The sequence below is a fragment of the Bombina bombina genome, unplaced genomic scaffold (assembly GCF_027579735.1).
Source record: "Bombina bombina isolate aBomBom1 unplaced genomic scaffold, aBomBom1.pri scaffold_1011, whole genome shotgun sequence".
In the NCBI taxonomy this organism is placed as follows: domain Eukaryota; kingdom Metazoa; phylum Chordata; class Amphibia; order Anura; family Bombinatoridae; genus Bombina; species Bombina bombina.
The window spans coordinates 1-113,604 of record NW_026510773.1 but is presented as its reverse complement, the minus strand read 5'-3'; the positions used below and the strand labels follow the sequence as shown (position 1 = coordinate 113,604).

Below are 113,604 nucleotides of genomic sequence, written 5' to 3'. Positions count from 1 at the left end.
TTTAGAACAAAGTACTGGTCCTTTGTAGAACCTGGTACCTCCCGAATGGACTTATTGTTTCTCACTGGATATAACTGCAGGTTTGAACCTTAGACTTGGTTATGATTACACTTTCTAAAACTCTTGTGACAAGAGTATATGACGACCACAGGTCTGAACTATCACTTTTCAAGTACAATGACTTATTTGTTTTAGCCATAATCCATTCACTGATAGTTTGAGATCTTTGCTGCCTGCTGTGTATTACCTGACAATGAGCCTGTGTTGGCTCGCAGCCCTAATAGTATACCGTAATTGTAACTATACATGTAGTTTATAAATACTGAGGAACACAGATAGTCTATAGATAGGTGTTGCCTATTTAACTTTTGTAAGCACAACTGTTGTATATTAATGTTCACAAATCTTTGTCCTGATATTAGCTCACTATACCATAAGCTATTTTAGGAATGTTCTTTTAGCTTTCGAGACTGCATGGATTACTGTGGAAACGATGCCAAGTTACTAGTATTCAGTGAGTTAGAATAAGAATTATAGAACCTGGCCAGAAATGGCTATCTGGACTCTCCTATTTTTGTTCTCCTTCTGTACAAATCCACTGTTACGTTAATTATTGCCTTTATGAAAATTGAGTCACCTAGTCTCATATGCCATAAAATGGGTGGGGTTGTTAATTCTACCTAAACTTCCTGTTGTGATATTTATTACACATCTATTTGTTCAGGCGTTAAGTGACTAGATTGGGGGATGTGCATATTTTTTTCAAGAGGGAGAGATCCCATCCTTTCACATTGTCTGACAATGCCATGTCGCTGTTGGTACCAAGGGCCCTAAATTAGGAAAACTAAACCTTCAATTATATTATCTGGGCCACCCAGCTGTCTTACTGTATGGAACTCCATTGAGATTACTACAAAGTCACTAGAAGGAGGGTTTGATATTTATGTAGTGGGATCTAAATATTGATCTAGCTCGCTGTTCTGCTATTATAACGCTGGTTACTGATGGTTCATGTGATATTGGTTGCGGACGCCATGTCTTTTCACCTCTCCTGTGGGTTAGTGGGGAGCCCCAGGAGGGACACCTTTATGTGGGTCCGGGACGTGGAGGTTGCAACAATCATATTCTTACCGTATTGGACATAGGTTACTGATATAATGCATCCAATGGTACTGATAAATCCTTGTTACGTATCTGCCCGGTCTGGGGGTTTGAGGGGGGCCCCTAGCAGGGACAATCTTATGTTACTACCACACTTTGATGCATCATTATCACTTCACTATGACCTGAGACAATCTTCACATAGCTTGTGTTTCTCCTTCTGGTCCAGTGGCCAGGGTCCTGAGGGAGTTCACACTAAGGTAGTCTAACCCATATATTTGTTCACATGCGTACAACTAGATTAGGTCTTCATTACACAATGTGAGGTAGCGATGCTGGAGATGTTGATTCCCATTAACATGGGAACCCTATTTGCAGTCGGACAGCGTATTAATTATGAGATAACCTACTCCCACAGGATAGTTGTAGGCTCAATCTGTTCAGCCTAGTGATGATGTGCAGCGAGGACCCATATTGACTATGGAGGAGGTCCAAGTTTATGCAACCTTTAATAGTCTAAGGCCCATCCTATTATAAAAGAGGTTATAGGCTCAACCACTGCCCTTATAACGTGCTATACCCAGTCATCTTCATTTTTATGTTATTTGCATTAGGTATCTTGTACCAGTTCACCTCCCCCTCCACCCCTATATTTATAGAACCCACTTCAGGGTTCAAAACAGGCAAACTATTTTCACCACAACTTTTCCCATCCCAACATAGTATTAGTTTCCCCACTGATTAGTCTTAACTTGTTCATTACCCGAGCAGGGAAATATGTCTACATATCATGTTTTTCTACACACTCCAGGGAAATTACCTGTTCCAGTCTGGACCCTTGGGGACTTATTTATTGATTTACTTCATTTACTGTTTTTGTTTCTTGCTTCAGGGGTCCTACATGCCCTATATATAGTACCTTTCTCAGTTTGTGTATTATTTCGGACCTGCGTGTCCGAATTTCTTGTTTGTGTCTTTTGGAATAGGGGTCCTGCGTACCCCCAATTGTCACTTTTATCTTTTCAAACCAAATAAAAAGTTATAAATAAAAATTAAAAAAAAGTAAAGGTTATAGGAAGGGATAATTGTCATAGAAAAAAAAGTGACATTTGTGAGAAGAGAGGAAAATTAAATATTTGAATAGATTGTAAAAATTATTTCTAAAGGACACCATAATGTCAGAGTTGCCATGGCAATGTTATGATAACAAAAAGCCTTTGCTCTAACCCTTGAGATTTAGGGGCCGATTTATTAATGTGCGGACGAACATGATCCACTGTAGCGATTATGTTCGCCGCATATCAATAAATGCCGACAGCATACGCTGTCAGCATTTATCATTGCACAAGGGGGTGTCTATCAACCCGATCGTATGCGATCGGGCTGATTGCTGTCTGCTGCCCCAGAGGTGGCGGACGAGTTAAGGAGCAGCGGTCTTAAGAAGGCTCGCGCGTAAACAGATGTATTTGGCTGCATTTGGCCATTAATAAATCGGCCCCTTAGACAGCAAATGTAATTTTAAACAACTTTACGATTTATTTCCTTTATCAAATTTGCTTTGTTCTCTTTGTATCTTTTCTTGAAAAGTAAACCTAGGTATGTCCCCAAACAGGTTTATTACAGTCTAAGTTGCATCTACTACACGCGGTTTACCTTATCTCATGTACTCAGTATAAGTTGCAATATGTGGGTATGACCGTTTTTGAAGTTAGAACCAGAATTAGGGAGCATTTGAGCAACATCTGGTTAGATAAAGAATTTTCAGCCTTAACAACACGCTTTATTACTGTACATAATAAAGATATTGCTGCATTTAAATGATCAGCGATTGAACAGACTTTTAAACCTAAGAGAGGAGGAGATAAAGTCTGTCTTCTAGAGGTGAGAGAAGTTTTTTGGATACATAGGCCCATATTTATCAAGCTCCGTACGGAGCTTGAAGGGCCGTGTTTCTGGCGAGTCTTCAGACTCGCCAGAAAGAGCAGTTATGAAGCAGCGGTCACAAAGACCGCTGCTCCATAACCTGTCCGCCAGCTCTGAGCCTGCGGACAGACATTGCTAGAAATCAACCTGATCTAGTACGATCGGGTTGATTGACACCCCCCTGCTGGCGGCCGATTGGCCGCGAGTCTGCGGGGGGCGGCGTTGCACCAGCAGCTCTTGTGAGCTGCTGGTGCAATGCTGAATACGGCGAGCGTATTGCTCGCCGTATTCAGCGAGGTCTGGCAGACCTGATCCGCAGTGTCGGATCAGGTCCACCAGACCTTGATAAATAGAGGCCATAAACTCTAGACAAGAATTCTAAAGGTTTTCAGTTCCAATTAGTATATTTTGTTTTTTCTTTCAACATTGATACAATTATATTTGGATAGGTTCATTTTAACTATACAAATTCATTGCAATTTTATGCACTATTATTGGAAACATTAAAATAAATACAGAATGATATTTACTGAATAGGATATAAGGTTCTTATATTGTACACATTTACACAAATACTTAATAGTAAAACTGCTGTATATGAGCAATGTATTCTAATGATTCATCTTAGTAATTTATGTTTGTACTTATAATAACGTGACAAGTATATATATATATATATATATATATACACTGTATAAATAAATATCAGATAGATTACGAGTTTTCAGCGCTATAGGGAAATTAACGACTGCCACAAAAGCTGCGTTATTTCACCTCCCTATAGCGTTGATGTTACAAGTTTACAAAAAGCAGGCTTGTAAGGGAAATATGGTTGCATTGAGCTCCATACCGCACCCAAATACAAGGGCTGCTTTGACGTGCTTGTGCAAGAATTCCCCATAGACATCAATGGGGAGAGCTGTCAAAAAAGAAGCCTAACACCTGCGATTGCGGAAACAAAAGCTCCGTAACGCAGCCCCATTGATGTCTATGGGGAAAGAAAGAAAAAGTTAACACCCTAACATAAAAATCACATCTAAACACACCTAATCTTCCGCCCGACATCGTCGCCACCTACCTACTTTTATTAACTCCTAATCTGCCGCCCTTAACATCGCCGTCACCTAAATAAAACTATTAGCCCCTAATCTGCCGCTCCCGATATCGCCGCCACCGACATGCAGTTATTAACCCCTAATCTGCTGCCCCTAACATCGCCGCCACCTAAATACACTTATTAACCCCTAATCTGCCACCCTTAACATCGCAGCCACCTACATTACAGTGAGCTGGACCACTACAAAGTTCTAGTCTGCCCCACTAGCACCATTGGGAGCGCTGCTTTTGTGAGTACCCATCTTCTTCTATCAAAATATCCCTTTGCTTGACGGTACTAGGCCATGATGGCGCCTCTGTGTTTTCTTTTCTCCTAAATACAAACTTACCTGTAAAATAAAACCTAAGCTAGCTACAATATAACTATTAGTTACATTGTAGCTAGCTTAAGTTTTATTTTTATTTCACAGGTAAGTTTGTATTTATTTTAACTAGGTAGACTAGTTAGTTAATAGTTATTAACTATTTAATAAATACAAAGTTACCTGTAACATAAAACCTAACCTGCCTTACACTAAAAACTAACATTACAATAAAATAAAATAAATTAAATTATTAAAATACAATTTACTAAATTACAAAAAAAAATAAACACTAAATTACAAAAAATAAAAAACGAAATTATCAAAAATAAAAACAAATTACTCCTAATCTAATAGCCCTATCAAAATAAACCCCCCCCCCCAAAATAAAAAAAAACCCTAGCCTACACTAAACTGCCAATGACAATTAAAAGGGCCTTTTGCGGGGCATTGCCCCAAAGAAATCAGCTCTTTTACCTGTAAAAAAAAATACAAACACCCCCCAACAGTAAAACCCACCACCCGCCCAAGCAACCCCCCCCAAATAAAAACCTATCTAAATAAACCTAAGCTAACCATTGCCCTGAAAAGGGCATTTGGATGGGCATTGCCCTTAAAGGGGCATTTAGCTCTTTTACATTGCCCAAACCCTAAGCTAAAAAAAAACAACACCCAAAAAAACGCTTAAAAAAACCTAACACTAACCCCTGACGATCAACTTACAGTTATCGAAGTTTGGACATCCATCCTCCTCCAGCTGGCGAAGTCCTCATCCAAGCGGAAAGAGGTCTTCATCCAGGAGGCCTTTTCTATCTTCAGGATTGAGCTCTCATTCTATTGGCTGTTCCAATCAGCCAATAGGATAAAAGCTCAATCCTATTGGCTGATTGCAACAGCCAATAGGATTTTTTCCCCTTTAATTCCTATTGGCTGATAGGAATGTAAGGGACGCCATCTTGGATGATGTCACTTAAAGGGAACCTTCATTTTTCCAGCAACGACCTTAAGAAGAGGATGCTCCGCGCCGGATGTCTTGAAGATGGACCCTCTCCGTGCCGGATGGATGAAGATGCCGCCTGGATGAAGACTTCTTCTTGCTTGGATGAGGACTTCGCCGGATGGATGAAGATCGAAGAGGCCTCCTGGATGAAGACTTATTTCCGCAGGCTGGAGGAGGATGGATGTCCGGACTTCGATAACTGTAAGTGGATCGTCGGGGGTTAGTGTTAGGTTTTTTTAAGGGTTTTTTGGGTAGGTTTTTTTTTAGCTTAGGGTTTGGGCAATGTAAAAGAGCTAAATGCCCTTTTAAGGGCAATGCTCATCCAAATGCCCTTTTCAGGGCAATGGTTATCTTAGATTTATTTAGATATGTTTTTATTTGGGGGGGTTGTTTGGGTGGGTGGTGGGTTTTACTGTTGGGGGGGTAGTTTGTATTTTTTTTTACAGGTAAAAGAGCTGATTTCTTTGGGGCAGTGCCCCGCAAAAGGCCCTTTTAAGGGCCATTGGTAGTGTAGTGTAGGCTAGGGTTTTTATTTATTTTGGGGGGCCTTTTTTATTTTGATAGGGCTATTAGATTAGGAGTAATTCATTTTTATTTTTGATAATTTTGTTTTTTTATTTTTTGTAATTTAGTGGGGGGGGTTTTGTAATTTAATAAATTGTATTTTAATAATTTAATTTATTTTATTTTATTGTAATGTTAGTTTTAGTGTAAGGCAGGTTAGGTTTTATTTTACAGGTAACTGCATTTATTTTAACTAGGTAGTTATTAAATAGTTAATAACTATCTACTAACTAGTCTACCTAGTTAAAATAAATACAAACTTAGCTGTGAAATAAAAATAAAACCTAAGATAGCTACAATATAACTATTAGATATATTGTAGCTAGCTTAGGATTTATTTTATAGCTAAGTATTTAGTTTTAAATAGGAATTATTTAGGTAATAATTGTAAGGTTTATTTCGCTTTATTTTAATTATATTTAAGTTAGGGGGTATTAGGCTTAGGGTTACGTTAGGGTTACGTTAGGGTTAGAGGTTAATTATATTTATGTAGATATAGTGATGTGGGAGGTCAGAGGTTTAGGGTTTAATAATTTATTTTAGTATATTTTGTTGTGGAGGCTTGCGGTTTAGTGGTTAATAGGTTTATTATAGCGGCGGTGTGGGCGGACGGAAGATTAGGGGTTAATAATCTTTAAATAGTGTTTGCGATGCGGGAGGGCGGCGGTTTAGGGGTTAATAGGTTTATTATAGTGGCGACGATGTCGGGGAGCGGCGGAATAGGTTTTAATAATTTTATTTAGTGGCGCCGATGTCTGGAGTGGCAGATTAGGGGTTAATAATTTTATTTTAGTGTTTGTGATGCAGGAGGGCCTCAGTTTAGGGGTTAATAGGTAGTTTATGGGTGTTAGTTTACTTTTTAACACTTTAGTTATGAGTTTTATGGCACAGCTTTGTAACATAAAACTCATAACTACTGACTTTAAATGGCGGTACAAATCTTGTGGTTATAGAGTGTACCGCTCACATTTTGGCAAACTCGTAATACCGGCGCTATGGAAGTCCCATTGAAAAAGGACTTTTTTAAAAGTGCGGTACTGATGTTGCGTAGCGGCCAAAAAGGTGTGCGGTACACCTATACTGACAAGACTTGTAATAGCAGTGTTAGGGAAAAAGCTGCGTTATGAAGCAAAACGCAAAACTCGTAATCTAGCTGTTTATAAATATGTATGTGAAAATTATGTTTAAATATTGTTTGTTTAAAGGAATTATTTAGTCAAAATTAAACTTTCATGATTCAGATAGAGCAGGTAATTTTAAGCAACTTTACAATTTACTCCTATTATAATTTTTTCTTCATTCTCTCTGTATCTTTATTTGAAAACGCAGGAATGTAAGCATAGTAGCTGAACCATTTTTGGTTCAGCACCTGGGTAGCACTTTCTGATTGGTGTCTAAATGTAGCCATCAATCAGCAAGTGCTACCCAGGTGGTGAACAAAAAATGGGCCAGCTCCTAAGCTTACATTCAAATAAAGATACTAAGAGAACAAAGAAAAAAATATAATAGGAGTAAATTTGCTTAAAATTGCTGCTCTATCTGAATATGAAAGTTTAATTCTGACTAGACTATTCCTTTAAGGTGAATTGTTACATTTATTTATTTATATAAAGAAAAGAAGTGTCTGACAGTGGCACAGTAAATTACGGTCTTAAACTGAAATGCGTCATACACCATGGTCGGCAATGCCTACTTACGTTTTCTGGGGGGTTTTATGCTCCCTGATGCTATTCATATGGGTTTTAGATGCATGTATTAATAAAGAATTAGTTTTCTTCAAACCTGACTGCCTTACACATTATGTTATTGAGATGAATCCACAAAAAATGTTCAGCAGCAGGTTAAAGGGACAGTCTAGTCCAAAATAAACTTTCATGATTCAGATAGGGCATGCATTTTTAAACAATTGACCAATTTACTCTTATCAACAATTTTGAGTTGTTCTCTTGCGGCTAGATTTAGAGTTTTGTCGGTAACGACCCGCGTATCTAACGCTGGCTTTTTTCTGGCCGCACCTTTAAAATAACTCTGGTATTGAGAGTCCACAGAATGGCTGCGTTAGGCTCCAAAAAAGGAGCGTAGAGCATATTTAACGCAACTTCAACTCTCGATACCAGAGTTGCTTACGGACGCGGCCAGCCTCAAAAACTTGCTCGTGCACGATTCCCCCATAGGAAACAATGGGGCTGTTTGAGCTGAAAAAAAACCTAACACCTGCAAAAAAGCCGCGTTCAGCTCCTAACGCAGCCCCATTGTTTGCTATGGGGAAACACTTCCTACGTCTGCACCTAACACCCTAACATGTACCCCGAGTCTAAACACCCCTAACCTTACACTTATTAACCCCTATTCTGCCGCCCCCGCTATCGCTGACCCCTGCATATTATTATTAACCCCTAATCTGCCGCTCCGTAAACCGTCGCTACTTACATTATCCCTATGTACCCCTAATCTGCTGCCCCTAACACCGCCGACCCCTATATTATATTTATTAACCCCTAATCTGCCCCCCACAACGTCGCCTCCACCTGCCTACACTTATTAACCCCTAATCTGCCGAGCGGACCGCACCGCTATTATTATAAAGTTATTAACCCCTAATCCGCCTCACTAACCCTATAATAAATAGTATTAACCCCTAATCTGCCCTCCCTAACATCTCCTAACTTCAATTATTAACCCCTAATCTGCCGACTGGAGCTCACCGCTATTCTAATAAATGTATTAACCCCTAAAGCTAAATCTAACCCTAACACTAACACCCCCCTAAATTAAATATAATTTTAATCTAACGAAATTAATTAACTCTTATTAAATAAATTATTCCTATTTAAAGCTAAATACTTACCTGTAAAATAAATCCTAATATAGCTACAATATAAATTATAATTATATTATAGCTATTTTAGGATTAATATTTATTTTACAGGTAACTTTGTATTTATTTTAACCAAGTACAATAGCTATCAAATAGTTAAGAACTATTTAATAGCTAAAATAGTTAAAATAATTACAAATTTACCTGTAAAATAAATCCTAACCTAAGTTACAATTAAACCTAACACTACACTATCAATAACTTAATTAAATAAAATACCTATAATTATCTACAATTAAACCTAACACTACACTATCAATAAATTAATTAAATACAATTCCTACAAATAAATACAATGAAATAAACTAACTAAAGTACAAAAAATAAAAAAGAACTAAGTTACAAAAAATAAAAAAATATTTACAAACATTAGAAATATATTACAACAATTTTAAACTAATTACACCTACTCTAAGCCCCCTAATAAAATAACAAAGCCCCCCAAAATAAAAAAATGCCCTACCCTATTCTAAATTACTAAAGTTCAAAGCTCTTTTACCTTACCAGCCCTGAACAGGGCCCTTTGCGGGGCATGCCCCAAGAAGTTCAGCTCTTTTGCCTGTAAAAAAAAACATACAATACCCCCCCCCAACATTACAACCCACCACCCACATACCCCTAATCTAACCCAAACCCCCCTTAAATAAACCTAACACTAAGCCCCTGAAGATCTCCCTACCTTGAGTCGTCTTCACCCAGCCGAGCCAAATTCTTCATCCAAGCGGAGCAAGAAGAGGTCCTCCATCCGGTAGAAGTCTTCATCCAAGCGGGGCAGAAGAGGTCTTCCATCCGATTGAAGTCTTCATCCAAGAGGCATCTTCTATCGTCATCCATCCGGAGCGGAGCGGCAACATCCTGAAGACCTCCGACGCGGAACATCCATCCTGGCCGACGACTGAACGACGAATGACGGTACCTTTAAATGACGTCATCCAAGATGGCGTCCCTCGAATTCCGATTGGCTGATAGGATTCTATCAGCCAATCGGAATTAAGGTAGGAATATTCTGATTGGCTGATGGAATCAGCCAATCAGAATCAAGTTCAATCCGATTGGCTGATCCAATCAGCCAATCAGATTGAGCTCGCATTCTATTGGCTGATCGGAACAGTCAATAGAATGCGAGCTCAATCTGATTGGCTGATTGGATCAGCCAATCGGATTGAACTGGATTCTGATTGGCTGATTCCATCAGCCAATCAGAATATTCCTACTTAATTCCGATTGGCTGATAGAATCCTATCAGCCAATCGGAATTCGAGGGACGCCATCTTGGATGACGTCATTTAAAGGAACCGTCATTCGTCGTTCAGTCGATGTTCCGCGCCGGAGGTCTTCAGGATGCTGCCGCTCCGCTCCGGATGGATGACGATAGAAGATGCCTCTTGAATGAAGACTTCAATCGGATGGAAGACCTCTTCTGCCCCGCTTGGATGAAGACTTCTACCGGATGGAGGACCTCTTCTTGCTCCGCTAGGATGAAGAATTTGGCTTGGCTGGGTGAAGACGACTCAAGGTAGGGAGATCTTCAGGGGCTTAGTGTTAGGTTTATTTAAGGGGGGTTTGGGTTATATTAGGGGTATGTGGGTGGTGGGTTGTAATGTTGGGGGGGGGTATTGTATGTTTTTTTTTACAGGCAAAAGAGCTGAACCTCTTGGGGCATGCCCCGCAAAGGGCCCTGTTCAGGGCTGGTAAGGTAAAAGAGCTTTGAACTTTAGTAATTTAGAATAGGGTAGGGCATTTTTTTATTTTGGGGGGCTTTGTTATTTTATTAGGGGGCTTAGAGTAGGTGTAATTAGTTTAAAATTGTTGTAATATATTTCTAATGTTTGTAAATATTTTTTTATTTTTTGTAACTTAGTTCTTTTTTATTTTTTGTACTTTAGTTAGTTGATTTCATTGTATTTATTTGTAGGAATTGTATTTAATTTAATTATTGATAGTGTAGTGTTAGGTTTAATTGTAGATAATTATAGGTATTTTATTTAATTAATTTATTGATAGTGTAGTGTTAGGTTTAATTGTAACTTAGATTAGGATTTATTTTACAGGTAAATTTGTAATTATTTTAACTATTTTAACTATTAAATAGTTCTTAACTATTTAATAGCTATTGTACCTGGTTAAAATAAATACAAAGTTACCTGTAAAATAAATATAAATCCTAAAATAGCTATAATATAATTATAATTTATATTGTAGCTATATTAGGATTTATTTTACAGGTAAGTATTTAGCTTTAAATAGGAATAATTTATTTAATAAGAGTTAATTAATTTCGTTAGATTAAAATTATATTTAACTTAGGGGGGTGTTAGTGTTAGGGTTAGACTTAGCTTTAGGGGTTAATACATTTATTAGAATAGCGGTGAGCTCCAGTCGGCAGATTAGGGGTTAATAATTGAAGTTAGGTGTCGGCGATGTTAGGGAGGGCAGATTAGGGGTTAATACTATTTATTATAGGGTTAGTGAGGCGGATTAGGGGTTAATAACTTTATAATAATAGCGGTGCGGTCCGCTCGGCAGATTAGGGGTTAATAAGTGTAGGCAGGTGGAGGCGACGTTGTGGGGGGCAGATTAGGGGTTAATAAATATAATATAGGGGTCGGCGGTGTTAGGGGCAGCAGATTAGGGGTACATAGCTATAATGTAGGTGGCGGCTCTTTGCGGTCGGCAGATTAGGGGTTAATTATTGTAGGTAGCTGGCTGCGACGTTGTGGGGGGCAGGTTAGGGGTTAATAAATATAATATAGGGGTCGGCGGTGTTAGGGGCAGCAGATTAGGGGTACATAAGTATAACGTAGGTGGCGGTCGGCAGATTAGGGGTTAAAAAAATTGAATCGAGTGTCGGCGATGTGGGGGGACCTCGGTTTAGGGGTACATAGGTAGTTTATGGGTGTTAGTGTACTTTAGAGCACAGTAGTTAAGAGCTTTATAAACCGGCGTTAGCCCAGAAAGCTCTTAACTACTGACTTTTTTCTGCGGCTGGAGTTTTGTCGTTAGATTTCTAACGCTCACTTCAGACATGACTCTAAATACCGGAGTTAGAAAGATCCCATTGAAAAGATAGGATACGCAATTGACGTAAGGGGATCTGCGGTATGGAAAAGTCGCGGCTGAAAAGTGAGCGTTAGACCCTTTTTTGAATGACTCCAAATACCGGTGGTAGCCTAAAACCAGCGTTAGGAGCCTCTAACGCTGGTTTTCACGGCTACCGCCAAACTCCAAATCTAGGCCTTGGTATTCTTAGTTGAAAGCTAAACCTAGGAGGTTCATATGCAAATTTCTTAGACCAAGAAGGCCGCCTTTAAGCTAAATGCGGTTTGACAGTTTTTCACCACTAGAGGGTGTTAGTTCATGTGTGTCATATAGATAACACTGTGCTCATGCACGTGAAGCTCCTAGGAGCCAGCACTGATTGGCTAAAATGCAAGTCTGTCAAAAGAACTGAAATAAGTGGGCAGTTTGCAGAGGCTTAGATACAAGATATTCACAAAGGTAAAACATGTATTAATATAGCTGTGTTGGTTATGCAAAACTGGGGAATGGGTAATAAAGGGATTATCTATCTTTTAAAACAATAACAATTCTGGTGTAGTCTGTCACTTTAAGTTAACTCTATACTAATGAGTTTGGGACTTGCTTTGAATCTTGTTCAGACTATAGTTTACTTGAAGGTTATGTGACCCTGTTACCTGGAATCGAGTGGACTGATGAGGACGATAGTGGCCTCATGGCAGCAGTAAGCTGAATTTGCCTGTTCACGTTTGTTTGCATTTGTTAAATGCACTGAATTGACATTTTGGATACAGTATTGTGTTATTTGTTCTACGATACTTTGGATTGTGCTAATCGTTCTCCCTTATGTGCAGTTGAACATTGACCGGGCCTGCATTTTCATGTGCACTGAACTCAGTTACGAAGTGGCTGCTTTTGGTATTACTGAAAACTCTGCTGCCATAGAGCACTAAAGACATGTGCACGCTCCTGAGCTCATATGAGCCAACCTAGATTTACTCTTTAAGAAAAGATACCAAGAGAACAAAGCAAATTTGATAACTGAAGTAAATTGGAAAGTTTCAAACTGCATGTTCTATCTAAAATCAGGGATGGCTAACTGGCACGTCATAGGCCAAAAGCGGCCCTCTGAGCTATGTTTTGCTGCCCCCCCCCCCACCCACCAGCCCAGAGAATGTGAAACTAAAATTCATGCTTTGGGGACCTGTGGTGAACAGTCAGACAAGGTGGTACAACCAAAAATAGCCCACTGGAGGAAAACAGCGTAAACATGTTACCAAGCAAACTTACCTAAATCTGACCCTGTATCCTGGGATTTTTAGGGTAATATATTATTTTATGTAGCCTTTAAGGCTTCTAAAACATTGATATGCGCCCCCCTCCCCCTTCATGTGTTAGGAAGTTGGCCATCACTAATCTAAATCATGACAGTTCACCTTTGACTTTACTGTCTCTTTAAGGTCTATATGTGCCCTGCCCTTTTTTAGAGGTTCAACTTACTTTGCCAAATTTGCCATCTCTTTCACAGCCTCCACTGCACCTTCAATAGGATCAAGGTCCAGGAAAAAATTCTTTGCCTCCCATATACTGGTAGCTTTCTTCTGCGATAAGAAAATAAGATAGTTACTTGTTAGATGTGGTTTATAATGCAATATAATACAGGCTCTATGCATTCAATATTATTATTGATAACATTAAAGTGAATGTAAATTTAGATGATAAAGTGCCCGGTTTTTAAAAATCTGATTAAAAACAGGGGCACTTTAATTCATCAAAATTTACATTTCACTCGTGTTGTGAAAATACTTACCTTTTAATCTTGACAGCCGCTGCATCGCTTCCTCCGCCCGTCGCAAAGCCTCTTCCAGGGTCTAAAATGAGGAATCCTGCTTCCTCCAATCACGGCGTTGAATCAGACACTGATTCCCCCAGGAGGGAAGCCGTGATTGGAGGATGACCGATCCGTCATTTCTGATGTATGAAGAGGCTTGCGACGACCGGGGGAATCGCTGGAGCGGCTGACAAGATTAAAAGGTAAGTATTTTCACAACATGAGTGAAATGTAAATTTTAAATATTTATAAAGTGCCCCTGTTTTTAATCGGATTTTTAAAAACCAGGAACTTTATCATCTAAATTTACATTTACTTTAACTGTGAGACTTACCCTAAGTGGTTTGTGCTTAGCTTAATGTATTTATTTATTGTAGGTTTTAATTATACAGGAACAAATTCCTAAATCTGTATTTGCAAAATCCAAACTTATTTAAAATTCCAAACTTTTTAACTATTTAAAAAAATATATTAGAAATTTATATTTTCCCAGCATGTAAGTCACAATCTTCTCTGCCAGGGGGGGGGGAAACAAACATGATCCGCTGTAGGGATCATGTCCGACGCACACCGATAAATGCCGACAGCATACGCTGTCTGCATTTACCATTGCACAAGCAGTTCTGGTGAACTGCTTGTGCAATGCCGCCCCCTGCAAATTTGCGGCCAATTGGCTGCTAGCAGGGGGTGTCAATCAACCTGATAGTATTTGATCAGGCGGATTGCTGTACACTGCCTCAGAGCAGGCGGGCGAGTTAAGGAGCAGTGATCTTAAGACATCTGCATCAAGCTCCATTCTATGTAGGAACCAATCACCAGCGAACTCCCATTAGTGGAGGATATGTACTTCAACACAGGATACCAAGAGAACAAAGTACGTTTGAAAATTTTGAAAATTTACTTTGAAATTAAAACTGTTTTAAAATGACATTCTCTATCTGATTCATGCAAGTATAATTTTGACTTTGCTATTCCTTTAACCTTCGTTTTAAATGACATGTTTAAAGTGATATTAAATGCAAAATGTTTCTCTCACGATTTAAATAGAGCATCTTTCTAATTTACTTCTATTATGAAATGTTCTTCGTTCTATTTTATTAAAAGGCAGGGATGTAGGCTTGGGAGGGTGCAGAAGCCTAGAGCACTATATGGCAGCGGTTTTGCAAGAATGTTATCCATTTGCAAGAGTGTCCTGCAATTTAGTGCTCCAAATGCCTACCTAGGTATCTCTTCAACAAAGAATACTATGGGAACAGATTTTTTTTTAATTGTATGCTCTGTCAGAATCACAAAATAATTGTTTGTGGTTTCATATCCCTTTAGCTGTGCTTCTTTCATGCACTCAAAAATTTTTAGGTACTGCGTCCCTTTAAGAATGGTATTTTTACTCAGCTCATTAGTTGTTTCAAATTGATTTGTTCCAGATGGTGCCCACAAAAGAAAGGTCTAAGCACAACATTCTGATGACTAACAAGAGATTATTTCTTTTTTTTTAACCCCTTAACGACCGAGGACGTGCTAGATACGTCCTCCAAAAAACGTCCATTAACGACTGCGGACGTATCTAGCACGTCCTTGGTCAAAGTGAGCGCTGGAAGCGATCACTTCCAGCTGCTCTCAGGGTTTGCAGCGATGCTTCGATATTGAGGCATCGTACAGTACCCTCCGGTCAGTAACTGATGGAGAGAGGGCCACCCTATGGAAACATTGGGTATTTCTAAACTCAGGACAAACTTTAGAAACTATTTAGCATGGGTGTTTTTTGGTGGTTGTAGATGTGTAACAGATTTTGGGGTTCAAAGTTAAAAAAATATATATTTTTTTTTCAATTTTTTATCATATTTTATCATTTTTTTTTATAGTAAATTATATGATATGATGAAAATAAACTGAAAAAATTACAGCTAAACACAAACACCGCAGAAATGTAAAAACAGCCCTGGTCCTTAACGTAAGAGAATTGAAAAAACGGTTTGGTCACTAAGGGGTTAAAGGGATATGAAACCCATTTTTTTTTTCTTTTATGATTCAGCATGTAATTTTAAGCAACTTTCTAATTTACTCCTATTATCAAATTTTCTTTGTTCTCTTGGTATCTTTTTAGTTTAGGAGCCGGTCCATTTTTGGTTTAGCACTCTGGGTCGCGCTTGCTGATTAGTGGCTAAATATAGCCACCAATCAGCAAGCGCTACCCAGGTGCTTAATAAAAATGGGCTGGCTCCTATGCTTACATTCCTGCTTTTTCAAATAAAGATAGCAAGAAAACAAAGAAAAATATATAATAGGAGTATATTAGAACGTTGCTTAAAATTGCATGCTCTATCTGAATCATGAAAGAAAACAATTGGGTTTTGTGTCCCTTTAAAGGACCACTAAATACAGTTGAATTTAACAACTGACAAATACACAATAAAAGGACAATGCAAAAGCACATACTTTGAATTTTAAATGAGCAGTAGAATATTTTTTATGGCAAATTCTATGTCAATCTAATTTTCCCTCCCCCAGCATCATGTGACAGCCATCAGCCAATCACAAAATATACTTAAATTTTGACGTGTGCTCCTTTAAATCAAATTAAATTTACACAACCTTTCCTTTCCTTTTTTTAACATGCAAATAAATAAAATAATGCAGCACCAGAGTGGCCCCATTTAGCTAAATTGTGAACACAATGACAAAAAAGGTGGTTCACAGACTATTACAGGCTATTATTAAACAGGCCAGACAAACCTCTGCTATATACAAAGTTATTGTTGGGATGCCCCAGGCAGTAGGAGAGGTTCTTTTGTTTATCTCCATGCAGCATAGATAAAGTTAAAAAGCTACAAATAAATGGGGCATTGGCCTGCAGTAAGCATGAGATTATCCAGCCTCTCTGTACAAACAGGCTTGTGCTTCACCCCTCTTGGGGACTGAGGGGAAGAGATACCTGGGTTACGCAAAATAATTATCCCATAATTGTCCCTAAGGGGCATATTTATCACGCTCCGTATGGAGCTTGATGCTACGTGTTTCTGGCGAGCCAAGTTATGAAGCAGCAGTCTAAAGACCGCTGCTCCATAACCTGTCCGTCTGCTCTGAGGCGGGCGGACAGACATCGCCAGAAATCAATCCGATCGAATACGATCGGGTTGATTGACACCCCCTGCTAACGGCCGCGAATCTGCAGGGGGCGGCATTGCACCAGCAGTTCACAAGAAATGCTGGTGCAATGATAAATGCAGAGAGCGTATGCTATTGGCATTTATGGATGTGCAGCGGACATGATTCGCAATATCGGATCATGTCAGCTCGCACAATGATAATTCGTCCCCTTAGGGTGAAGGGCACAGTTAGCTGCTGGGCATGCAGGCCCTCATGTCACTTGCAGGGGCTGTTTGTAATCACTTGCTGGGCAGAAGCATAAGAATTATTGATGGTGTTCACAAATTTGGAAACACGTGCATACGATTTGCTTAAAGTGATTGTCAAGTTGCGCCTCTTTAAGCATTCCTGTAGGTTGGCTATCCCTGAATTAGTAAAATTGCTACTTTTTTAAAAAAAAATTTATTGCAAAACAATTTATATTTGTCATGTAAACTTTTATTGTTACCGCGCCTTGCTCTGCCCCCATTATACTTCCTGCTCTATGCTCAGTCGGATGTAGCTCGCTATTCATTGCTTACTCATGTAGTAGAGAGCTAAGTTGTGTCTCATTTCGCTGCGATCGTAATCCCCTAGACTGAAAGAGCATTTTAATTTAATAACTGTGAAATTAGATGGAATTCCCTTGAGTGACCAACACACATGCGTCATACGGGAGCACACTTTTACTTTTTAACTCTGTTAAGTAACTTTAGTATGCGCTGTAGATAGAGGGGGCAGTTTTGCTAAAGTCCTGGTCACCTAACGGCCTGGATTTCAACTGGATGCCAACAAAAACGTCATAAAAATACGGGTGGAATACGGGACACTCGGAATGAAAGTTTTAAGTATTAATAACTTTATTTTTGTTTAAAAAATAAAATGATGAATGAAATGTTTATCTCAAAAGATGTAACAAATACCGCTTTGAACATGACACAACTTTTCAATCACTTTAATCGATTGTGCACGATTTCTTTTTTTATGTGTACAATATGTAAAATCATGCATAATAGAATGATCTAATTCATTACAGTTTTGAGATTGCTCAATGGTAATTATCGGGTCTGCCACCTTTCGATTTGACGCAATCAATAGCGCATGTTTGGCTCTTTCTTGCACCAACAAACGTGTTTTAGCATCCTTGTTAAAAATCCGATTTTTACTATGCGGACAAAAACATCTCGTTGATCGCAATCCATTTTTGAGGCCAGTTTTAACTTTTCAAACTCGACACCTCAAGGCACTTGAAATGGGATTTTGGAGACATCTTTGCAACTATTCAGAGACTATTTGGAAAAAGTATTTTATCTTGCACATGTGCAAAACACTCACAGGAGAGATTGCAGAAGTATATAAACATATGTGATATTGACTCATTAAAGTTCTATTCATCATTATTGTATAGGCGTCTACACATGTCAGGGCATACAATTACATATTTATAGGTTCATACATAAACATATAGCAAAAATATAACAGAAGCACAACTAATATAAATTAAAACACAATTATGTTAATATTAAAAACAGTAAGAATCACACTCACACATTCAGACAGTTATATATACGGTATAAATAAGGGCATATACAAAGTTTTCCAATGTAGAAGAGGGTATTATCCCGGCTTTTTTAGAGCAGTGTTTCTCAAATGCGGTTCTCAAATACCCCCAATAAGTCAGGTTTTCATTATAGCTGAACCAGTGTACATGTAAAGTAATCAGCTGAATACCATGGTAACTTTCTCTCAACCATCAGATGATTATTTCACCTATGCAAACCTGGGCTGTTGGGGGTACTTGAAGACTGCAGTTGAGAATCACTGGTTTAGAGGAGAGAGTTCTGTGTTCAGCTCTCAATTTAGGTCTTGTGTCGTGCACCTCTCCACAAATGTGTTCCAATAAGAGTACACCTTCCTCGCGCCTACACAGTTCACAGATGTACGGTGTCACTTTCCTCTACTGTATGAGTCCTCTATGTCCAAGAAAAACAAACTGATGAATAGTTCTCACCTTCTCGACTCCTGCTGCTTGTCAGTAAGCCGATATGACTAACGCTGGGTGTCGAGAGAGGCAGCGTCAACAATGTTGACATAGCCTGACGCGTTTCGTATGGCTCTAGCCTACTTCATCAGAGGCATGCCCACCAAGCTCAAATTTCATATTTAATTATCCCTATTAACCATTTTATTTCTTGAGACATTTTTGCCAAAGAATATGAACAGTTCTCATTTTGGGCGTGATCTAAAAAGAAGATGGCGACTACAGGTTTCTATTGAAAGGATTTATAATATCTTCTTTTACTGGATTTTAACAGAACTGAAACTGTAGAGTGTGAACCTGCTCCATTGCAACATTTTATCTGCCTAGAAGTTGTTCAAACAAGATTGTGCCTTTAAAGTGTGTTTCAAAGTGTGCTTGAATTGACATTATTGAGCTTATAAACTAGATTGCGCCCCCATGAAAGTGAGCTCAATAATGAAAGCGCAAGCATTTTGAAACTCACTGTCATGACCGTGTTGGGACTTAGCATGCATAAAGGTGCCCTATAAAACATCCCCTATAAAAACCCGGTCATAAAAGCGCAATATCGTTTAAGCATCTTCTATGTAGAAACAATATTGAAATGGAGCGGGTTCACGCTCAAAAGTTTCAATACTGTTAAAATCAAGTATAAGAATATATCATAAGTCCTTTCTTTCAATACAAACCAGTAGTCACCATCTTGTTTTCAGATCACGTCAAAACGGAAACAGTGCTTTAACATACAATCAAAATAAATATTGTAAAATACAATACTTTTCAAACTAAAATACAATACAATACGTAAAATAGAATACGTAAAATACAATACTTTTAAAACTAAAATATATAGCGATGGAAAATTGAACGCAGTATTCCCATCTGCCAACATATAATTGGCGTTCAGATGGTTTACCAGTGGTGCGAATTGGTAACCGATTGCAATAGGTTCCTATAGAACTCACGTTTAAAAGTCCAGTTATGAAGACGCCTCTACTGTTAGTGACAATCACGACAGTAAGGGTGTGACTTAGACTCAAACATTTACTTTAAGAGATTACTACACACCATTTGTAGATGTTAGGGTCCTGATCTGACTACTGTAGTATGTCCATCATGCTAAGATATAAATGGCATTCAGATGGTTAAAGGGACAGTATACTGTAAAATAGTTTTCCCCTTAATGTGTTTACAATTGCTTTTTTTACCAACTGCAGAGTAAAAAATGTCTGAAAATTAGCTTTTTAAGGTTTATTTCTGTATATTAAAGCTCTGATTTTGTGTTTTGAAGCCACAGCCTAATAAAATAGGTTGAGCTTGTAGGTATAATCAGATCTCATTACTGTATCACATTGTACACATATAACTGCTTCTTTATCTTATATCTGTCCTTAAAACAATCACCAATACTTTGAGAGAACAATGGAAAATCAACATTTTATTACCTTATATCTGCTTTATCACACTGGGAGTGTAATTTCTTCTGCTGGCTGTGTTTACAAAGCTTATCTATAGCTGGTACGCGCGGCCACAAACTTTCAGAATAGGTGGGGATACCACATGCTAAATCAACAATTTCAAATGCCAATATAAGGGTAAAGGAGCTACTTGTAAACAATTTAATACACTCCAGCAGGTAAAGTGGATCATTGGGAACAAATTAAAGGGGAGAAAATTTTTGAGTAAACTGTCCCTTTAATCAGTGATGAGGATGGATTTGGATTGCAAATAGATTAGTCACACATGTAAATTGGTATTTCCTTTCCATAGTAAACAAAGGAGTTAATTGATTAAACCTACTGTAACATTAAGACGTGTGAATAGGCTATTGTATCAGTCAGATTCAGGTTAGTTCCCAGTTTCTATTTTAAAAACAAACTAAATACCCAATAAACTCAATGACCAATTTGGAAAGAAAGCAAAAATCATTTTTGGCCGCTAATCGCTGATCAGTTGTAATTGAACCCTATGGGCCATATTATGAGTGGAGCACAAACATTTGCGCGCGAGTGATAAAGGGTTTATCGTTCAGCTTACTGCTTGTAGTACGAGTTGAAAGTAAACACGATCGCTTGAGCACAATCGCAATCTAAGCTTGAATGAGTACCATGACTTTAGAGCTCTGTTTAACTGTTTCACAAAATTAAAAAGTTGCACAAAACACATCAAAAATACAATACAAAGTATAGTTACACTCATAATAACACTATCTAATAAACATTAATAAGACAAAACATTGCACACAAGTTATAAAGGCTCAAAGATATGAGGTGTTAGAAAAAAAAAGACAGGCAAAGGGCTTTAACATAGAGATACATATATATAAATGTCTAAAGATATATATATATATATATATATATATATATATATATATATATATATATATATATATATATATATATATATATGTATATATGTATACATATGTATTTATATGTGTATATATGTCTGTGAATACATATATACACATATAAACACATAAGTACGTATGTACACATATATAGACATATATATAAATGCATTAGAGCCCCTTGCCATTAAGTAGATGAAAACATGAAGAAAAAAAATATGCAATATTCATATTTAATAAATTGTTTAACTATGTATTTACTGTAAATATTTCACATGCTAATGTTCTGCACATAGCAGAATATGTTCTAAGTATTTTTAAATAGATATGCATATACAGTATATATATATATATATATATATATATATATATATATATATATATATATATATATATATATATATATATATATATATATATATACAGTGGCGGCTGGTGAATTTTTAGGATGGGGGTGCACAAGACCCTGCCCCTATTCGAAAGCCACGCCTCTTTGAAAAACACGCCCCTTTTTAAAACCACGCCCCTTTTAACAAGACACACCCATTTTTAAAAACACACCCCTTTGTGAAAGTCACGCCCATCAAATGGCCCCACCCATTTGAACCAGCAGTGTTTTTGGTCATCGTCTTCTTGAAATATCCAGCCCCGGCCTGGGGGTAACTTCAACTGAAGTTTGTGACTAATTCCTCAACATTATTCTCAAGTATCTGCTGATATTGAGTGTAATCCATGAGACCCTCAACAATATTCCCAGTAGTACAGGTCTTTGGAGGTGGTCTGTGGGCTGTTTTTGACCGTTCTTATCATCCTTTGCCTATCCGATATTTTACTTGGCCTGCCACTTCTGCCCTTAACAAGAACTGTGCCTGTGGTCTTCCATATCCTCACCATGCTGACTATGTTCCTCACAGTGGACACTGACATCTTAAATCTATGCAATAACTTTTTGTAGCCTTCCTCTAAACCATGATGTTGAACAATCTTTGTTTTTAGGTCATTTGAGAGTTGTTTTGTGGCCCCCATGTTACCACTCTTCAGAGGAGAGTCATAGAGAACAACTTGCAATTGGCCACCTTAAAACCTTTTCTCATGATTGGATACACCTGTCTATGAAGTTTAAGGCTTAATGGGCTCACCAAACCAATTTTGTCTTCCAATTAATCAGTGCTAGGTAGTTACAGGTATTCAAATCAACAAAATAACAAGGGTGCACAAATGTATGCACCTGTCTATTTTTCTTTTGATGCATATTGCACATTTTCTGTTAATCCAATAAACCTAATTTCAATACTGAATTTTTACAGTGTCCTTCATTTATTTGATAGATCAAAATGAAATTACTGATCCAAACAGCCAATTATTTATAACTGAAAATCATGGAAATTGTCAGAGGTGCCTAAACTTTTGCATACAACTGTATATGATTTCATGCACTCAAACTGTATTAAAGTAATGTACTCAGAGATATGAAATATATTTTTATGAAATGTAACTTCAATTATATATAAATACTATGCTCCAATACAGCTCACAGGCAGGATATCTAAAAAATATACAAAGGGAACATTTGTTAAAGTTTAAGCTTCAAAAGATTCTTTACTTCATCGCTTAATGAGATTAGATCTCTACAAACAAGATAACCATGTTACCTCTCTGGGGTGACAGAGAAACAATTCTGTACTTTAGTTCAGATATGCTCAATCTTCAGGAAAGTAATTATCCCTTGTATGATATACAAATGATGAGACTAACAATACTTTTGAAGGTCTGAATCCACATATACGTCTGGAAAGGTTTTCTAGCTCAGAATCGATCCAAGCATATAGAAGACAAAATTTCATATGAAATGACTTGTACCTAATTTTCATATAGTTTTATATACTCCTATACTTTATTAAGGAATGACTTCAAATATGGAATATATTTATATTAAAGTGGGATAATAAGGAAATATAAATATTGTTACAATAAATTAATCACTACAGAATTCTAATTAAATGCAATGTAATATCAGAATATGAAATGATTAATCAATTGATTTCAAATAGTTAATACTATAGTATAGCTGATTATTAGTATCATACTAACTAAGTATTAAATTACAATCCTTTTAAGTCTCCCAATATTTAATGAATCATCGCGTTCATCATGTCCTCGAAGTGAAAGCTCAAATGCGCCGGAAAATAGAATACAATTCATAATTTGGGAAAGAACATAACGATTTGTGGTTACTTGATGTTTGTGTTTTTTAACATTCAAACAATATGCACTGACAAGTTGTTGGCGAATATCAATCCTTCATAGCAAATTAAACTCTAATGGGGAGTAAAAATGTGATTAGTAGCAATTATTTATATTTTTGGAGTTAAATGTGATAAATCGGCGACACCATAACTCACCCAACTTGAATCACCACTTTGTTTTTCAAACAGGAGACAATAAAAACAAGATCCTGTTTGCAAAATGACTATTAAGTTAATCTCTTAAGATATTATCAGTAGGAAGTATATATATATATATATATATATTTATATATATATATATATATTTATAATATTTAATATTATGACCATGTCTAATATTTAAATTAATATACAAGAATCCATACTCTTCAGTATACCCATGTCTAGTGTTAAAATATACATGCTCAGTTAAATTATATAATAACATATATATTAACCAAATGATTAATCAAAGCTGCGAAATAATAAGTATCTTGAATGTACACTAAGTAAAGAAAATATGAGAGAGTAGATCTATAAATGCTGTCTAAGTCCAAAACTGGTGCTACCCTTATTTAGATTTATGAAAAATAAATTTTAGAAAGAGAAATATTCAAATTATATGTTAGTAATTTGAAAAAAGCAAGGGATTCAAAGAGCACACAGAACGACTGTTATTTAAAATATATTCCAATTTATTTTCCCAAACACATATAGTAAGTTACTAAATTTGGCCAGGCCAGGCAAAAGTAACCTAAGTTTAAAAAAGAACAAATCAAGGTAAAATAGAAATGAAGAGTTAACTGCCTAAGCATACGTATGCTAATTTCTATCTCAAGAAGCTAACATCACAGGGTATATATTATATGCATATATATTATTGTATACACAGCTAGTCAAGCGTGCAAATATCACACTGTGAAACATAAGATAGAAGGGTATACTTCATTAGAAAGACAAAGCAAGATGAGAGCATATACAGGCTTAAAGATATACAATTCACAGCCTATTAATCAAACGATGCATACACTTATCAGATTAAAGCAAGAATTGTCCGTATAATGAAATACGTATACACAAGTTCCATGTGTGACAAGGTGTAGGAAATAATATCCTTGTAAAACAGGCAAACTTAGCTTTATGTTTGGTAACCTCTTAGCGGGTGCACCGCTCACACGAAGCCTGTATGTTTGCGTCTGACGTCACAAGAGAGGAGTTTCCCAGTTGTCACCGAAATCCAATCCGTGGCTTGTTCGCAAAGGGGTGTGTATGTAGGCTCGGCAAGCGGCTGATGAGAAAAAGAAGAACCAGGCTTCTCCGAAAGCTTTGCAGCAAATGCCGTCTGTTTCAAGAAGTATCATAAAAAACATACACACTTTCCACCACTTGCATTTACTTGTGTTATAGCTGATAGCTGATAGATGAGATGACTCTGTGTCCGGCTATACTGGAAAGAAACCAGGTCTCCCCTCAGCGCTGCTCACTGAAAAGCCGTTACTCTCTACCAAGATGTACCGTCACTTGAAGCGCAGCTCTCCCAACTGCTTAAATCACTTGCACCGTTGCAGGAAATAAAGAGAGATTAGGTTGAGTTCTCCATCTCACAGTTTACTGCCCAAAAGGAAATAGATAGGGCAGCACTCCATTCTAAACTGGTATATGATAGCCATGCGAGCTAGAAAACCATATTTTAACCAAGAAATGTTCATGAAAATACAGGAGTTAATTCGACCTTGCTCCTGAAACAACACCCATAAGTGTTGCAAACACAACAATACCAACGACCGTTTCACCCCCACAGCCAGTGTGTGTCTCAGGGGTTCATCAGGGTATACTCTTGAATGTACATTTATGAAAATATATTCCTGGATTTAAAGAACCTTCCACTTTATAGAGAAATAAAACCACATCTCAATTATTGTTGCCCTAGCCCCCAGTGTTCGATATTAGGCAATGCAGCCAAAGGCTGTGGCAACATTAAGATAAATACACCAACATTTTACTTTCTACAAAAGAAGATTATTTCTATTACACTAGTGCTTAATAATTAACTTCAAAGGTAAAGATTAAAACAGAATGTTGATAACTCAAGTACAATTTTTGTAAATTAAGTCAATCCGCCTGTCTTTTTTTGAGGCAAATAAATCAATAACATTTTCAGTGAATGTAGGCATGTCATTGATCAATTGTTTTTCAATTGTGAGCATGGCTAGAGCAGTCAGTCTTTCCTCAGTCATGGTGCTCCTTAGAAATGTCTTAACTCGTTTTAAAGTTGAGAAACATCTCTCAGCCTCAGCAGTTGTCACGGGAATAGTCGAAATAATTTGCAACAGTTTGTAGGTCTCCGAAAAAGTACTGTCCAAGTTATTTTCTATTACAAACTGTAGAAGACTGATGGCACCATTCATATTTCGGAAATCTGGTCTTCTGTAAATTACTCCTAGTTCCGTTTTCAGGCGATCTTTCTGTAATATGTCATAAACCGCTGATGTTTGTTCAAGAAGCTGATTTGGAAAATTTTTCTCGTAATCTGCAAATTTTTCCGCTTGGAGGAGAGAAACAGCCGAGTAGTGAGTTATAAAAGAAAATCTATCTTTTACTTGATTCGTGATAACATCGCATATCTCTTTAGCTGCCACAGTCTGAGTAATGTGAATATTTTCTCTCTTCCTTTTCCTTGATGTTTCCTCTGTTTCTGATATCGTCATGATCACTGTGTCCATTCTTTTCCTTTCGTTTTCCATTGTCTGCTGGAAAGTGTTAACATGTTTTCGAATAAGTGCCGCGTCTGTTAGTGTTTTCTGAAGTTGGTTGTATAACACATCTACATGTGGCATAATATTGTTAAAAACTGAAAGCCAAAACACAAATACCGAGTCTTGTAACATACGCCGAATAGCCCCTGCTTGATTTATTGCTATTTCTTTTTTCGATGTTGACTCTATTTTTTCCATACATTCAATTAACTGTTCCCTGTTTTCAAACACTGTATTGACGGTTCGACTCTTGAAATTCCACCTGGTGGCTGAACCATGAGGTATCCTTCTTCTAACAGTTTCATCTAGAATAGCTATCCGTTGTGGCGAGTTACTAAAAAAGTTAGTAATGTCACTTAGGTTAGAAAAAAATACTCGAACTTGTTGATTCTGACTGCTTGCTTGGCTGACAATCAAATTGAGTTGATGTGCGTAGCAATGCACAAAATGTGCATTCTTGTAGGTACGTTTAATTATAGCCTGAACACCTGCATGCTGACCACTCATCACGCTTGCACCGTCGTAACTCTGTGATATCAATTTTTCTGGGTTGTCTATAACTTTTTCCAAATTATTCTGGATACATGTAGCTATAGATTCTGCATCATGTCCAGCTGGATTAGTGAATTCCCAGAATCTCTCAACCGGTTGACCGTTACCTATAATGTATCGAAAAACAACAACCAATTGGAAGGCAGATGAAACATCAGTTGTTTCATCTGCTATCACTGCTACAAAACTTGCTTTTGAGATTTCCTTTTTTATTTGGTTCTGGCAAACAGTAAGCATACAGTCTAATAAATCGTTTTGAATTTCTTTTGACGTTCCTTTAAAAACAGTGGCACTAGCAAGATGTTCTTTTAGAGATGCATCAAGTTCTGCTGAGAAGTTTATAAGACCTCTGAAAATGCCTGGATTTAATGAATCCTCGCGTTCATCATGTCCTCGAAGTGCAAGTTCAAATGCGCCGCAAAATAAAATACAATTAATTATTTTCGAAAGAACATAACGATTTTTCGTTACTTGCTCATTATGTTTTTTAATATTTAAACGATATGCACTGTCAAGTTGTTGTCGAATATCAACCCTTCCTAACAAATTAAACTCTAATGTGGAGTTTAAATGTGATTGGGAGCAACTATGTTTATTTATTTTTTGACTTAAATGTGATAAATCGGCGACACCAGAACTCACCCAGCTTGATTCACCACTTTGTTTTGCAAACAGGAGACAATAAAAACAAAAGAGCCTGTTAGATAATTCACAGCCACAAATCCATGGATATTTATCATATACCTCGGGTTTGAATTCTCTTCTGAAATCTCTAGTTTTACATTTTGTTACCTGGGTAAGGTTAAGCCTAGGTGTTGGCCGGAGCATTTTAATTTCCATTTTTCTTTCCATGGGCAATGTTGAAAAATGTAATTGCTTTAGCTCAGACACACTAATTTTACTAAGTGCCATCTTAACTCTTAGTTTACACACAAAGAACAGTCCTTTGCTGTTATAAAATATATAACTTGTACCGTTGTACGTAAGTAGTTTTGCTGTTATAATATATATATAACTTTTAGACAACGTAGTTTTGCTGTTATAATATATATAACTTTTAGACAAGTAGTTTTGATGTTATAAAATATAAAACTTGTAGGTTAGTAGCTTTGCAGCTGTTATAAATGATACAACTTGTAGGTAATTAGCTTTGCAGCTGTTATAAAATATACAACTTGTAGGTAAGTAGTTTTGCAGCTGTTATAAAATATATGACTTGTAGGTAATTAGCTTTTCAGCTGATATAAAATATAGAACTTGTAGGTAAGTAGTTTTGCTGTTCTAAAATATATAAGTTATAGGTAAAAAGTTTTGCTGTTCTAAAATATATAACTTGTAGGTAAAAAGTTTTGCTGTTCTAAAATATATAACTTGTAGGTAAAAAGTTTTGCTGTTCTAAAATATATAACTTGTAGGTAAAAAGTTTTGCTGTTCTAAAATATCTAACTGTAGGTAAGCTTTTTTCTTGTTATAAAATATATAACTATATGCAGGTTTAATGCCTATCTGCAGTCTGCAGTAGTTAACTACTTTGTAAAAAACTATGAAAATAATTAACAACTAAAATACTTTGATAGTATTCTAATTATAGCAAGCAGCAGCCGCGACAGCCGTCAACGGTCAACTGTCTAAAACAAGTAGGCCAGTCGTTTGGCGTTTTTTATGGAATATATAACTTGTAGGTAATTAGCTTTACAGCTGATATAAAATATAGAACTTGTAGGTAAGTACTTTTGGTGTTCTAAAATATATAACTTGCAGGTAAAAAGTTTTGCTGTTCTAAAATATCTAACTTGTAGGTAAGTAGTTTTGCTGTTCTAAAATATCTAACTTGTAGGTAAGTATTTTTGCTGTTCTAAAATAGATAACTTGTAGGTAAAAAGTTTTGCTGTTCTAAAATATATACCTTGGAGGTAAAAAGTTTTGCTGTTCTAAAATATCTAACTGTAGGTAAGCTTTTTTCTTGTTATAAAATATATAACTATATGCAGGTTTAATGCCTATCTGCAGTCTGCAGCAGTTAACTACTTTGTAAAAAAAATATGAAAATAATTAACAACTAAAATACTTTGATAGTATTCTAATTATAGCAAGCAGCAGCCGCGACAGCCGTCAACGGTCAACTGTCTAAAACTAGTAGGCTAGTCGTTTGGCGTTTTTTATGGAATATATAACTTGTAGGTAATTAGCTTTACAGCTGATATAAAATATAGAACTTGTAGGTAAGTACTTTTGGTGTTCTAAAATATATAACTTGCAGGTAAAAAGTTTTGCTGTTCTAAAATATCTAACTTGTAGGTAAGTAGTTTTGCTGTTCTAAAATATCTAACTTGTAGGTAAGTATTTTTGCTGTTCTAAAATAGATAACTTGTAGGTAAAAAGTTTTGCTGTTCTAAAATATATACCTTGGAGGTAAAAAGTTTTGCTGTTCTAAAATATCTAACTGTAGGTAAGCTTTTTTCTTGTTATAAAATATATAACTATATGGAGGTTTAATGCCTATCTGCAGTCTGCAGCAGTTAACTACTTTGTAAAAAACTATGAAAATAATTAACAACTAAAATACTTTGATAGTATTCTTATTATAGCAAGCAGCAGCCGCGACAGCCGTCAACGGTCAACTGTCTAAAACAAGTAGGCCAGTCGTTTGGCGTTTTTTATGGAATATATAACTTGTAGGTAATTAGCTTTACAGCTGATATAAAATATAGAACTTGTAGGTAAGTACTTTTGCTGTTCTAAAATATATAACTTGCAGGTAAAAAGTTTTGCTGTTCTAAAATATCTAACTTGTAGGTAAGTAGTTTTGCTGTTCTAAAATATCTAACTTGTAGGTAAGTATTTTTGCTGTTCTAAAATAGATAACTTGTAGGTAAAAAGTTTTGCTGTTCTAAAATATATACCTTGGAGGTAAAAAGTTTTGCTGTTCTAAAATATCTAACTGTAGGTAAGCTTTTTTCTTGTTATAAAATATATAACTATATGCAGGTTTAATGCCTATCTGCAGTCTGCAGCAGTTAACTACTTTGTAAAAAAAAATATGAAAATAATTAACAACTAAAATACTTTGATAGTATTCTAATTATAGCAAGCAGCAGCCGCCACAGCCGTCAACGGTCAACTGTCTAAAACTAGTAGGCCAGTCGTTTGGCGTTTTTTATGGAATATATAACTTGTAGGTAATTAGCTTTACAGCTGATATAAAATATAGAACTTGTAGGTAAGTACTTTTGCTGTTCTAAAATATATAACTTGCAGGTAAAAAGTTTTGCTGTTCTAAAATATCTAACTTGTAGGTAAGTAGTTTTGCTGTTCTAAAATATCTAACTTGTAGGTAAGTATTTTTGCTGTTCTAAAATAGATAACTTGTAGGTAAAAAGTTTTGCTGTTCTAAAATATATACCTTGGAGGTAAAAAGTTTTGCTGTTCTAAAATATCTAACTGTAGGTAAGCTTTTTTCTTGTTATAAAATATATAACTATATGCAGGTTTAATGCCTATCTGCAGTCTGCAGCAGTTAACTACTTTGTAAAAAACTATGAAAATAATTAACAACTAAAATACTTTGATAGTATTCTAATTATAGCAAGCAGCAGCCGCGACAGCCGTCAACGGTCAACTGTCTAAAACAAGTAGGCCAGTCGTTTGGCGTTTTTTATGGAATATATAACTTGTAGGTAATTAGCTTTACAGCTGATATCAAATATAGAACTTGTAGGTAAGTACTTTTGCTGTTCTAAAATATATAACTTGCAGGTAAAAAGTTTTGCTGTTCTAAAATATCTAACTTGTAGGTAAGTAGTTTTGCTGTTCTAAAATATCTAACTTGTAGGTAAGTATTTTTGCTGTTCTAAAATAGATAACTTGTAGGTAAAAAGTTTTGCTGTTCTAAAATATATACCTTGGAGGTAAAAAGTTTTGCTGTTCTAAAATATCTAACTGTAGGTAAGCTTTTTTCTTGTTATAAAATATATAACTATATGCAGGTTTAATGCCTATCTGCAGTCTGCAGCAGTTAACTACTTTGTAAAAAAAATATGAAAATAATTAACAACTAAAATACTTTGATAGTATTCTAATTATAGCAAGCAGCAGCCGCGACAGCCGTCAACGGTCAACTGTCTAAAACTAGTAGGCCAGTCGTTTGGCGTTTTTTATGGAATATATAACTTGTAGGTAATTAGCTTTACAGCTGATATCAAATATAGAACTTGTAGGTAAGTACTTTTGCTGTTCTAAAATATATAACTTGCAGGTAAAAAGTTTTGCTGTTCTAAAATATCTAACTTGTAGGTAAGTAGTTTTGCTGTTCTAAAATATCTAACTTGTAGGTAAGTATTTTTGCTGTTCTAAAATAGATAACTTGTAGGTAAAAAGTTTTGCTGTTCTAAAATATATACCTTGGAGGTAAAAAGTTTTTCTGTTCTAAAATATCTAACTGTAGGTAAACTTTTTTCTTGTTATAAAATATATAACTATATGCAGGTTTAATGCCTATCTGCAGTCTGCAGCAGTTAACTACTTTGTAAAAAAAATATGAAAATAATTAACAACTAAAATACTTTGATAGTATTCTAATTATAGCAAGCAGCAGCCGCGACAGCCGTCAACGGTCAACTGTCTAAAACTAGTAGGCCAGTCGTTTGGCGTTTTTTATGGAATATATAACTTGTAGGTAATTAGCTTTACAGCTGATATAAAATATAGAACTTGTAGGTAAGTACTTTTGCTGTTCTAAAATATATAACTTGCAGGTAAAAAGTTTTGCTGTTCTAAAATATCTAACTTGTAGGTAAGTAGTTTTGCTGTTCTAAAATATCTAACTTGTAAGTAAGTATTTTTGCTGTTCAAAAATAGATAACTTGTAGGTAAAAAGTTTTGCTGTTCTAAAATATATACCTTGGAGGTAAAAAGTTTTGCTGTTCTAAAATATCTAACTGTAGGTAAGCTTTTTTCTTGTTATAAAATATATAACTATATGCAGGTTTAATGCCTAGCTGCAGTCTGCAGCAGTTAACTACTTTGTAAAAAAATATGAAAATAATTAACAACTAAAATACTTTGATAGTATTCTAATTATAGCAAGCAACAGCCGCGACAGCCGTCAACGGTCAACTGTCTAAAACTAGTAGGCCAGTCGTTTGGCGTTTTTTATGGAATATATAACTTGTAGGTAATTAGCTTTACAGCTGATATCAAATATAGAACTTGTAGGTAAGTACTTTTGCTGTTCTAAAATATATAACTTGCAGGTAAAAAGTTTTGCTGTTCTAAAATATCTAACTTGTAGGTAAGTAGTTTTGCTGTTCTAAAATATCTAACTTGTAGGTAAGTATTTTTGCTGTTCTTAAATAGATAACTTGTAGGTAAAAAGATTTGCTGTTCTAAAATATATAACTTGTAGGTAAAAAGTTTTGCTGTTCTAAAATATCTAACTTGTAGTTAAGAAGTATTTTTGTTGTTATAAAATATATAACTATATCTATGCAGGTTTACTGCCTATCTGCAGGCTACAGCAGTTAACTGCTTTTTAAAAAACTAGGAAAAAAATTAAAAACTTTTATAGTATTATTATATTTACAACAAGCAGCAGCCGCGACAGCCGTCAACGGTCAACTAGTAAATGTAAATTATGTAATTAAAACTACTCTGCTGCTCAGGCCTCTCAGTCTCTCTGTGACAGTCCAGACTGTGTAAAATACTGTACAGTACTGTACTCAAGATCTCTAAAATTAGTATGCTGGCTGTGTTATTTAAACTAGTAAATTTAAATAAGTTTTACAAAAAAAAATTCTAAACTGTCCACTCTCTATCTCTAGTCTAGAGTCTAGTCTAAAAAATTATTAATTAAATATGGTCTCCAGGCTCTCCCTGAGTCCTACTTAACTCCTCTCTACTCTGTCTTGTCTCAGTCTATGGCTGCTCTGCACTGCAGGCCTCTGTACTGTGTAGCTGGCCTGCCCCTGGCACCTTGGTCAACTTCTGGCTGTTGCTGTAGTGAGCGTCAGAGAAAAAACTAACTCTATCTATCTAACTGCCTCCTGCCTCACCCTCAGGCCTCAGCCTGCCTGCTGCCGCTAACTAATCTAAGTAACTAAGTAACTGTAAGTGAGTCCTCAAGTCAGTAGTCAGATGAAACTGAGATGGGAATCCTGGGATGGATAATAATTGCTGCTGGATAATTAATGCCAAATATTTATATAAGTAGTATAATATGATTGATATCTCAGAGAGTCAGACTCAAAATATCGCCAGAGCGGGCAGACAGTGTCACTCAGAGTCTCAGAACAAGACAACACAAATTGAGCTCCTCTCAGCTCAACGACTATCTCCGCAATGAGATTTCGCGCCGTTGAGCTGGGAGGAGCGTCTCAAGCGTCATCACGTGACTGTTAGTGATGACGCTCAGACTCGGCTCTTCTCCTGTGTCACTGGCTGCTGCCTGGGCTCGCTCTTAACGCCTCCCACCCCTCGCACAGGCTGAAGTGTGCGATCAGCCGTCTAAGGGGATGAGGAGGCTGGGAGCTGCGCAGCAGCCAAATTTAGCATGCGCACAGACACAGTGCCATAGATTCTCTATCGCACGTGCGCTTAGGGACTGGATAAGTGTACAGCAGTACAGTGGCTGGGTGTGTGACTGTCACTGTGATGATGTGTATGTTCAGTTCAAACAGTAGGGGGCCAGGCAGGGCACAACAAATAATAATAATAATGTATTAAAAAAAAAATAGAAACAAATTTTTTTTCTTCTGGGGGTAAAAAAAAAATATATTTTTTTTTTGAAAAATTATATTTTTTTTTCTGTTTTTTTTTTTTTCTTTTCTCTGGGCTTTTTTTCTTTCCTCTGGGCTGTGGGGGGCACGTGCGAGTGTGCTCCAATGGAGTAGCCTCCACTGTATATATATATATATACAGGGAGTGCAGAATTATTAGGCAAATGAGTATTTTGACCACATCATCCTCTTTATGCATGTTGTCTTACTCCAAGATGTATAGGCTCGAAAGCCTACTACCAATTAAGCATATTAGGTGATGTGCATCTCTGTAATGAGAAGGGGTGTGGTCTAATGACATCAACACCCTATATCAGGTGTGCATAATTATTAGGCAACTTCCTTTCCTTTGGCAAAATGGGTCAAAAGAAGGACTTGACAGGCTGAGAAAAGTCAAAAATAGTGAGATATCTTGCAGAGGGATGCAGCACTCTTAAAATTGCAAAGCTTCTGAAGTGTGATCATCGAACAATCAAGCGTTTCATTCAAAATAGTCAACAGGGTCGCAAGAAGCGTGTGGAAAAACCAAGGCGCAAAATAACTGCCCATGAACTGAGAAAAGTCAAGCGTGCAGTTGCCAAGATGCCACTTGCCACCAGTTTGGCCATATTTCAGAGCTGCAACATCACTGGAGTGCTCAAAAGCACAAGGTGTGCAATACTCAGAGACATGGCCAAGGTAAGAAAGGCTGAAAGACGACCACCACTGAACAAGACACACAAGCTGAAACGTCAAGACTGGGCCAAGAAATATCTCAAGACTGATTGTTCTAAGGTTTTATGGACTGATGAAATGAGAGTGAGTCTTGATGGGCCAGATGAATGGGCCCGTGGCTGGATTGGTAAAGGGCAGAGAGCTCCAGTCCGACTCAGACGCCAGCAAGGTGGAGGTGGAGTACTGGTTTGGGCTGGTATCATCAAAGATGAGCTTGTGGGGCCTTTTCGGGTTGAGGATGGAGTCAAGCTCAACTCCCAGTCCTACTGCCAGTTTCTGGAAGACACCTTCTTCAAGCAGTGGTACAGGAAGAAGTCTGCATCCTTCAAGAAAAACATGATTTTCATGCAGGACAATGCTCCATCACACGTGTCCAAGTACTCCACAGCGTGGCTGGCAAGAAAGGGTATTAAAGAAGAAAATCTAATGACATGGCCTCCTTGTTCACCTAATCTGAACCCCATTGAGAACCTGTGGTCCATCATCAAATGTGAGATTTACAAGGAGGGAAAACAGTACACCTCTCTGAACAGTGTCTGGGAGGCTGTGGTTGCTGCTGCACGCAATGTTGATGGTGAACAGATCAAAACACTGACAGAATCCATGGATGGCAGGCTTTTGAGTGTCCTTGCAAAGAAAGGTGGCTATATTGGTCACTGATTTGTTTTTGTTTTGTTTTTGAATGTCAGAAATGTATATTTGTGAATGTTGAGATGTTATATTGGTTTCACTGGTAAAAATAAATAATTGAAATGGGTATATATTTGTTTTTTGTTAAGTTGCCTAATAATTATGCACAGTAATAGTCACCTGTACACACAGATATCCCCCTAAAATAGCTATAACTAAAAACAAACTAAAAACTACTTCCAAAACTATTCAGCTTTGATATTAATGATTTTTTGGGTTCATTGAGAACATGGTTGTTGTTCAATAATAAAATTAATCCTCAAAAATACAACTTGCCTAATAATTCTGCACTCCCTGTATATATATATTCATATCAGGTTAGTGCACATGAGAATACACAATCAGGTTTGCGCAATAGTGGAGAGTTTCCCACTTTTTTTACTTCTATAGGGGAATACGTGAACGCACACACAATATTCTAAGTTCGGCTTTCTGCGCTCATCGGGTTAGCATGCGAGTAAAAAAGTTTACTTTCAACTCATAATACAAGCGCAACCTGACGAGCGCAAAAAGCTTACTTCTATTTACTCGAGCAGGAGCGTTAATTAACACGTCACTTGTAATCTGGCCCTACGTTTTTAACAGCAAAGGGTTAACACATAGGGGTAGATTTATCATAGTGCGCACGGACATGATCCGCTGTAGAGAGCATGTCCGCTGCACATCGATAAATGCCGACAGCATACACTGTCTGCATTTATCATTGCACAAGCAGTTCTGGTGAACTGCTTGTGCAATGCCGCCCCCTGCAGATTTGTGGCCAATCGGCCGCTACCCGGGGAGTGTCAATCAACCCGATCGTATGCGATCGGGCGGATTGATGTCTACAGCCTCTTAAGACCGCTGCTTCTTAACTCCTGTTTCCCGAAACAGACAACTTTATCTCTCAAGCAGGTCATTTCATCTACTGAATTGCAAAATGTAGGCCTCACATTTATAACTAAAACAAGCTACATGTGTGATGTCATTTAAAGGGACATAAAAATAAAATGAAACTTACATGGTTAAAATAGAGCATGTAGTTTTAAGACTTTTCGGTTTATTTCTCTTATCAATTTTACTTTGTTTTCTTGGTGCTCAGAAGCAGCAAAGCACTATTGGAAGCTAGTTGGTAAAAGGTGACTACACACATATCTCTTGTCATTGGTTCATCAGATGTGTTCAGCTACGTTCCAGTAGTGCAATGCTTCTCTGGCGCCGACTTTAAGGGAAATAAAACCCAAACATTTTGTTTAGTAATTTAGACAAAGCATACACATTTTAGAAAGTTTCCAGTTTACTTTTATTATCAAATTTGCTTCGCTCCCATAGTATTCTTTGTTGAAGAGATACCTAGGTAGGTGTCTGGTGTGTTGCCATATAGTGGTCCAGACACGTGCATGCTCCTGAGCTTATGTCCCTGATTTTCAAAAGAAAATGGAGAAAATTTGATAATAGAAGTTAAAGGGACACTGAACACATTTTTTTTATTTCATGATTCAGATAGAGCATGACATTTTAAGCAACTTTCTAATTTACTCCTATTATCAATTTTTCTTCGTTCTCTTGCTATCTTTATTTTAAAAGCAGGGATGTAAATCTTAGCAGCCAATCGATTTTAGGTTCAGCACCATGGATAGCGCTTGCTTATTGGAGGCTTACATTTACCCACCAATAAGCAAGCATAACCCAGGTTCTCAACCAAAAATGGTCTGGCTCCTATGCGTCACATTCCTGCTTTTTAAATAAAGATAGCAGGAGAACGAAGAAAAATTGATAATAGGAGGCCAATTTATCAAAGGTCTTGCGGACCTTATCCGACAGTGCGGATCAGGTCCGCAAGACCTCGCTGAATGCGGAGAGCTGGTGCAACGCCGCCCCTTGCAGACTCGCGGCCAATGGGCCGCCAGCAGGGAGGTGTCAATCAACCCAAACGTACTCGATCGGGTTGAATTGTTGCGATTCCTGTCCGCCTGCTCAGAGCAGGCGGACAGGGTTATGGAGCAGCGGTCTTTAGACCACTGCTTCATAACTGATGTTTCTGGCGAGTCTGAAGACTCGCCAGAAACACGGCTCTTCGGAGCATTCGGAGCTTGATAAATGGGCCTCTAGGAGTAAATTAGAAAGTTGCTTAAAAATTACATGTTCTATCTGAATCATGAAAGAAAATGCTTTTGTGTCATGTCCCTTTTTAAGTGAATGTAAAGATTAATGATTAAGTGCCTGTTTTTTAAAAATACTTTTAAAAACAGGGGCACTTTCATTCATTAAACTTTACATTGAGGTGTTTTTTATATACCATTTATTTATAAAAAACATCTTCCGCCCGCAGCTCCTACTGTACTTTGCACAGCAATGACGAATCCAGCTTCCTCCAATCGTTGCAAGCACCCCAGCGTCTAACTCATGAGGTCACGCAATGTTTGGAGGAAGCCAGATTCGTCATTGATATGGTAAGTACAGCAGGAACTGTGATCGGAGGATCATCGGTCTGTTTTCATAAATAAAAAGTATTATAAAAAATATGCTTCAATGTAAAGTTTAATGAATGAAAGTGCCCCTGTTTTTAAGAGTATTTTTAAAAACCGGACACTTATTCATTAAACTTTACATTCACTTTAACTTTCTACAAATATCCCAATAGACTTGAAGATTTTTGTTTAGAAAAATCAATTAAACTTTACTAAAGAATTTTGAGTCCTAATTGTTTAACCCATTCGCTGGAGTTTAACAAAGATTTCTATGCAATCAATAGTGCAAAAATAAAAAATGCTCTCTAACTCGTTAAAGTGAATGTAAGTTTTCACGAATGAAAGCCCTGTTTTAAAAACTACTATTAAAACCAGTGGCACTTTCATTCATGAAAGTTTACATTGCAGCCGTTTTTTTAAAATACTTACCTTTTATTCTTTTCAAGCTTGGAACACCGCAGCAGCGATTCCCCCGCACCAGGTCCTCTCTTCTTACGTCAGAAATGACGAATTTGGCTTCCTCCAATAACGGCTTCCCCCCCCAGAGCAGACATTTCCTGAGGCCACGCTGTGATTGGAGGAAGCCGGATTTGTAATTTCTGACAAAAGAAGAGACAACCTGGAGCGGGGGAATCACTGCTCCGGTGTTCCACGCTTGCAAGGAATAAAAGGTAAGCATTTTTAAAAAACGGCTGCAATGTAAACTTTCATGCATATCACCATATTTTAAAAATAGTTACCTTGTTCTTCTGAAACACCGGATCGCCGTTCTGAAACGATGCCCCACCTGCTTCTTCCTGGTTTACTTACCCAGCAATGACGAAACCGTCTTCCTCCAATCATGGCGTTGCCTCAGGCAATGATTACCCCGGGGGGAAGCCGCGATTGGAGGATGCCGAAATCGTCATTGCACGTATGAAGAGGCTTGCGACGGGCTGGTGAAGCACTGGAGCGGCTTCAAGAAGAAAAGGTAAGTATATTTTAAAAAAAAAACAGCTGAAATGTCAATTTTTCATGAATGAAAGTGCCCTTGTTTTTAATAGTTTTTTTAAAAAACTGGGCACTTTCACATGAAAATTTACCTTCACTTTAAAAACAGGGCTTTCATTTGTGAAAATCTACATTCACTTTAAAGTATGTTCTTTTACGCTTTTATATCCTTTTAACATGCAATGAATTCCTGTATCATCTATCCCTATTCACCAATTTCAGTAAATAAAAGCGTATTTAAATTACTCTGCCTTTTATAAATATTTTAAGTGCTCTGAGAAACTTACATCTAGCCCAGGCTTCAAATGTTCATATTGTTCGGATACCCAGAATCCTCTGCGATCCTCAAGTGTAATATAGGGTTCCTCAGGGTACCGAGCTTGGAATTTCTTCAAGAAACCACCTTCAAAGTCTGCCAGCACCCCATCCATGTCTACCAGCACCCGCAATCTCCTGGCAGTAGTAGAGGAACATGTTCTGTAGTTTTGTGTACACAGGTTGGCAGAAAGCATAGTGAAATGGCGCAGAAGGCGGTTTAACGTGAGCATGGTAACAGACCTAGGCAAGCATTATACAGAATAGAATATTGCTTTTGGTTAATTCAGCAGTTGCTCTGCACACATCCAGTAGAAAAACAATTCTCAGAAGTTTGATAAGCTCAGAGAGAGTACATAATGATACTATATGGACCTTATTGTAAGTATATATATGGCCTTATGACCTTAACCAAAGTCCCTGTATAACTATAATAATTGCCATCCATCTGAAATGAGCCTTACTCAGTCCCATTCATTCAGCACCAAAGTCCTCATTGACAGCAACAACATACAATGAAGGGATTGCAGAATCATTCTGGTAAAATGCCACTCGTGGGTCCTGTCACTTTTGCACGGGAAGACAGATGGCAGACTTATATCAGTGCAGAGCAATGCAGCATTTCCTATAAGTCCAGTCTTGCAAATAGACCTTTGAGAGTGTGTGCAGCAGAGGCGGAGCCTGGGTGTGCAGCTGCCCATAAGAAAGCGGTGCAGAAGGGAAATGCCTTTGGGATCAGCTGCAGGGAGGTGTCCTTACGTTGCTGGGGAGAACACAACTCGGCTGTGCATTGCATAACATACAGCTCTGCAGGGAGATGACAGTGAGCTCTGCAGTGCAGTGACAAACAGCTCTGACTCTGCAGTTCCTGTGCTTCTGTTGCCTTGTAGGGACAAGCTGCTTCCTCTTAAAGAGACAGGCTACCAGTAACCTAAGGTGCATGCAAGCCCTTGCTGCTGTCAGACTTGCTTGTAAAATATTACAATAAAACATCAGTTTACCTTTTTATATTAAAATCTGGTATTTGTTTTTTTTATTTGCATAGATACTGCAGCTATAACAACATTAGTATTGTACTAGCTGCAGATACATTAGTAAACAAACTGCTGGCATACTGCAAAGCAAATATAGAATTGAACTATGTATGTAAACTGATTATAAATCCCAGCTTTACCTAAATGTAACTATGGTAAAAGCATACACAAACTAATAAAGAAAAGGTACCACACTAAGTTATAATTCTGTTACTTTATTAAAACTTTAAGGATTATAAACTCTCAGTTTTGTTTTGCTATTGATTGGCAGCAAAGTTTGCAATATATCAATATATTTTACACAAAAACTATACAAATATATATGTGTGTGTGTGTATATATATTTATATATACATATATATATGTGTGTGTGTGTATATATATATATATGTGTGTGTGTGTGTATATATATTTATATATACATATATATATGTGTGTGTGTGTATATATATTTATATATACATATATATATGTGTGTGTGTGTATATATATTTATATATACATATATATATGTGTGTGTGTGTATATATATTTATATATACATATATATATGTGTGTGTGTGTATATATATTTATATATACATATATATATGTGTGTGTGTGTATATATATTTATATATACATATATATATGTGTGTGTGTGTATATATATTTATATATACATATATATATGTGTGTGTGTGTATATATATATATATATATATATATATATATATATATATATATATATATATATATAATACACACACACATATATATATATATATAAAAAAAAAATGTGAAAAATAGAATATACCACTAACTAGTAGTAGTATAAGCTCTGGACCTGACAAAGTTATGGGAGTCAACTACACATAAATCAGGGTATAATGATGTATAGAAATGATGTATAAAAATGAGGACACCCTAATAAAAGCAGCTAGAAACACTGTCCCCCAAATAATGAAATATCTTTTCCAAATATTTCTAAAACAAAATGTATTACAAAAGGGATATGGGTGAAATGTAACCAGCGCTAATAATAGGAGGCCCAAAAAATGTATAAATATCTAAAAAATGGTTATTTCATATATAATTATAAGGTAATAATAAAACAATAAAATATTAAAACCAATAACTTGCAATGGTTATCTCATATAAATATGAATAAAAATGAGACAATATATATAAACCTCACAAAGATACATATATCATCATACAACAAATATAGATAAAATAGCAGTCTAAAATCAAATATAGATAAAAATATAGATGAAATGTAGATACCAATGGCAATACAACATACGTAGATAAATAAGGTGGTCTGCGGTGTGTCGATCCGAAAATAATATTCTATCAAGCCTAAGCCTAAGGACACTTATATGAGAGGAGTATTGTTCACCATTTGGAGGGTGTTTGAAGTTGAAAAGAAAGAAACACAAACGGCTTACTTCTTTCATAATTACACCCTATTGACACGAATTGGGACTTCTTATGTTGGGACTTTTTTCACTTTCCATCTAAGTGTGTTTTCATCTATATTTTTATCTATATTTGATTTAGACTGCTATTTTATCTATATTTGTTGTATGATGATATATGTATCTTTGTGAGGTTTATATATATTGTCTCATTTTTATTCATATTTATATGAGATAACCATTGCAAGTTATAGGTTTTAATATTTTATTGTTTTATTATTACCATATAATTATATATGAAATAACCATTTTTTAGATATTTATACATTTTTTGGGCCTCCTATTATTAGCGCTGGTTACATTTCACCCATATCCCTTTTGTAATACATTTTGTTTTAGAAATATTTGGAAAAGATATTTAGCTTATTTGGGGGACAGTGTTTCTAGCTGCTTGTATTATTTATTATTATTAGCGCTGGTTACATTTCACCCATATCCCTTTTGTAATATATATATATATATTTACACACAAACACATCATATATACAACCACTCACATACACACACACGCACGCACGCACATATATATACATGTATATAGACAAAGGCACACATGTTGAGCAATTACAAAACAAAGCTCTGTTGTGGTCCCCATTTATTATGCCGCCGCCCCTGACAAATATCTTTAAAATAATTTTTATTTTGGGTAAAGCAGTACATACATTTGAGAAGCTTTGAAATGATTTTGCATGCATACGTGTAAGACTTATATTAAAGGATGTCTGAATATTTCAGAAAATAATTTATGTGAACAGGAAGATGTGCCAGTTTTGTGTAACTGATTGTCATGTACAACATTCAGCGATGTGAGGCATCTTCAACTGCCCTAGTTGTGTCCCTTAAAACTATTCAACATGCCTCATGTTTATCTTAAGGAGATCCTTTTTTTAAAATGTAACCTAGAATATGTCTCCGCTAACTATATTTTATTTGGCCTCACATGTAATGGATTCCCTGTAATGAGAGGAAAACATCATAAACATGAAACAGGATAATGTAGAAGGAAAATCCTTTACTAACATCAACTGCCCTAGTTGTGTCCCTTAAAACTATTCAACATGCCTCATGTTTATCTTAAGGAGATCCTTTTTTTAAAATGTAACCTAGAATATGTCTCCGCTAACTATATTTTATTTGGCCTCACATGTAATGGATTCCCTGTAATGAGAGGAAAAAAAAATCATAAACATGAAACAGGATAATGTACAGGGAGTGCAGAATTATTAGGCAAATTAGTATTTTGACCACATCATCCTCTTTATGCATGTTGTCTTACTCCAAGCTGTATAGGCTCGAAAGCCTACTACCAATTAAGCATATTAGGTGATGTGCATCTCTGTAATGAGAAGGGGTGTGGTCTAATGACATCAACACCCTATATCAGGTGTGCATAATTATTAGGCAACTTCCTTTCCTTTGGCAAAATGGGTCAAAAGAAGGACTTGACAGGCTCAGAAAAGTCAAAAATAGTGAGATATCTTGCAGAGGGATGTAGCACTCTTAAAATTGCAAAGCTTCTGAAGCGTGATCATCGAACAATCAATCGTTTCATTCAAAATAGTCAACAGGGTCGCAAGAAGCGTGTGGAAAAACCAAGGCGCAAAATAACTGCCCATGAACTGAGAAAAGTCAAGCGTGCAGCTGCCAAGATGCCACTTGCCACCAGTTTGGCCATATTTCAGAGCTGCAACATCACTGGAGTGCCCAAAAGCACAAGGTGTGCAATACTCAGAGACATGGCCAAGGTAAGAAAGGCTGAAAGACGACCACCACTGAACAAGACACACAAGCTGAAACGTCAAGACTGGGCCAAGAAATATCTCAAGACTGATTTTTCTAAGGTTTTATGGACTGATGAAATGAGAGTGAGTCTTGATGGGCCAGATGGATGGGCCCGTGGCTGGATTGGTAAAGGGCAGAGAGCTCCAGTCCGACTCAGACGCCAGCAAGGTGGAGGTGGAGTACTGGTTTGGGCTGGTATCATCAAAGATGAGCTTGTGGGGCCTTTTCGGGTTAAGGATGGAGTCAAGCTCAACTCAAAGTCCTACTGCCAGTTTCTGGAAGACACCTTCTTCAAGCAGTGGTACAGGAAGAAGTCTGCATCCTTCAAGAAAAACATGATTTTCATGCAGGACAATGCTCCATCACACGCGTCCAAGTACTCCACAGCGTGGCTGGCAAGAAAGGGTATAAAAGAAGAAAATCTAATGACATGGCCTCCTTGTTCACCTGATCTGAACCCCATTGAGAACCTGTGGTCCATCATCAAATGTGAGATTTACAAGGAGGGAAAACAGTACACCTCTCTGAACAGTGTCTGGGAGGCTGTGGTTGCTGCTGCACGCAATGTTGATGGTGAACAGATCAAAACACTGACAGAATCCATGGATGGCAGGCTTTTGAGTGTCCTTGCAAAGAAAGGTGGCTATATTTGTCACTGATTTGTTTTTGTTTTGTTTTTGAATGTCAGAAATGTATATTTGTGAATGTTGAGATGTTATATTGGTTTCACTGGTAAAAATAAATAATTGAAATGGGTATATATTTGTTTTTTTGTTAAGTTGCCTAATAATTATGCACAGTAATAGTCACCTGCACACACAGATATCCCCCTAAAATAGCTATAACTAAAAACAAACTAAAAACTACTTTCAAAACTATTCAGCTTTGATATTAATGAGTTTTTTGGGTTCATTGAGAACATGGTTGTTGTTCAATAATAAAATTAATCCTCAAAAATACAATTTGCCTAATAATTCTGCACTCCCTGTAGAAGGAAAATCCCTTACTAACATCATAGTAAATCCTTTTGTGCCCTAGAAATGTAAAGTCAAAATCTGCTGGCAAAATCTTTTTTTTTTCTCCTTTAGGTGTCTTTATATTGGGAAATTCTATAACATTAAAGGGGCATATTCATGTATATCTACAAATGGCATATACATGATACATTGCACTGCATGTGAAGTGGGGTGTTATATTTGAAAAACAAGCCAAAAACTGCACCTTCGGATGAACTTACACAGACACCCAATCAAAAATTACTGTGAAACAAAATACTGTACCCCTGTTGGTCACCATTTCACCCAACCTGACCACTCCATCCAAAACCTCAAAATCAAGATTCTCAGAGGCAACTTCAAAAACACCATGGAAAGAAAAACCTTCAACTTGCTAAATTCTGGACTAAATGTGGTCTCAAAAATGTTTGTAATGTACTTTCATATAGTCAATTACATTGTACTGTATATTCCACACTCTCTATGCATAGGTACACAGGTAAGCCTATGTCCACAATGTTGTTATGATTATTATTATTATTCCCCTTTTTATTTCTTTCCTTTCTCCTTTTTTTCTTATATTCATTCCCCTGTATACCTAATTTCACAGCTTTATACATATTGATTTAATGTTGATATATATAACTTTATATCAGTATATGCTCTGTGTATAACCATATATTTCCCCTGTCTGTTATCCTTCACTGGACACTGTATGCCTCTGTCTCTTAAACCCCCTTCATAATTTTTACGACACCCCCTCCTCCCCCTGCACTCAGACTTCTGTAACACTTTCTGTCTTTTTAGCCTGTGTTTTAAGATATAATCTGTAAATTCCATCACATTGGTCAGTATTGCTTCAGACTTGAAAAAGGAGGACATTCTTCCGAAAGCTTGTCATCTTATAAATATATAGTTAGTCCAATAAAAAAGTATCATTGCTCAATGCAATACTCTTGTTATTTTGATATCTATCTATCTATCTATCTATCTATCTATCTATCTATCTATCATCTATCTTTCTATCTATCTATCTATCTATCTATCAATCTATCTATATGTGTGTGTATATAAGGGACACTGAACCCAATTTTTTTCTTTAGTGATTCAGAGGATGAAGTTTTAAGAAACTTTCTATTTTACACCTATTATCAAATTTTCTTCATTCTCTTGCTTTCTTTATTTGAAAAAGAAGGCATCTAAGCTATTTTTTGGTTCAGAACCATGGAAAGCACTTGTTTTTGGTGGGTGAATTTATCCACCAATCAGCAAGAACAACCCAGTTTGTTCACCAAAAATGGGCCGGCATCTAAACTTACATTCTTGCATTTCAAATAAAGATACCAAGAGAATGAAGCCAATTTGATAATAGGAGTCAATTAGAAAGTTGCTTAAAATTGCATGCTCTATCTGAATCACACACACAAAAAAATTGTGTTCAGTGTCCCTTTAAGAGAGGGTGGTATTATATAGCAGCAATGCACACATAAGAGCCCGGCCCACCCGACATTTGCCCTGTATGCCCTATGGCTAGTGACAGTGAGAGGTACAATTAAAATCATATGGCTAGATTACGAGTTTTTGTCGGTAAGGCTTGCGGTGCTAATGAGCATTTTTTTCTCACCGCTCACTTAAGACAGCGCTGGTATTACGGGTTTTTACAAACCCGGCGTTAGCCACATAAAAATGAGCGGATAGCAAAATGTAGCTCCACATCTCACCTCAATACCATCGCTGTATACGGTAGCAGTGAGCTGGCTAAATGTGCTTGTGCACGATTTCCCCATAGGAATCAATGGGGGAGAGCCAGCTGAAAAAAAACCTAACACCTGCAAAAAAGCAGCGTTTAGCTCCTAACGCAGCCCCATTGATTCCTATGGGGAAATACTTTTTATGTCTACACCTAACACCCTAACATGAACCCCGAGTCTAAACACCCCTAATCTTACACTTATTAACCCCTAATCTGCCGCCCCCGACATCGCTGACACCTGCATTATATTATTAACCCCTAATCTGCCGCTCTGGACACCGCTGCCACCTACATTATACCTATGAACCCCTAATCTGCTGCCCCTAACATCGCCGACACCTACATTATATTTATTAACCCCTAATCTGCTCCCCCAACGTCGCCGCAACCAAACTACACTTATTAACCCCTAATCTGCCGCCCACAATGTCGCCGCCACTATAATAAAGTTATTAACCCCTAAATCTAAGTATAACCCTAATACCCCCCTAACTTAAATATAATTTAAATAAATCTAAATAAAATAACTATAATTAAATAAATTATTCCTATTTAAAACTAAATACTTACCTATAAAATAAACCCTAAGATAGCTACAATATAACTAATATTTACATTGTAGCTATTTTAGGATTTATTTTCATTTTACAGGCAACTTTGTATTTATTTTAACTAGGTAGAATAGTTATTAAATAGTTATTAACTATTTAATAACTACCTAGCTAAAATAAGTACAAATTTACCAGTAAAATAAACCCTAACCTAAGTTACAATTCCACCTAACACTACACTATAATTAAATTAATTACCTAAACTAACTACAATTTAAATACAATTAAATTAAATAAACTAAATTATAAAAAAAAAACACACTAAATTACAGAAAATAATAAAATAATTACCATTTTTTTTAAACTAATTACACCTAATCTAATCCCCCTAATAAAATAAAAAAAAAACCAAAATAATAAAAATCCCTACCCTACACTAAATTACAAATAGCCCTTAAAAGGGCTTTTTGTGGGGCATTGGCCCAAAGTAATCAGCTCTTTTACCTGTAAAGAAAAATACAATACCCCCCAACATTAAAACCCACCACCCACACACCCAACCCTACTCTAAAACCCACCCAATCCCCCCTTAATAAAACCTAACACTACCCCCTTGAAGATCACCCTACTTTGAGACGTCTTCACCCAACCGGGCAGAAGTGGTCCTCCAGACGGTCCGAAGTCTTCATCCTATCCGGGCAGAAGAGGACCTCCAGACGGGCAGAAGTCTTCATCCAGGCGGCATCTTCTATCTTCATCCATCTGGAGCGGAGCGGGTCCATCTTCAAGACATCCGCAGAGCATCCTCTTTGGTCAACGGCGACTGGAACAATGACGGGTCCTTTAAATGATGTCATCCAAGATGGCGTCCCTTCAATTCCGATTGGCTGATAGAATTCTATCAGCCAATCGGAATTAAGGTAGAAAAAATCGTATTGGCTGATCCAATCAGCCAATAGGATTGAGCTTGCATTCTATTGGCTGTTCCAATCAGCCAATAGTATGCGAGCTCAATCCTATTGGCTGTTCTAATCAGCCAATAGGATTGAACTTCAATCCTATTGCCTGATTGGATCAGCCAATAGGATTTTTTCTACCTTAATTCCGATTGGCTGATAGAATTCTATCAGCTAATCGGAATTGAAGGGACGCCATCTTGGATGACGTCATTTAAAGGACCCGTCATTGTTCCAGTCGCCGTTGAACGAAGAGGATGCTCTGCGGATGTCTTGAAGATGGACCCGCTCCGCTCCGGATGGATGAAGATAGAAGATGCCGCCTGGATGAAGACTTCTGCCCATCTGGAGGTCCTCTTCTGCCCGGATAGGATGAAGACTTCGGACCGTCTGGAGGACCACTTGTGCCCGGCTGGTTGAAGACGTCTCAAGGTAGGGTGATCTTCAAGGGGGTAGTGTTAGGTTTTATTAAGGGGGGATTGGGTGGGTTTTAGAGTAGGGTTGGGTGTGTGGGTGGTGGGTTTTAATGTTGGGGGGTATTGTATTTTTTTTTCAGGTAAAAGAGCTGATTACTTTGGGGCAATGCCCTGCAAAAAGCCCTTTTAAGGGCTATTTGTAATTTAGTGTAGGGTAGGGATTTTTATTATTTTGGGGGGCTTTTTTATTTTATTAGGGGGATTAGATTAGGTGTAATTAGTTTAAATTTTTTTAATTATTTTATTATTTTCTGTAATTTAGTGGGGTTTTTTTTTCCGTAATTTAGTTTATTTAATTAATTTGTATTTAATTGTAGTTAGTTTAGGTAATTAATTTAATTATAGTGTAGTGTTAGGTGTAATTGTAACTTAGGTTAGGGTTTATTTTACAGGTAAATTTGTACTTATTTTAGCTAGGTAGTTATTAAATAGTTAATAACTATTTAATAACTATTCTACCTAGTTAAAATAAATACAAAGTTGCCTGTAACATTAAAATAAATCCTAAACTAGCTACAATGTAACTATTAGTTATATTGTAGCTAGCTTAGGGTTTATTTTATAGGTAAGTATTTAGTTTTAAATAGGAATAATGTAGTTAATTATAGTTATTTTATTTAGATTTATTTAAATTATATTTAAGTTAGGGGGGTGTTAGGGTTAGACTTAGACTTAGGTTTAGGGGTTAATACATTTAATATAGTAGCGGTGACATTGGGGGCGGCAGATTAGGGGTTAATAAATGTAGGTAGGTGGCGGCGAAGTTAGGAACGGCAGATTAGAGGTTAATAAAATGTAACTAGTGTTTACGAGGCGGGAGTGTGGCGGTTTAGGGGTTAATATATTTATTAAAGTGGCGGTGATGTCCGGTCGGCAGATTAGGGGTTAAAAATTTTAGTTAAGTGTTTGCAATGTGGGGGGGCCTCGGTTTAGGGGTTAATAGGTAGTTTATGGGTGTTAGTGTACTTTTTAGCACTTTAGTTAAGAGCTTTATGTTACGGCGTTAGCCCATAAAACTCTTAATTACTGACTTTTAAATGCGGTAGGAGTCTTGAAAGGAGAGGGTGTACCGCTCACTTATTCCAAGACTCGTAATACCGGCGTTAGGCAAATCCCATTGAAAAGATAGGATACGCAATTGACGTAAGGGGATTTGCGGTATGCTCGAGTCGCGGAAAAAAAGTGAGCGGTACACCTGTACCTGCCAGACTCATAATACCAGCAGGCGTTAAAAATCAGCGTTGGGACCTCTCAATGCTGCTTTTTAAGGCTAACGCAAGACTCGTAATCTAGGCGATAGTAAATTGTTTTGTACTCTAGATATGCAAATAATGCCGGTCGGCTACCACAGCTATTGGCTAAGAGTAGGGATGGGCGAATGTTTCTAAAAATTTGAAATTTAAAATTAAATTTTATACATTCGTTCTTTCAATCGAATTTCTAATGTTTATATAACATTCTAACATTCTATTTTCGAATTTTCGTTTTCTAATTTTTCAATAAAATTCGAAAATATTCGTTCGAATAATAGAATGTTTAGCTATGCATTCATTCAATTTCAAAATGTAATGTGACATTCAAATTCGAATGTAATGTAAAATTCGAATTTGAATGTAAGAGTCAAATTTTAAATAGTATTTCTAGTCTACAACTATGTTTAATAAATGTGACATTCAAATTCGAAATAGTATTCCTAGTCTAATACTGTGTTTTATAAATGTAATATTCGAATTTGAATGTGACATTCGAATGTGTCATTTGAATTCGAATGTAACATTCCAATTTAAATGTGACATTCGAATTCGAATGTGACATTCGAAAATTGTAAATAACATTCGATAATAGAATTTTTAAGAATAATAGTTCTTATCAACATTCTATTATGTAAATCGAATTTCTACAATAACATTCATTCTAACTTTCGAATTCGAATATAATCACATTCTCTCATCCCTAGCTAAGAGGTGAAAACGTCACCTCATTAAAAAAATAGAGTTTTGCTGTGGGCGGCCAGAGGTTCTCAGCTCTGCATAAACTCGCAGGCAAATAAAGGTACTTTCAGCATAAGGTTTTTTTTATACTTCATGACTGAAAGCCCCCTTTTTTTATAGACCGGCTGGAAACGCCACCGCAAGTTGATGAGAGGAATGGAGCACAGGGGGTGCATGCCGCAGTAAGCAGCCAGTTCCGCTGCTGTGTAGCAATGAGAAAAAAGGAAAAGTGCGGCTGCACAAAGCAGAGAGAAAAAAATATTTTTTTAAAAATATATGCTTTATTGATATACAAGGTACAAGAAGGCTGCAGGAGAATACCTCCTTACATGTTTCGTGCCTGCACTTGGCACTTAATCATAGGAGTGAGGTTCTTGGTACAACCCCTGCTATTTAAAGGGGAAGTACCCAATGATAGTCAATGTGTTAAACACATAAAATACAGGGTGAAAACCACTTGCCATTACCGAACGCAAGCTAAATATATGGAAAAGAGTGAAAATTTGTACACGTAAAAATATATGAAGCCATTGCTTAAATAAAAAATAAAAAAGTATCTCAGATAATGCTACCCCTGCTATCCGGAGCAAGCAGGGTCACGTTCCACTCTGTAATATTAACACTTGGATTACCATATGGAGTGGAGGTAGGCAAGGAGTGGAAGAGGATACTAGTGAGCTCCACCGAATGGAAGTATTACAATTGGCAGCACTTTTGCATTGTTTTTGAATTTTTACCGCTCTTTGCTTACAAAGCTTTTGCGATAGTTTGGCTTTAACAGTAATTTACGCTCACTTTTGTGATAGATTGCAGCCACTTGTAACGAAGGTTTGTATTTTTTGTTTTACCAGAGTCATTTATCAGCCAGTAATTTAGAATTATTGTGTAGTGGTAGGAAAGACCTGCTCTGCTTGTCTTTAGTAGCTCTGTTGATAGTTTTCCAGTATTCGTCATCGGAAATAAATTGAGTGGTGTGCACTACATAACACTGAGTGAAATACACTTTCCATAAAGTTTGTTCATTGGCAGAGTTGCAACTTGCACTACTATACTTCAAAAAAAGAAATCTACTCCAGGTTTCTGAACGTGGTGATTTAAGACTCCTGCTGTGTGACATGAAACTAAACATTGGGAAACTTGTAATACTTCATCAAGTCGATGCATCACATTAACAATTTTGTCAATAGTGAAGTAATTTATGTGGTATATACAAGACAATTTCACAGTAACTATCAACTTTAAAAAGCTGGTATCGTAATATCAAGATAATACATTTTGCATTACTTAATTAATTAATTAATTAATTAATTAAAGGGACATGAAACCCCATTATTTTCATTCATGATTCAGAACTACAAGTTTTCATTTAAAATTTGAATAAATGTTTGTTACTTTGTTGATATTTTACCAGGTAAGGTAGGAGTGCTGATAGTGAATTTTAGGGATGTGCAATTTGTCACTCTTTTTACTAAACGGATGACTAAAACACCTGCAGGTTTTTGGCGGGACATATATTCTTACAAATGTGCAACACACAAGTTTCTGGAACTGCAGAGATATGTGTGTGTTGCTCTTTTGTACGAATATATCCAGTGCCGAAAAGAGACAAATTACACATTTTTTATTTTTTTAACTTCATCATTACCACCTGTTTTTTTGTGCAGCCATATCTTCTTTTTGTTTTGTTCATCTGATGCAGTGGACTTGGCCGTTCATGGCTTGCACCCCCTAGGCTGTATAGTATACCATGAGACTCCCCTCACTTCCGGTGGTGTGTGCAGCTTACAACAGGACCTGGAGTGGTTTGGTGTGTTGTGATCCAAATGACGCAGACTGTGGCCATTTTTGGCATTGGTTTAGTAAACAAATCATGACAAATGGCACAGTCCTAGAGAGTTTATGGTAAAGGGAGAGGTGGCCGAAAACATTTTTTGGAACCACTGGTAAACGGGCAGTAAACTTACAAACTAATGTTATATAATTCTGCACATAGTGCAGAATTATATAACATTAGCTTACCGGCAGATGTATACATTTAAATAATGCAGAAAAATGTTATGTAAAAGTTCATTTTACCAGAACGCCGCTCCTTGCTCTACTGAGTGGGTCTGGTTTTTTACACAGCGCATCGCGGTAACACTGTCTAGTCACAGTGTGCCCGGTCGCGCCATTAAAATGAATGTAGCTCGCTCCCGCTACTAGACCAGAGCGGGAGCGAGCTACATTCATTCAGACCCGCTCAGTAGAGCAAGGAGCTGCGTTCTGGTAAAATGAACTTTTACATAAAATGTTCTGCAGTACTTTAATGTATACATCTGCCGGTAAGCTAATTTTATTTAATTCTGCACTATGTGCAGAATTATATAACATTAGTTTGTAAGTTTACTGTGCCTTTAAAGGGACATTAAACACTTTGAGATGATAATATAAAATGATAAATTGTATATATATATATATATGTATATTAAAAAACTCTGCAATACACTCTCATTATTTATTTTGTCCCCTTTTCCTGTAATTTCATTCTCAAATTGTGAGATTTTCAGTTCTTGTTAGAAATGGAAGTGCAGAACACTGTTATATTTCATACAGCCATTGGCTGCACACTCTAGTGACCTATTTATAACTGTCCCTAATTGGCCACAGCACAGAAGGTAACCTAGGTTACAACATGGCAGCTCCCATTGTTTTAGACACTAAAACTTCACAATTATTTTGTCAATATTTCAACAACTAATTAAACTTTAAAAAATACATCTACGTTATTCACAGACTAATCTTTTCTTTGAATGCATCATTCTACCTAGCATTTGTTTAGTGTTTAATGTCCCTTTAACGGTTTATTCTAATGTAATCATAAAATGCTCAAAGTTTTTATTTTTATATTTTTTTATTACTAAGTGTTAACCCCAACAAAAGGGGTAAAACATAATTTAAAAAAAAAAAAAACATTTTGCGCATTATTAAAGGGATACTAAACCTAATTTTTTTCTCTCATGATTCAGATAGAGCATGCAATTTTAAGCAACATTCTTAATTAACTCCTATTATCAATTTTACATAGTTCTCATTATCTTTATTTGGAAAAGCAGGAATCCAAGCTAAGAAGCCGGCCCATTTTTCGTTCAGAACCTGTCCTGGATAGAGCTTGCTGATTGATGGGTACATTTAGCCACCAATCAGCAAGCGCAACCCAGGTGCTGAACCAAAAATGGTCTGGCTCCTAAGTTTACATTATTGCTTTTCAAATAAAAATAGCAAGAGAACGAAGAAAAATTGAATAGGAGTAAATTAGAAGTTGTTTATAATTGCCTGCTCTATCAGAATTATTCCAACAAATTATAGCATTTTAGTATTTAATTTGAAGTTTCAAAAGATGCTGTCACTGTAATCTGTCACTTCCCACATTACTTTGTAGATCAATAAGAAATCAGTGTAACAAATAAAACCGTACTGCACATACAGTTGTTGAACACAAAACTCAATAAGGTTTACATTGAAACTTAGAATGTTAATTTGCTTTAATTTGTTCCCCCATAAAAACAACAGGTATTATTATTAGAGAACTGCGCCTTTAAGAATTTGTTTAGCATCTTGAAACGTAACAACGCTCAACTACTTTGCCACGCATATCGCGAGACTTGCCAAAGAATCATAGCGTCTCGTTATTGATGACGTATTTGTTCGTGTCGCGGGATTGGCGCCGTGACTATGCGACATGAAGCCCCAGTTCTCGCGAGATTTGTTTTTTGTTGGTGAGCCTGGCCCTGTGCTTTACTTTCTTCCTGCTCCGCTCCCGGCACCAGCTCCCCCGGCGGAGGGAGGCGGGACCCGCGCAGCATGGCGTCCGCACTGGAGCAGTTCGTCAATAGCGTGAGGCAGTTGTCCTCTCAAGGTGAGGGAGGCAAGTGGTAATAATCCCACGGCTCAAAGAGGGACTGGCAATGCGTTGCAGCCCTCTCTGGCAACCAAGGGGTTAACACAGCTGCATAACTTCAATTATGTATACATAGGCGAACTTTCTTAAATTCATTCCGTTACGAAACCTTTTTAGGGCGTCAGTAATATTTGCTGCATAGGCTAATGCATTTATATCAAACTTAGAGCAGGCATTACTAATAAACAATCATGAGTCTTTGTATATAGAGATATTTAGAATGAGCCAGAAAGCTATGGACCCTGGTTCATGGGATTTTGCAGATTTTTATTTATAGATTCATGAGATGAGAATTATAAATTATATATAAGCGAATCCAGGTCCTCTTTAAGATAAAACTGAATATACAAGTTCCTTCCACAACATAGCAGTCTTGCCTAAGATTGTGAATACAGCAGATACCTTCTTATTAATTATACTTTAAAGGGTCATTAAACTCAAGTCAATTCACCATAAAAGGTTTATGCATATTTAAAAACATGTGCAATGCCCTTTTTTGTGTAATTTGTCTGCTTTTTCCTGTAATTTAACCCTGAAATTTGTATTGTTTTCCACTCCCTCAAGATATTCTGTGAACCAATCACAATGCAGCATGTAGGAGTGTAGGGTAATGCACCTTATACTCATACATGCTGCACTGTGATTGGTTCATATGTGCCACAGCATGTTTATAGCTGAATTGGCCACAACAAAGGCAGATAAACAACATTTCAGTGGCTTTTCAATGGGTGTGTCACTTAGAAAATGACAGTTTTTTTAAAGTGTAATTTTTATTTTATAACAAGTCACAAAGTATAATCAGTCATAGTGCGTGTAAATGATCTGCTTAATAGCAATAGAACAGAAATAAAAAGGGAAATTAAGGGGGGTGGGGAAATTGTGTCCAGGTGCCCATTTTAATTTGCTACAATATTGGTATGTGAGGCTAAAAGAAAAATGAAATACTCAGAGTAAACTGCCCATATTAGTGTTGGCCACATAAGAAATTATCCACAAACAGGACAAAGAGACAGACATAAGCCGATTGGGTAAGTAAGTAAACCAAGTAGTGAGTTTGTGTCTATTACCCCTCCCATTAAACCATAAGAGAGCCCATAAGTGTCTTTTATTTATGCTTTCCCAGCCCCTTTCAGTGGGTGTCCCAGCCCAACCTCATCAGCAGTGCTAAACTGGGAGCTTCTAAGTACGTTTTTAAAAGGTTTTATACTGGATTTTTAGATTAGAATCTGTGCATATTCTTCTTTATAGTAGTGTTTATTACATGCAGTTTTTTTTGTAATGAAAATTAGTGTACACTGTCCCTTTGTTTCATATCCCTACAAAATAGTATTATATTCAGGTCGGCATTCTAGTTGATACTGACTCCTTAACATTGCTTCTTATTCTGACTCCAAGGTACCACAGCCCTGCCAAACTTTTGTAACTAGTGTTGACTCACAATTACTTTAATCAGAAGTTTTATTTGCACCTTCATTGGGTAAAACACTGCTACAACCTTTACATGCATTTTAATCAATAATTCTAAGTAAAAGTGTCTGTTGATTCACTGTTTCAGGAAAATGTGTTATTTGGTTAAAAAAAATAATTTAAAAAAATAAATAAAATAGATATAGATATATAGTGTGGTGAGTTAGCACTGAGTTCCTGAACATCATAAGACAAGGTGAAATTCTGTAATTTACAGCTAGATATAGGTATCTTTGGTTGATGGGACATTTGAGAGAAATATTTAGGGAGAAAGGTAACTTTGGCAATGTAAAGTATTTCTATACATAGGTTTCCTAAAAGTATCTTAGTGCCCCTAATCCTTAGTTACTTAGGGTTAAGACAGAGGAGGTTCAAACATCTACCTTAAGCAGCCTTTTGTAAGGGTAATACTTGCAGAGTTCAGTACACATTAGAAGACGCAGAACGCTTTAAAGCTACTGAATCATGGTGCGTTCTCATGTTTGAACTGCTTTAAATAGCTTTATCAAATGAAATTATATTCGCAATCCCTATTATTGGCATGTCTGCATTTTATTGCATATTGTGGGGCACGTTTGTTCTCCATATTTATAATCTCACAAGCAAATGCTTGTGCAATAATTCTGCCCTTGCACAACCAATTGTGTGAGAGTAGTGCTAGTCAATCACCCTGGTGGAATGAGTCCAAGGAGATTTTCATCCTCCATTTCTAAATTGGCAGAGAGGGTTTATGAACTAGGATTTTAAACTGCTGTTTTACAAATATCAGTTGCTGGCTCAAGAGTGAGCCTGCAGCTGATCGGGACTTTTGGATCATGAGAAATCTAGCCCTTTGAAAGATTACATATGTAATTCATATTATGTGGTGTAGGTGTTTAAATGTCCATGTGACCTTCTTTATATAGGTGAAACGTCTCAAAAGGTCAGGGAGTGCATAGGCCAACACAGATAAACTATGTGAAACCCTAAACTGTGGGCTCCAATTACCCCTTTTTATTCTTATAAGATGGGACATTTCAAAAAAATGAATTGTTTTTATGGTTTTGTGCCATGTCCCTAGATCCTGTAAAATAAAGTATACAACAGAAGTGAGTACACCCCTGTGCAAAATCACTTAAAAGTGAAATGATCTCTCAATCATTTTATTACTTTGAAGTTGACAAGTAGAGTATTTCCTCTTATGAACAATCAAAAACACTTTAGAAAGACTACATTAAAAATACAGTCCTAAAGTACAAACTTGATGCAACAAAATCATTGAAACAAAATTAAGTACACCTGTGGTTTCCAATTAGCCTAATTGCATGAACATGGTGATAAAATAACATTTTAACATCCAGAGCTTTCTTAGTTTTAGACCTATGGACTTTGTCTATTTGCATGTCTGCATTGCTCCACATGGAAAAGAATTGCCAGAGGAATTGAAAAATTTGTTTGTGAGACTTCACAAAGATGGAAAAGGAAACGGGGAGATTGGTGACCAACTAAAAATCAGTTGCAACACAGTTGCTGCAGTAATCAGAAGCAATAGAACGAGCCATAGTACCACTAATCAGAGCCGCAGTGGCCGTCATCAAGTGATGCCACAGACAGTGCGCTATTTGCACAATCTAGCTCTGAAAAATTGACGGACAAATGCTTCAGACTTGGCTCGGGTTATTAATGGAAATTGGAGTTTCTGTGACAGCTAAGACAGTGCAAACGGCATTGCATAACGTCAACCTCCATGGACAGCATCCAAGAAAAAAAATCTTGCTGGCTCTTCTGCACAAAACTCCAAGATTAAACTTTGCTAAACAGCTTGGAAAGAAGTCCTGATTAATATTGGGAGTACATTCTTTGGTCATGAGACCAAGATAAATTTGGGGTCCAACATGTTTGGTGTGGACCTGGCCAGGATTATTACAGTGAATGCATAGTCTGAAAAGTGAAGCACAGAAGTGGGAGTGTGACGATATGGGGCTGCACAAGTGTAAAAGGTGTTGGGGAGGTGACCTTTATGGATGGTATCATGAATGCCTGTGGATATACCAAAATACTGGCTGACAAGATGACTCCCAGTCTCAAGAAGATTGGCAGAAGAGGAATATTTCAGCATGATAACGATCCTAAGCAAACTGCCAAAATCACAAGTTTCTAAAGAAGAAAAACTATGACCTGGTCAAGTATGTCGCTTGACTTGAATCCAATAGAACACGTTAAAGAGAAAGATAGAGCTACAACCCCTCCAGCAAAGAGCAGCCAAAAAAATTGTGTCTGAAGAATGGCAGAACATCTATGCAGAACTTTGTGCAACGTTGGTATCCTCTACTGAGGAGAATAGAGTCTGTCGTCAAATAAAAGAATCTCATTAACAAAAGGTTTACTGACTTTGGTTGCATTGAGTTCCTATTGTGGGGGCAGTGTTGTTCATATAGTAAATCTGAACTGTTACTATTTAATTTTACATAGGAGCAAATACCCTGCTCTAAAACGTAGAATTGATGCAATTACTGTAAGGTGATACAATTAACAATTTTGAATAATTTTGACATTTTAAAGGAGTATGAAACCCACATTTTCTCTCTCATGATTCAGATAGAGCATGTGATTTTAAACAACTTTCTAATTTACTTACATTATACATTTTTCTTTGTTCCTTTGGTATCTGTTGTTGAAAATCAGGGACTTATGCTTAGGAGCCGGCCCATTTTGGAGCACTATATAGAATGTTATCCATTTGCAAGAGCACTAGATGGCAGCAATATTTCCTGCCATGTAGTGCTCCAGATGCCTACCTAGGTATCTCTTCAACACAGAATATCATGGGAACGAAGCAAATTTGATAATGGAAGTGAATTGGAGGCAAGTGGTATTTATCCCTGAGTAATGGTGATTATTAATGTAGTGGAATCTTTATAACACAGGGTCTGTTTTCCGATGTGTATTGCAGGACAAATGACCCAGTTATGTGAGCTAATCAACAAGAGTGGCGAGCTGCTGGCGAAAAACCTCTCCCATTTAGATACAGTGCTGGGTGCCCTAGATGTCCAGGAACATTCTCTGGGGGTCCTTGCTGTTTTGTAAGTAATTTTTGCATCATTGCAGGTATATTTTTTTTTAATTTAAGATGTTTTAGTAATAAAACGGACACAAATCTAACAATATATTGTCCTCAGAGTGAACATACTTTGGATCCACATTGTGATATGATGGTATAAATTATGCTAGTATGTGTTTTTGGAGCATATGGAACTACTCACTGTGTATATACCAGTGATGGTGAACCTTGGCACGCCAGAGGTTTTAGAACTACATTTCCCACGATGCTCGACTGGACTGCATAGTACCTGGGCATCATGGGAAATGAGGTTCTGAAATATCTGGAGTGCTAAGGTTTGCCATCACTGGTACCATGCACTTAGCAGCTTGTCATTCAAGACCAGACGTTGTGTATGCGACCAATCGGAATCTGCATGTTTTGAGATTGGCACTAGGGGCGTGCATATGGTACTAATATCCATATTTACATAAATGTTGTCTCTCTAAACTTTTAACGCCATTACGACGTTGTATTCAGTCAGAATTTTTCTGGGCTTAAACGCCGATGGACGGAATAAAACGTCCTAACCGGGTGGTTTTCTTGAAGCCAATAGCCCTTCCCTGATGGGATCGCGGTCTGGAGGGCGTGCCTAGCATCATAGGGATGCCCCCCTGACGCAATCCCATCTTTGAAATCTCGTGATCATGTGCACGATCGCAAGATTTCAAATTTTTTTCATCGGAACAGTTGTTCCGATGTAGACACTTTAACCCCTGCAGGAAAGGGTTAAATATTTAAAACAAATTCACAAAATAAAAAAAAACAATAATTAGCTTTACCTATTATTGGCAGCAATTATTTTTATGTAGGAACCTTTCTTTGAATCTGTTTGTGGCACTTTAAGGTGATTTAATTCTTACAGGTTTGTGAAGTTTTCGATGCCCAGTATTCCTGACTTTGAGACCTTGTTCTCTCAAGTCCAAATCTTTATCAGCACTTGCAATGGAGAGCACATTAGATACGCAACAGACACTTGTAAGTACTAACACAAATTTAGACTTCTGTTTTTTGTTATTGGTAGCTGTTTCTGACGTTTTTTCTTTGTTTTTTTCCCCATACATAGTTGCTGGACTTTGTCATCAGTTAACAAATGCACTTGTGGAAAGGAAGCAGGTAAATATCTGTTCATTTCAGCAAATACCTAAATACGCTGTATAATCTAAAAGTATCTACATATTGATGCCGTATATGCAGCAAAAATTAAATTAATGTGTTTGACCACTATAATATATGTCCCAGCAGTTCTGGTTGATATCTCCCAAATTTAATCATTTTACTATAGTACTTTAACACATTTAAATGCCTTATAGTTTGTTTAAACATACTTTATTTCTTTGTTTCATCTAAAATAGGGCATTTAAAAACTTACTTTTTTACTGAATGATCTTTTTTGCGAATAAACATTTTTCTTTTTGTCAGCCAGATAATAGCTGATATTTAAGTATGAAGTGTGAAGTATATTCACTCCACATTTTTCAAATTGTTGTATGTATTCAAACACTATCAGTACTTAATCCTTTTAAGTTGAATCATTTGAGCAAATGTTTAATCTTATTTGATAACATTTTTTATGGATTAGTAGATAATTGTAATAAAAAGTAAGTTCTCAGACTCTTACCAGCTCATGCTCAGTCATTATAGAGCTTAGTTTCTCAGTATGGAATATGTGGACCCCTAAAATTACTTAGTTCTTACGCAGTGGGGTGCACCAGGACTTCATTCAATTCATTTAAGTTGAGGGGGGGAGAGAAATGAGTCAAGGTTCTAAAAAATAGAATGTGATGTTTTCTGATCTCCACAGTTAAAGGGACATGAAACCCAAATTTTTTCTTTCACGATTTAGAAAGAGCATGTAATTTTAAACAACTTTCTAATTTACTTCTATTATCTAATTTGCTTGATTCCAATGATATCCATTGGTGAAAAGCATATCTAGATATGCTCAGTAGCTTCTGATTGGTGGCTGCTTATAGATGACTCGTGTGATTGGCTCACCCATGTGCATTGCTATTTCTTCAACAATGGATATCTAAATAATTAAGCAAATTAGATAATAGAAGTAAATTGGAATGTTATTTAAAATTGTATTCTCTACCTGAATCATGAACGAAAAATTTTGAGTTTAGTGTCCCTTTAAAGGAAGGGTTTCTCCTCATATAAATAAGGGTATTTATGTATATTTATTTATCCTGTATCTGCACATAAGGGCTCATATGAGCCTCTACTCAAATGCACATTTATTTACACCAGGTGATCACTATTACTGCAGTTCCATCCTATATAGTAGCTTTATTTCAGAGGTGCTTCTTGGCTTTCTCTAGGTCTTCTTGATGACTAGATAGATTTTTGAGTTATGTGATCAGCTGTTTAATCGTGGTCTTTTTCCGGCAGCCTCTCCGAGGAATCTGTGTTCTCAGACAAGCCATAGACAAGATGCAAATGAATACAAACCAGCTGACCTCAATTCACGCAGACCTCTGCCAGGTATGGGATGCTTTGTGTCTAACCAGCTCTGTAAATGTAAATAATCACTGTTTTATTTATTTTTTGTTACTTCGTGGTGAATTAACTTCTTTCTTTGCGCCTTGTAGTAGAATATGTTTTCTTTATGCTAGTAAAGTGTAAATGTCTCTCTTTTCTCTTCTCTCTCCTCTTCTCTTCTTTCTCTTCGACTGATCAAATTTGCTGAGACCATAATGAGGAAGACTCAGGAGCATACCTGTGTTTGTGCACTGTATGTCAACAATATTTGTAGCACTTGTAACAAGGTTATGTCTTTACAAACAGCTGTCATATAATACTCAACAGTGTATAACATTTATAAACATTGTTGCCCTGTAGAGCTTAAAGTGAAGCTCAATTTTGATGAATTGGTGCCCGGTTTTTAATAATCCTATTAAAAACAAGGGCACTTCATCAATTGACATTTCACTTGTTTTCTTCAAAAACGTACCTTTTAATCCTGGCAGGTGCTGCAGCGATTCCTCCGCCCATCACAAGCAGTCTTCGCGGGTCCAAAATGACTAATCCAGCTTCTTCCAATCACGGCGTTGCCTCAGGCCATGATTCCCCCGGGGAATTGGAGGAAGCCGGATTCGTCATTTCTGACGTCTGCAGAGGCTTCCGACGGCCGGGGGAATCGCTGGAGCGGCTGTCAGGATTAAAAGGTAAGTTTTTGAAGAAAACAAGTGAAATGTTAATTTTGATGAATTAAAGTGCCCTTGTTTTTAATAGGTTTATTAAAAACTGGGCACTAATTCATCAAAATTGACCTTCACTTTAAACACGTGCATGCTCTTGAGCCTACCCTGCTATGCTCTCCTGGAAAGTAAGTTTTTCTACAAAGCATAACAAGAGAAATAAGTAAATTTGGTAATAGATGCCAAGTGTTTTTTTTATTTTTTATTGCATGCTGTATCTGAATCATGAAAGCTTAATTTGGACTTTCACAAAATTGACCAAAAACGCTAAATCGACATGAAACGGCAGACATACTGATCTCGAACAAATGTGCTTGTGAACCTTGGCACGGGTTTAACCATGCTCAGCTGTATATACTTTAATGACTTTAAACCTTTATCTGTTGCAAGTATTTTACTATTTGTTAACTATTTCAGGATTGTAAAATGAAATGAATCTTATCAATCAAGATACCCACATTGGAACCTTTAAAGGGACATGAAATACAATTCTTTTTTTTTTTCTTCATCGTTCAGATAGAGCATGCAATTAACAACTTTCCAGTTTACTTTTATTATCTAATTTGTTTCATTTTATTGGCGTCCTTTGTTGAACATACCTAGGTAGGCTAATGAGTACACTACTGGGAGCTAGCTGCTGATTGGTAGCTTCACATATATGCCTCTTGTCATTGTCTCACCTAATGTATAGCTGCCAGTAGTGCATTGCTGCTGATTCAACAAAGAATACCAAGATATTTAGCAAATTTGATAATAGAAGTAAATTGGAAAGCTGTTTAAAATTGGGTGAAAGTTTCTTGTCATGTTTAAAGTGAGCCGAGGACCCGGAAGCTGATTCTTTTTAGATACAGATTCAGGATCATCTTTACTAGTCGGTAAAGAAACACCACACATGCATTCCTTTTGAGGTGTGAGCCTTGGAAGAAAGGGACACATAACATATACTTGAATTGCCCGATTACCCATTTCCATACTACAGAAGCTGTGGTTTACAGAATACAAAACGTTACTGCTGGCCTGAGCTTTAGAGGCTGCTTTCTTACAGACCGCGTTATAAAAACGATTTACTGTTAAGCACTAATTGGTTTAAGGATTTGCAAACTTTGTTTGTAAGCAAGTGTCAAGGAATCTGTTTTTGTTGCTTTTCCAACCCACTTTTATTAAATGAGCTAAACCATAATCCTTGAAAAAGTCACTGGAGAGTGGTGAAACTTGTTTATTTTATGCTGCAGGAGGGACTTGTTCTACTTACTGATACAGCATTTCCCATAAGAGAGGGTAAAGTTACAGAAAGAGTTAGCTCTTATGTGCCCTGTATTCACCTCAGTGTGGAGTTATGTTTTGTGGGCTCAGTCATTAGTGTCACAAATTTGTTTAAAGGACCACTAAAGGCAGTATAATTGCATAATACAAAGCCAATGCACTAACACCTACTCTGAACTTTAAATAAGCATTTTTTTTTATATATTTTTTTCCGGCAAATTTATTTTTTCTTCCATTTTCTGGCCCCCTGTATCATGTGACAGACATCAGCCAATCACAAACTAGTATCGTATACCCTGTGAGCTTGTGCACATGCTCAGTAAGATCTTGTTCCCCAGAAAGTATTAATATAAAAAGACAAAAAAGAAAATGTTATATTGGTAGTAAATTCAAAAGTGTCTTAAAACCTCATAAACCTCATGCGCTATCTGAATCATAAAAGTTTATTTTGACTTGAGTGTCCCTTTTTAATTTATTATTTATTATTATGTATTATTAATTATTATTAATATATATATTTTATATTTTTTTTTTTTTTAAATAACCGAGAACATGACTTCTGTAGCTTACTTTTCCCTTTTTAATGTAATGTTTTCTTTCTTTACAGCTCTGCCTGTTGGCAAAATGTTTCAAGCCTGCACTTGCTTACTTGGATGTAGACATGATGGACATCTGTAAAGAAAATGGGGCATATGACGCCAAACCCTTCCTGTGTTACTATTATTACGGGGGCATGATTTACACAGGCCTGAAGAACTTCGAGAGGGCGCTGTATTTTTATGAGCAGGTACAAATTCTTTATTACAAATTACCTGCCTAATTTGTGCACGTTTATTGTTACTAAGGTAGTATTAATATATTTTTGTATTTTGCTTTTTATTCCAGGCTATTACAACTCCAGCCATGGCTGTTAGTCACATTATGTTGGAATCTTATAAAAAGTATATCCTAGTGTCTTTGATACTCCTTGGAAAGGTTCAGCAGCTACCTAAATATACCTCACAGATTGTTGTTCGATTCATCAAGGTGAGTTAGAACACTCATTTTTATGAAAACTGTGACATTCTTTTAAGTACAATGACAAAATTATCCACCATTAGGTATACAAATACAACAACAAAAAAGAATTCATTCAGTCATCACAGTAATTTCATTAAGCAAAAACCCTGTGCTTAAATAGTTAAACTGTTGTAATAATAAAGTGTTACGGTTGATTAGAACAGTTTATTTAACAAAATTCTTATTGCAAACTGTTTAACCCCTTCACAACTGTTAAACATATAGTTAAAGTATGTAACATATTGGGTAAAATTGATCATTGGGAACACATTAAAGGGATAGTATAATAAAAATAAAACGTTCATGATTCAGAGCAGCAATTTTAAGCAACTTTCTAATTTACTCCTATTAATTTTTATTCTTTTGTTATCTTTATTTGAAAAAGCAAGAATGTAAGCATAGGAGCCGGTCCATTTTTGGTTCAGCACCTGGGTAGTGCTTTCTAAATGGTGCCTTTAATATAGCCAACAATCATCAAGCGCTACCTAGGTGCTGAATCAAAAATGATCCGGCTCCTAAGCTTAAATTCAAATAAAGATACCAAGAAAACGAAGAAAAATTGATAATGGGAGTAAAATAGAAAGTTGCTTAAAATTGAATACTCTATCTGAATCATGAAAGTTTAATTTTGACTAGACTATTCCTTTAAGGGGAGTACACAGTACACTGTCCCTTGAATGCATTTACAATATGCAACAATGTATTTTGAATAATGGAAATTGGAGACGTATGAGCTATATGAATGCTTTTAATGATAAATCACCATTTTTGTCTGTCTTTGTAGCCTCTTAGTAATGCCTACCACGAGTTAGCACAGCTCTATTCAACTAATAACCCAACAGAACTTCAGAATCTGGTGAACAGACATAGTGAAACGTTTACCAGAGACAACAACATGGGGCTGGTGAAACAATGTATATCATCTGTGTACAAGAAGAATATTCAGAGGCTCACCAAAGTATGTTCATGTTAACTTCTGATTAATATATTTAGTGCATATTAGCATATTTTGCTTATACCTGTTTAGATGTGAATGAGCTTGTGCCCTGCTGTAAGCTACAATTTGAGACTGTAACCTTTCTCTGTATATAGTCAGGTGTGTATGTGTAAACAGTGCCCTCCACTAATATTGGCACCCTTTTGTAAATAAGAGCAAAGAAGGCTGTGAAAATATGTCTTTGTTTAACTTTTTGTTAATAAGAATACACAAAAATGCTCTAATCTCATGGATATCAAACACAACATAGGTTTATCCAAAAAATGGAATCTTTGTTAAATATGTATTGTCACCCTTTTAGTCAATACTTTGTGCTACCTTCCTTTGCCAAGATAACAGCTCTGAGTCCTCCTATAATGCCTGATGAGGTTGGAGAATAAATGGCAAGGGATCTGAGACCATTCCTTCATACGAATCTCTCCAGAGCCTTCAAATTTTGAAGTCTACGCTGGCGGACTGTTCTGTTTAGTTCACTCCACAGGTTTTCTATGGGGTTCAAGTCAGGGGATGGCCATGGCAGGATCTTGATTTAGGTTAATTTTCCTACTGGAAGATCCAACCACAGCCCATTTTTAAACTTTCTAGCAGAGGCAGTCAAGGGTTCATTTAATATCTGATATTTGATAGTCCATGATGACATGTATCCTAACACAATGTCCTGCTCCTCTGGCAGATAAACAGCCCCAAAACATTAAAGAGCCAACTCCATATTTAACCGTGGGCATGAGGTACTTTTCCATATGGTTACCCCTCTGTGTGCGCAAAACCAACCTCTGGAGTTTATTGCCAAAAAGCTCTATTTTGGTTTCATCTGTTCATAGAACCCCATCCCATTGGAAGTTCCAGTAGTGTCTGGCAATCTGAAGATGTTTGTTTTTGGATGAAAGTGGAGGGTTTTTTCTTGAAACCCTTCCAAACAACTTGTGATGTAGATGTCGATTGTAGTTTTGGAGATTTTCCCCAAGACGCAACTAACTTCTGTAATCCTTGAAGATATTTTGGCCACTGGAACCATCCTTTTCACAGTGTGTTGAGACAATATAGACACTCTGTCCTATTCCAGGTTGATTTATAACATTTACAGTTGACTGGAACTTCTTAATTATTGCCCTGATCGTGGAAATGGGCATTCTCAATGCTTTTGCTTTCTTCTTATAGACACTTCCCATTTTGTGAAGCTCAACAACCTTTTGTCGCACATCACAGCTATTTTCCTTGGTTTTACCCATTGTTATAAACGACTAAGGGAATGTGGCCTATGTGTTATATCTCATATTTATACCCCATTTGAAACCGGAAGTCAAACTTGAACAAATTCCTATTCCTAGTCACCCAGGTGTACTAAAAAATGTAAAATAGCAATGGGAATATACTTCAAATATATTATTCTCATATGAATTCATAGGGGTGCCACACATATATTTAACAATTTTTCCTTCCATAGGGCAGGGAGAGTCCACGACTTCATTCCTTACTGTTGGGAAATAAAACATCTGGCCACCAGGAGGAGGCAAAGACACCCCAGCCAAAGGCTTAAATATCCCTCCCACTTACCCTATCCCCCAGTCATTCTTTGCCTTTCGTCACTATAGGAGGTGGCAGAGAAGTGTCAGAAGATTTGGATAGTCCTGTAATGGGTATGTTCCCTTCAAGAAAGGACTGGAGTTTTAAGTAAACATGTCAACCTCTCAGTAAGAGTATTGATGAAAGTTTATCTGGAGGTGCAGTGAAGGGTTTGCAGAAAAACTATCCAGTCTGTCGCCTAACAGCTCCTGAGCAATCGGTGTTGACTAGTTTCACTGCTTGCTGTTACACACTCAAGTCCATGTCAGAGCGTCACTGCAAGACTGTCACACTTAAGAGGCTGTGCCTGTTCCACAGCATGGATCCTGGAGGGTAAGACTGTTATTATATATTCACTTTTGCTATGCAGGGTCACAGTGTGGCTCCTTTTTGCCTCGATAGGATCAAGGGTTAATATCTCCGACAGGGAGTTTATTTGAACAGCTAGGGGTTATTTATAACTGCGTTAATGTGATTTTTTTTGGGCTCATAGACTGTTTTTGGCTTGGAACAAACAGGTTTTATTTTCGTTTTAGAGTGTTGCGCAGCTCATAATAGCTTAGCGCCTTTTTCATAGCCGGGGAAGTCCTGTCCTACGCACTACGTGACTGGGTGCGGTCTTTTCATTTTCCTACGATCCTGCTGGGGTCACTCCTAGGGAGACCGTTTTCACTGTTAGTTGTCTGGTCCTAGGAGGTGGTGAGTGCCCCAGCCATTGGGATTATAAAGGTGCTGTTTTTTGAATAAAAACACTTACTTTTTTTATGTCCTTCTGTGAATATATCTTAGCTATGAAGGACTCTGATACTATATTAGAAGGTTCCGCTCCTTCTGTACTGATTAATAATTCCTTTTTATATTGTGAGGAGGCCGTGGTTTGTCCGCCTGCTCAATTTTGTTCCATTTGCCATAGCACTGTTCTAAAGCCTAAGAAGGGAGACAAGCCTTCTAATACTCATAGCGCTATTAGCCCCTCTGAGCCGTCTATCTCTCTAATCTGTGTCCCGAGAGGTTGCTACCCTTTCTACTCTACCCTCTCCACATGCAGTTCCCCGTGGCTCAACTAATCCTCCATCTGGAGGGGGCTTTTTTCCTGCGGACTTTACCGCACAGTTACAATCGGCGGTGTCTGTGGCCCTGAGTGCCTTACATCCTTCTAGCAAACGCAAGAGAAAGCTTAAACCTAGTTCTCCTGACCTAGAGTCATCTAAATATTTGTCGGATTTAGCTACTATGTCCCAGCTATCTGAGGATGCGTTAACCTCTGTAGCTTCAGAGGGTGAACTTTCTAAGTTGGAGACCTCAGTTTCTAAACCTTCAGCGGAGGAACCCTCCTTTTTAGATTTAAAATTGAGAATCTGCGTTTTTTATTAAAGGAGGTTCTGTCTATGCTAGAGGTTCCAGAGGCTAAACTACCTGAGGAATCTAAGATCCCTAAATTAGAAAGGGTTTATGAAGACAGGTCCCTCTTACTTTTCCTGTGCCATTTAAGATGGCGAACATTACTAGTAAGGAATGGGAAAGAATTGGAGCTTCTTTTCCCCCTCGTCTACTTTTAAAAAATTATTCCCGGTCCCTGACTCTCTCAATTAGATTTGTGGGGCTCCATCCCTAAGATGGATGGCGCTATTTCTATGCTGGCTAAGCGTAATACTATCCCGCTGGAGGATAGTTCTTCTTTTAGAGAGCCTATGGACAGGACAATGGAAACTTTTCTGAGGAAGATGTTTCAACATACAGGGTTTTTATTTCAATCGGCGGCAGCTGTAGCCACGGATGCTAGAGCAGCTTCCTACTGGTGCGATACTCTTTGGAGCTCATTGTAGTGGAGACTCCACTCAATGATATTCAGGAGAGAATTAAAGCCCTGAAAATTGATAACTCATTTATCTGTGACGTGAATATGCAAATTATTCGCCTAAATGCAAAGGCTTCTAGCTTTGCGGTCCTAGCCCACCGGGCTCTCTGGTTGAAGTCTTGGTCTGCAGATATGACTTCTAAATCCAGACTCCTTTTCTCTTCCTTTCAAGGGGAAGATTTTATTTTGTATAGGGCTGGACTCCATCATTTCTACAGTTACCGGAGGGAAGGATACCTTCCTACCACAGGATAAGAAGAATAGTCCTAAGGGACGGCAATTGTCTAATTTTCGTTCTGACAAATCACGACGACAGCTATCCTCCTACAAGTCCGAGCAGCCCAAGAGTTACTTGAAGAGACTGCCCCCGATACGGGATCGGATCGAGTAGGGGGCAGACTGTCCCCTTTTTTTTTTTTTTTTTTTTTTTTTTTTTTATTTACAGACGCTTGGTTTCAGGATGTACAGGATCCTTGGGTCCTGGAGGTTGTAGCTCAAGGATACCAGATAGGATTCAAATCTCATCCGCCCAGGGGCAGATTCCTACTCTCCAGACTCTCTACAAGACCAGAAAAGTGGACTGCCTTTTTAGGTTGCGTTCCGGAATTCTCCTCTCTAGGAGCAATTGTCCCGGTACCTACAGCAGAAAGAGATTTGGGACTTAGAGTGCCTAAACCAGTTTCTAAGCGTTGCCTCTTTCAAGATGGAGACAATATGCTCAATCCTTCCTCTGGTTCAGGAAGGACAGTTTATGACCACCATAGACCTGAAGAATGCATACCTTCACATTCCGATACACAGGGAACATTTTTCAGTTCCTGAGGTTTGCCTTTCTGGACCAGCATTTCCAGTGCTTAGCTCTTCCATTTGGCCTAGCTACTGCTCCAAGGATTTTTTCGATCATTCTGGGGGCTTTTCTAACTGTTGCCAGAACACGAGGTATTGCAGTAGCGCCTTACCTGGACGATATCTTGATACAGGCACCATCTTTTCGTCTAGTTGAAAAACACTCTGAGTCCGTTCTCAGTCTTCTTCAATCACATGGATGGAAGATAAATTTGGAAAAGAGTTCTTACCCCAAGTACAAGGATAAATTTCCTGGGGACAACAATAGACTCCATATCCATGAGAATATTTCTCACAGATCAGAGACGTTGCAAGCTAACTACTGCATGACTTGCCCTCCAGGCCTTTTTGAGACCCTTTGGGCCCAGTGTATGGAGGTGATCGGAGTCATGGTGTCCTGTATGGATATCATTCCCTTTGCCAGATTCCATCTCAGACCCTTACAACTATGCATGCTGAGACAATGGAACAGCGGCCATTCAGATCTATCTCAACAGATTGTGCTGGACAACCTGTTGAGAGACTCTTGATTTTCTTTCCCAAGGCATGTGCTTCTTGACTGTTAAAAATAGATATATAAGAAACTGTGCCTGGAATCTAATCTTAAAGCTCCTTCACAGGTAATCTTCCCTATGATTACGGGGTTAAATTTCAAAGTGACAAAACAATATAGTGTGTAGGAGCGCTATAAGCTAAATAACCTCTTTACAATTTAACAAAAGTACATTTATTTAAAACATAAAAACATAATAAAAAAAATATATAATATTCCAAAAATATAGATATGGGACGTCTCCCTGGATTTAAAATAAGCAATGTTTAGTTATATAAAATACTTCTATAATAAGCTTTTTATGATCTTTCTAAGTTATTCCACCTTTTTAAAATTTATTTTTCTTTATTCCACCTTAATAGTTTATTGCCGCAGTTTTTTAGTGGCTTTCTTTTCTCTCGATGTTACTATTTTCTTGACTGTCCTGTTTCTGACTACGGACGCAAGTCTTTCCAGCTGGGGAGCCATTTCGGGTACCAAGAAGGCACAAGGGCTGTGGACTCAGGAAGAGTCCTCCCTTCCGATCAATATATTGGAACTTCAGTGCCTTGAAGGCTTGGCCCCTTCTGGGTTCATCCCATTTTATCAGATTCCAATCGGACACTATAACCTCGGTTGCCTACATCAACCATCAGGGGGGAACGAGAAGTCAGAGTACCTCAGATACTAGAGTGGGAAGAGACTCGCAGATGTATGCTGTCAGCAATCCACATTCCGGGTGTGGATAACTGGGAAGTGGACTTTCTCCGCAGGCAATCTTTTCACCCAGGGGAATAGTCTCCACCCCGAGGTGTTTACAGAGATATGCAGCGAGTGGGGTACGCCTGAGAGATCTCATGGCATCCCACCTCAATACCAAGCTACCCAGGTATGGGTCGTGGTTGAGGGATCCTCAGGCGGAACTGATAGATGACTTATCAGTACCATGGAGGTTTAGACTCATATCTTTTTCCTCCATTTCCGCTTCTCCCTCGTGTGGTGACTCGCATCAAGCAGGAGTGAGGATCAGTGATTCTGATTGCTCCATAGTGCCCGCAAAGGACGTGGTTTGCGGAACTGTCCTCATCTCCTCAGTGGAAGTTACCTTGTCGCAGAGATCTGCTGATACAATGTCTATTCGTTCATCAAAATTTAGATTCTGAGGTTGACTGCGTGGAGATTGAACGGTTAGTCTTAGCCAAGAGAGGTTTTTCTGAGTGTGTTATTGACACTCTCTGGTTCAGGCTCGTAAGCCAGTTACTCGTATCTACCATAAAGTGTGGAGGACTTACTTGTACTGGTGTGAAGAGCGTGACTTTTCCTGGCATAAGCTTGCCAGAATTTTATCTTTTCTCCAGGATGGACTGGAGAAGGGTCTATCTGCTAGTTCCCTGAAGGGACAGATATCGTCCCTGTCGGTGTTATTGCAAAAGAGATTGGCTGAGCTTCCGGATGTGCAGTCTTTTGTTAAGGCTCTGACTAGGATCAAACCTGTGTTTTTAGATCTGGGGCTCTGCCTTGGAGCCTCAATCTTGTTCTTAGTGTTTTGCAGCAGGCTTCGTTTTAGCCTATGCATACTGTTGACATTAAATTATCTTGGATGTTTTTTTTTGTTTGTTTGGCTGTTGCCTCTGTGCGCAGAGTTTGAGATTTCTGCTTTGCAATGTGACCCCCCCATCTTGTTTTCCATGCTAAGGCAGTTTTACGTACTAAATTAGGGTTCCTCCCCAAGGTGGTGTCGGATCGTAACATTAATCAAGAAATTATTGTTCCTTCCTTGTGTCCTAATCCTTTTTCAGCGAAGGAACGCTTGCTTCACAATCTAGATGAGATTCATGCCTTTAAGTTCTATCTTCAGGCTACTGAGGAATTCAGACAATCTTCCTCTTTGTTTGGCATCTATACAGGGAAGCGTAAGGGGCAGAAGCCTGCTACGACTTCCCTATCTTTCTGGTTGAGGAGTGTCATCCGCTTAGCTTATGAGACAGCGGGGAGACAGCCTGTTGAGAGGATAACTGCTCATTCCACTAGAGCAGTGGCTTCCTCTTGGGGTTTTAAGAACGAAGCCTCTATGGATCAGATTTATAAGGGGGCTACCTGGTCCTTCTTACACCCCCCCCTAAATTTTAAGTTTGTGTTTTTGTGTTTGCTTTCTGGAGAAAAGTTTTGTAGGCTGCCTCCTCCCCTTTTTTTTTTTTTTTTTTTTTTTTTTTTTTTTTTTTTTTTTTTTGTTCCCTCCCATTATTCCTTCAGTGTCCTCTGGAGCTTGGGTATAGTTTTCCCAACCGTAAGGAATGAAGTTCTGGACTCTCTTCCTGGCAGGGAGAGTCCACGAGCGCCCGTAACAAAAAAAAAAAATTATATATATATGTATATATATGAAGTAAGTGAGTTGAATCCAGCACCATAGGTTTTAGTAAAGTTTCTTTCCCACCTGTGTGCACGTTACCAAGGAGTATCAGCCAAACTCCAGTGTATACAGTCCATGTAGAAAATAAGGTAACAGCACCACAGCACACAATCTTCTTTTAAATGTGAAAAATCTTTATTTGAGGTTTAGCAACCAGTAAAAAAGCGACGTTTCGGACCTACATAGTCCTTAATCATGCATAAGTTAAAATCAAACAAACAGACTTTAAAAAGGGTATCTGGACCAATCATGCTTCAATTCTCAGTGTTAATTGGTTTAACCCATACCTATCCAGGTTTGTAAATTTCAACAACACAGTGACCTCTAGTGGTACCAGAATATATTCCATCATTTAAAACCATTATAAAAACAAATACAAATCATAATCTCTATTCAGACCATATGGATGTAATGTGTTCAGACGTTTAATCCACCATACTTCTTTCTGTTTTAGTTTTAGTACCCTATTACCCCCTCTTCTATGATGGGGGATATGGTCAATCACTTGAAAGCGAAGCTGGCTTACTGTATGGCCCATATTTGTAAAATGTGCTGATACTGGAAGTGACATATCTTTTGATTTAATGGATGCTTTATGTTGACTAAACCTATCCCTGGCGGCTTGGGTGGTCTCGCCAATGTAACAAAGGCCACATGGGCATTTAAGTAGGTAGATTGCATAGTTAGTTTGGCATGTATATAACCCATTGATTGTATATTGCTTTCTTTTGTCATTTTGTGCTAAGAATTTCCCTTTAATAACTGAATTACATTGGGCACAGTGTAAGCAGGGGTAACAGCCTTTATTAGGGGTAGTTAAGTAATTTACATCAGACATTTTAGTTGTACCTATGTCAGCTTTTACTATGTGATCCCTAAGATTTTTTACCCTTCTATATGATGGCATAGGAGGGAGTTTAAATGATTCTATCTCTGGATTATATTTTGACAAAAGGTGCCAGTGTTTTCTTACTATTCTAAAGATGTCATTACTCTTGTCACTGTATTCCATTGAAAGCACTAATCTATCTGTTCCTTTCTCTGTTGGTTTTTTATCATGTATTCTATCCAAATCCTGAATGTTTTTAGCGATATTTTCTTTTGGATATCCTCTTTGGATAAATTTATTGCCCATAGACACTAGTCTTTCTGGCAATACTTTTTGATCTCTAACTATTCTTTTAGTACGCAAAAGTTGACTCCTGGGTATGGATTTAAAAACAGTATCAGGATGGAAACTTTCATATCGCAGCAGAGTATTTCTATCTGTGGGTTTTACATATAGATCTGTACTTAATGTATTTCCATGTCGATATACAGTTGTATCCAGAAAGTTAATCTTTTGGATAGAGTAAGTAAGGGTAAATCTTAGGCCTGTCATGGAGGCATTGATATCCTCAACAAACTGTATCAGGGACTCCAATGAGCCCCCCCATATGCCAAAAATATCATCTATATACCTTAGCCACAGCTTACAATGGCTGATGAATGGCTGATTAGTGTAGACAAATTTGTTCTCAAAGCCACTCATGAACAAATTGGCATATGAGGGGGCTACATTGGAGCCCATGGCTGTTCCCCGCTTTTGCATGTAGTAAGTGTCTTGAAAGAGAAAATAATTGCAATATAGGACAAGTCTTAGCATGTCATCAAAAAAATCAATCTGAGATAGATTATATAAGCCACTGTCACTCAAAAAGCTTTTCACAGTCAATAGGCCTGCCTCATGGGGAATAGAGGTATATAAATTTACCACATCCAGTGAAAAAATTAACCAAGTATCCTCTATTTCAATCCCCATAAGTTTTGAAAGAAAATCATTTGTATCCTTAATAAAGGATTTTTGCTGTTTGACAAATGGACTTTGTCCAGAAAGATAGAGATATTAGAAAAAATAGAATCGGTACAGGCCACAATAGGGCGTCCTGGTGGATGTAATAAGCTTTTATGGACTTTGGGTAATGTATAAAAAATTGGTGTTATAGGGTATTTGTTATACAAAAAATCATAGACCTGTTTAGAAATAATGTTATGTGTCAAAGCTCTATCTAATATGCCCTTAAGCTCTCTTTGTATTTCTTTAAGAGGATCATGATCCAGTATTTCATAAACCCCTCCATCTGACAGCTGTTGTAATATCTCCTGCACATAATAGTCAGTGTCTAACACTATTATTGCTCCGCCCTTGTCAGCATTTTTTATGGTGATATTTTTGTTATTTTTCAAAGTAGATATAGCCTCCCATTCCCCTTTTGTGAGGTTATGTTGTTTTGTGTAAGGATTTAATCTAGTTTTTTTCATTAGATTAGCAACATCTTGTTGAACAAATTTAACAAATGTTTCTACACCTGAGTTGCTTGTTGGAGGTACATATGAAGATTTTTTGTGCAGATTTAACTTTTTCAAATTCAAACATTCACTCTGCATATCATCTTCATTTATTGCATTAGTTTCACTTACATTGGCTACATTTTTACCACCATATATTGTTTTCAACCTTAGCAGTCTGAAAAATTTGTATAGATCTTTATCAATTTCAAACTCATCACAATCTTTCACTGGACAGTATGACAAGCCCTTCATTAATAAGCTATTCTCATTATCTGTAAGCTTATATTTAGAGATATTAATAACCAGATTAGTTTCAACATTTGCCTGTGGACTAGCATTGGGTATCACTGGTATAAACTCAGACAGTGTACTATCTACTATGTCACATTCTAAGGAGTTAATTTCAGGCAGTTCATTTTCCCTTATTATACCACACTCTAAGAGGTTAATCTCAGGCAGTTCATTTCCCTCAAGTGGATTTTCAGATAACACTGGAGTACTAGCAATATTAGACAGTTCGTTCCATTCATTTCCCTTTATGAAGTTAGTAACAGGCAGTTCATTTTTGTTAAACAGTAAGGGGTTAACAACCGGCAACTTTTTTACCTCTATTGTTGCTTTCTCATACCCCTGCGATGTCTGGCTCCTCTCCGTGACCGCTGCGGCTGCCCTTGCTGGTTCCAGGAACTCCGTGTGTGCATCTTGTACTCCCTTTGATCGGCGGTGCTTCCGCCCTCCCCTCCGGTGTCGCCTTCTGAGCCTGTGTCTAAAAAACTCTCGCCGGATGATGAGCTGTCTTCCTTTTCTTGCGCTGCTGTAGTTCCTCCTTGGTAACGTGCACACAGGTGGGAAAGAAACTTTACTAAAACCTATGGTGCTGGATTCAACTCACTTACTTCTTGTTTATGGAATCAGCAGAGTCACGAGCACCTGTAGTGAGTGAAAACATAATGGAGGACAAGCAGCCTTCTACTTTCTCTTATTCAGACATAGATGCAGCACGCATCACCTCATTGGCCCTGGGATCAAGGAATTTCTTAAGGGTCACTGCAGAAGCAGACACTAAAAAAGAGTATGAGAGAACAAAAAGAAAATTGATATCTCTGGAACTGCATTCTGTGACACTTGCAGAATACTACCGTATTAAAAGGATCCCCAGAGGCTTAAGAGTTAAACTGAGGCCCACCATTCTATCTAACAATGAAATGTATAAAAATAAATTTGAGAGCATTCTGAATAAGTGCTCATTTGACCTTATCGTCCTGACCGTGGAGTGCCTACAACTGGAAATTGAGAAACAGAAAAAAACCGTATCAGAAGTGGAAAGAATAATGGAAACTAAACTCACCCTGGATATGCTGAAAACTACTAAAGAAGAAGTAGATGCATTACTGGCACAATACCGTTCAGACCTGGAAGAAAGGAAAAGGGTTAAATTCATACGGGATGAAACGGACTATGCTAACAACCGAGTGTACCAGTGGTCACATGACCAGACGTCACGACGTGAGGGCCCACGCTGGAGGAGACAGCCGAGAACTACAGCAGCGCAAGAAAAGGAAGACAGCTCATCATCCGGCGAGAGTTTTTTAGACACAGGCTCAGAAGGCGACACCGGAGGGGAGGGCGGAAGCACCGCCGATCAAAGGGAGTACAAGATGCACACACGGAGTTCCTGGAACCAGCAAGGGCAGCCGCAGCGGTCACGGAGAGGAGCCAGACATCGCAGGGGTATGAGAAAGCAACAATAGAGGTAAAAAAGTTGCCGGTTGTTAACCCCTTACTGTTTAACAAAAATGAACTGCCTGTTACTAACTTCATAAAGGGAAATGAATGGAACGAACTGTCTAATATTGCTAGTACTCCAGTGTTATCTGAAAATCCACTTGAGGGAAATGAACTGCCTGAGATTAACCTCTTAGAGTGTGGTATAATAAGGGAAAATGAACTGCCTGAAATTAACTCCTTAGAATGTGACATAGTAGATAGTACACTGTCTGAGTTTATACCAGTGATACCCAATGCTAGTCCACAGGCAAATGTTGAAACTAATCTGGTTATTAATATCTCTAAATATAAGCTTACAGATAATGAGCATAGCTTATTAATGAAGGGCTTGTCATACTGTCCAGTGAAAGATTGTGATGAGTTTGAAATTGATAAAGATCTATACAAATTTTTCAGACTGCTAAGGTTGAAAACAATATATGGTGGTAAAAATGTAGCCAATGTAAGTGAAACTAATGCAATAAATGAAGATGATATGCAGAGTGAATGTTTGAATTTGAAAAAGTTAAATCTGCACAAAAAATCTTCATATGTACCTCCAACAAGCAACTCAGGTGTAGAAACATTTGTTAAATTTGTTCAACAAGATGTTGCTAATCTAATGAAAAAAACTAGATTAAATCCTTACACAAAACAACATAACCTCACAAAAGGGGAATGGGAGGCTATATCTACTTTGAAAAATAACAAAAATATCACCATAAAAAATGCTGACAAGGGCGGAGCAATAATAGTGTTAGACACTGACTATTATGTGCAGGAGATATTACAACAGCTGTCAGATGGAGGGGTTTATGAAATACTGGATCATGATCCTCTTAAAGAAATACAAAGAGAGCTTAAGGGCATATTAGATAGAGCTTTGACACATAACATTATTTCTAAACAGGTCTATGATTTTTTGTATAACAAATACCCTATAACACCAATTTTTTATACATTACCCAAAGTCCATAAAAGCTTATTACATCCACCAGGACGCCCTATTGTGGCCTGTACCGATTCTATTTTTTCTAATATCTCTATCTTTCTGGACAAAGTCCATTTGTCAAACAGCAAAAATCCTTTATTAAGGATACAAATGATTTTCTTTCAAAACTTATGGGGATTGAAATAGAGGATACTTGGTTAATTTTTTCACTGGATGTGGTAAATTTATATACCTCTATTCCCCATGAGGCAGGCCTATTGACTGTGAAAAGCTTTTTGAGTGACAGTGGCTTATATAATCTATCTCAGATTGATTTTTTTGATGACATGCTAAGACTTGTCCTATATTGCAATTATTTTCTCTTTCAAGACACTTACTACATGCAAAAGCGGGGGAACAGCCATGGGCTCCAATGTAGCCCCCTCATATGCCAATTTGTTCATGAGTGGCTTTGAGAACAAATTTGTCTACACTAATCAGCCATTCATCAGCCATTGTAAGCTGTGGCTAAGGTATATAGATGATATTTTTGGCATATGGGGGGGCTCATTGGAGTCCCTGATACAGTTTGTTGAGGATATCAATGCCTCCATGACAGGCCTAAGATTTACCCTTACTTACTCTATCCAAAAGATTAACTTTCTGGATACAACTGTATATCGACATGGAAATACATTAAGTACAGATCTATATGTAAAACCCACAGATAGAAATACTCTGCTGCGATATGAAAGTTTCCATCCTGATACTGTTTTTAAATCCATACCCAGGAGTCAACTTTTGCGTACTAAAAGAATAGTTAGAGATCAAAAAGTATTGCCAGAAAGACTAGTGTCTATGGGCAATAAATTTATCCAAAGAGGATATCCAAAAGAAAATATCGCTAAAAACATTCAGGATTTGGATAGAATACATGATAAAAAACCAACAGAGAAAGGAACAGATAGATTAGTGCTTTCAATGGAATACAGTGACAAGAGTAATGACATCTTTAGAATAGTAAGAAAACACTGGCACCTTTTGTCAAAATATAATCCAGAGATAGAATCATTTAAACTCCCTCCTATGCCATCATATAGAAGGGTAAAAAATCTTAGGGATCACATAGTAAAAGCTGACATAGGTACAACTAAAATGTCTGATGTAAATTACTTAACTACCCCTAATAAAGGCTGTTACCCCTGCTTACACTGTGCCCAATGTAATTCAGTTATTAAAGGGAAATTCTTAGCACAAAATGACAAAAGAAAGCAATATACAATCAATGGGTTATATACATGCCAAACTAACTATGCAATCTACCTACTTAAATGCCCATGTGGCCTTTGTTACATTGGCGAGACCACCCAAGCCGCCAGGGATAGGTTTAGTCAACATAAAGCATCCATTAAATCAAAAGATATGTCACTTCCAGTATCAGCACATTTTACAAATATGGGCCATACAGTAAGCCAGCTTCGCTTTCAAGTGATTGACCATATCCCCCATCATAGAAGAGGGGGTAATAGGGAACTAAAACAGAAAGAAGTATGGTGGATTAAACGTCTGAACACATTACATCCATATGGTCTGAATAGAGATTATGATTTGTATTTGTTTTTATAATGGTTTTAAATGATGGAATATATTCTGGTACCACTAGAGGTCACTGTGTTGTTGAAATTTACAAACCTGGATAGGTATGGGTTAAACCAATTAACACTGAGAATTGAAGCATGATTGGTCCAGATACCCTTTTTAAAGTCTGTTTGTTTGATTTTAACTTATGCATGATTAAGGACTATGTAGGTCCGAAACGTCGCTTTTTTACTGGTTGCTAAACCTTAAATAAAGATTTTTCACCTTTAAAAGAAGATTGTGTGCTGTGGTGCTGTTACCTTATTTTCTACATGGACTATATATATATATATATATATATATATATATATATATATTCTCTTTACCACAGATAGGGATTACATCCCCTCCATGCTTCCAACATACCTCACATGTTTGAGGTTAAACAAGGTGAGCACATTTAAATCTCACTTTTAGTTTTTGATTGCCTAGTACTGACATACTGCACCATAATTTGTTTTTGTTTTTCTCCATTCTATGTGTGCTGAACTCTGAAATAAATATATATAATTTTATTTTCTTCTAGCACCTTTTATACCCTGATGTTTCTCCTACTTTTCCTTGTTCCCTCGGCAGAATGACTGACTGGGGGATAGGGGAAATGGGAGGGATATTTAAGCCTTTGACTGGGGTGTCTTTGCCTCCTTCTGGTGGCCAGGTGTTTTTCCCAACAGTAAGGAATGAAGTCATGGACTCTCCCTGCCAGGAAGGAAAGGAATTTATCTGGGCAAAATTTTTTTTTTTGATAAACCTGTTATGTTTGCAATTATTTGATATCCATGAGAGCAGAGTATTTCAAAGATTTTTTTTCACAGCCTTCTTTGCTCATATTTACCATAAATTATGGCTAACAAAATAGATGTGTATGTATGTAATATGGTTGATGTATATATACATGGATAGAAATAGAAAGAAAAACACAAGCGCCCAAAGCACCTCTAAGGGTAAAAGTTTTACTAGACACTTAAAATAGCGCAAAACATAGGATTGCACGTACAAAATTTAATAGTAAAATATGCAGATTGTGAAAAATATCACCGTGTATTTCTCCTCCGCAAGTGAGACAGTCTTGTGCCGAATAGTTCTCCTACTGTTCTCACCAATCGGGTGGGTAGGTCAACTTCAAGACAGGTGTGGGACTTGCGTTGGTAAAGAAACACGTAACCTCAACACGTTTCATCTGGTGACACCCAGACTTTTTCAAGAGGATTTTTACGGAGCCTCATATACATGGATCTATTTAGTTAAATTCACTTTCTAGTAACATCTAGAATCAGTTTTACTTCAACACAATTCCCCACCTCCTCCTTTTGGAACATGTCTTAGTACCATGTTAACTCTGACCACATTTTCACCACTTTGACGTTCTACATTACAAAATGCATGTTTTGTTACATACCCACTTTATTTTACATAGTCAATTTTGTAGTAATTTGTGTGTATGTGACGAGAAGGTTATAAAAGTCTGTGTAGAAATTATTTTTATCAGACACCACTTTATCATCTTTAGATGTCTCATCGCCTGCTGGTTTTGAATCTGGGGTTTACTTTAACCTATTACTTGCCATTCAAAGAAGAAATGTAATAAAAGTATTTACTCATATCTTTATGTCTGGGAAGTACCTGTAAGTGTGTGTATGGAGAGTTCTTCATTTATTTTTTGAATATACCCTACTTACAATACCGTGAATATAGAATTTTGTTTGTAGTCTTTCAAGATATGCTCCATAATATATTTGCTCACACTTCCTTTTTATTTTTTTATTTTATTTAAGCCTTTCTTAAATATAGTTCCTGTTTTCTTTTAGACATTTCTCACCCTCTCGTTACAAGACATGGCGAGTCGAGTACAGTTGGCTGGAGCTCAAGTGGCAGAAAAATATGTTCTCTACATGGTAAGAAATCACTTTTATATTATCTTGTGGATACTGTAAACATTGATTCAGTATTTTTTTTTTCTTTTCTAATGTGAAGACACAGCTTGGAATAAAGTGTGATTAGTGTTTGCTATTTTTTTTTATTTAAAATTATCATGCAGAGCTATAATTGTACTCATTCGTTACTAATGTGCCAGAATTTGACTGAATGGAACAAGACTTTAACATCATGCTCAGTTAAAGGGACACTGAACCCAAATTTTTTCTTTCATGATTCAGAGCATGCAATTTTAAGCAACGTTCAAATTTACTCCTATCAAATGTTTTTCATTATCTTTGTATTTTTATTTGAAAAGCAAGAATGTAAGTTTAGATGCCGGCCCATTTTTGGTGAACAACCTGGGTGGTTGTTGTTGATTAGTGGATAAATTCACCCACCAATAAACTAGTGCTGTCCAGTGTTTCTGAACCAAAAATTGTCTGGCTCCTTAGCTTAGATGCCTTTTTCAAATAAAGAGTGTGAGAGAACGAAGAAAAATGTATAATAGAAGTAGATTAGAAAGTTGCTTAAAATTGCATGCTCTATCTGAATCACAAAATAAAAAATGTGGGTTCAAGTTAATGCAACAATTGGTTACGCATAAGACCAAAGAGAGAGACTAAGTCTTAACAAAAGTCAAAGAATTGTTTCATTGTATTTGTAATTTTTGAAACTAATGAATTGTAATAGAAAACCTTAGCACTGAACTCTCCTCACATAAAATGGCTAAATATGAGAGATGTTAAAGATTACCAATTAGATAGTTTTTTTTTTTTGTTACTTTTTCCATGAATAAACTAACCGATTCAGCGGTAAAAAAGCCAGTCAGAGCAGTAGTGGTCAAAAGAAAGTTACATTTACTACATCTAGTGTTTCTGGAACTGAAGCAGAGACCACTAGTGCTTCGATTGTAACCATTCCTGCTGAATCAGATACCAATGAAATGCAATCACATGGTAAAAGACGAGATCTTATTAACAAAGGTCCCACCAAATAGTACTCCCAAATCTTCTCGTTACCCCAGCAGGTTTCCCAAAAAGAAAACTTGTTTAGCCATGTTTTAACACGCTCTCAGGAGAGTGTATTGCTAAAAGGTCTAAAATTTGCACCAACCACACATTTTAATTTAACACAGTGGTGGATATTAATAAATTTAATGAGAAAATCTGACTTTGCAAAAGTTTTTTTATTTTACTGAAATTGAAAATGCTGAACACACACAATGCTCCTCAGTTAATGAGAATTCTAGATCAATTTCAAGCACATATACCAGTTCTAACACACTTCAAACATTTTCATGATTTAGGTTCACAAAATGATTTAGTGACTTTGAATTCTGAATCTCTAACTCATCTAACAAAACCATCAAACTCTTGAAAAAAACTTTAGGCTTTTATCCAATACAAAATAGTGGAGATTATTTAGAATTTCTCTTGTAAGATGTATCAAGTCCACGGATTCATCCATACTTGTGGGATATTCTCCTTCCCTACAGGAAGTGGCAAAGAGAGCACCCACAGCAGAGCTGTCTATATAGCTCCGCCCCCTAGTTATTCTCTTTGCCTGCTTAACTGCTAGGAAGGGTAAAGTGAGTGTGGTGACAAAAATGTTAGTTTTTATTTTCTCAAGAAAAAGTTTATTTTAAATGGTACCGGTGTGTACTATTTACTCTCTGGCAGAAAAGGGATGAAGATTTCTGCAAGGAGGATGGTGATCTTAGCATTTTGTAACTAAGATCCACTGCTGTTCTCACAAGGGCTGAAGAGTACAGGAAAACTTCAGTTGGGGGAACAGTTTGCAGGCTAAACTGCATTAAGGTATGTTCAGTCTATTTTTAACTGGACAGACTGTTATTTCTAGAAAAGGCTGACAATATCCCCATGAGGGAAAGGTAAGCTGTATTCAGTAAAAGAGGAATCCAAGCTTGCATAAAGGGCTCATAGTTACTGGTGACACTGATAGGAAAAAACGTTTTGGTTTAATTACAAATGTTTTTTTGAGGGACTTTAAGGGGTCTTTGTGGCTTGTTTAAGGGTTATTAACCCACATGGCTAGTTTAAGAAACACTCTGTGGTGTTTCTTTTAGGCCCCATAACATCGAGTGAGGTGGGAGGGGCCTATTTTCAGTTGCACAGTTTATTTACCTCAGAAGCATCCAGCTACTTCTCCAGAGGTTCCTGCTGTATTTGAGGGCTGTAAAGAGGTTTTTTTTCCCCACAAATCGTTCCTAAAGGGCAGGTAGGCGCCACAGCAGAGCTGTGGCAAGGTGCTGAACGTTATTTTACCGGTTTTTAAGTTTTTTTCAATCCGGTTTTTACATTAAGGGGTTAATTGTTTATTTGCATAGTGGTGCAAAGTTACTAAGGCTTTATGATGCTACTGTAAAAATTTTGTTTTGTTTACTGCTTTTTTACACTGTTTTGCAGAGTTTGTGCAGCTTTTTTTCTCTTAAAGGCAAAGTGTTATTTTCTTTGATTAAAGTGTTTTCCAAGCTTGTTTGTTTCATTACTAGCCTGTTTAACATGTCTGACACCAAGGAAAATCCTTGTTCTATGTGTTTAGAAGCCATTGTGGAACCCCCTCTTAGAATGTGTCCCACTTGCACTAATATGTCTATAAATTATAAAGAGCATATTTTAGCACTTAAAAATATTGCAATAGATGATTCTCAGTTAGAAGGAAATTAGGGTTTAGCATCTAGCTCTCCCCAAGTGTCACAACCAGTAACGCCCGCACAAGTGACGCCAAGTACCTCTAATGCGTCAAATTCATTTACTTTACAAGGCATGGCCATAGTTATGAATAAAACCCTCAGAGGGTTTCTCTAAACTGCCTGGTTTTCAAGGAAAGCGTGACAGCTCTGGGTTAGGAACAAATGCTGAGCCGTTTGACGCTTTAGTAGCCGTATCCGATATACCCTCACAATGTTCTGAAGTAGGGGTAAGGGATTTGGTATCTGGGGGAGAGATTTCTGATTCAGGAAAGATGATCCCTCAGACAGATTCTGATATGACGGCCTTTAAATTTAAGCTTGAACACCTCCGCTTATTGCTCAAGGAGGTATTAGCTAATCTAGACGATTGTGATCCTATAGTGGTCCCAGAGAAATTGTGTAAAATGGACAGATACTTAGAGGTTCCTGTTTACACTGATGTTTTTCCAGTCCCTAAGAGGATTGTGACTATTGTTACTAAGGAGTGGGATAGACCAGGTATTCCGTTCGCTCCCCCTCCTGTTTTTAAGAAAATGTTTCCCATATCTGACACCATACAGGACTCGTGGCAGACTGTTCCTAAGGTGGAGGGAGCTATTTCTACTCTTGCTAAGCGTACAACTATACCTATCGAAGACAGTTGTGCTTTCAAAGATCCTATGGATAAAAAAATTAGAGGGTCTCCTATTGCATGCATTGTTCCTGTAACTACTGCAGCTGCTTTCTGGTTTGAGGCTCTAGAAGAGGCTCTCCAGGTGGAGACTCCATTAGAGGATATTATGGATAGAATTAAGGCCCTTAAGTTGGCTAATTCTTTCATTACAGATGCCGCTTTCCAAATGGCTAAATTAGCGGCAAATAATTCAGGTTTTGCCATTTTAGCACGCAGGGCGTTATGGCTTAAGTCCTGGTCTGCTGATGTGTCATCAAAATCTAAGTTGTTGAACAACCCTATTCGGGCCTACACTGAAAGAGATTATTTCAGACATCACTGGAGGGAAAGGCCATGCCCTCCCTCAGGATAAAACAAATAAGATGAGGACCAAACAAAATAATTTTTGTTCCTTGGGAGTGATCCGCCCAGTTCCAAGAGAGGAACAAGGGCTAGGTTTTTACGCCAACCTGTTTGTGGTTCCCAAAAAAGAGGGAACTTTCAGACCGATCTTGGATCTCAAAATTTTAAACAAATTCCTCTTTCAAGATGGAGACTATTCGGACTATTCTTCCTCTGATCCAGGAGGGTCAATATATGACTACCGTTGATTTAAAGGATGCGTATCTACACATCCCTATTCACAGAGATCATCATCAATTCCTCAGATTCGCCTTTCTGGACAGGCATTACCAGTTTGTGACTCTTGCTTTTCGGGTTGGCCACGGCTCCCAGAATTTTCACAAAGGTGCTAGGGTCCTTTTTGGCGGTTCTAAGACCGCGGGGTATAGCAGTGGCGCCTTATCTAGACGACATTTTAATTCAGGCGTCGATTTTCCAGCTAGCCGTCGATTTTCCAGCTAGCCAAGTCTCACACGGACATCATGTTGGCTTTTCTGAGATCTCACGGATGGAAGGTGAACATAAAAAAAGAGTTCTCTCATCCCTCTCACAAGAGTTTCCTTCCTAGGGACTCTGATAGACTCGGTAGAAATGAAAATATTTCTGACGGAGGTCAGAAAATCAAAACTTTTAATCACTTGCCGAGCTCTACATTCCATTCCTCGGCCATCAGTGGCTCAGTGTATGGAGGTAATCAGACTCATGGTAGCGGCAATGGACATAGTTCCTTATGCCCGCCTACACCTCAGACCACTGCAACTATGAATGCTCAAACAGTGGAATGGGGATTATGCAGATTTATCTCCTCAACTGCATCTGGACCAAGAGACCAGAGATTCTCTTCTCTGGTGGTTGTCTCAGGACCACCTGTCTCAGGGAATGTGTTTCCACAGGCCAGAGTGGCTCATAGTAACGACAGATGCCAGCCTGCTAGGCTGGGGTGCAGTCTGGAAATCCCTGAAAGCACAGGGCTTATGGTTTCGGGAGGAATCTCTCCTCCCGATAAACATTCTAGAACTGAGAGTGATATTCACTGCGCTTCAGGCATGGCCTCAGCTAGCTGCGGCCAAATTCATCAGATTTCAGTCAGACAACATCACGACTGTAGCCTATATCAATCATCAAGGAGGAACACAGAGTTCTCTAGCGATTTAAGGAGGTAACCAAAATAATCCGATGGGCGGAGGATCACTCTTGACATCTCTCAGCAATCCATATCCCAGGGGTAGAGAACTGGGAGGCGGATTTCCTAAGTCGTCGGACTTTTCATCCGGTGGAGTGGGAGCTCCATCCGGAGGTATTTGCCCAACTGACTCAGCTATGGGGCACACCAGAATTGGATCTGATGGCGTCCCGACAGAACGCCAAACTTCCTTGTTACGGGTCCAGGTCCCGGGATCCCCAGGCGGTACCGATAGATGCTCTAGCAGTGCCCTGGTCCTTCAATCTGGCTTATGTATTTCCACCTTTTCCTCTCTTCCCACGTCTGGTTGCCAGAATCAAGCAGGAGAGAGCTTCAGTGATTCTGATAGCGCCTGCATGGCCACGCAGGACTTGGTATGCAGACCTGGTGGACATGTCATCTGTTCCACCGTGGACTCTGCCAATGAGGCAGGACCTTCTAATCCAAGGTCCATTCAAGCATCCAAATCTAATTTCTCTGCGCCTGACTGCTTCGAGATTGAACGCCTGATTCTATCAAAGTGTGGTTTCTCTGAGTCGGTCATTGATACCCTGATTCAGGCTAGAAAGCCTGTCACCAGGAAAATCTATCATAAGATTTGGCACAGATATCTTTGTTGGTGTGAATCCAAGGGTAACTCATGGAGTAAGATTAGGATTCCTAGAATGTTGTCCTTTCTCCAAGAAGGATTGGAGAAGGGATTATCAGCTAGCTCCTTAAAGGGACAAATATCTGCTTTGTCTATTCTTTTACAAACGTCTGGCAGATGTCCCAGACGTTCAAGCGTTTAGTCAGGCCTTGGTCAGGATCAAGCCTGTATTTAAACCTGTTGCTCCACCATAGAGCCTAAATTTGGTTCTTAATGTTTGAAAATATGCATTCCATAGATATTAAGCTTCTATCTTGGAAAGTTTTGTTTTTAGTAGCTATCTCTTCGGCTCGAAGAGTTTCTTAGTTATCTGCTTTACAGTGTGACTCACCTTACCTAGTTTTCCATGCAGATAAGGTGGTTTTGCGTACCAAACCTGGGTTTCTTCCTAAGGTTGTTTCTAATAGGAATATCAATCAGGAGATTGTTGTTTCTTCTCTGTGTCCTAATCCTTCATCAAAGAAGGAACGTCTGTTGCACAATCTTGATGTGGTTCGTGCTTTAAAGTTCTACTTACAAGCAACTAAAGATTTCCGTCAAACATCTTCATTGTTTGTTGTTTATTCTGGTAAATGGAGAGGTCAAAAGGCTACGGCTACCTCTTTCCTTTTGGCTGAAAAGCATCATCCGTTTGGCTTATGAGACTGCTGGCCAGCAGCCTCCTGAAAGAATTACTGCTCATTCTACTAGAGCAGTGGCTTCCACATGGGCTTTTAAAAATGAGGCTTCTGTTGAACAGATTAGTAAGGCGGCGACTTGGTCTTCGCTTCATACTTTTTCCAAATTTTCCAAATTCGATACTTTTGCTTCCTCGGAAGCTATTTTTGGGAGAGAGGTTTTACAAGCAGTGGTGCCTTCCATTTAGGGTACCTGTCTTGTCCCTCCCTTCATCCGTGTCCTAAAGCTTTGGTATTGGCATCCCACAAGTATGGATGAATCCGTGGACTCAATACATCTTACAAGAGAAAACAGAATTTATGCTTGCCTGATAAATTTCTTTCTTTTGTGATGTATCGAGTCCACGGCCCGCCCTGTCTAAGACAGGTAGTATATTTTTAATTAAACTTCAGTCACCACTGCACCCTATAGTTTCTCCTTTTTCTTCCTAGCCTTCGGTCGAATGACTGGGGAGGGCGGAGCTAAGGGAGGAGCTATATAGAAAGCTCTGCTGTGGGTGCTCTCTTTGCCACTTCCTGTAGGGAAGGAGAATATCCCACAAGTATGGATAAATCCGTGGACTCGATACATAACAAGAGAAATTTATCGGGTAAACATAAATTCTGTTTTTTTTTCCCAGAGAAAAGTAATATCGGATCTAATAGAATTGGCTAGAAAAGTTGAAAATACACCTTTAAAACCTCAACAGTGTAATTTTAAGTTTTAAGGAACGTAAAGCTTTACAAGAATTAAAAAAATATCAATGAGTTGTAACTGAAGCCGATAAGGGCGGCAAAATAGTTATATTGGATAGATGTAAATATGTACAAAAAGTAATGAGACAACTGAAATATGAAACACATGACTAACCTTTAACCCCACTGTTAAATACAAACAAGAAGTGGATTCCATATTCGATGGATGTAATCAGTGAGGGTCTACTAGATCAAGCTACTCGTTGATCATCCCAAAATATCAGTATTCATTATACCCAAAATACATAAAGACATACACAATCCACCAGGTCGCCCCATCGTGTCCACAATTGGAACCCTGGGAGAAAATTTGCACCAATGGTTGGATTTTTACCTGCAGCCTATAGTGTCTATCAGTCCAGGTTATATCAGAGATTCTTGGAATTTTAAAGAAAAAATATCACAAATTGGCAATCACACTATAAATGAGCTGCTATAGATTTGGTGTCACTTTATACAAGCATACCTCATAGAGAAGGATTGGAAGCTTTATATCGGGTATTAACTCACGATCCGGTCTAATAAACTGTGCTGCAAATGAAGAGGGGACATAGTCTCACACGATGCAGCTCACAGGTTCTTGCGGCCCGCCCCCCCCCAGGGAATACTTCCGCTACCCCTACATCACACCTGCTTTGCTCTCAGGTGGCTTCTCCTCCAGCCAATGATAGAATGAACACCTGCTCCAATTGCACACAACAGCCGGAAATGTCAAATATGCTGGAACGAGTAGATTAGAAGAAAAAGATGAGATCTGACTTTTCCGTAAAAACAATCAGGCTGTGACTACGGATGCATTTCCGAAACGCGTAAGCCTGTCAGTGCTGCACCCGTTACACTATTTCAGGATCTGCTGTTCCCCGTGTTTTCCATTTTAATAATGTGGATCTAATAAAGGATTGTTTTTACGGAAAAGTCGGATCTCATCTTTTTCTTCTAATTTAGTTCCATTACACACAAACATTATATTTAAATGAATGTGGGTTTTCTTTTTAAAGAGAGTCCACAGCTGCATTCATTACTTTTGGGAATTCAGAACCTGGCCACCAGGAGGAGGCAAAGACACCCCAACCAAAAGGCTTCAAATACCTCCCCCCCCCCCCCCCCCCCCCAGTCATTCTTTGCTTTTTGTCTCAGGAGGTTGGCAGAGAAGTGTCAGAAGTTTGAGAGAGTCTCTTATGGAGGGTAGTACTCTTCGAAATGGGACTGGAGTTTTAAGTAATCCGGTCAGCCTCTCAGTAAGATCATAGATGAAGGTTAGAGTCCGGAGACTCATATTAACAACTCCATGCCAATCAGCGTTTACTAGTTTCGTTGCCTGCCTTTATTCACTCAAGTCCATGTCCGAAGCGAGGCTACTGTCTGTCACACTTGAAGGGCCGTGTTCCTGTTCCACAGCGTAGATTCCGGTAAGATTGTTTCATTTTACTTCATTATGTGAACATGATGTAAACGAGAAGGTAGGGTCCCAGTGGGACTCCTTTTATCTTAAAAATAGGGATCATGGGTTAATATCTCCTGAGGGGGGTTATTAAACAGGGTGGGCATCATGTTTGTTACGTGGTTCTATGTGCTGATGTGTAGTAATACTTTTGGCTCGTGGCTTTTCGGAACATTACGGCCTTATTTATCTGTGCGAATTTTTGATTTGCGCACGTTTTTATGACTTGCACGTTTTTTTGTTTTGTTTTTTTTTTTAGACACGGATGTCTCCGATGTGGAGAATACGTCTTGTGATGATTATGAAATGGCCCGTGTTATCCATGCCCATCAGTTATGTTCCGATTGCCGTTTCAGATTACTCTCTTTTCCTGATTCAGGGTCCTCAGAGTGCGTTGAGCCATCCGCCCCCGAGGATTCTAGGTCCTGTGAGGCGCGTGTCCCAGAACTTTCCTTTGCTACTCAGGCAGGTGTCCCTATGGCCTCTACTCTTTCTCCGTAAGGTGGCTTGTTTCCTCCAGAGGTTACTGCACAGTTCCGCATAGCCATATCTCTGGCTCATTTGTATCTCCCAAGTGAAATATTTTTAAGATACTGTCAGTGTTCTGTCAACCAGGGCACGTTGGACGTGGGTTCGCCCAATTCAGTTCGGCCTCCTGGGGAAGTGGGGGCCTCTGAGGCTTCAGAGGCCCCAACCTTGGGACCGGAGTTGTTTGTCGATCCGGCAAGGGATAATTTTGCCTTCCGTTATAGGTTGGCACGTCTTCGTGTCCTACTAAGGCATGTTTTGGCGTTGCTAGAGGATTCCAGTCCTAGTGGGCCGAGGGATTCGAGGCCTTGGATAGGCTTTTGGGGATGAAGCTAATCTCCTTGACGCCTCTGTTTCTTTTTCTTATGTATCGGTTCCAGTTCTGTGCTTGGGTGAAGGGGGCCTTTGATCGGCTGGTCTGGTTGGCGTACCCTTTTTTCTTGGGTGTTCACCCGCGGATGCTGCCTTGCTTTTATTTTAGATCCAGATAGGATGTTTTTGATTTGTTTTGTATAAGCTCACGTCTGTTATAACTTTCGTTTGGGAACATTAAGTCTCTGGAACCGATACTTGAGATTTTGTGGTCGCATGGGCACTTCCTCGGAAGTTGCGCACTTTGTTTAAGACCGAGGTTATGTTTTCTAGTTATATTATCAAACCTTTGGGTCGATTTTTCTTGGACCTTAGACAGATACTGGAGCGTTCTTGTACCAGGCAGGTACTGGTCAGGCGCTGTCTGTTTCTTGGGTTCATGTCACCCTTGTGGTGCTGATTAGCCTGTCGGCTTTAAAAAAAAAAAAAAAAAAAAAGTTTAAGGCCTAGTGTTATGGACCCCGGGCTCGGATCCTACAACGACGTATGGGGCCTGGGGCATAGATCCAATGCTTCTGGTAGGTTAGTTGTGAACTCCGATAAAATGTTTTTTTTTTTTTTTTTTTTTTTTTTTTTTTTCTGTCAATACTGCTTGGGATGCGTGACCGACTTTTTCAGACGTCATCGTGGTTCCTAGGATGCCTGGGGACTCAGAACCATAAGTTTCCATTCCTTTGGAGATGTGTTTTGACTTCTGGAGATCTAGTTTCTGGAGAGTGGATGACTTGCGTCTTAACTTGCAGTATCTCCGGATGTCGACTCCTGTAGCTTAGTCGCATTCCTTTGGCGGTGGCGATGTTTCCTTCCCTCCCGTCTTGGGTTGGGTAATTTGTTCTGGAAGAGTTTTGTTTGCTTTAGTACGTGGAGTGCAGGGGTCACCCTGCTGTTCTAGCAGGAGCTGCGAGGCTCCCGTCGTTATTACATTTCAAGGATGTTGGGAGACCGATCCTGCAAGGATCTCTGGAGACTGTCGTCTTCTCAAGAAAAGAACTGCCCTTGTCATACCATTGTCTTTAGACTCTCGGGTGCTATCCGTCGATCTTATTGCAGATCTAGCTCTTTGGACTTGAAGGTAGGAGGTATGGGGTCAGTTATAGTCTCTTTGCCTGTCTGGGGTCAGGAAGCTGACCATTTTATCTTTTCCAGCGTTTGGGTCAGGTCGTTAGGCCTGTCTTTATGGATTGCCTTGTGGTCCAAGGGTACTTGGCCCTTTCCTAAACCAGTCTGGAGTTTTTTTGTTCAGACTCTTGGGTTTGTGGATGTTGCTAGGTACTTTACATCTAAGGACTTTAGATGGCAGAAGGCACTGTCTGGGTGCGCTCCTAACCATAGGAGGCAGTTATGGGTTCCTCAGGGGCTTTAGATCTTCGGATTGGCTCAGTTTTTTGAGGACTCTGGTTTAGGACCACGTTTCTTGCCTGGAACGGGTTTGGATGGTTCTGCTTAACCCTTAGGGGTTGGTTCTCCCGCGTGTCCCTTTTGGTGGGGTCAGGGGTTTTCTGACTCTTATGTGAGTTTAATATTGACCTGAGGCTTCAGTTTGAGGTTTTCTGACGGTCCCTACTTGTCTGCTGGGACATCTGATGCTTCCTGGTAGGCTTTAGTTGCTATTCCAACTGGGCTGACAATTTTGGCCGAAGAGTTTGGCCTCTGGTAGGGTGGTTTCTGTTGATTAATCTTCTTCGCACCTAGGGTGGGGAAGGGGTTCTTATGTGTTCTCCTTGGTTTGGAGGTACCTCAGTATCTGTAAAGGGCCGTGTGTCCTTATTTTTCTTGCCTCGTAGGGTTTCTTCCCTCTTGCATTCTCAGAATCACGGAATTGAATTCTGGTATCGGAATGCTGTGGGTCAAAGTGCTTTCTTCCCTTGAGGAGGGTTCCTTATGGAAGGATGCAGTGTAGGGGTCCTTGGACCCAAGCATGAGGTTCCTGTCATGGTTCAGGGTAGAATGCCAATTTTTTTAGTAGCGGTCAGAGTTCTACTCTGGGGTTTTGATTCCTCGTAGATTCATCCTTTTTTTTTTTCCGAAGAGAAGGTCTGAGACTCTTCTCTTCGGTCATTCACTAGCCTTTGGTCTGGGACAGTTATCCTGGAAGGAAAGCTGGGGATCAGTCTGCTTTTGGCAGTATGAACCGTTTACTTTTATTGAATCCATCCTTCCTCTTTTGAGGGGGAACTCTTAGTGCTCATCTCTCTACCGGTGGTAGCTGCTGCTGGGATGGATTGCTCCTTGGATTACGGAATTTTCTGGTCGGGAGCTGTTGAGATTTTATTGGCACTTCTCAGTGGGATGAGTCCCACGATGGCTACGGGCAGCAAAGCCGTCCTGTTGATCGGTCATCGCGTGTTTTGCTCACAGGTGGCTCTGTCCTCTCGGAGAGCTCTTTTTAAGCTCCTGGGATGGTTTCTCCAACATTGGTGTGTCCGGTCCACGGCGTCATCCTTACTTGTGGGATATCTCTTCCCCAACAGGAAATGGCAAAGAGTCCCAGCAAAGCTGGCCATATAGTCCCTCCTAGGCTCCGCCCACCCCAGTCATTCTCTTTGCCGTTGCACATGCAACATCTCCACGGAGATGATTAAGAGTTTTTTGGTGTTTAAATGTAGTTTTTATTCTTCTATCAAGTGTTTGTTATTTTAAAATAGTGCTGGTATGTACTATTTACTCTGAAACAGAAAAGAATGAAGATTTCTGTTTGTGAGAGGAAGATGATTTTAGCAGACAGTAACTAAAATCGATTGCTTTTTCCACATAGGACTGTTGAGATGAAGTAACTTCAGTTGGGGGAAACAGTTAGCAGACTTTTCTGCTTAAGGTATGACTAGCCATATTTCTAACAAGACGATGTAATGCTGGAAGGCTGTCATTTCCCCTCATGGGGACCGGTAAGCCATTTTCTTAGTCAAACAAACAGAATAAAGGGCTTAATATGGGCTAAAAAACTGGTAGACATTTTTATGGGCTAAATCGATTGCTTTATTTGGGCATTTTATTCATATTTATGCTGACAATTTGCATTTATAAACTTGGGCAACGTTTATTAAACGGCAGGCACTATGTTAGACACCTTTTCCAGTCAGGGGGCCTTCCTAGTTGTAGACTGAGCCTCATTTTCGCGCCATTCCTGCGCAGTTGTTTTTTGAGAGCAGGGCATGCAGATGCATGTGTAAGGATCTGAAATTTGCTGGAAAAGCTTCTAGAAGGCGTCAATTGGTATCATATTCCCCTCTGGGCTTGGTTGGGTCTCAGCAAAGGCTATAGCTGGGACTGTATAGTTCCCCCCCTATATTTAAGAAATTATTTCCTATGGTCGACCCCAGAAAGGACTTATGGCAGACAGGTCGAGGGGGCAGTTTCTACTCTAAACAAACGCACTACTATTCCTATCGAAGATAGTTGTGCTTTCAAAGATCCTATGGATAAAAAATTGGAAGGTTTGCTTAAAAAGATTTTTGTACAGCAAGGTTACCTTCTACAACCCATTTCGTGCATTGTTCCTGTCACTACAGCAGCGTGGTTCTGGTTCGAGGAACTAGAAAAGTCGCTCAGTAGAGAGACTCCATATGAGGAGGTTATGGACAGAGTTCACGCACTTAAATTGGCTAACTCTTTTATTTTAGATGCCGCTTTGCAATTAGCTAGATTAGCGGCGAAAAATTCAGGGTTTGCTATCGTGGCGCGCAGAGCGCTTTGGCTAAAGTCTTGGTCAGCGGATGTGTCATCCAAGACAAAATTGCTTAACATCCCTTTCAAAGGTAAAACTCTATTTGGACCAGAATTGAAAGAGATTATTTCAGACATCACTGGGGGAAAGGGCCACGCCCTTCCACAAGATAGGCCTTTCAAGGCCAAAAATAAGTCTAATTTTCGTTCCTTTCGCAATTTCAGGAACGGACCGGCCTCTAATTCTGCATCCTCTAAGCAAGAGGGTAATGCCTCACAACCCAAACCAGCCTGGAAACCGATGCAAGGCTGGAACAAGGGTAAGCAGGCCAAGAAGCCTGCCGCTGCTAACAAAACAGCATGAAGGAGTAGCCCCCGATCCGGGACCCGATCTAGTGGGGGGCAGACTCTCTCTCTTTGCTCAGGCTTGGGCAAGAGATGTTCAGGATCCCTGGGCGCTAGAAATAGTTTCTCAAGGTTATCTCCTGGAATTCAAGGAACTACCCCCAAGGGGAAGGTTCCACATGTCTCACTTATCCTCAAACCAAATAAAGAGACAGGCATTCTTACATTGTGTAGAAGACCTGTTAAAGATGGGAGTGATACACCCAGTTCCAATAAAGGAACAAGGAATGGGATTTTATTCCAATCTGTTCGTAGTTCCCAAAAAAGAGGGAACTTTTCAGACCAATTTTGGATTTGAAGATCCTAAACAAATTTCTCAGGGTACCATCGTTCAAGATGGAAACCATTCGAACGTTTCTACCCACTATCCAGGAAAGTCAATTTATGACTACCGTGGATCTAAAGGATGCGTACCTACATATTCCTATCCACAAAGAACATCATCAGTTCCTAAGGTTCGCTTTTCTGGACAAGCATTACCAGTTTGTGGCCCTCCCATTCGGGTTAGCCACTGCTCCAAGGATTTTCACAAAGGTGCTAGGGTCCCTTCTAGCGGTTCTAAGACCGAGGGGCATTGCAGTAGTACCTTACTTGGACGACATTCTAATACAAGCGTCGTCCCTGTCAAAAGCAAAGGCTCATACAGACAGTGTTCTGGCCTTTCTCAGATCACACGGATGGAAGGTGAACATAGAAAAAAGTTCTCTGTCTCCGTCGACAAGAGTTCCTTTCTTGGGAACAATAATAGATTCCTTAGAAATGAGGATTTTTCTGACAGAGGTCAGAAAGTCAAAACTTCTAAGCTCTTGTCAAGTTCTTCATTCTGTTCCTCGTCCTTCCATAGCGCAGTGCATGGAAGTAGTAGGGTTGATGGTTGCAGCAATGGACATAGTTCCTTTTGCACAAATTCATCTAAGACCATTACAACTGTGCATGCTCAAACAGTGGAATGGGGACTATACAGACTTGTCTCTAATGATTCAAGTAGATCAGAAGACCAGAGATTCACTCCGTTGGTGGCTGACCCTAGACCATTTGTCCCAGGGAATGAGCTTCCGCAGACCAGAGTGGGTCATTGTCACGACCGACGCCAGTCTAGTGGGCTGGGGCGCGGTCTGGGAATCCCTGAAAGCTCAGGGTCTATGGTCTCGGGAAGAGTCTCTTCTCCCGATAAACATTCTGGAACTGAGAGCGATATTCAATGCTCTCAGGGCTTGGCCTCAACTAGCAAAGGCCAGATTCATAAGGTTCCAATCAGACAACATGACGACCGTTGCGTATATCAATCATCAGGGGGGAACAAGGAGTTCCCTGGCGATGAAAGAAGTGACCAAAATAATTCAATGGGCGGAGGATCACTCCTGCCACCTGTCTGCGATCCACATCCCAGGTGTGGAAAACTGGGAGGCGGATTTTCTGAGTCGTCAGACATTCCATCCGGGGGAGTGGGAACTCCACCCGGAGATCTTTGCCCAAATAACCCAATTATGGGGCATTCCAGACATGGATCTGATGGCGTCTCGTCAGAACTTCAAGGTTCCTTGCTACGGGTCCAGATCCAGGGATCCCAAGGCGACTCTAGTAGATGCACTAGTAGCACCTTGGACCTTCAACCTAGCTTATGTATTTCCACCGTTTCCTCTCATTCCCAGGCTGGTAGCCAGGATCAATCAGGAGAGGGCCTCGGTGATCTTGATAGCTCCTGCGTGGCCACGCAGGACTTGGTATGCAGACCTGGTGAATATGTCATCGGTTCCACCATGGAAGCTACCTTTGAGACAGGACCTTCTTGTTAAGGGTCCATTCGAACATCCAAATCTGGTCTCCCTCCAGCTGACGGCTTGGAGATTGAACGCTTGATTCTATCGAAGCGTGGATTTTCAGATTCTGTGATAGATACTCTGGTTCAGGCCAGAAAACCGGTAACTAGAAAGATTTACCATAAAATATGGAAAAGATATATCTGTTGGTGTGAATCCAAAGGATTCCCATGGAATAAGATAAAAATTCCTAAGATTCTCTCCTTTCTACAAGAAGGTTTGGAGAAAGGATTATCTGCAAGTTCTCTAAAGGGACAGATCTCTGCTTTATCTGTCTTACTACACAAAAGACTGGCAGCTGTGCCAGATGTTCAAGCATTTGTTCAGGCTCTGGTTAGGATCAAGCCTGTTTACAGACCTTTGACTCCCCCCTGGAGTCTAAATCTAGTTCTTTCAGTTCTTCAAGGGGTTCCGTTTGAACCTTTACATTCCATAGATATTAAGTTACTATCTTGGAAAGTTTTGTTTTTGGTTGCAATTTCTTCTGCTAGAAGAGTTTCAGAGTTATCTGCTCTGCAGTGTTCTCCGCCCTATCTGGTGTTCCATGCAGATAAGGTGGTTTTGCGTACTAAGCCTGGTTTTCTTCCTAAGGTTGTTTCTAACAAAAATATTAACCAGGAGATAGTTGTACCTTCTTTATGTCCGAATCCAGTTTCAAAGAAGGAACGTTTGTTACACAATTTGGACGTAGTCCGTGCTCTAAAATTCTATTTAGAGGCTACAAAAGATTTCAGACAAACTTCTTCCTTGTTTGTTGTTTATTCTGGTAAAAGGAGAGGTCAAAAAGCGACTTCTACCTCTTTCCTTTTGGCTTAAAAGCATCATCCGATTGGCTTATGAGACTGCCGGACGGCAGCCTCCTGAAAGAATCACAGCTCACTCCACTAGGGCTGTGGCTTCCACATGGGCCTTCAAGAACGAGGCTTCTGTTGACCAGATATGTAAGGCAGCGACTTGGTCTTCACTGCACACTTTTGCCAAATTTTACAAATTTGATACTTTTGCTTCTTCGGAGGCTATTTTTGGGAGAGAGGTTTTGCAAGCTGTGGTGCCTTCCGTTTAGGTAACCTGATTTGCTCCCTCCCTTCATCCGTGTCCTAAAGCTTTGGTATTGGTTCCCACAAGTAAGGATGACGCCGTGGACCGGACACACCAATGTTGGAGAAAACAGAATTTATGCTTACCTAATAAATTACTTTCTCCAACGGTGTGTCCGGTCCACGGCCCGCCCTGGTTTTTTAATCAGGTCTGATTATTTTCTCTAACTACAGTCACCACGGTACCATATGGTTTCTCCTATATATATTTCCTCCTGTCCGTCGGTCGAATGACTGGGGTGGGCGGAGCCTAGGAGGGACTATATGGCCAGCTTTGCTGGGACTCTTTGCCATTTCCTGTTGGGGAAGAGATATCCCACAAGTAAGGATGACGCCGTGGACCGGACACACCGTTGGAGAAAGTAATTTATCAGGTAAGCATAAATTCTGTTTTTTCTGTCGCTGCTTGTCTATGATTAGCCTGACTGGTTTGCCTTGTCTAGGTTGCAAGGGGGAACTTGCGGTTTTGTGGAACACCATAGTTGGTATGGTGCTGTGTCAGGGATATGAGGATCATCCTAATGTTTTCTCCTGACTATGGACTCATCTTCTGGTCCTTGTCCTCCTAGGGAGTTTGTTTCCCTGGACAGTGGTTCTGTGGCAACCACGGGTTGCTCTAAGTTTGATTTGGTCTTTTGGATATCTCATGGGGTCCTCTATTCTCCCTCTTGGGGTAGATAGAGGTTTTTGACCAGTCTTAAGTCCGTTAGAGCGTTTAAAGATTAGGGGGTGACAGTTATATAATTACAGGTATTGTCTAAATATAACTTTATTTGTATGCTGAATAAATAAATTCTTATAATATTATTTGAGAGCAATACCTGTTGTGGAGTCTTAATTTAAACAGAACCAAACAACTAGTTAAACTAGTTGTAAAAGAGAATACAATATAGTATATATAAATAAGCTCCACACATACACTCTGTGTCTAATATAGTGAAATACATAGGAAAATATCAGTTAAAAAGTTCCATCACATTCATTCATTCTATCTTTTATTGCATCGACTAGGAACAAACATGCATACAATAGCTAGAGCAAGGTAAATTAAAAACACTTAAACCTGGTAATTGGTAGATATCAAAGTACTGATATAAATATCTACTATATTGTCTGACAGCCAACAGTCCCAATGTTTAACCAAAATAGACTAAGCCCTTACAATCCGAGGGTTGTATTACATTTAACAGTAAGACTAAGACTGAAGGCTGAGAGATTAGTACTATAAGTATTTCTATATCAACAGGTCATTATCTAAATCAAGGCAAGCGGTTAAAAATGAACAACAAGGAGAGACAAAGCTACTCCTGTCGGACACCTAAGGGGTCCGACAGGAGTAGCTTTGTCTCTCCTTTGTTGTTCATTTTTAACCACCTGCCTTGGTTTATATAATGACCTTATCTCTTCTATAACCCCCTGGGAGTGTAATTTCTATTACTGACTGTGTTAACACAGCTTGGCCTTGAGGCCAAAAACTTTTAGAATAGGTGGGGAATACCACAGGCTAAATAAACTAATTCAAATGCCAATATAAGGTTAATGGAAATACTTTTAAAAAAATTAAATACACTCCAGCAGGTAAACTGGTTCATTGGGAACATATTAAAGGGGAGAACATTTTTGAGTAAACCTTCCCTTTAATAAAATCCTTAGGTATAAAGGAACCACACACCTGCACATCCACACCTCTCTGAGCAAGTGTTTGGTCACACGAAACACGTAAGAGGACTTTTGTTGCTCTATGTGGAGTTTGGTAATGTTCTACCTGCACTGACCAGAGGGCATGTAATTTGAAACAACTTTCCAATTTACTTTTATCACCAATTTTGCTTTGTTCTCTTGGTATTCTTAGTCAAAAGCTAAACCTAGGAGGTTCATATGCTAATTTCTTAGATCTCTAATCTGAAAGCATTTTGACAGTTTTTCACCACTTAGAGGGCATTAGTTCATGTGTTTCACATAGGCTAAAATGCAAGTCTGTCAAATGAACTTAAATAAGGGGGCAGTCTGCAGAGGCTTAGATACAAGGTAATTAGAGGTAAAACGTGTATTATAACTGTTTGTTATGCAAAACTGGGGAATGGGTAATAAAGGGATTTTCTATCTTTTTAAACAACAAAAATTCTGGTGTTGACTGTCCCTTTAATCTGCACAAACTCCGGATTGCGGTTTTCTTTCTCTTTACATTGGTATAATTGTGCTAGGACTTGACCTAAACCCCATATTTCTATATGCATGTTACCTTGCATGACGATCCTAATAGTCGCACCATTGCTGTATTTAAAGGGATATGAAACCCAGAAAAAGCTTTTGTGATTTAGACAGAGAATACCATTTTCAAAAAGTTTACCTTTTACTTCTATGATCAAATTTGATTTTTTTCTAATGATATTCTGTGTTGTAGAGTACCTAGGTAGTAGCACTATGGCAGGAAATAATGCTGCCCTGTAGTGCTTTTGCAAATGGATAACAAAACTGCTGCCGTATAGTGCTCCAGAAATGGGCCGGCTCCTAAGCATAAGTCCCTGCTTTTCAACAAGATGCCAAGAGAACAAAGAAAATTTGATAATCGAAGTAAAATAGAAAGTTGTTTAAAATCACGTGCTCTTTCTGGTTTCATATCCCTTTAAAGGGACGTTGTACATTAGGTTTTTCTTTGCATGAATGTTTTGTAGATGATCCATTTATATAGCCCATCTGGGGGTGTTTTTTCAGACCCAATGTTTTAGATGTCTACAGACTCTAGCTTGCTCCTGCTGGTGTAATGGGCCTTTTCGTATGCAGGGGTCTGCTATTCCTGCTTTCTTAGCCCATTTCAGTGGGTGTCCTAGCCTAACCTCAACAGTGCTAAACTGGGAGCTTCTAACTACGTTTTTAAAAGGTTTTATAATGGATTTTTATATCGGTATCTGTGCATATTCTTCTTTATAGTAGTGTCTATTACATGCAGTTATATGAAAATTGGTGTATAATGTCCCTTTTGTGAAAATTTGGCTTCTCTCACGCTGTTTTTTTAATACAGAGCTGGATAAATACCATGAGCAAAAAATATTTAAAAATAAAAAAATGTTTGTTGGTTGTTAAACCGTTTATGTCCAGCTCCTTGGTATTTTTGCTGGCCCCTAACTTTGATATAAACTTGTCATCACCTGCACTAATGCATTCGGTACTTAGGCACAGGTTCAGATTTACTGAGCACAAATGTAAAACATTTAAAAGTTGTGAGTGTGTACAACAAATTAAAATGTAACTTTTTTTTTATTTTTTTTATTGAATTTGGCTTACACTCCTATTTTATAGTAACGTAGTAGATGAAATTGATGATGATTGAAAAAAGACCGAAGTCCAAGTTCAACCTATACAAAATACTTCCAGTTCCAGTTAAACTTGAATAACCTCACTAAAAGGTGACCTATTTAATACAAGCAAGCATATCCATGAATTTTGTTTCTAGACAGAAATGTATCAAAACCATTTTTAAATGTATCTATGGTATTGGCATTCACTACTTCCTTTGGTAATGAGTTCCACAATTTTATTGCTCTTACAGTGAAAAAACATTTCCGTTGCAGGAGATTAAATCTCCTTTCCTCCAACCTTAAATTGTGACCTCTTGTCACAAACAATTTTCTTGGAATAAACAGAGCTTCTGCCATCTCTTTATATGGGCCTTGAATATATTTATATAAAGTAATCATGTCACCTCTCAAGCGCCTTTTTTCTAAAGAAAACAGACCCAGTTTGGCTAGCCTCTCCTCATAGCTTAAATTCTCCATTCCCTTTATTAGCTTTGTGGCCCTTCTCTGAATTTTTTCTAGTTCTGCAATATCTTTTTTTGCGATCGGTCCCCAGAACTGCACTCCATACTCAAGGTGAGGTCTTACCAGGGCTTTATATAGTGACAGAATCCCTTGAATCAATGCCTCTCTTAATACATGCTAGTATCTTATTAGCCTTTGAAGACGCTGCCCTGCATTGTGCACCCATCTTTAGCTTGTTATCTATTACTACTCCCAAATCCCTTTCCTCCTGTGTTTGGCTAAGTCTTGTACCATTTAAATAATTTCCTGCTTATTTTTACTTCCAAAATGTAGAACCTTGCATTTTCCCGTATTAAATCTCATTTTCCATTTACCTGCAAATACTTCTAATTTTTGCAGATCCCTTTGTAACGAAAGTTCATCCTGCTCTGACCTAATGACCTTACTTAACTTAGTATCATCTGCAAAAATAGATGTCGCTATTTAATCCTTGCTCCAAGTCATTTATAAAAATATTATAAAGAACAAGGCCCAGTACTGATCCCTGGGGGACTCCTACTGATTACCTTATACAAAATGTTAATGTTTAATGCTATATTAGAATAAGAGCAATTTCTAACTTGTGCTGTTTTGAAGATCACGTGATTCATAAATTGTACTCTGTAATCCAAGGTTATTAATTTCCGTTCCCTAGGAAACGCTGACGGGATAATCTTTAAACTGCTTTGACAAGATGCTTTCACCCAAAGTAATCCTGGAAATCTGTGATTTTAGGTAGTCGTTAGGGCTGTTATTAAAGTGTGAAACACTAGGACTGACCATTGAAACAAATAAAGGGGACTTTCATTCATTCAGAACGCTATTTTGCTGAGAGGTTACGTTTCCCCCTCCTTATCAAAAAGTGTGTGGGAAATCCGGCGCCACAGGGAGACGGGCCGGATTTCCCGCATGTCTATTGGCTAAGAGGTGAAGTCATCACCTCTCTAACAAAACCACGTTCTGCAGTGGGCTGCCTGAGCAGCTCAGTGCGGCAACGCTTGGCACAAATAAAGGAGCTTTCAGCATGAAGGATTTTTTTACTTCATGAATGAAAGCCCTTTTTATTTTTTTTCACTGGTCAATTCTAGCGTTTCACAAACTCTAGGATTGACTTTCACTTTAAAGAACTTGAGTGTTGGCCAACTGATTTATATTCAGTGTGAAAAGCCTGTTTAAATCTGTATTGAGGATTTTGCATAATCTATGGAAAGGCTTTTCTTTCTTTTCAAAAAAACTTTAGAACCCCCTTCCTCCATGGATTGGGAAGTTAAAACTTTGATAATAGGGTTAATTTGTCTACATCAGAAGAACATTCCAATGTAAACAAATTGAAATCCCGCGATCATGCGCAATTGCGATATTTCAATGATGGGATCGGGTCGGGGGCGTCCTTATGACGATAGGCACACCCTTCAGACCGCAATCTAATTCTGGAAGTGCCATTGGCTTTAGGACAGCCAAATGGCTAGGACGTTCTATTCCGTGCTAAAGCCGGCACAGTTAGGACGGAACAGAACGCCATAACGGCGTTTAAAAGGTGAAACAAGTGATGTTTGGTGTATTGCTGTGAAAATAGGCTAAGCTGGTTCAGTTGTATGATGGCTTTGAGAATAGGTCATATTGACCAGCCAACCATAATTCATTTTACATGATCTAAACCTGGGATTTCTGTCTCTCTAAAACTTTGAAGTGGTTGTTTGTTGTTGAGATTTATTTTTGTGTGTGCTTATGTGCTCTCTCTCTTTGGTATCATTCAGATTGAAGACGGGGAGATCTTTGCAAGTATTAATCAGAAGGATGGCATGGTGTGTTTTCATGATAATCCAGAGAAATATAACAATCCTGCTATGCTTCACAACATTGATCAAGAGGTAAAGAATTTGCATTTTGAATATGCCGTAACTGCTATACCCACATTCAATTTACTCTACATCTGTAAATATAATTTGCCTGTTTTGGGAAAAAAAAAAATATCACAGCTACTGTGTATAATATCACTGACATACGGCAAAGGATGTTTTACTAAGGTTTTTCCCTTTCCAGATGTTACGATGTATAGATCTTGATGACCGATTAAAAGCTATGGATCAAGAGATAACTGTGAACCCTCAGTTTGTTCAGAAGGTACAGTATTTGACTGCTGTTTTTACCATTTGGTTTATCTATACAATGTAATTAAAGGGACAGTCTTGTCAAAATTAAACTTTCATGATTCGGATAGGGCATGCAATTTTTAACAATTTTCCAAAATACTTTTATCGTCAAATTTGCTTTGTTCTCTTGGTATTCTTTGTTGAAAGCTAAACCTAGTTAGACTTGTATGCTAATTTCTAAGCCCTTGTAGGCAGCTGTAGTAAATCTAGAATGCTGCTTGTCCTAAATTCACAAAAAAAATGTGCTGTTCGCAATGTAAGATGTAAATGTGCAATAAAATACATTTTACAGCTGTTATGGGTTTCAACATACAAACCTTATTCATCAATACAATGTAAGGAAAAAATTGTTCTTTCATGATTTGGATAACGTGTACAATTTAAAAAAACAAAACTTTCCAATTTACTTTTACTCTTGGTATCCCTTGTTGGAAAGCAGGCAGGCTCAGGAGTGTGCACAGTTTTGGATCACTATATGGCAGCAAGAATGCTGCAAAAAAAAGTTTAAAAACTGCTGGCATATAGTTTTCCCCACACGTGCACGCAACCTTCCTAGGTATTTTCAACAAAGGATAACAAATTTAATTTTAAATTCTCTTTAAAACTATGTGCTCTATATGAGTCATGGAAGAAACATTCCCCCTTTAATTCTTTTACCAAACCAACAATTATTGAGGTTTTTAATTTGATATAATTAATGGGACAGTTAAGTCAAAATTAAACTTTCATGATTGACATAGGACCTGCATTTTTAAACAACTTTCCAATTTACTTTTATGATAAAATTTGCTTTGTTCTCTTGGTATTCTTTGTTGAGAGCTAAACCTAGGTAGGCTCAAATGCTAATTTCTAAGCTCTTGAAAGACGCCTCTTATCTCAGTGCTTTTTGACAGTTGTTTACAGTTAGATGGTGCTAGTTCATCTGTGCCATATAGATAACATTTTGCTCACTCCCGTGGAGTTATCTAGGAGCAATCACTGATTGGGTAAAATGCAAGTCTGTCAAAAGAAGGGGGCAGTCCACAAAGGCTTAGATACAAGGTAATCACAGAGGTAAAAAGTATATTAATCCCTTTATTACTTATTCCCCAGTTTTGCATAATCAACAGTTATATTATCTCTTTAAAATAAAAAATTCTGGAGTAGATTGTCCCTTTAAGGGATGTATTTGAAGTCTATGGCGAGGCATTTAAAATTCCATTAGAAGCAGTTTGGCAATATGCTTATTTTGCACAAATAATTTTTTAAAAAAAGTTATAATATTTTATGCATTTACGGTGTATCTGTACATGACCTGCAGTGTATACATTAGTATGCAACCTGCACAGACATTCACCACTTGCCCCCCGGTCTGCTGAACATTTCAAATTCACTTTTATCTCCTTTTTAATCCCTTAGTGACCAGACCATTTTTCAGTTTTCTTACTGTTGAGAACCAGGGCTGTTTTTACATTTCTGTGGTGTCTGTGGTTAGCGTAATTTTCCTCTACTCATTTACTGTACCCACACATTCTATACCGGTTTTCTCTCAATTACATGGACTTTCTAAAGATACCATTATTTTTATCATATCTTATATGATTTACTATAAAAAAAAAATTAATTGGGTTTCTCACTGAAATTTATTTACAAACAGCTTGTGCAATTATGGCACAAATGGTTGTAAATGCTTCTCTAGGATTCCCTTTGTTCAGAAATAGTAGACATATATGACTTTGGCATTCCTTTTTGGTAATTAGACCGCTAAATGCTGCGTGTGACGTCAACGCCCGAATCATGAAGCCCTGGCAATGTCTCTCACTATTCAGGCCAGATCGCCGGGGTGTGGAGCCCCCTGATTGCCCTGAGCCATCATCAGAAAAGCCTCTTGGCAACAAACAATAGCAGTATCTGATGTCCCTCCTCAAGACCCCCTTACTTGCATAAATAATTATCCTCACGTGCACACTTTGTTATATGATAGAATAAGATTTAGGACACTGATGGAGGGGGGTAGGGGGTTGGAGCAAGCTTCACCTGGGAACACTAAAGTATAAGTATTTTGCAGATTTTTGGAAATTTTATTAAAATACTTGTAAGCTTTTTTTTTTTCACACTCAAAATGTTTTATGGCACTTTAATTGATTTCTTCAAATGAAGATGCGCTGTAACTTACTTTTTAATCTAGCCGTGCCATTCTAATACCCTGTAGTACAGCCGCCCACTTCAAAACGTTTCCGTTCGGCACTCTAGCCATACGGTACTCAAACTATTTTTTATGGCTAGTGTGCCGATTGGAGAAAGTCAAAACAGTTAGCTCCCACCAAAAAAACAAAGCAAAATACTTTTGAAATAGACCGCCATAGCGCGGGGCATTAGAATGGCACGACTAGACTAAATAAGTTGCAGCGCATCTTTATTAGAAGTAATCAATTAAAGTTCCTCTAGAACACTGGTTTTCAAACCTGTCCTCAGGCCTCCTAACACGCCACATTTCTTTCTGACACGGTGAGTCCACGGATCTAATTACTATTGGGAATATCACTCCTGCCCAGCAGGAGGCGGCAAAGAGCACCACAGCAAAGCTGGTAAATATCATCTCCCTTCCCTCCAACCCCAGTCATTCTCTTTGCCTACGTTAGAGCAAGGAAGTGGTAAAGTTAGGTATTGGAAAGAAGATTCTTCAAGCAAGATTTTATTATTTTTCAAGCAGTGAAAGATTGTTCTGCTTTGTCCTAGGGTGTAGCCGTAGTCCATATCAGTCTCTTCAGTAGAGCAGTGGTGGCTTTCATGCAATGGGAGCTTGTGGGGTACAATTATCACTGCCCCTCCCATGTATTTAATGCTGCCCTATTCATGCAAGCCTGAGTAAGATTACTCAGTCTTTGTTTTTAGCCACAGGTCCATGTGAGGAAGCTGACCTTCTCAAACCTAGTGAGCTGCACTGCTGCCTGGCAGAAGTCTAAAGGTAAGTGCTAACTTTATTTTTTTCTGGGACACATTGCAGAAAATAAAGGATTGCACTTTACAATAAATTGTGGGACAAGAGGATTCACATATTACTTGGGGGATCATTTTATTATGGGCAGCAATAGCAGGCACTGGGGGCGAGGAGATATGGCTCAGAGGTGGAAATTCTTTTAGCCGATCGGGAGGTTAACGTTATAACGCCCACGATGGGCGGGGTTAGCTGAGGCGGCATTTTCTTTTGCGCGCCTTTTTCTCCCTTCACTTCCTGTGTTACGGAGCGGAGCTATAGCTGCGTCACAGACACTAGCTGAATAACGGTTACCAGTCTTCACTTTCAGAAAGAATAGCAGTTGAGTCCGGATTTTCTAGCAGGATAATCACACCGTTTTCAGTCAGGTAGGTAAGCACCTCAGCAAAGCCAAGCTGAGGTGTAGAGGTTGTCCGGAGTGGTTTTTGTGCTACTTTATATTTTTACTGCAGAAAAATAAAGCAGTTTTATTTTAAAATTTAAAGGAACAGTAACATATTTTTCTAAATAAAATATCTGTTTATCCTGTTTATTAGTGAATAAAGGTGGACGAAGAGGCCCTGCAAGATGTTACATGTTCTTTATGTTTTAACGCTAATGTGGAACCACCCAATCCCTTTCTGTTCCTCATGTATTGAGAGAACTTTACATTACAGGGAGACTTTTCTCCAACATAGGTGTGTCCGGTCCACGGCGTCATCCTTACTTGTAGGGATATTCTCTTCCCCAACAGGAAATGGCAAAGAGCCCAGCAAAGCTGGTCACATGATCCCTCCTAGGCTCCGCCTACCCCAGTCATTCTCTTTGCCGTTGTACAGGCAACATCTCCACGGAGATGGCTTAGAGTTTTTTAGTGTTTAACTGTAGTTTTTATTATTCAATCAAGAGTTTGTTATTTTAAAATAGTGCTGGTATGTACTATTTACTCTGAAACAGAAAAGAGATGAAGATTTCTGTTTGTATGAGGAAAATGATTTTAGCAACCGTTACTAAAATCCATGGCTGTTCCACACAGGACTGTTGAGAGGAATTAACTTCAGTTGGGGGAACAGTGAGCAGTCTTTTGCTGCTTGAGGTATGACACATTCTAACAAGACGATGTAATGCTGGAAGCTGTCATTTTCCCTATGGGATCCGGTAAGCCATTTTTATTCAGACAGTAAATAAGGGCTTCACAAGGGTTTATTAAGACTGTAGACATTTTCTGGGCTAAATCGATCATATTTACACATATTTAGCCTTGAGGAATCATTTAATCTGGGTATTTTTTGTAAAATAATATCGGCAGGCACTGTTTTAGACACTTTATTCTATAGGGGCTTTCCCTAATCATAGTCAGAGCCTCATTTTCGCGCCGGTATGGCGCACTTGTTTTTGAGAACAGCATGGCATGCAGCTGCATGTGTGTGGAGCTCTGATACATAGAAAAGTCTTTCTGAAGGCATCATTTGGTATCGTATTCCCCTTTGGGCTTGGTTGGGTCTCAGCAAAGCAGATTCCAGGGACTGTAAAGGGGTTAAATATAAAAACGGCTCCGGTTCCGTTATTTTAAGGGTTAAAGCTTCCAAATTTGGTGTGCAATACTTTTAAGGCTTTAAGACACTGTGGTGAAATTTTGGTGAATTTTGAACAATTCCTTCATACTTTTTCGCAATTGCAGTAATAAAGTGTGTTCAGTTTAAAATTTAAAGTGACAGTAACGGTTTTATTTTAAAACTTTTTTTGTGCTTTGTTATCAAGTTTATGCCTGTTTAACATGTCTGAACTACCAGATAGATTGTGTTCTGACTGTGGGGAAGCCAAGGTTCCTTCTCATTTAAATAGATGTGATTTATGTCATAAAAAATTTAGTAAAAATGATGCCCAAGATGATTCCTCAAGTGAGGGGAGTAAGCATGGTACTGCATCATCCCCTCCTTCGTCTACACCAGTCTTGCCCATACAGGAGGCCCCTAGTACATCTAGCGCGCCAATACTCCTTACTATGCAACAATTAACGGCTGTAATGGATAATTCTATCAAAAACATTTTAGCCAATATGCCCACTTATCAGCGAAAGCGCGACTGCTCTGTTTTAGAAAATACTGAAGAGCATGAGGACGCTGATGATATTGTTTCTGAAGGGCCCCTACACCAGTCTGAGGGGGCCAGGGAGGTTTTGTCTGAGGGAGAAATTTCAGATTCAGGAAAAATTTCTCAACAAGCTGAACCTGATGTGATTACTTTTAAATTTAAGTTGGAACATCTCCGCGCTCTACTTAAGGAGGTGTTATCCAATTTGGATGATTGTGATTATCTGGTCATTCCAGAAACACTATGTAAAATGGACAAGTTCCTAGAGGCCCCGGGGCCCCCCCGAAGCTTTTCCTATATCCAAGCGGGTGGCGTACATTGTTAATAAAGAATGGGACAGGCCCGGTATACCTTTCGTACCTCCCCCCATATTTAAAAAATTGTTTCCTATAGTCGACCCCAGAAAGGACTTATGGCAGACAGTCCCCAAGGTCGAGGGGGCGGTTTCTACTCTAAACAAGCGCGCCACTATACCCATAGAAGATAGTTGTGCTTTCCAAGATCCTATGGATAAAAAATTAGAAGGTTTGCTAAAAAAGATATTTGTTCAGCAAGGTTACCTTCTACAACCAATTGCATGCATTGTCGCTGTCACTACAGCCGCGTGTTTCTGGTTCGATGAGCTAGAAAAGGCGATTATTAGTAATTCTTCTTCTTATGAGGAGATTATGGACAGAATTCGTGCTCTTAAATTGGCTAATTCTTTCACCCTAGACGCCACCTTGCAATTGGCTAGGTTAGCGGCGAAAAATTCTGGGTTTGCTATTGTGGCGCGCAGAGCGCTTTGCTTAAAATCTTGGTCAGCGGATGCGTCTTCCAAGAACAAATTGCTTGACATTCCTTTCAAGGGGAAAACACTGTTTGGCCCTGACTTGAAAGAGATTATCTCTGATATCACTGGGGGCAAGGGCCACGCCCTTCCTCAGGATAGGTCTTTCAAGGCCAAAAATAAACCTAATTTTCGTCCCTTTCGCAGAAACGGACCAGCCCCAAGTGCTACGTCCTCTAAGCAGGAGGGTAATACTTCTCAAGCCAATCCAGCCTGGAGACCTATGCAAGGCTGGAACAAAGGAAAGCAGGCCAAGAAACCTGCCACTGCTCCCAAGACAGCATGAGATGCGGGCCCCCGATCCGGGACCGGATTTGGTGGGGGGCAGACTCTCTCTCTTCGCTCAGGCTTGGGCAAGAGATGTTCTGGATCCTTGGGCGCTAGAAATAGTCTCCCAAGGTTATCTTCTGGAAGTGATTCATCCTGTTCCATTAAGAGAACGAGGGATGGGGTTCTACTCCAATCTGTTCGTAGTTCCCAAAAAAGTGGGAACGTTCAGACCAATCTTAGATCTCAAGATCCTAAACAAGTTTCTCAAGGTTCCATCGTCCAAAATGGAAACCATTCGAACAATCCTTCCATCCAGGAAGGTCAATTCTTGACCACGGTGGATTTAAAGGATGCGTATCTACATATTCCTGTCCACAAGGAACATCATCGGTTCCTAAGGTTCGCATTCCTGGACAAGCATTACCAGTTCGTGGCGCTTCCTTTCGGATTAGCCACTGCTCCAAGGATTTTCTCAAAGGTACTAGGGTCCCTGCTGGCGGTGCTAAGACCAAGGGGCATTGCTGTAGTACCTTACTTGGACGACATTCTGATTCAAGTGTCGTCCCTTCCTCAAGCAAAGGCTCACACGGACATAGTCCTGGCCTTTCTCAGATCTCACGGATGGAAAGTGAACGTGGAAAAGAGTTCTCTATCTCCGTCGACAAGAGTTCCCTTCTTGGGAACAATAATAGACTCCTTAGAAATGAGGATTTTTCTGACAGAGACCAGAAAAACAAAACTTCTAAACTCTTGTCGGATACTTCATTCCGTTCCTCTTCCTTCCATAGCGCAGTGCATGGAAGTGATAGGTTTGATGGTAGCGGCAATGGACATAGTTCCTTTTGCGCGCATTCATCTAAGACCATTACAACTGTGTATGCTCAGTCAGTGGAATGGGGACTATACAGACTTGTCTCCGAAGATACAAGTAAATCAGAGGACCAGAGACTCACTCCGTTGGTGGCTGTCCCTGGACAACCTGTCACAAGGGGTGACCTCCCGCAGACCAGAGTGGGTCATTGTCACGACCGACGCCAGTCTGATGGGCTGGGGCGCGGTCTGGGGATCCCTGAAAGCTCAGGGTCTTTGGTCTCGGGAAGAATCTCTTCTACCGATAAATATTCTGGAACTGAGAGCGATATTCAATGCTCTCAAGGCTTGGCCTCAGCTAGCGAGGGCCAAGTTCATACGGTTTCAATCAGACAACATGACGACTGTTGCGTACATCAACCATCAGGGGGGGAACAAGGAGTTCCCTGGTGATGGAAGAAGTGACCAGAATCATTCAATGGGCGGAGACTCGCTCCTGCCACCTGTCTGCAATCCACATCCCAGGAGTGGAAAATTGGGAAGCGGATTTTCTGAGTCGTCAGACATTGCATCCGGGGGAGTGGGAACTCCATCCGGAAATCTTTGCCCAAATCACTCAACTGTGGGGCATTCCAGACATGGATCTGATGGCCTCTCGTCAGAACTTCAAGGTTCCTTGCTACGGGTCCAGATCCAGGGATCCCAAGGCGACTCTAGTAGATGCACTAGTAGCACCTTGGACCTTCAAACTAGCCTATGTATTCCCGCCGTTTCCTCTCATCCCCAGGCTGGTAGCCAGGATCAATCAGGAGAGGGCGTCGGTGATCTTGATAGCTCCTGCGTGGCCACGCAGGACTTGGTATGCAGATCTGGTGAATATGTCATCGGCTCCACCATGGAAGCTACCTTTGAGACGAGACCTTCTTGTTCAAGGTCCGTTCGAACATCCGAATCTGGTCCCACTCCAGCTGACTGCTTGGAGATTGAACGCTTGATCTTATCAAAGCGAGGGTTCTCAGATTCTGTTATTGATACTCTTGTTCAGGCCAGAAAGCCTGTAACTAGAAAAATTTACCACAAAATTTGGAAAAAATATATCTGTTGGTGTGAATCTAAAGGATTCCCTTGGGACAAGGTTAAGATTCCTAAGAGTCTATCCTTCCTTCGAGAAGGATTGGAAAAAGGATTATCTGCAAGTTCCTTGATGGGACAGATTTCTGCCTTGTCTGTGTTACTTCACAAAAGCTGGCAGCTGTGCCAGATGTTCAAGCCTTTGTTCAGGCTCTGGTTAGAATCAAGCCTGTTTACAAACCTTTGACTCCTCCTTGGAGTCTCAACTTAGTTCTTTCAGTTCTTCAGGGGGTTCCGTTTGAACCCTTACATTCCGTTGATATTAAGTTATTATCTTGGAAAGTTTTGTTTTTGGTTGCAATTTCTTCTGCTAGAAGAGTTTCAGAATTATCTGCTCTGCAGTGTTCTCCTCCTTATCTGGTGTTCCATGCAGATACGGTGGTTTTACGTACTAACCTGGTTTTCTTCCAAAGTTGTTTCTAACAAAAACATTAACCAGGAGATAGTCGTGCCTTCTCTGTGTCCGAAACCAGTTTCGAAGAAGGAACGTTTGTTGCACAATTTGGATGTTGTTCGCGCTCTAAAATTCTATTTAGATGCTACAAAGGATTTTAGACAAACATCTTCCTTGTTTGTTTATTCTGGTAAAAGGAGAGGTCAAAAAGCAACTTCTACCTCTCTCTCTTTTTGGATTAAAAGCATCATCAGATTGGCTTACGAGACTGCCGGACGGCAGCCTCCTGAAAGGATCACAGCTCCTTCCACTAGGGCTGTGGCTTCCACATGGGCCTTCAAGAACGAGGCTTCTGTTGATCAGATATGTAGGGCAGCGACTTGGTCTTCACTGCACACTTTTACCAAATTTTACAAGTTTGATACTTTTGCTTCTTCTGAGGCTATTTTTGGGAGAAAGGTTTTGCAAGCCGTGGTGCCTTCCTTTTAGGTGACCTGATTTGCTCCCTCCCTTCATCCGTGTCCTAAAGCTTTGGTATTGGTTCCCACAAGTAAGGATGACGCCGTGGACCGGACACACCTATGTTGGAGAAAACAGAATTTATGTTTACCTGATAAATTACTTTCTCCAACGGTGTGTCCGGTCCACGGCCCGCCCTGGTTTTTTAATCAGGTCTGATAATTTATTTTCTTTAACTACAGTCACCACGGTATCATATGGTTTCTCCTATGCAAATATTCCTCCTTAACGTCGGTCGAATGACTGGGGTAGGCGGAGCCTAGGAGGGATCATGTGACCAGCTTTGCTGGGCTCTTTGCCATTTCCTGTTGGGGAAGAGAATATCCCTACAAGTAAGGATGACGCCGTGGACCGGACACACCGTTGGAGAAAGCAATTTATCAGGTAAACATAAATTCTGTTTTTTTTCCTGAACCAACATTGTCTAAGGCGGATGCCAATTCTTTTATTACGGATGCCTCCCTACAGGTTATTAAACTAGGAGCAAAAATTTCTGGTTTTGCCGTATTGGCTTGCAGAGCCTTATGGTTGAAATCCTGGTCTGCGGATGTGTCATCTAAATCCTATGCTTTTGGCGATCCCTTACAAGGGAAAGACCTTGTTTGGGCCGGGTCTGGCTGAGATCATTTCCGACATTACAGGAGGAAAAGGTCATTTTCTCCCTCAGGAAGAGAGGAATAAGCAGAAGGAACGTCAGAGTAATTTTCGTTCCTTTCAAAACTTCAAGGGCAAGCCTTCCTCTCCCTCTACAAAATAAGAACAGTCCAAGCCTTTCTGGAGGTTCAATTTATGACAACGGTAGATTTAAAGGATGCGTACCTGCATGCTCCCATCCACAGGGACCATCACAAGTTTCTGAGGTTTGCGTTTCAAGACAAACACTTAGTTTGTGGCTCTTCCATTCGGCCTTGCCACAGCTCCCAGAATTTTCTCAAAGGTTCTGAGATCCCTGTTGGCGGTGTTCCGTTTGCAGGGCATTGCAGTGGCGCCTTATCTGGACGGCATTCTGGTTCAGGTGCCATCCTTTCAACAAGCAAGATCTCACACGGAAATGTTATCATCCTGTGATCTCACAGATGGAAGGTGAATTTGGAAAAGAGTAACTTAGTTCCAACTACAAGGTAGTTTTTCTTGGGAACTATAATAGATTCCTTATCAATATAAAATTTCTGACAGAAGTCAGGAAATCAAAGATTTTCAATTCCTGTCTAGTGCTTCAGTCCTCTCCTAGGCCATCAGTGGCTCAATACATGGATGGTAATCGGTATGATGGGTGGCAGCCATGGACATCAATTCAGTTTGCCCGTTTCCACCTCAGACCTCTGCAGTTATGCATGCTCAGGCAGTGGAACGGAGAATATGCGGATGTGTCTCCACGATTACATCTGGATCAGGAGACAAGGGATTCTCTTCTTTGGTGGTTGTCTCAGGATCATCTCTCCCAGGGAACTTGCTTCCACAGACCCACCTGGGTGATTGTGACAACTGTCGCCAGCCTACTAGGATGGGGAGCAGTCTGGGGCTCTCTAAGGCTCAGGGAACATGGACTCGGAAGGAGTCGGTTCTGCCCATAAACATTCTGGAACTGAGAGCAATCTTCAATGCTCTTCTGCCTTTGCCTCAGTTAGCTTCGGCCCGGTTTATCAAGTTCCAGTCGGACAACATAATTTCAGTGGCTTACATCAACCATCAGGGGGGAACTCTGAGTTCCTTGGCCATGGCAGAGGTAGCCAAAATAATTCAGTGGGCGGAGTCCCACAACTGCTGCCTGTCAGCGATCCACATCCCAGGAGTGGACAACTGGGAGGCGGATTTTCTGAA

The 113,604-nt window shown here is 38.6% G+C and overlaps 2 protein-coding genes across 2 annotated transcripts; one reads left to right on the top strand and one right to left on the bottom strand.

Moving 5' to 3' along the window:
- Positions 1-13,402: 13,402 nt before the first annotated feature.
- Positions 13,403-39,585, bottom strand: LOC128643457 (5'(3')-deoxyribonucleotidase, mitochondrial-like; the record flags this gene model as incomplete). The annotated part of the gene is made up of 2 exons (XM_053696306.1): positions 38,667-39,585; positions 13,403-13,503 (listed from the first exon to the last, which is right to left on the bottom strand). Coding segments are annotated over exons 1-2 (362 nt in total), but the record flags the coding sequence as incomplete, so codon positions are not given.
- A 13,846-nt stretch (positions 39,586-53,431) lies between these two features.
- Positions 53,432-102,751, top strand: LOC128643458 (COP9 signalosome complex subunit 3-like; the record flags this gene model as incomplete). Its single annotated transcript, XM_053696307.1, has 11 exons — positions 53,432-53,587; positions 58,029-58,158; positions 59,041-59,153; positions 59,242-59,291; positions 60,570-60,662; positions 63,249-63,428; positions 63,527-63,667; positions 64,485-64,658; positions 80,382-80,468; positions 102,385-102,498; positions 102,671-102,751. Coding segments are annotated over exons 1-11 (1,218 nt in total), but the record flags the coding sequence as incomplete, so codon positions are not given.
- Between the last annotated feature and the right edge of the window lie 10,853 nt (positions 102,752-113,604).